The sequence below is a fragment of the Cyprinus carpio genome, chromosome A12 (assembly GCF_018340385.1).
Source record: "Cyprinus carpio isolate SPL01 chromosome A12, ASM1834038v1, whole genome shotgun sequence".
In the NCBI taxonomy this organism is placed as follows: domain Eukaryota; kingdom Metazoa; phylum Chordata; class Actinopteri; order Cypriniformes; family Cyprinidae; genus Cyprinus; species Cyprinus carpio.
Genome location: NC_056583.1, coordinates 10,642,130 through 10,766,903, shown reverse-complemented (window position 1 = coordinate 10,766,903; position 124,774 = coordinate 10,642,130). Strand labels below are relative to the sequence as shown.

The window sequence follows — 124,774 nt, the reverse complement described above, 5'->3', positions numbered from 1 at the left end:
TTCTCCTTCCGTGACAATCAAGAGCTTATAATGCGAACAATGCGTGTGTGATTTATAAAACAAAGAATATGAATCACTCTATTCATTTATTCCTGTCCATTTACTTGCTGAACCTCAGGTGCAAGCAGCACAGAGCTGATGAGTAAACTCTCTGTAAATTAGATTATAAAACTGCTAGCGCTCAGAGCTGAATCAGAGAGATGGTGCAGTGCAGATATACTTGCTGATACCTGAGAGAGGGGTAGAGCAAACATCAGCCTATTCCTGTAGAGCAAACACTACCACTAGGGCTTCATTAAAACTGATTGGACCCACAGGGACCACACCTGTTCCGGGCAGGTTGGGATCCACTCACTCACACACACACACACACACACACACACACACACACACACACACACACACACACACACACACACACACACACACACACACACACATACTTTGTGTCTTCAGCTTTCAGGGGAACTGGGTTAATACATTGCAAATACACAATCAGGAGAACACAAGTGCTCTGGATTCTCAGAAGCAGTGGGAATCTCTGGAAGGCACAGTGCACGGATATGTACTTCCATGCACTTCCATACTCCCCTGGCTTCTTGTAATCAAGCTGACAGCAGGTGGATATGGGGGTCACGGGTCACATGACACCCTTCCATAGTGTGTCAGTGGATACTAAGCATGCTACAGTGAAAAATATCCTGCATAAATTCTTAGCAAATTTTCCATATATGTCTTCAACACTGTTTTAAGTTTAGAAAAAAGTATTTGTATAGTTTAGTCAACTTGAAATGCTTAGTTGTACTAAGTGACAACTTGAAAACTGGACATAAAAGTTGAGTCTGGGAATTTATTCTAATGCTAAATTTTAAGTGTGGTCTCAAATTGCAACAATCAAATTTTACAGTGGAAAAGAAGATATTTTGAAAAAGGTCTCAATGATGAAAAATCATTGGTGTCCAAAGTTGTTCTGTTCCCCACCGACATTCAAAATATCTTCATGTGTTCCATTCAGATCTGGAATGAAATGAATCGAATGAATTTAAATGGAGAATTTCCCTTTACAATACAAGCTCTAAGGACACATACATATACACATGAATTCATATACAAATGTACATACAGTCATAAACACAGTCAAACGTACAGTGAGTACAATAGTATAGTAAGGTAAAATTGAACACCTCTGATGACACAGAGCCTTGTAATTGGGCCCAGGAGGACTGAGGTGGATAATAATTCTCCTGCGGGACGGAGATGAGAAGTAGAGGGGGAGAAAGACAGGGAAGTTGAAGCAGGGAAATATATGGAGAGTGTGATTTGTGTGTACCCGTGTGTTAAGTACTGAACTGTTTATAATTAAATACATGTTGTTTGACAACACACCACAGTGACGAGAAAGAAAAATATCACTGTAGTCATTTGAGTGGAACACAAACACAGGGTCAAAGTGTTCCTGTAACTGGCTTACCACAAGTTGTGAGTTGTGATATATGTGCTGCATTTTAGCTTGACATGCATTTAAAATGTATGCCTTGTAGGTTGTTTTGCTTAACAGTGTCTGCCAAATAAAAAAGGAAGTATATTGCAATATGGCACACATGAGAGCACATATGTACAATAAATCATTGGTTCAGGATCAAAACTGGTATGGGTCTTGTTGTGGTCCCATTCCCTGTAAACTTTCATGTCCCTTCTACAATACATTAAAGGCCAAATAAATTATACTTTTACTTTATTATAATTACAAATTATAGTTTCATACAATTCTTTCCAGTAAATGTATCTATTTCCATATGTGAGTGCAAAAAATAATAATAAATAATAATAATAAAATAAAAGACTAGAAAAATCAGCCACAAAATATACTTACATTCAACCCTGATTGAAAACTTAACTTAATACACTAAGATATTTTGTTTTCCAGACGTTTGTTTACAGGAGACAAAGAAACTAAAGAATCAGTTCATTTATTTATTTATTTATATTGTGCTGCAATATGTTCTCTGCTATGTGAATGTTTTAGCAAGAATATCTAAACAGATTCAAAACAAGATAAATTCACTTGAGAATAATTTTGGGGTGAAATATATCTTTAAGGATAAACCCTGAAATAAATTTGTTTAATTTAATGTTAGATTTTATTTTACAATATACAGTAACTTTTCACAATATATACTCTGTCACTGACTGAAGGGGCCTGTGATGCTGAGATGTCTCTGTGGGCTACAGGTTTGTTGCACAGATGCATAATTAGAGGACAGGGGACAGAAGGATGGGTAAGGAGGGGAGAAAATTACATGCATTGGGCCAGTCTAATGATAGTAGAGGTATCATTAGAAGAGGTGAACAGGAGTGACAGTCCTGTGGGCTCTCTACTTTCCAATCACAGCTTTCACACAGGACAGGACAGCTACGCATCACTCACCCTGGCCAGGTAAGACTGTCCATTGAAACAGAAGGCCATGTGGTCTGAACCAATGCCAGTTATCTGCTGTATGAGCCAAAGCAAAAGAACAGTGAATATAGAGGAAGAGAGAACCACCACAGCTTTAGCGAAAGAGTTTAGAGCCCATCCAAGTTCTGTCATTTGACTAATAACACCACAGCAGTTGTCCTTACTCTGGGAATCAAAAGATTCAGCAAAACAACTGCGATATATTTGAGCCAACAAGCTGAAATTGACAAAGCAGCCATTGACTAAAATGAAGTTTTGTTGTTCTGACATGCAAGTTTTGCTCGTCTAGTTCTGTAAAAGCAGCAGTTGTTAAAAAGCTGATCATTCCAGGACATTTGGAAGTGTAGATTCACACTCTCCAATTCAGAGAGGACTATGGGACGCATTGACTCTATTCCAGACAAACTCTGCCTGCTGCCCTGTGCCAGTTATACACAGTCTCAAAACAGTTGGGAGCATGCAAAGAAACTCAGTGTCAAGTGTACAAACTGATGCCAAAGATTCAATTCCATTGTGAGCTTGGGTCCTCACATAGAAAATACACAGATGTTTATTAAATGGTGATCACAATATACATGCCTTCATGAAGTTCAGCCTGTTTCTAAAGAGCTCCTGTGTGCCATTTATATCTAATCAGCTAATTGTTCTGGCCTTTTGGCCAATTGAGGTCATAGAAACAAAGTCTATGCAGACATTTAACTTGTTGTTTGGGAATGACTCCCTTGTGAAGTCTCAAACAGATAGTGCCAGACTGCTCTCTATGGAGAAGTAGTGTTCGAATAGGAGACCTGAGCAAAAGAAGCCACACAGTCCTACAGTACAGTATAATATGTGCTGCTCATGCGGACGACAATTATTTCTCAGTGTATTTAATGTGCTTTACTGTTAATTTTTTTGTATTTAGTGTCAGTACAGAGTCAAATTTCAATTGAAATTATTATTATTATTGTTATTATTAAAGGAATAGTTCACCCAAAAATTTACTCACTCTCAGGCCATTCAAGATGTAGATGAGTTTGCTTCTTCATTGATTTGGAGAAATTGTAAACAGTGCTTGAACTGTGCATATTTCACTTCTGATTCAGATGAGATGACTTTTTCACTGGATGTAATGCAAAATTTCTCTAAATCTGTTGAAGAAACAACCGTATCAATATCTTGGATGGCCAGAAGGTGACTAGTTACCCAAAATTTTCATTTTGGGTAACTAGTCATTCAATGGAAATGCATGCCTTACAAAACCTTTTTTATGAAATCTGGAAAGTTTATAAATTAGTGTTTAATTAAGTTTGCTATGCACAGATATATTTAAATAAAAGGTTAGTTCATAAATTAAATGACTGTTCTGTTAATTTTTTCATCCCTATTTTGTTTAAAACCTTTTTTTTTTTTTTTTTTTTTTGCGAAATACACAGACACAAAAAACAAATATTCTAAAGAACTGTCCATACAAGGAATGTCAGTTGGGTCGAAAACAACACTGGACCCCATTCATAATTTTCTGTAACCACAATTCATAATAGGATTCATAATAGTTAATGCTGTATGATGCCATATTTGCCAGTTTATGCTAAAGAATACAACTGCAAACCTTTTATTTTTGTATCACAGATTTTTCTTTTTTTTTTTGGTTACGGACTTCTTGGGCAATCACTACGCAGCTTATTAAATGCTTCAGTAAAAAGCTGCTGTCATAAAAGCTCCTTGAACATGTTGTCCCTCTCAGGGTGACGTCTGATGGAAGGGGAGCTGCTGCCTGTCTTTGCTGTGATTCCGGCCCTCTCAGTCTCTCCCCATGTCTTATCCTTTAAATGTGTATCCTGGCTCCCTGATTCCATTTTAGCATTACAATGGAGGCCTGCTGAGCTACCTCCCAAGGCTGAGCCACATCCACCGGTGTGTTCATTCACTAGAGCGACTCACACCATATTGTAAAGCTCTTGTTAAGAGTCTGGACCGAACGGATGAGCCTCATCTTTAAACGGGGACAATGCATGCCTGATTTACCATACAGTTGTGCAGCGGATGGCACGCCTGTTAGTTTTATGAGACGGCTCAAGTTTGTGGGGTGCTTTCAAAGGTGGGGGCCAGTATTTTGGATGTGTTACACTTGAAAGAAATGGACAAGAATGAACTGCTGGGTGTCCGTGACAGGATATCCTTTAAAGTGTAGGGGAGACTGGGGCTAGTTGTCACACAGAAAGGGCTGAATCTCAGAACTAAAAGTTCAAAAGTACAACTTTCCTTAGAAATACTTTTTCTAGTCTCCATAATTTTAAACAATGAGTAGCCTACATATTTGAATAGGGTTCTTTATGAGCAGCTGAGAGGATTGTGACTTTGCTGAAGTAATCTTCCCTCTGAACTTTGAGTTTCGTTGAGAGTTGTGAGCTTTGAAGACAACACTTGATTATCCTGTTTAGAGAGCCACTCCAGTGCAAATCAGCAAAGCTGTAATTTAGTTGGCAGGCCATTCACTGAGACTGCAGGCTGTGATTGGGTGAGAGCTGTTCCTGGTACAACGGTCCACGTGCCTGGTCCTTGGGAGGGCTTCTCGAACATGTCTCAACTCGCCCTGGCAATGTCATGCCCGCATCAGCCCTCTAACCTTAGAATTCTTTGCAATGGATGGTCAACAAAATCATAGTACAGAACAAGTAGCTCACATAGCACACAAGATCACATGGTTTATGAATGGTTCCCAGAAATGTGTTTCATTTAAAGCAGGAAATGCTGTTCAGCTCTGTTATCTCCATCTGGAGATTTATTCAGCTTGAGTTACTTTTGAGAAGAGTTGAGGTGGTCAACTGTACAAATCAGGGTAAGAAGTCAGCAAGTATGTGAAAATTATCTGAAAGTTTATCTTATTGATTCCAACTTAAAGCATTGATAGAACATTGAAAGAAGTGATAGAATAGAAAGATATAGATATATACATAGAAAAGGTAGACAAATAGTTAAACATTTGCATTTATTATATTTATATATAAATATTATCTTGACAGACAGATAGATGTCCAATTAAATGTACTTCTTTCTGTGTGTGTGTGTGTGAGAGAGAGAGAGAGAGAGAGAGAGAGAGAGAGAAAGCAATGGCCCCAGAGGATCTGATTAAGAATCTATAATCACTATGATTGAACTAATTACATTGTCACGAGGTCTGATGAAAGAAGAGCTGAAATATCTTGCAGGAGAAACTGTAAGAGGTGGATACACACTAGATTTAATAAAACAGTCATTTTAAATTAAAAGAGAAAAGCAGTTGGCTTAAAATCTGTGTGGTGAGTCACGTCAAAATGCTCCAGTCTCAGATATCTCATTATTGCAGATGATGAGCTTTAATGAAGTAACTGAAGGGGTTATGAGATGAATGTTCTTAATCTAAATATTAATCAGGTGGCTCACGACAAACTGGCTTGGCATCCATGACTTTATAGAGCTCATGGATGACAAACAGCATTAGCACCATCTACTACAGTGTTATGCTCAGTTGCGACATTCTTTATAATTAAAGAACTATCGTCTGTATGCAGTAATTCAGAATGACCCCCTCAGAGTGAGACGCTCCAATATCTTTGACAACCTCATGCTTCAACCAGTCCTTTTTTTTATAACGCTGATCCAGCACAGAACAACCTGAGACACAAGCCGCACCTCGGGTCGGGGCAAGCCCACACATGCTCTGTTTACTGATTACACACGCTGGTCGTGAGGGAGAACAATGCACCATTCCTCAGCACAATGGGTCAAACAGCGTTAGGGAGGTCCAACTTGTAATACTTTCTGTTTTTCCGGTTATGAAATGGACACTTGTGCTGTAAATTTGGATTCATCAGTGGTAACCACTGATATGTGGCAGAACCAGTATTACATTTAGTACTTTTTTGAGTTCCTAAAACCACGAGGATGGTCTAATCAGTGTTTCTCAATCTGTTTTGTCTAATGTACCCCAACAACCTCAGCAATAAGATTCAGTTGCCTGCACATCAACACAAATCCACTTTTTCTTTTGATATTATATTAGATATCATTCAGAATTATCATACCACAAATGTATATTTAGTGGGTCAAAAAATGTGGGTTAAAAACAAGCACAGATATTCTAACACAAAGGTATAAAATATTATAATTTAATATATAATAAATCAGTAACATTTTGATCACAAAACAACTACACACACACACACACACACACACACACACACACACACACACACACACACACACACAATCCATATCCATCCATACTTCCATCCATCCATCTATCTATCTATAAACTAATTAATAATGAGTTCTGCATATTATCAGACCCTTACAACCATTCTGTATTCCTTTTTAGTCATAAAAAAGTAATATTGGTTGAGCTCTTAAGCATATTCTCTTCCTCCTTAAAAAAGAAATTGAGTAACAAAAAAATTGGATGCAGCTGTGTTTGGTAAACACTGGTCTAATATTTGCTTATCAAATATTTAATGCATGTTTTCTAGAGGTAATTGTCAGAATATGTGTATGGATAATTGGAGGTATATCAACAAACATCAGTTTGGTTGGATTAGTACTGATGATCAACTGTGCATCTGCTACATTGAGGTCGCTCATTTTTCTTCAAGAGGGCATTGTGTGGGCCTAGAGGAGCTTGTTTAACTCGTCCCTAACTAGCAGAAATGTAATTTACAAACAGAGGGTTGTGGAGCCAAGAATGAAAGGTTGAGGATCAGTGCTGCTGGGGGAGACAGAGCCGTCACAGCCTGAGGCCTGGATTTGACAGCTGAGTAGGCAAATGAAAGAACCAAAGGAGATGGAAAGCATGACGGTTAACTCTTAAAACAATGAACCTACAGGGCTGCCACACAGAATTGAGCAATGCTACTGTTTTACTGTATTTTTGATCTAGTAAAGGCAGCCATGGTGAGAATAAGATATATAAAACCTCTATATAAAATCTCTATAATTTTTTTTTTTTTTAAATCTTAGCAACCCCAGACCTTTGAATGGCAATGTATATGGTGCACAATTTACTTTATCAATAAAAAAGAACAATACTATAATATTATAACCTTATACAATAATATAAAGTCACATAAAAATTCTCATGTTTAAAATGTTTACATTGCAACATTAACTTACATTGTCCTCCTTTCATGACTTTACTGTTCATTTTTGTGAATTTGTAAACCATAACATTTATATCATTTCTTAACTGTAAATTATTTTCTAATCCAACATTTTTTGAGGAGGCAGTGCTTCCTTTGTCAACTCAGACTAACACCCGTGAAGGACAGCCATAAACTATCATAAACCTAAATAGCATTTATGATGATTGCTTGCTATTAAAAAACAATTCTAATTAACTGAGGTTTCAATCACTTTCATTGGACTTAATTACCGTCACTAGATAATAAAAAGTTTAAAAGTGAGGTCAATGGACTATATTTAGCATGTTTTAATAGATAACCCTTTTTTATTCATCTACCTGATGCCTCTTGCCCCCTCTAAAATGACGGGGGCACGGCACAGGTGGCAGATAGGCCACATCTTACAACCAGGGGCTCCTCTCTCTTCACTGAGCCATGACTGTGGTGTCTGAAGCAGGTGCGTGGTATCCATCCAGCACCCCTCCCCCCGGCTCGATCACCTGTAAGCCCCTGACCTGCAGCAGTGGCTCTGGGGGTCTGCTGTGGCCTACGTGCTCATCTGAGGGACAATGAGGATAGACAGCCTGCCACTGACCACCTGCTGTGCAGCTGCCAGGTTCCTGTTTCAGAATCGGCTTTCAGCACCCACCCCCCATCCTTCTACCTCTCTGCCTGCAGTATGACTCCTCCGCCTGATCAAATGGAGGTACAGCACACACTGCTGTTTATCATCCACATCACAGCACTGCTAGAACATGACTTACAGCTAAAGATGCGTTGTATAATGGCACCATACTGGTTATCAGCTGATGAATGTATTTTTTATATCGGTTTTGGTAGATGTCGAAATTACATATGCTCATTTCCTCTATTTTTACATTTAATTACCTTTGCCATCATTTAAGACTCAAATTTAATCTTTAAATCACTAATAATTGATTAACACTGTTGCTGAATGAAATCTTTAGGAATTCTCAAAATTAATATCCATTTTTTCACACTATACGATTTAATGTTTTGATGCTTTAAATTAACTTGATGATTAAATTCAGATTTGAGTGTTTTATTTGTCATTCATTAAGACAAAAATGCATATAATTGTAATATCTGCCCTATTGTGAGAATAATGAGACCCAAATAGATGAGTCTGATGGCGAACTTTGTCTAAAATGACTAATTGTTTTGTTAAATCCATTTTGGTTATTTTATTGGATAAAATGTTGACAGGAAAGAGAGGCAGGGAAAAGGGACAAGCTGCACCATGGCATAACTGCAAGTAGCATGTGATAACCACTACGCCACAGATGCAAGAAGAGGTCAAGCCAAGAATTGGTCTCGGTTTCTGTACTTCAGTAAATACACATCCTGCCTCGGTCTACAGGACTGTAACGATGTCTCAATTCACTGATCAGAAATGTGGTTAATCTGTCAACAGCTGGAAGAAAAAAAAATGTCCCCTTTCTGACCACAGGGGTTAACTGTTAAATCTCGTCAATGTTTGTAATCAGCCAAGTCAAAAAGTCTCTTAATGCAGTTTAATTCAGTGGCTTTCAAGAAAGGGAATGGGAACCACTAGGAGGCCTAAGGATGACTTAAAATGATTTTTTTTTTCAAGATTCAAATCATGCTGGAGAACATGATCATCAGGTTTTACATGAACTTGTGGAGCTCAAATAGTCAACAGACCAGTTCAAATAGTTATGGTGTGTGTGTCATTTGTAATGACTTTACAAAGGTATAGAAAAAAGTAAGAAAAAGAGAGTCTTGAACCCCACTGTATTGTTCCATAGTAAACATATACTTAGACAGAAAGACCTCTATATTCATATTTAGTTCCTGGAGTCAACTGAAGAAGTACTATTAAAAAGCAAATGAGGATGTAATAGAAAATAAATTAAGGAAACAGAGAAATTGATGGAGAGAGACATCATAGCACTGTATCTCAAATATTTCCTCCGGTGGAGAGCGGCCCGCTAATCAGCAAATAGCAGTTATGCACAATTGAAGTAGCCGGATTAGAGCGTCTCCCTGCATGCTGATTTGATTCCGATCAATGATTTGCGATATGGCCCTCTTACCCTAAAATTACCATCTCTATAGGCCAGTGGATGGAGAAGCTGGGGCCTGGGGGAGAGAAGGCTAATTTCCTCTCAAGTGCCTGTGTGGGGTTTGATGTATAGAGCTGCTAAAAAGATCTGATTGCAGTGCTTCCCTCAGCTGCTCCTTTGTCCTTATCAGAGTCGGGGAAGGAGCAGACGGGTTAGCGAAGAAGTTAAAAACGCGTATGAAATACAATATGATGGCATGGAATGATGGCAATCATTCTTTGTGGCAGATCTGAGACTTTAAGCCATAGTGGCTCTGTTTGTGAACAGCAGCAGAAGAGCACTTGAGCGACCACTGCAGTCCGGAGCCCAATGCACACATTAATTAGTTAGATTTTAATTACCATTTCAGCTAAACTAACACTGGGTTTGCTTGTTGTTTTTGCTACATTAGGGAAACGGGGGATGGGAGACTTGTAATTAGCATAGCTCACAATAGAGAAGCCTTTTACGTTTTTTTTTTTTACAGGAGGTGGAGGAGAGACGTTGGACCGTGAAGATGGAGCTCCATTAATGCAGTGATGCGCTCTCCAGACTCCCGCAGATCCTTCAGGATGATGGCAGGCAGCGCAACGCGTGTAAACCGTGAACCTCCCCCACACACTTACGGCACAAAGAGCTGCTCTGAGATCAGGACCAATCATCCTCTGTCACAGATGAGTATGCAAAAACATGCAGCTGTCTGAAGAACAGACGTGTGAGCGCACCGGGCAGGGCTCTGGATCCGTAAAACCACGCTTCTAGTGGAATGGAAATGAATTTATACTTCTAATATAGTATTTGGATATTCGAGACAGTTCAGACATGACATGAACTTTCATTTATAGCAACATTATGACATTCATTATGACTCTGCTAAAAAACAGTGAGCTGAACTGCTGTCTAGTGTGTACTCAGATAGCTTCCTTCTAAGGGAGTGTCTGCTTACAAATGACATTGCTTCCACAAAGTGAACAGAGGCATGACTCACAATTGATTTCAATAGACTTGAAACTGCAACACTATAATTAAGTGATTTTCAAACTTTTTGATGCCTACGACCCTCAAATATGAGGATCTTTTCATATAAAGGCATCACCTTATTTTCATAAAAAACAGTTTACAATTCTGTATATGGTTATTATATTATTATACTATTATATCAATTTTGGGGTTGTTAATATTTTTCTCGTTTCTTTGGTAAAAAAAGCTCAATGCTGCATTTATTTGATCAACATGACAGTTTATTTATTTGTTTTAATTAATGTAATGTCATTTATTTCTGTGATGGCAAAGCTGAATTTTCAGCAGGCAAATATTATTATTATCAATGTTGGAAATGGTTGTGTTATATAATATTTTAGTGAAACTGAAATGATAAATGATAAATATCAGAAAGGTTTTTTTTTTCAATTCATCATTTATCATTTATTTATCATTTAAATGTAAGTATTTATTTATGTGCTCTCCTATATGATTTAACTATTAAATAATAGTAAAATTAGATAATAGTAAATTAAGTTAACTATTTTTGTTTTACTTTTTGTACTTGGTTTTTAGCATTTTAGTATCAAATTAATTTTAGCATAGAAATTAGCTTATTGCAAATCATTATGGGATTGCTTTTTCCACAAAGGACACATGTGATCCTCCCATATAGACAGCATAATTATGCTGCTTCCTATTTGAGTTGGGTGCAGTGCTTCAAAGTACTTTTTGAGATGCAAATGAGCATCATTTTTAAGTCTTTCAACTTAAATATTTTTTTTTTTTTTTTTTTTTGTCCCTATGGTAAATAAACTCAAAATATCCCATTTTAAGGAACAAAAAGATGGGGGGAAAAATGAAGGCAGACTTAGTGATTTTGTCACATTGTATTTTGTGATATATGTGATCAGGTAGCTAAAACACTACCAAACATTACCCTGTAGTTGCACTACACACAGGTTTGCCTCAAAAGTGCTCTGATCTTACAGGACATGGCAGTAGCTGGTACTGAGTGAAAAGGCACGATTGGCAGTATTATTATTATTTTTCCCTCCTGGGGCGTGCTCTTCTCTGAGCTGGAGAAATTAAAAACAATAAAACCTTCTTTAGAAAGTACATTATATAAAAAGACTGTACATTTTAAGAGTCTGTAATCAAATCATTCCAGGCCTCCAGAAAGATGAAGTTGGCATCCAACTGCCCTCGATTCTAGCCCTTCTTCTGCAAGGCCTCAGTGGAGGTGAGCATTGAGGTCATATTTCTCACAGAACTTGTCTGTCAGCGGGATGCAGGTGAGAAGCTCACACCACTCACACTTGATGGGGTAAATGTAAAAGAGTACAACAAAGCTGGAGAAGATGCACAGGAACAGAGCAAGTGCCACTAGGATCTGCAAACGTTTGCGGTACATGTCCATTGGGCCGAAGCTGATGTAGGGCAGGAAGGCAAAGGAAAGGAAGAAGCCTGAGACAAAGCCACAGATGTGGGCAAAATTATCTATCCAGGGCAGCAGGCCGAAGGCGAAGAGGAACAGCACTATGCATGATAGCTTGATGAAGGCCCTCCATGGCCGTGCCAAGATCTGCCAGCTCTGGAACAGCTCCACGAACAGACAGGCCAAGATGCCAAATTGAGAACCAGCCGGACCCACCTGGTATTAGGAGAATAGAGGGGCAGTTATTAGCATGTTATATCCACACAAACCAGCAGTCTGAAACTCAAATAACCTGGGAGATGCAAACTAGATGATAAGCCATACGAATAGGACTACTTTTCTACTATATAGTATGTGAAAAACAGTATATTAAATGAGCATTATGTCTGTAAACGCTGCATGCAGTAGCTGAAAAATGCCAGGGTGACCTTCTACGTCTGCCAAATGTGTATCCGATGGAGACTTTACCATCCCGTGAGCTCCAGTGATTCAACAGCCATCATAGACCACATGAGAAATCCAACATAGTGGATTATATACATACTACATACTTGAATACTTTAAGAACATTATGAACAGCCATTGCTTCAGTCCTCAATGTCTATGCTTCTAATATGCTGATTTGATGCGCAAGAATTTTTTTTATTAATATCAAAGCGGGAAAAAAATGTGTTGCTTAACGTTTATGTGGAAATTGTAATACATTTTATTTTTGAATGAATAGAAAATTAGAAAGAACAGTATTTATTTCAAATAGAAACATTTTATAACTACAGATATCACTTTTGATCAGTTTCCTGTATAAAAGTATTAATTTCTTTCTTTCTTGTTTTTTTTTTTTTTAAGCACAGCCCCCAACTTCTGATGCAAGTGCACCTGCTATATAAAACCTTTAAGATAACTATGTGATAACATTGAAGGCTAATGCAAAAAGAAAGAAATGATTTGAAGGTTGGATTCAACTGCTAACACTTGCGGGTCTGTATTAAATGATCTCGTTACTGAATGTGAGGAGTTTAAGACTCAAGGGGCTGTAGTCTTCCTGTACCTCTGCTCTGTACGGTAAGAAGATGGCACTGGCCAGGTTGCCTGTAATCCCACTGAGGATATAGATAATGGAGATTCTCAGCCAGCCTGCTAGCTTCTCCAGATCCCTCAGAATGGTCATCTGGAAGCACACAGACACCAGGCAGTGCAGTATCCTGCAGAGACGGGAACAGACTTACTCAACCAGTCAAACGCGCCTTTACCTTTGTCAAGAAAGTGCAGTCAGGATAAGTAATCTGACACTGCATTTCATTTATTGCGAAATTCACAATAGGCCCCCTGCAACGGATCACACTTCCTACTCACCCAGCATGCAGGAAGAGAGAGAGCCAGAGCCGATAGAACTGGTCTGGGATCTCGGGGTTCAAGAAAGGCAAGAGGCCACACACATCATCCATGCAATGAACCTGAGAGCAGATAATCAGTTTTATCCACAATCTCAATTACACAAATTACAATTTATTGCTAAAGAGCTGTACACTTTAATTACAGACACTGGCACAGCTGAAGGTCTTTACACCCCCTGCTGGTAATCCATAAAATTGCACTACTTCTCTACATGACAAATGAATAGAATGTAGATCAATACTTACATGTCAACGGGTAATGCTTACTGACCTGAGAACACAGTGTAGCCTCCTCATGGAAGTATCCCTTCATAAAGTTACAGTACTCTCTTGATGTAATCTCGCACCTGTGAAAATCACAATTCACAAACATGATGGAGAAATAATAGATATCAAATAATAAATAATGAATAATATCAAATAATAGCCAAACAAACCCATAAAAAAAAACACAACAATAAAGCCTAATTAAATAATAAATTTTCCAAAATGTACTCACAGCAGAAGTTAAGACATTCATTTTGGAGAAACTAGACTAATATGAACATATTACAATATAAGGTTGCTCTTTAATAATACATATAACAGGACATGAGACCTTACAGTATTGTTCTTGCAAAAATGAACTCAGTTATTGTTGGCTTAAAACCTATGTTTAAAAGCAATACTATTAAGTAATATATAACATATATTATTTTTTTTACTTCTGCAGGCAGCGGCATATAAGGTTCCAAAACATACTGCGTCTTGTTACACAATTTTCTGTGGCACATGTCATGATCTACTGACACATGATAAGTTTTTGTGACATTTGCCACGAGATGTTAATACCGCTCCTGCATGAGCCCTGTCAGCTCCTGGCAGTAGATGCTGTAATCATCTGGTGTCAAACAACATCTTTCTTATTCAAAATTAGTCATGTTTTCAGATGCAAGAAACACACACTACCATTCAAAAGTTTAGGATCAGTACAATTTTTTATTTTAAAGAAATTAATACTTTAAGGATTTATTAATTTGATTTAATTCTGAACACAAGAAGGTAATTTATAATGCTGCAAAAGATTTGTATTAATAAGAATACAGTTTTTTTGTGAACTTTCTATTCATCACAGAATCCTGAAAAAAAATAGTTTCCACAAAAAATGTACAGCAGCACAACTGTTTTTAACACTGATAATAAGTAATACTTCTTAAGCATCAAACAGTATATTACAATGATTTCTGAAGGACCATGTGACACTGAAGACTGAAGTAATGATGCTGAAAATTCAGCTTTTCCACCACAGGAATAAATTAAATTCTAAAATTAAATAAAAAAAATATATATTTCACAATATCACTATTTTTAATGTGTCTTTGATTAAATGAATGCAGCCTTGGTGAGCATAAAATACTTCTCTTCTCTAATCCTACAAAGCCCAAAGTAGTTTATATGCTTTTATTTATTTCTCCCTGTTATCAGTCTTTGTTGTGAATCACTTGGCAATATCTCATGATGTCATGGGTGTCCGCAGGTTCTCCTCACCTTCCTTTGGTTCCGATGCAGCAGGGTCTGGCAGTGATGACGCAATCAATGTGTGGCAGGTTAGTGTGGTTCCCTGTGCTGTACCTGGTGCATATCTGACAGAGGAAAAAACAGGGTATAGCAGTATTAAAATAAAGCAAGAACATTAAATGTCATGGTCATGTTGGTCAATGGTGGAGAGACCGTCACTGTAGCAAACTCACCGGCCACTTAGAGATGTCATCAGGCCACTCATGAGGAGTAACGGAGGCAGGCTCCAGGCAAATTCTAACAGTAAAAATGAGTTAAATAAGATCGTTAAATCCACAGGCAATGTGAAGGGGTAAAAAAAAAATTGAAGAGGGCTATAAATGTACCTTGGGTCTTGATGGCACACAGAGCCATACTGACGCACTTTCCCCTCTAGAAATGGAGCGCTTGGGTGCTGAGGCCACTTTACCCATAATGCCAGTGTACTCTGAGAACATTACAGGGCCATTTGTGTAAAAATAGGTTGAGTGCACACATTAATGTCGATATGTGAGGTCAAACAGGAACTGACCGAGCACTCCTCCTGAGAGGTCTGCACGCAGCCTGACTGGTCATTACGGACGCAGCACGCCGAGTGCCGCTCACTGTTCTTCTTCTCCTGAATGAGCTGGTGCACGTCCTGATCTTGACGCATGCAGGGTGAGAACTTCGCCCCGAGGTGAATCAGCGCCTCCTGCACACCAGGAACAAGAACTGCATATGGAGCAAGCGCATAGTGGTAACAGGCTAAACTCAATCTATTTTATTTTAGAATTATTTTTTACTATTGTAGCATTTATGAATATTTTGAATTAGCGTTTTTTTTTTTTTTTTTTTTAGTTAACTAGTTTTGTGAATTTGTAATTTTTATTAGTTGTTGTTTTATTTCAGTTTTCATTTTATTAATTTTAGAAGCTTAAACTTTTTACTATTATTTATTTAGACTATTTTACTATTTTTGTACATGGTTTATTTTATTTGAATATGTAGTAAAAAAATAAATTGTTTGAAAATAAACCATAAGCCATATGCAAATACTTTTGATAAAAGCATTATCATTTTAAAGTAATATTTAGGTTACTACTTTTATATATTATATATATTATATTTTATATACTTTTAAATATATTTTTGGCATTTCATAACAGTATTTTTTAAAAACTCCTTTTTGCTTTTAGTGACTATGAATACAATAAAAGTAATGCATATATTTACCGAGCTTGGACCAACCCAGAAATTTTCTTGCTGCATGAATTTGACATTTTCATAAACACCTTTGTTTCGTAAGACCTACAACAGATGACATAAACTCTTACACATCATATTAAACAGAAGCACAGTGTGACAAAACCAAATACACGTTGTTTTACTTACAGAATCAACTGTCTCATGTTGTGAAAAGCCCACAGGTGCAATCCCATAGATGAAAACTGCCAAGATGGTAATCAGCAAATGTACAAAGGTCATCCAGTAAGTGAAGAAAGGCCTGTGGGAAGTACAGACACCTATAATTCAGTATCTCAAGCTTGCAATTACTGTAAAAGCACAATGTGCATCTAACCAGAGACTAACTATATTATGCATATCTCAATGGTTAACATCAAAAAGACTCTGTTGTTAATACCTGTGGTCATTCATGTCTTCTATTTGTTTCTTCACGTAGCTGTCAATGCGTTTGCGGTATGTGCGGTTGGTCAGTCGGCCCACCATGCCAAGCCCGTAAGGACGCTTCTCCTTGGCAAATAGTTTCTTAACAGGCACAGTAATGCGCTGTCCACGCCGCTGACCACCCACACTCACCACTTCCTGCCGTAATCGCACTTTAGGCTGAATCAGAGCACCATCCGTTCCCTTACGCCACCCCCTCTCAAGAGGACTGAGAGAGATGGCGAGAAATAGAAATAAGTAAAAAAAAAAAAAAAACAGAGTGAGAAGTCCACTTAAAAGCATTCAGAATATTAAAAACTCAAACATGTTTGTCATGTGTGCATGCGACTCACAGCAAAAGATGGCTCCGCTCTAGTTCTGTTCTCTCTAGGGCACTGCCCGTCAAGTCGCGCTCATCTTCAGCTCTACTGGCATCAGTTTCTTTAATGGCAGCTTCAGAAGGCGACTCAAACACCTCATCTGCGTATGTGGACAGCTCTTCGTGCGCAAGCCCATCCTAAAAGGACAAAATGGCTACATCAGATACATTTAAGTGTACAACATAAATAATTGGTGTCTAATTTCTTAACTTAAGTGTGCCATTTTTTCAAATGTTAAAATAGTTTCCCAGCTATTTTCTTTATCTAAGCCAGTGTCGTTATTGTAAACTGAAATTATTAAAAATAGATTTCGGAAATAAGTAAAGATAACATATAATAAAATATTAGCTGAAAAACTAAATAATTAAAAATGATAAATAACAAAAATTAAATCTAAGTAATCTAAAACTCTAATCTAAGTTGAAGTATTAAAATTACCTAAACTAAAATATATGGAATAAAATTAAATTAAATTACATTTAAAGTAAACAGAAACATATAAAAACAAACTAATAAAAATTACAAAAGCATATAGAATTACTAAAACTTAAATGAAAACTGAAAGTATTAAAAAGCTTATTCAAAAAACGCTTATTATAGTATTATTATATACAAATAAATAATAATAATAATAATAATAATAATAATAATAAAACAACACTGATCCCACTTAAGAAAAAGCTTTTAGATGGAGTTAAATGGAATAAAAATGCTGTGAGTGAAACTGGGACGTCCTGCAATGTGAAATTAAATGGAAATTTATTAGTATTATTATTTTTTTTTTCAATAAGAGACCACCATTTGAACTGAAAAAAATATGAGATTAACTGTTTTGACACTGTGGCTTCCATTTATAGGTAGAAAAAAATATAAGGATAAAGTATTTCCATATCACTTTAAATTATGATTAATTAGATCATTTGCAATAACTTTTATATATGCCAACACCTAGGTGGCAGCACTGATATGTTCTGGGCTGTAAACTGCAGGTTTTCACCTTGGCAAAGAAGGAGGTGTCCAGTTCATCAGGGAAATCCACAGTGTCCTCATCCAGGAAACTGGCTGTGGCGAAACTCCGCCTATGCACTTGCCGAACGGTCCCATCCCGCAGAGAACGTCCCTAAAACCACCGTCATTATAATCTTCACTATCATCCTCATTAACAGCATCATGTCAATAATAGCATCATGCTTACTATTATGCTCAATGTTCATGTAATAAATAGAAATGAACATAACTATGAAATTATAGATCATGTTATACATCACAAACAATGGGTAAGATCAAATGTACTTTCCAATGCAGCTGTGCTGTTTCTGTAGCCAAGCAGTGGATTACCTCAACCTGTTCTAGAGTATTCTATTGGACTAACAGCTGAACATTCCAGTGGAATTATCATAGCCATCTGTTAGCGCTGTTCCCGGCCTATAGCCTGGTCATCTGGGCTCAAGCACTAAATGGAACTGGGCCAAATCCAAGGCCAACAAGTCAAGCCAGAGATCAACTTTTACATAATCGATTACTGGGGAAAGGGGGGGGGTGTAATATTTGTTTATTGCAATCTTTACAAGGACGTCAAAGTGAGCCTCTGAAGTAATCTATGATAATCAGCACAGCAGGGTTTATTGGATGCCCGATGCCTTGTTCCAACAGCATTCACGTCACTTTGACATTAGGAGCAGGCAAGCTCAAAGGAGATTTCCGAATTTTAAGGAATGATTATTGACTCAAATCAAAAGGTGATTTTTTTTTTTTTTGCAAATGTCAGAAATTAAGTCTGTTGCTTTATCTTGTGGTTTGTTCCTGTCGGGGAACTTCTTGTGTTCAAGTCTGGGGGATGATAATAAAACCAAAGCAGGATTTCCCTGGAAATCCCAGAAATGAAATCTGTTTTTGGAGCAATTCAGTTCTATGCATCTAAAGTACACCATCTACAATGATAGAAGTCTGTTGTTTTCTAAGTCTATGTTTTTGACTTGAAGGCCACCCAATTTGGGCATTTCCTCAGGTATTTTTGCTTGAATTATAACCATTATCAAAAAAAAATATATATATATAAAAAAAACTGGGGATGTTGATATTTAAAAACAATTCACCATAATTCAAATGAATTTTGATTCCAGAAAATTCTAGATTCTGATTCAGTATGTAGTTCAATAAAAACCTTAGTAACTGAGGAGAAAAAAGAAATATGATCTATATGATCTATGACATTTTAGTGTTTTTAGTATTTCAGTTATGTTTTATTATATGTAATGAAATAATTTTAATTCCCCCTTGGAAGTTTGCTGAGGCCCCCTTGTTGAAAACCACTGTTATAAATCAAACATAATGCTGATGCAACATGCTTTACATTGCATTCTATCTACCAGCTCTTACCTTTACTAGAGCAGCGGCCGCTCTGAAGCCCATTTTGGCGACAGACTCGCGCTTATGTCTGCGGGGAGGTCTGTTGAAGCCGGAGCGGGAGCTGGTGAAGGAGCACAGGGAAACGCCGCAGGGGCTGATGGGGGTCTGAGGTATACTCAGACCATCCACTTCCTCTACGTTACGGAACGCTCGACCCCGAGCCAGCGGGTCTACTATCTGCAGAAACCAAACACATAAAGCCTAAACAGTGAGTCATGATCACACTGTCTGTATCATAAACCATCAGCTCTTCATAGTGTGCATCATAAACCATCAGCTCATCATAGTGTGCAACAGCTTAGTGAATGCTAAGGAGAAATGTTAATGGAAGGCCAATGTTTTATAGAAACAATGTTGTTTCCCTGGTTTTAAATAGAACAGTTAAAGCCATTTCGGATCGTACAATTATAAAGGGATCTGTGTGTGTCCAGCTTACCCTCTGCATGCCATGCTGTGTGGGGGGGAGGTATAGAGGAGGAGGGGTCTCTGTACTGGTCATGGAGAGATTGTCTTGACTAGGCAGGTCCATTTCGCGTATCACCTGAGGCTTCAGTTTGCCGTAGCGCTGGGTACAGTGCCGCAGGCTCTTCCGCTGCCATTTCTGGGTGGCATCCACATCATTGCTGACCCCAAACCAGTCTGCTGTGCCCCTGCAGTCACATTTCATGTTTATTACAGTAATACAACAGTTTTACCATACCATGTGATTGTGTACAAAGTGATAGAATGGAAAAAAATGGTAAAATCCAAGAGTCAGAACAATCCTAATGAAATCTCCAAAACATCGGTGGTCAACTGCTGAATTCACTAATTTTGAGTGAATGATCTGTAAGCATTGATGGATAAAGCTACTTTTTAATATGATAAAATCATACTACACATTTTTTTCTGTATCACGGATTTTTGTTTTGAAGTACAATAAAAATATCACTAAGAGACAATAAGTTCACTTTTGAAGCAAAACATTTTTTTTTCAGAAAGTATATTTTGAATTAAGCAAATTTTTCTCTTACAAAATTTATTTATGCTTAAGACAAACTATTTACCAATGGGTTAAGGGCTTCCCAAATGGGCAATAATAAAATTGATGAAAAGTTAATAATTACATTGAATGTAAAATTAAAATAAGTAAATGTTGCAGGACAATTAATCAAAATAAAACTGAAATCATGATAAAGCGTAGCGCATTTAACAATTCAGAGGCAGTAATTTAATTAAATTAGGGTCCATAATTATCAAGTATTTATTTTTATTTTGCAAGACAAGTGTAATTTAGAACAATAATACAGTCACAGTGATAATAATCATACTGTCAAGGAAGAAAAGCGAAGACAGGATGTGCAGTTCAAACTCACTTAATTTAATGAACAAGCTTAGAACACAGGCAGAATGATGAGGGAAAACACTGCATAACATAACGGTGATCGGACAACCAAAGACTGAACAGACTGGGGCTTAAATACATAGACAAATTAGGTTAATTAATGGGACACACCTGAACCTAATGATTAATCAAAATGAGAGGGAGAAACTGGGTCATGGGGAGCACATGGGGAAAGAAAACCCAACAAAACAGGAACACAAGTATGACATTACCTCCCCCTCCCGGAAGGCGCGTCCTGGCGCCACTTAACTTCCAGAGGGTGGGGGGGGGGTGCTCTGGAGGCCTCGAGGGACAGGCAGTCCAGGAGGCCAGGGCAGAACAGGTAGTTCAGGAGGCCATGGCAGAGCAGGCGGTTCAGGAAACCATGGAGGAACAGGTAGTTCAAGGGGCCATGGCTGGACGGCCTCCGTGGCTTTGACCTCGGCACCCGGCCTGGCCACTACAGCTGGAGACATATAGGCCACCCCCTCCAAAAAAGGATTTATTGGGGGAGACTCCGGGTCCCCTGGCTGGGACCGGCTCTGGGCTGGGCTCAGAAGTCCATTCCGGGCTGTTCTCAAAAACAGAAGCCCTCTCCTGGTTGGACTTGGGAACATAAGCCCTCTCGGGACTGGACATGGAAACCACAGCCTTCTCAGGGTTTGACATGAGGGCAGGAGCCCTCTCTGGGCTGGACGTGGAAACAGGATCCCTCCTTGGGCTAGACTTGGGATCTGTGGCCCTCTCTGGGGTAGACTCGGGATCTGAGGCCTTCCCTGGGCTGGACGTGGGAACAGGAGCCCTCTCTGGACTAGACGTGGGAACAGGAGATGAAGGAGACTCAGGAGACAAAGGAAGGCTGGACGGGACCAGCGGAGATGAAGGAGACTCAGGAGACAAAGGAGGGCTGGACGGGACCAGCGGAGATGAAGGTGGGTTGGACGCCTTGTTTAGCTCTGTGAATTGAGTGGGGTCCCGGTAGAGCTCTGTGACGTGAGTGGGCTCCCTGTTGAGCTCTGGAGTGGACTCTGGAGAGCATTTTGGAACAGACTCTCTCGACTCGGGTCAGGGGCTAGAGCCATCTCTCGACTCTGGTCAGGGGCTAGGGCCAACAGTCATTTCCTCCTCATTCTCCTTTTTTGGGCTGAGGTTAAGGAGATAGCTGCTGTTATCATAGGGCTTGGGAGTGAATCAGATGACGGGCTTGACAGTAGAGTGGCCGGCAAATTGACAGGGGAGCGGCCAGCAGGCTTGACATTGGAGCGGCCGGTAAACTTGACCGTGGATCGGCTAGGGAACTGAACTTTCTGTACTGAGGACTAGAACGGCTCTTGGAACTGGAGACAGCAGAAGGGATGTAGATTTTAGCGCTGTTTTAGCACTGTTAGAAGTAAATTTTTCAAAGGCCGACCACCCTGCTGCAGGCACCACAGCTGGTCTTCAGCCCAGTTTGCGTTATTCGATCCAGTCATCTGTCATGGTGATTCAGGAAGGAAGGCGAAGACAGGAGGTGTAGTACGAAATCACTTTGTTTAATGAACAAGCTTAGAACATAGGCAAAAATGGTGAGGGAAAACACAGCATAACATAACAGTGACCGGACAACCAAAGACTGAACAGACTGAGGCTTAAATACATAGACAAACGAGGGTAATTAACAGGATACACCTGAACCAAATGATTAATCAAAACGAGAGGGAGAAACTGGGTCACACGGAGCACATGGGGAAGGAAAACATAACAAAACAGGAACACAAGTATGACAAATACATTTGCATCTTCATTTTGTATATCTTTTTACTTGCAGGTCATGTAAGCATTAACCAACACAAAAAAACTCACAAGAATATAATTAAATTATTGAAATATTAACTAAAATGTAAAATTACCCACTGAGAATTTAAGGGGTTCAGCTGACAAAAATGTTTGGAATCCCCGGGTTAAGATAATACAGTTAATTCAAGATATAATGATTTCTTAATATCTTATGCAATATCGCTTCTCAAATAAACACATCTTATTTTAAGGATGTTTAAATACTTTGCTGGAAAATAAGACAAAAATACAATTATGTGTACCTCCTTCTAAAACACAATCCTGGACAGAGTCTGTAAGTCTTTTTTCTGTAAGTGTTTGAAGTGTGAGTAAACACTGGTAGTGCAGTGAGTGTTTAGAGTAAAGGACACATAGTAATAACAAAGTCGGCTGTGGATCATTACAAGGGAGGCCAGCTGAGGGGAGGCCTTTTAAGGCAGCACAGGGGGAGTCACAACCTAATGTCACCCTCTTTTTAGAGGAATGATTTGGGAAAGAACATTTTCAGTCAAATCAACCAAGAAAATAACTCAAACTGTTCTGCTATCCAATGAACAACTGAACAAACTCCTTAATTGTCAACACTGAATATGGTGATGAAAAAAATTGGTCTCATCCACTACTAAACATAGCACTACCGTTGAATAAATAATTAAGAAAATTCTTAAACAAGATTAATTTACTTTAGATGTCAAATTAAATAAATAATGGCATATGATAATGATCTGTTTTTGGAAAAAGATAACAAAATTAGTGAGAATAATAATAATAATAATAAATTAATAAAGGTAAAACTATCAAAACAAATCCTAACAATGATCAAAAATACTACATCAACTGACCAATCAAAATCAAGTTTTCTACAGCAGTGTGTAACCCCAAAAACCCAAATAATTTACCAATTAATAAACCAGACACATTGAGATAATCTGTAAACCAAACAATACCATAAACCACACCAATTTACAAACCTACTAAAAATAGTATGAACATTTTCCGAAATCAAGTATATGCATTCACAAAACAAAACAAAATAAATAAATTATTGATAAAAAAAAATCCACAATAAGAAGCTACTCGCCCATAAAGATACCATGAATCATTAAACACTCCATTGACCTACCTGTCTAACTCATCCCAGGAGGCAAGGAAGGTCATGTCTGAGGTAGAGGGGGAACCGAAACCTTCACACTGAGTGAAATATAGGCTTGCCCTTCCTTCCAACCCCCTACATCACATAATGTCAGACAGGCAAACAAGACATTTCCCTGATGCCAGAGTTCAGGCCGAAAACCTGCAATAATCCAAGTAATGCTTAATGTGTCTCAGACCATACAGCAGTGATTCATATCCCGACAACAACTCCACTTTACTCTTACTGCCCACTCAAATAGTGTTTGAGGAGTGTGTGTAAACACCCAGTAAAATACCAGCTCATCTGACTAAAAGAGAGGAACAGAGAACAGACAGACTGGGAGAGAGAGGGTAGGGAACGTGCCGAAACATGAGGTAAGTGTGAGAACTGGGACCTAAAGACTTAGTTTGCACAATTCAATTACGAGCACACACACACTCACACATACAATCACACACCTCAAACAATAACACAATATCCCCTATAACAGTCCATTGCAAATTACTCTGTCTTTCAAATACCCTGGTGGAGGAAATTAAACAGCATTCAGCACCCTTCACAATTTGACATGCAATTTCCAACAAGCTTGGTGCACATCAGTGGTCTTTAACAGTTATTAGTCTGGACAGGGAATCAATTAACTGTTTCTTCTACACGAAGAAAACAAAAATAATGACTTATTCAACAATTCCTCTCCTCTGTGTCTCTCCAAATCAGCGTAGCACCATTTTGGCAATTCTGAGCAGTACGCAGATGGCGTACACGCTTCTGTATCAGCCCCGCCACAAGGATACTTTTTTTACGTGTATTTACACTTTGGTTTGAAATCAAACAGTGCATCGGCTTAGTGTGGCTGACACAGAAGAGTGTTTATTTGGCAGTCTATGGGACAGTCACAAGCCTACCGGTTTTCATCCAAAATATTTTATATTGTGTTCCGAAGACGAACAAAGCTTTTACGTGTTTGGAACAACATGGGGGTAAGTGATTAATGACAAAATTTTCATTTTGCGGTGGAGTAACCCTTTAATAAAATATAGGAAGCTATATATCTTCATGTATAAGGACAACTGTGTTAGATAAAATGAATAATTTTTATAAAGATAAGATATTTTCTAAATTACATAACTGTTTTCATGCAATGTTTTCAAAGAATTTTTCAAATTAATAATATATTGTCTTTTTATTATATATATACTGTGCATTTCTAGAGTTTGGGGTCAGTATGATTTTTCTTCTTTTTTTTTTTTTTAAGAAATAAATACTTTAACAGTATGTCTGACAGTAAATACACTTATAATGCTACAAAAGACTTATATTCCAAATTAACATTGTTCTTTTGAACTTTTCATTCATCAAAGAATTCAGAAAAAACATTATGATTTTGTGCTGCACAATGTTGAGAATAATAAGAATTGTTAAACAAAGTTTGCATTAATAAAGCATTAGTCACAACCAGCAACAGAGTTGAAAATAGCCAAAAGAGGCCAACATAGCAGTTTTTTCAGCATTGTGAATAGCACTTTCTGCCGTGACATGATCTTCTCCCACAGCTCAGATATTCCTTTGATGGTCTGACAAATGGTGGACTCAAGAGCCAATATATGCTATCAGTCGATTATCTTAAAACACAGCCATACCCATAGACGCAGATGTGAAGGCTTTGATGCACTCCTGTTTTTGTGCAGAGGAAGAAAGGAGCTCTTTTGTGAAGTTTGTGTAGGAGTCTGTGTTTGTTCTGACATTCTTTCTAAGCCAAATGAAGTATTATGGATGATCAGGGAGCAGCAAATAGCAAATAGTCAGTGGGACTATGTTATTTTGAATAATTCATCTTAAACTAAGCGTGGGCAGCCAGATTAAAAAGTCTTTGAATGTTTCCATATATTGATTTTTTTTATAAAATAGTTTGTTAAAAGATAACAACAAATGCCTTCAAAGTACATCCAAAATGATAATTAATTTAAACTATGTGCAACAGGTTGCCTAATTATATCAGGATGTTTACACCCATGTTGTTACCTAAAACTAAATAATAAATTAATTAAATTAATAAATTAAGATGATGTAGTACTGAAAGTGAAATAAATTAAATTAGAAATATATTTAAAAACAAAACAATAAAACTAATTTAAAATATTAATAAATACTGTAATATTATATAACTAATTTTAAAACATCACAAATAACACAGATTTACATACAGACATTAGCAAAAACATCCTGTTTAATTCTCAGAGAAGGGTCAGAGAAAAAATGGAAAATGGTTGTGTGTAAACTTAAGTGTTGTTTTTAAAAAAAGAAAAAAATTAATTCAAAATATTAAGTACTATAAGTGTAAATAACACTAAAACCCAAATAAAACATATTTATGCATCCTGTTTAAGGGTCAAAGAAAGGATGGAAAATGGTCATGGAAATGTAATTATGAGTATTTGGTGCCATTATATCCTTAAGACCACATAGAATAACATTTAAATTGATGTGGCTGTTTATATAAAATATGGGTGAACCAGTTTTATAAATGCTTCTTGTGTGAAATTATAATGGCAAACATTCTCTCTACAGAATAAAGTGTTTAATCTGACTGCATACTGTATGAATTTTGACTTCAGTGGGTGTATACTGATTCCACTGTACCTGAGGACAATTTGGGGCAGTGACTGACGTCTGGAGGGTTCCAGACGTGAGAAACACTGGCCTTTAACCAGGACTGTGCTCATCTGCTCAAAGCGTACCCTCTTCCCTGTGGGACTGGTGGGGAATGAGGTGAGGAGAATGAGGAAAGGCAGATGAGAAAATAGGGGAAAAAAAGAGAAAGGATAGAAAAGCAACCAGTTCAGTTATAGAAGAAAACAGAGATGGAAAGTTGTATTTAAGAAGTTGACAGGATCATATTAATTGCAGAAGAAAAGCAGTAGAAAGGAGGTTAACAAAGTGGACAGGCTCTATATCATACTGGTTTTGTAAACTATGAGCCCAAGAACAGATGCTGAAAAAGAGATGCGCACATGCAGTCAAAACAAACATAAATACATTAGCGTGATTCACTGCTGTGTCTCCTCACAGTGGAGGCCTTCAGCCATATCAGGAAGATAAAACATCCAAAGCCATTAAGATAAACAGTGCTTGGCCAGAAGTTTAGAGAGCAGTCAGAGATTTAAAAAGAATAAGCACAGAAGAAAGATACAATATAAATTCTTGATTTCATTTTTTATTAAGTACATGTACTGTCGTCAATAATGCATTAGCCTTTTAGCTCAGTCACAGTATAAAAGTATGTCATTATATCAGAGACTGCTGGAAAATCCAGCCCCAGTGTTTCAGAACATGGTAGCTAGTTTTTCACTGGTCTAATATGTGACCCTGGACCACAAAAACAGTCTTAAGTCGCTGGGGTATATTTTTAGCAATAGCCAAAAAAAAAACATTGTATGGGTCAAAATTATCGATTTTTCTTTTGTGCCAAAAATCATTAGGATATTAATTAAAGATCATGTTCCATGAAGATTTTTAGTAAATTTCCTAATGTAAATATATCAAAACTTACTTTTTGATTAGTAATATGCATTGCTAAGAATTCATCCGAACAACCTCAAAAGGCAATTTTCTCAGTATTTTGATTTTTTTGCACCCTCAGATTCCACATTTTCAAATAGTTGTATCTAGGCCAAATATTGTCTGATCCTAATAAACCATACATCAATGGAAAGCTTATTTATTCAGCTTTCAGATTATGTATACATCTAAATTGACACTTAAGACTGGTGTTGTGGTCCATGGTCACATATAGTAATTAATCATAATATACCATCCTGCATCAGTCATAACAGATTCAGGTGGTCAGACTGGTTTTTGCAACACAGTGGCTGGCTGACCAGACATAAACACAGCTACAAGCTCAAGAAGGATTTTCCAGGAGGCCAAAAAACCAAAAAGATGAATTATTAAAGACAGCATTTGAACTAAATAAAGAATAAACTTCAGAATAAGTTGTGTATCTATTTCACAAACATCTTTCCCCCATGGAACTCAAATGGGTCAACCGTGGCCAAAAATCTTTTACTCCTGATCTCCTCTTCAAACGACAAAAGCACAGAAATATATAGTGAGTCTATCACCCTGGCATCAAAACAAGGCTTGATTTTGAACCAAATTAAATAAACAAGGCTGTGAACACTATGCAATCAGTTTTGCTACTGCGTCACCTAGCATTATGCTAATGTAAATCTTTGGGATTATATTTGCACTTGCATGGGTGTATCTATTTGTTTGCTAATGAGACAAGATAAATGGCTTTTCAGATAACTATTTATATCCCTGAAAGCAAATTAGCCTGTGAACATAGCAGACCCTGAAATGACCCAACACAATACAGCATTACACAAAACACAACGATGCAAAACAGTACATATACAAAACAAAAGAACATAAGTACACTTAATAAGCTATTTTCAATGTTAAAATACCTTTCTACTGCCAAGACACTGAACTTTGAGTAAGCCAGTAGAACATAAATGCGATGCCTTTGCAGTGCTATCAAAACATTGTCTCAAATAATGTGAGTTTAGGGTTTCAAAGTGCACGTGTTTGAAAACTACAAAAATGCAAATTTGTGAAAACTATGACATCATGCACATGTGTATTACGTGTTCAGCCTATAGGTATGTGCACAGGCACATAGTGTTTTTTTTGTTTGTTTGTTTGTTTTTGGGGTTTTTTTACAAATTGACATTGCCATCTACTGGCCTGGCATACATAATACAGCATTTTTTGTGGATCCATGTGAACGGAGACTGTTTTGACAACTTTGTTGTCTGTACACAAAATGTTTCAAAATGCAAAGGAAAGACTTTTCCATTTTTAGTGCATCTTTGTCATAAAAACATAGCCATAGTTCAGTGTCATGAGTAAAATTACACACTTCACCTTAGATACTGTGCACACTACTGTTCAAAAGTTTGGGGTTGTAATATTATTTAATGTTTTTGAAATGTCTCTCATGCTCACCATGGCTGCAATTATTTGATCAAAAATACACTAAAATCAGTAATATTGTGCAATATTATTACAATGTAAAATAACAGTTTTCTATTTTAATATATCATATGCTGATTTGCTGTCCAAGAAGCTGTTGAAAACATCTGTGCTGCTTATTAATATTTTTGTGTAAACTGATACATTTTCACAATTCTTTGTAACATTTACTGTACATGTCTTTGCTGTCACTTTTGACTAATTCTATGCATCCTTGCTGAATAAAATAATTAATTTCTTTAAAACAATACAAAATGTTCTGACCCCAAGCACGGTAGTCCAAAATGTGTGTTTGTGGATGTGTAATCTTACCTCTTGATGGTCTGGGAGATGGAGGGTTTGCGCAGGACTGAGGGTCTGCGGCAGGCATTGGGATCGGCAGGTGGGCATCTGAGCTGGATGTTTTCAGTGGGTACGCTGGCACTCCGGAGGTACAAGCTGTTACGTACGACGGGCTGTAGGACAGGTGAATAGTGAAATATTTAAATTATTATTTTTTTTATTTCATGGAAACACAAGTGTTTCAAAGTGATGCAAGATATCTTGAGCAAAAATGTATCAACAAATATCCACCTGGAGAAAGTTATTATGTTCCTCCACAGGGTTTGGGGCAATGGGGATGTCCAGTCTGAGCCAGGGTGGTTTCTTTCTCTGCAGGCTGCTGTTCCTGCTCTCATCCTCAGCTTCGGCCATGTCTGCCGTCCCTCGCCTTGCCAGCCAGCTGTAAGATCAGACAGGGTCAAATAAACAGCTCAAACACACATAAACACGCAGATCTGGGTGAACAGTGCACACACACACAACAGCGCTGCCTTACATAAGACACACGCCATGATAATCCGCATTTCCATCTGGTTGTTGGGACATGATGGTGCACTGCAGAAACTGCAACGTGCTGTCCTCCATCCACACTGCACACAAGTCACATCAGTGTAAAACTACAGCTGCTTTTGTGCTCTTGGCACTCACAACGTTAATGCTCAGCTGGGATATATTTTCTTTGCACATTCTGATATTAAAATCACCTTTAGAAATAGTCAGATGTGAAAATATCCACACATATGATTCATTCAGTAATTCATGGTGGCTCCACACAGAATGCTTTAGTTCAGTTAAAAATATGAATTGGGACAAAAGTGCACTGCCCCTACTCCTCCAGCAGAGGATGCAAATTCTCCTATTATATCACTGTTTAATCTTTTAAATTGGTTTGTAGTAGGCTATCGGAACTCCCCTTTCTCATTTATTATGAAAAGGTTTTTTTACCCTTCAAAGCAGGGCAATATTTGTATTTGTACTTGTGTCTCCTCAAAGATGTGGGATGGGGGTGGTCAGGTCTGCTAACACAAACGTTCAATTTCAGATTGGGGTCAGAGTAACTAACATTTTAGGACTACTCTATCAAAACACTTAACTCTGGTGGGTCAAATTTATTTTAAAATAAAAATAATAAAACTGCAAATTGAAAAAAATGATTCTCTACAAATGACTGAAGTAGAGAATTTGTTCTCCGTAGGCTCACCAGAGCTACAGACTTTTCATAAAAGCATTTGAAAACTGTTACTGCTCAGTTGTAGGTGAAAATATAACTTTTCAATGCGACAGATGGTCACGGGACAAAACAAAGCCTCTTTCGATTCAGTTTTTAATGTTTTTTTGCAAATGTCTGTGGCTGAATAAAATACCATTACTGAACCCATTGACTTTATTTAAAATGACTTCCTCCAAAGATCCTGAAACATCTGCCAAAAGTGCTATCTGACACCTCTTGACAAGCCACTCTCAGTGACTACAGACCATTTGGATCATGAAGCATGGCAGAAACACAGCGAATGAATAACACTTTTTGCTTAAGAAAACAAGGGTATTTACTTTTACAGAAAGTTAAACATAATCCTTCAAATAACACCCTGTGGTGAAAAAAATAAAATAAAAATCCCACCAAATCCTACTGCAGACCACATTTTTATCCAAACAAACACATTAAAATGTGGTTGTAGAAATTTCAGGTTTGGCCAAAAGGTTAGCACTGACCCTTATAAACGACATATAAGCTTTCCTTTATATTTATAAATGCACTGTATTTCTCTAGACTTTATTGTGTATTTGAAGCACAGATTAGAGCAAAGCATGTGACAATTGGCAAATTATTATCTTAGGTAATAGATACAAGCCCTATAGTGTATTTTCTCTTATGACAAGAAATGGTAGCCGTTTTCTCTCAAATCATGCTACACATCTGATAAAACCACAGCGACTGACTGAAAACCACCACAAAAACAGGACATCCGAGGAACCAAGATTTCCCAGAAATCCACTTGAATGCACTAACCTAATTGCTAGTACCATATAAAGACTTTCAGCTCAAAGCTGTTTGCAACTACAATAAAAACACTCTGGCTACTAGCATGAATCTGACCCGATACACGTCTCCCAGCAAACACACAATATTAATCATACAAAATATTAATAACCATCAGAAAAAAAATTATATAAAATATGAATTACTATGGTTATACTTACAGTAAAGGGGATATTTTCCTTCCCTTAATGACTCCTACGCACAGATGTGACTGTTGATACTCTGGCTATGTTCATTTCTTATTCATTACATGGAAAAAAGAGAGGTGTTTATCCTGGTTGTCCAAGAATATAAAACAACTGCTGTTTTTAAAGCAAAATTGCATTCTCCTGTCTGTAATTCACTCATTAGTCACAGCTTGGTCAAATTATTCAATGCAGGGTTCCCACACACTGATTAACTTTAAATTCAAGGACCTTTCAATGACTTTCAAGGACTTAATGTGGGGACACATTTCAAGGTTACATTGTGTTATCTTGTAAGGTACATTGTTACAGTTTTCATGTGTCAAACACAACTATGCAAAAAACTTTCTTTTTTGCATTTATTTTTGGCCATATGACAGAGATCTGATATTCTATTTGATGTATTTCTGATTTGCATAAAACTGAAGAATATTCGGTACATCCTATACTGTATTCTAAAATGATCTGATGTTAACTTTTGAATGGATTTTACTGAAAAGAGCTTAGGCTCATGTAACCAGAAGTTTTAAGATATATGAATATGCTTTTAAGTTTTTCTTGCCTCATGGGTTTACATTATCTTAACAAGGAAAGCAATTCAACATTAATTTCCGGGTGTGTCTGTGAAATATAAAAGTACCATTCTAGTAGTTTTGTGCGCACATGAACGCTATGAGTGCCCATATTTTAGTTTTCCAAAAAGAGGACAGTGGGTGCAGGCAGGGCGGGGGGCTGGGGTGTGGTTGGTTAATGGTTAAAGTAGTGCCCAAAGTAGTGCAATGATCATATCCCAAATATCAAAACTGAAAATATGTCCTTTCCATACCTAAAATACATATTTTACAGTCACTGTTCTTTATATTGATCATAAACACAGCTAAAAAGCTTCCTACCAGTGGCCCTCCTTCACAAAACTTAACATCTAGCACAGTTTTATCATAGGCAGAATGCAAAATGTTTCAATACAAGCATTTTAGTCAAATGTAATTAAGCAAAATTTCAAACCTTTAACCCATGGGTGAAAATCAACCCATTAACAGTTTAAAAGTAGCCATAGGAAGAAAAAAAACACAAGCTCAACACGAGCTGCAGGAGTCAGATTTGACTGATCGCGGGTTGAGGAGAGAGACATTTCAAAAGAGATTTAAATATTCTGCATATTGATAGCGGCTCCCTGATGTGCGAAAATTATGCAATATTAGAATGTTTGCAGGGAGCGGGAGGGATTGGACACAAAAATCACAAGAGCGGGCAATAATGGTCAGAAAGAGGACAAAAAGAGGACATGTCCGGGAAAAAGAGGAAATATGGTCACTCTAACATCATGGCAACGTACAACACAAAGTATCTCACGCGCGAAACACTTAACATAACGCGTAAATGCACGTAACTAACGCAAATCAGGCAGGCTTGTTTGCAAAGGCCACAAATTGTTGGCGAAATAACACATTAGAGGACCAGAGGGAATAATATGAATTTTATTCCAGAAAACTTCTTGCACACAATAAATTCAAGCACTTTCAAGAAATTCAATTGAATTTCAATTTAAATTTGTTTGCAGATTCACAAACTTTCAAGGATTTCAAGGACCCGTGGGAACCCTGGTAGTGACTTAGGAACCGCTTTAGGTAAACCTTATCACATCAAAAGCATTACTTTTTTCTCATGTACAGAGGAAGTGATGTAAGGAGACCACATGAGTTGGCTGTTGTGTTTGTAAAGTTTGTTATTACAACAAAATACTGCATGTACCAATTCTTCCAGAGAACTGTGGTGTATAGAAACATTTATAAGATCAAAAGCACACAACAGCACCCTCAAAATTCTTTAATTATCTGAGACTCAAATTCACTAAACAGTTCAGCATGCGGTGGTTCAGCATGAAACCTTGCATCTTACTCACATGCCACGCGCAATCCACCTTAACCAGCCACAAATGATAGGTTTTGTATTGAATTTACAATTTTCAGACACCATTAACAAAAATAAAACAAACCATGAAATCATTTGAAAAAAAAAACTGTGAGTAGAAATAAGAAACATTGTGCACCAGAACCCAAATGAGAAAGCCTTTGCTGTGTAAAGTTATATCCAGTTTTCCAGTAGTTGCCATGATTACATAATGCGGTAAACCTTAAAATAACCATAAAAAATTTGAACTTTAAAGCTCAAGTTTTAACAGAAGAATTCAAGTGCTTTTTATAAATTAAAAGCTTCACATTTCTGCTTTTAAATCTCCCAAACAATTGTCCTGAATTACTTCCATTGTAAGTGACTCATTTTTTTTTTTTTTTGCTCGTTATGAATCCAGAATATTTTCTGATGTATTTAAAAGCTGCAATTAAAATTTTCCCCCTTCGCAATCTGTAGTCCTCCTACACACCTCAGTGCTGTAGAGGACATGGGTGATGTTTTGACTTTGGCCAGATGTTGCAGCGGGACACTGAGTTGGTTTTTGTGGACAGGACTGGAAGGCAGATGTCCATGTGTTGTCGGCCAGTGATGAATGACCTCATTTGGAGAGCACTTCCTTCCTGAGCAGGGATGCTTCTTCTCTGTTTTCACATACACACTTCTATCAAAGATGTGCTCTAGAGTCAACAAACCTTTCCTTGTGTCCAAATTTGTGGATGCTATCTCTAATTTTCACATATGCTTTGATTCAACCAAATCTTTGAATAATTACCGTAAGTCTATGAATTTAGATGGTCAAAATGGTTACAGTAACTCAATAGCTGACTGACTCATGGGACACACACACGTTTCTCTGCAAAAGATCCCTAAAAAACGTTGGTCTTGTTCGAAACACTGGCTCAACTGAGTCAAATTCATTCCATGAGCAACAATAGACACAATAGTTCCTCTCAGAAAAGAGGGACGACAAAGACATACAGAAGCCACAGGAATCTGATCTGGGTTTTTCATCCTTTTGACGTCAATAGGAACCTTCACAAAATAGACACATTCATTCAACTCTAATAACTGAAAGCCTGCTGTGATGTTTACTCTAGTTGGTGCTCCAGATTAATACTTTAAACAGAGAAAGACTAAAAAAATGAAGTCGTGTCTAATGATAAAAATTAGAGGTAAAGAAACATCCATGTACTTGTTCTCACTGAATGATGGCTCTTTAGCTTTAATGGCCCATTTGTCATCAGTAAACTGCTGATGCTGAAGAACTTGCCTGTACCTTTAGGAACCAAGTGAACGGGCATGAATCCGACTTATCCGGGCATGCTGCCTGGCAGAGTGCTCCCTGCACATTCTGGGAAATACCGCACATACCACTAGACTGCTAGAGCCGTTCTGCACTATTTCATTGCATTTAATTTGCTTGGCCAATGAGGTTAAGACTGGATAGAGTCCACTATAATGACTCAGCTGACCTCTGCAAGATGGGTCAGACTGCTTTCAGAGTTAACCTGTTCAGCTAGTCACCAGAGTATGTTGTTGACATCATATGTTGAGCCTAAGGTCTCCAGCATGGTCAATATGCTTTAATAAAAGACCACGGCTGTAAGGCTACGTTTGCCGGTTAACATCATCTTTAAAGGTCAATGAAAAATAGGAGTGCCCTTGATAAAGAAAAGGACTAAAATCTTTATATATAAAACTCTGCCAAATTCTTATAATTGTTATAGTTGTATTCATGTTGGTTTCATATGAAGAATATAATGCAAATATTAATAACCAATTAAGCCTACAATAAAGCATTTTAACTACAATATTCTTAAAATATTATAGCCCCCCCCCCCTGAAAAACATCAGAGAATTATTTCAGGACAAAATATATTGAAATTAATATAGAATTTAATTTAATATAAGAATGAATAAAAAGATGCTCATCATATAGATAATATGTATTTAAGTTAGTGTATGTATGAATTGCATTTTAATATACACTGTTAAAAAATTGGGGTCAATAAGTTTTTTTTCTGATAAAACACTTTTATTCAGCAATAATCCCTTAAACTGATCAAAAGTGACACTACATATATTTATAATGTTACAAAAGATTTCTATTTCAAATAAATGATGTTCTTTTGAACTTTCTAATCATCAAAGAATCATTAAAGGGGTGATGAACAGAGAAATCAAATTTCCCTTGATATTTTGACATATAACAGGTCAATGTACTGTTTCTGGTGAAAACACAGGGTAAAATTAGAAAAGAGCTCCATATTTTTTTTTTTTTTTTGCTTTACTTTGCTATGGATTCATTTTTAAACAAGACAGTATGATCCAGGCTTTTCAGAGACTGAAAGTAAACGATGATGCAGTGCTGACTGACTAGAGTGGATCCAACAGTAATATCGCAACACAGAAGTGTGAGTAAATGTGCTTTTACCACTATTGCATTGTCTGTTCCAGACCGTTTGATATATGCTGAATATTTATTGGTTTTCAACCCAAATGACCAATGTTTGTTTGTAGAGTACATCAAAGCAGCATCCATCTGTTACTTTTTTAAGTGAAACTGTTAGCCAGTCATAGCAGTGGGCATTTACTTGCGAACCGTTCTGCAGAGAGGCTCAAAAACAGGACAGAAAATAGCCTATTACTTCTAAATTATGAGTTTTTTTTTAAAGGGGTCATTTGATGCGATTTCAATTTTTCCTTTCTCTTTGGAGTGTTACAAGCTCTTGGTGCATAAAGAAGATATGTTAAGTTGCAAAGACTAAAGTCTCAAATTCAAAGAGATATTTTTTATCAAAGTTATGACTCTGCCACACCCCCCTAAAATGGCTCATTCAAACAAGCCCCCACATGTCCACGTCACTGTGTGGAAATATTTGCGTAATGCCGCCCAAATGTTTACGCAAAGAAAGAAGGCCTGGTTTCAGTAACCGCAGTTAGTGTTGAAGCAGCCATGTCAGGCAGATGCTGTGTGTATCTAAGCGAAAGCAAAAGCACTTTATTTGGCCTTCCGAAAGCAGATGCATTTAGGAATCGTTTTGTGAACCTAGGAGAAGAAGTAAATCTGGCACTTCTGAATCAGCTACTGTAAGGATGTTTTCTTATTAGTTTAAGTATTTGCTATTGCTATTGAAGCTCACGATTATGGAAAGGGGCGGTACATTTCTCACGAGTGCTTGCGGTGTTCGGCCAATCACAATACATTGGGTCAGTTGGCCAATCAGAGCAGACTGCACTTGTCAGAAGGAGGGACTTTGTAGAAAACGTTGCGTTTGAGAGAGGAGGGGCATAGAGGACCTACAATAATGTACAGTATATTAAAAATAATGTGTTTTTTGAACGTTAAAGCATGTCAACATATTCTGTTACTCCAAATACACAAAATAATGATCTTTAAAATAGCATTATATGACCCCTTTAATGTAAAATCAAACAAACAATAAGTGAAATTCAGAGAACAATATATATAAAAAAAGCACTTCATGACCCCTTTAAAACATTATCACAATTTCCACAGACATCATGGATGTTTTCAATATTGCTAATAATAAATGTTTTTATTACAATAAAAAAATCAGCATATTTAAATGATTTCTGAAGGATTCAGATCAATTTTAAAAATATGAAACTAAAAAATGGCTATTTTAAGTAACGTTCCTCAATATTACTGTTGTACTGTATTTTTGATCAAATAAAATCAGAGTTCTTTTAAAAGCATCTCAAAAAAAATCTTACTGAGCCTTTTAATGTATTCATAAATGAACACACCCAAACAAAAAAACTGCGTCATTTCATCGACCCTTATGTTGGTGGACCAGTTAAGGCCCCGATATACTTCAAACGAAATCGAAGAATGAACTGATATGACATCATTTCGAAAAAATCAGGCCTAAACAAAGTTCGTTTTGAGTTTGTTTCAGAAGTTCGAAACAGCTGACGAAAATGAACTTTCTGGTGGAGTTCGTTTTGGCTCCTAAACACCTTTGAGTTTCCATTGGTCTGTGGCGGTTACTCAATCAGTGGGTGTGTTCTAAACTCCACCTTCTTTTAACGTGCGATATTTTTCCCCCAGTTCGTATCTCATTCAACGGAGGTCAGGCAAGAGAACAACATCTCCTATCACTAGCAACATAAATACAATGTGTCGAATAGCTAAACTGGCACAGTTACATCTGCATCTGTACGATCACTCACGGACATACTTTAAAGATTCAGAGAAAGCATTTAATTCCTAGAAAGAAATTGCAACGAAGCTTGGTGTCGACCACCCAGAGTTATGCAAAAAGTGACGAAGAGAAACATCAAATGCAAGTTTTCCAAAGCGATGAAAAGAATGAAAGAAAAGAGTAAAGATATAAGGTAGCAAGTACCAAATACATGTGTTTCAAATAAATGTTACACCATACTGCTGCTGCTGCTGTTGTTGTTGTTGTTCTTTCAATAAGCAAATTCAAAAGGTATACAATAAATGAAATGCCAAAAGAACATACAATAATAAACCTTTGTTTAATCAAATCATGACACCACATAAAATTTAAAAAGGTGTAATAATTTATCCAATTTAATAAAACAAATGAACACTGATAAAAAAAAAAAATAAAGTAACAAACAGGTTTCAGTTACTGAGATGACTCCAATATTTTTTCCACATCATGCTAAAGTTTTCAGACTATGAGACATTCACACTTCCCATAAAGGACTGATTATGGAAATAGATGGGTTCTTTTGTATTGCAAACATGATACTTGACTGAACTGCTGCTAATAATTATTCTTTTGTCTATAATATTCTGATCATTGGTGCTCGTCTCATACCTAGATTGCCTACAGTTCATAATTTCATCGTTGTTATATTTAGGGGATACGCGCGAGTTATGTTTACATTAATCTACAACCCGCCTCCAGCAGCGCGGGGGTGTTCAAAAACAGTATACCGTCGCTCAGCCTTTTCGAACTTCTTTTTGCCCCCAAACGAAGAATGAAAACGAATTTCATTTGAAGTATACCGTGGCCTTTAGATTACTTCTAAAGTTTAATCTAGCCAAAACCAGTGAGAAATTCATTGAAACTAATCTAATCAGAGCCAATTGGGCTCCTATGTTTTTCTATGCTAATGACTGAACACACATACAGCTCTTTAAAGACTCTGTAAATTAACAAAATGGTCCATTAAAACTCAATGGCTGTGCTTCAGCTTGATGCGGTTTTGAAACATCAGAATAAGTGTCCCTGGATTTCAATGTGCTGACAGAGTGGCACTAGTGCTGACCCCAGAGTGCATGCTGGGAGAAGCAGAGGTGTTGAATGGTCCTGCTAGGAGACATCAGATCCATCTTCCAACCTGACAACAAACATCTTTTTGTCTCAGTTGCATCAGTCGCCAGCCAAGAGGACTTTTAGCAGCGCATGCCTAAACAACATGTGATCTCCATTTAAATACTTTCCAGGGTGATGGCCGCCTGGAGCATTTCCCACTAGAGGGGACTCGCTGTGTGGGCTGTCTGTATTGATTTGAGCTGTTAAAAATCCTCGCTGGCTTTTAATGGAAATGTCAAATCTGTGCTAATAAAGAGGCTCTGTGTCATTAATTTAGAGGGAAAAAATGGCTCCACACTTCCATAACTTCTGGAAAATCCCTATAATTATGCTTTAGCTCCCAAGTGAATCAGTCTTTGCAACTGCCAACGAAGTTGTCTGAGAATAATATAGGTCTCGACTCTAAAAACAGACAAACCTTTACCAGAGTGGCTGGTCTGGAATATTGTTTTATACTTAATATGCTGTGACAGCACAATAATGGTTGAAAAAGGAGGGGACTTTCGAGCCATATTTATAGAACCAACAGAACTCTTTGTTAATCTGAGGGTTAAGTTTTTCTCCAAGGGCACAGTAGACACAACTGTAACAGACTATGAATTAAAACAGGCCAAAACTCACTGCCATAAATGAGTAAACTTGGCTCTCACATGAATGGCACACAACAAAAACCTGATGCTGATGTAGTTTGCGTGGAACTGCCAGGAAACAGCAGTCAAAAACCTGTAAGAGAGAATGTGCAGGCATAAACCAGTCCCTGATTTACATATACTGTAAGCAATGTGGATCTAAGTGTCTTCCAGTAAGAAGAACACAAACTAACTAGAATTGTAGGACTGTCATACTTGTAGCGTGTGGACTAATCAGACACACAATTATTTGTTATAGTCAACAAATAATCCCTAACACCCCTCACCCAACCAACAAGCCAATTATGAGGGTCTATAGAACCTTCCCCTGAAATGCAACTAACACCTCAAAAAGGCAGAACAGGCCTCTGGTTCCATGGCAACCAAAGACAAATCATCTGATAACACTGGTTTTATTGCTCAAAGGAATGCAGGCAAAGCAACTCTCACTAATTTTACTCAAAGGAAAGACACATAATGCCCATAGAAATGGTATTTTCTCTAAGTAATTCATAGACAAACCTTTCTTTGAAAGAAAACATATATCCTCAGGTCATTGTGTATATTATTACTGTTCTTGTCTATTGTATTTTATATTGTATACTGTTTTATGCATGCGTTATGATAGATCACTAGTTAATATAACCTCACCTATACCATGTTTGGTATCTATGAGTTCGTATTTTCATGATCTAAATGAGAGTGTATATTATATGTTGATACCTATGCAACACCTTAGTATTATAAGAATCTTAAACATTCTTCTCTTGAACACCCAATCGAGTTTCATATGCAAAACACCATGCTAGAGACAAAAGATTGTTAAATTTCCCTCCAAAGGTACCATTCCTCATTGGCTCACTCAAATCCTGAGAGGTGTGACCTGCTTTAACATCTTTTTGGAGTTCATCACTCTTAAAACATGGAGAAAAGTGATCGCGACTCCTACACCACCGCACCTCCAAACCATCAAGACTTTCATCCGAGACTGCATCCAGATGCTCGTTCAAGGCCAAGGCAATGTAAGTATCATACATTTAACTAAATGAAACAGAGGTTTAGGATAAGCTGTAGGCCCCGTTATAAAATGGCACTGATGGTTTCACTCAGGTGGTTAACTGACCCATTTTCCATAACTCTGGTTTCTCTAACGGTTCCAGTCATCCACTTCCAACCTCCCCATGAATGAGTGATTTGCATGTTTGTTTGTTTGTCTAGATTAGTTATGTGTTAGTGTTTAGTTAATAAAACTTTTGTGTACAAATTACATGAGTTTCTGGTTCTGTCACAGCTTGTGAATAGTGTCCCTTTTACGGTCTGATCTATACAGTTAGAACTTGCAGTTGAGGTTAATAAATGTAATTAATTATAATTAATTGTAATTCTTTATATACATTTCCCTTTTGAGCTAATTTGCTACATACTTATGGGTCAAAGGACAAGAGTGTCCATAAAAAGAAAGAAGAAAATCTACTTTGAAAACGTGTGCCAAGCCTTATTTGTATTCATGCTGGTTTCAAGTGGTTTTGAAAATGTTCTATTTTAATAGAAGTTTTTCATGCAATGACTCTTAAAATGTCATGTGATGTAACCATCACGTCAGAAAATAACATGTTTTCCTTACAAATAGCTTGAATATAAAATTGAAAGTATCATGAATTATTACTTTATAAATATCATAAAGGTTTGGGGTGGTGCAACACATGACATTTTACAAACTGAATTTACCATGATTTTGATTTGCGTACAAAAGTTTTTAAAATATTAATAACCAGTGAATACTGCCAAACTGCTTAAGGTTTTATTTTCAAGTATAAACATTTTAAATCTGAAATTAAAAACATGCTCATCATAGAAGAGGTCGGGATACCCCACCCAAAAATGAATATTCTGTCATCACTCACCATGTTGATCCAAACCTGTAGGACTTAATTTCTTCTGTGGAACATAAATTGAGATATTTTGAGGGATGTTGGTCATTTTGGTGCCCATAAACCACTATTATATGGGCAGTCATGCCCTAATGGTTAGAGAGTCAGACCTGTAACCCACAGGTTCAAGTCTTGATACTGGCAGGGATTGTAGGTGGGGGGAGTGAATGTACTCACACCTTCAAGACTGAGGTGAGGTCTGTTATTGAGGCTTTAAATCTCATCTGAAAATGTAAATTCTGTCATCGTTTATTCACCCTCATGTTATAAACTTGTATGATTTTTTACTCCTGTGAAACACATGAGGAAATATTTAGCATCTATTGAAAATGGATGGAAACCAGGGGCTGTCAAACTCCAAAAAGAGCAAAAAAGCATCATAATAGCCCTTAGTCATACTCTTAAGTCTATTATAGCTTTGTTCGATTCAGTTCATTCAAGTTGTTATTCATTGTAAACCTCAGTCTAATGTTAACTCCTCCTGCAAGACTGAGGTGAGTCCCTTCAGCAAGGCACCGAACCCCCAACTGCTCCCCAGGTGCCACAGCAAAAATGGCTGCCCACTGCTCCGGGTGTGTGTTCATGGTATGTGTGTGTGTGTTCACTACTCACTGCTACACGTCATGTCACTTGTCACACAAAAATACAATGTCAAAGGGAACCGAAACTGTTGGAATATCAACATTCTTCAAAATATCTTCTTTTGTATTCAGCAGAAAAAAGAAAGTCATATGGGTAAGTAAATGATGTCAGATTTTGTATTTTTGGGTGAACCATCCCTTCATTGAGAAGGCGAACTGGTCCCCAACTGAGCCTGGTTTCTCCCAAGGTTTTTTCTCTTTTTCTGTCACAGATGGTGACAGTTTTGGTTCCTTGCAACTGTCGCATTTGGCTTGCTTAGTTATGGGCGCTTCATTTCTGGCAATATTGTTGAATTGACTGAACAGACACGACTGGAAAAGAGCTGAGCTGAATGATGACATCACTGAATCATCAATGAACTGACTTTAACTGAAAAACTGACTTGTTTGTTATTGTTAACTCTTGCATTATTGACTAACTATTTTCCTGTTTGACACTGTACAGCTGATTTGACACAATCTGCATTGTATAAAGTGCTATATAAAGAAAGGTCACATGACATGGTATGTTTGAAATGCATTTTTAATATACATTTTTAGACGTCTTTGACCTATAGAAATGCCATGTGCAATAGTCTTCTCTTTGTACATTTCTTAAAAATAACCTGTCTGGGCTCCATTAACTGACTCCTGTCTGCCAAGAGCTTGACTTTGGGATATAATTCAAAGAATGCCATCTGTGTGCACATTTCAGTTCCAGTGAGTCCAACACACTGAATTAATAGACAACTAAGCGGTTGCTTTCCTTTATACTGCACAATCCCTGCTTCCATTAACAAGTAACAACATGTAACACAAACAGGCTAAGCCTTGCTTCAGCATTACACTGCAGAACATGAACTGTGCTCATATAAAAACATCTAACCATACAGTGAAAACCGTTTCTTTTTAAAGTAAAGCACAAGAATGATAATGAGAATCTGTAGCACTTCAGATGGGCAAATGGTGTTGTATTAGGGGCTATTTGAGAACTGCGGGTGGTTTGTCGCCTTTGTCTAACAAGGGGCTGCTTTCACAATAGTGCTCATTATGAGGCATCTTCATGCTGTGAATTTGACATGAACACTTCCTCTGTAGGATCACACTGTATGAAAATAAAAAGTTAACTGTACGCAGATTGTGTGTGGGTTTGAAAAGAAAATAGACAATAAAATGAAAATTTTAAGATCAAATAAAGACGTACAAGGTCTCAAATCACATGAAAACCAAACCTTTCACCCCAAAAGAAAGACGTGATTATTTCTGTAAGAATAAGAACAAATTCTTCCCTATATGAACAGGAAAGTCAAGACGCAGCAGGCTGTCAAAAGCTTTAAATGACACTGGACTCCATTTATTAGACCACAACTTATTAAAGTTTGGTGTATTCATGCATAAGTGAGCTAAAAAAACCTGTTTGATGATTATGTGTGTTATTGCAGTTGCATGTTCTTGGATATTTACTGCTAGTTAACTGTAGATTAATAGGATTTTTCTATGAATATATCTGTTAAGCTTCTTACTACAAAGAATTCTTATTATTGGCAGTAACACCAAAAGGATGCTTTCAAAAAAGGTCTTATATTAATTCCACAATATTTATGGAGGGAAAAACTAGATCAATTCCAAAAGACATATTTCCAGTTCAACCACTCAGGTAAAACGCAAAAGCTCATGGAAAAAGACACTGTGAATGTGAATCCATCCTTCAAGATTTTCCTTTTTGATGCATCAACTTGATTAAAGAGTCTGCAGGAGGAGTTCAAATTAGACTGAGATTTACAATGAATAACAACTTAAATGAACTTAATTGCATAAAGCTATAATGGGACTATTATGACGCTTTTTTGCCCTTTTTGGAGTTTGACAGCCTCTGGTTCCCATCCACTTTCAATGTACTGTATGGAAAAAGCAGCTCAGACAACCTGCTAAATATTTCCTCATGTGTTTCGCAAGAGAAAAAAATAATACACGTTGGAACAACATGAAGGTGAATAAACAATGACAGTATTTAAATTTTTTGGGTGAGATTTAAAGCCTCAATAACAAATAAACAGCCATCCTTTTGAAAGAACTTCTGATTATCTTTACCATTCACACTTGCGACAAAGTCTTGATGCCCAAAAAGTGTATGGGAGGGAGGGGGGTGTAAAGAAAAAACTTTGGCGTGAGTTTATTATTATTATTATTTTTTTAAGTAGCATTTTCATCCTCAATTATGGGCATTAAGTTGAATGATCAGACATAATCAGGTCATTGGCAAGAACCTAAAAGCCTGAGCAGATGAACTTGTCCTACCATGTGATGTCCAAACGCCCAGACACAACCCATGTCTTTGCTGCTCACGACAATTACACAAAGGCTACTGGGATCATAACCCCCACCCCCCCACCCCCCGGACTCCCCAATATAGGATGAGGCCTAGAGATGCACTAATGTGGCATCCTTTCAAAAGTGACTATAACATGACAACAGACAGAGATTGGACGGGTTCTGTGGTTTTCTGCTAGAACCAGCAGGATTGAAAGAGACACAGAGGAGCAGAGAAAAAGCTGGTTATGCACACATGGGGTTTACTCGCCACAGTCTGCTCTTTCTTCCAAAATCAGCAGCCAGGAAACAGAGAAAGAAAGAGAGAATGAAAGAATAAAGGTAAAAATTTCACGAATCAAGGTAATTTGATATTCCACAAGAGCTGTATCATCAGTTTTCATTTAATTTGCCTTTATTTTAGTTACGTTTTGTCAGAATGGCATTCTCTCTTGGCAATGCTATTTTGATGAACATCCAACAAATCCCCGATCTCTTTTTTCATCTCTTAATTTCTAGACACAATACCCTGGTGCTCTATTAACCTCACAGAAAAGAACGGACCATATCCGAACATGGCTGACTGACTTTTACAAAATCAAACCAGTGATACTCTAAGCCAAGGTCTCATCTCTCATCTCTTATTCTGAGAAAGTAATAATCTAAATTTAGTAATAAATAGAATTTCGAAATAATCTAATTTACTGAATGGATTGCTCAAAAGGAATTTGGAAGTGAATGCACTCCCTGTGATCTGACAGCTCTTTTGTCTCATTTTTTGTATAACAGTTTAGGATAGGTCTGAACTAGTCTATACTTCCTGAAAGCAATGCTGCAAGAAAACTTGCAGTATACTTGCATGTATACAGTATGTTGCACACATGAAAAAGTATTTGAACACTTCATGCACACTTAAAAATGTATAAATGCAAATGCATTAAATAAAATATCAAATTATTTTAATTGGGGCATTAATTTAATTTTAATCTGTCTTAAAAAATAAATTAATTGCTAATTATGAATCTACCTTTAATCTTAATATCTTTAATTGAAACTATACTTTTGTTGGTTTTCGATTCTTTGATGAACAAAAAAGTTCAAAAGAACACCATTTATTTGAAATAGAAATATCTTATAACATTATATTACTGTCACTATTACTGTCACTTTCAATCATAATAATGCATCCTTGCTGAATAAAAGTATTAATTTCTTTCAAAAACAATCTTACTGACCCCAAATCTCTGAAAGATAGTGTATATGACGCCATTCTGTCAATGCTGTCAAGAAGTGGACAGGTAATTCAGTTCAATCAGATGCAAAACTGGTGTGTACCTTGATTACCAAATACCTTGGGATGAATTTGGAATCTTAAAATATTAAAAAGCATAAGCTATAATATGATCTTGTGTAAGGAAGAGGTTTAACATGAGCTCGAGGGAAATGTGTGACAGTCTACTGAAACAAAGATATATATCAAGTCTGCTGTGATTTCATCATACAACACCTGTTCCAAGAAACACTCAATTGCTGTGTTTACTGATGTTGAAATGCTGTTACCAAATTGAGAGATGCTAGGATAAGATAAAGTGTGTGGATCCAAATCACCCAAGCTTATGATAAATACACAAATGGGATCATACTACTTGCATACTACTACAGCCTCAACTCGGGTCAGAACAGTGGAGTTTACATCACACAGTAACATCCCCAGATGCTTTAGCAGCCAAAAGTGACATGTATAAACTGTTAACATGCATGGGAAAGCAACCTGGCTTTTTTTTTTTTTTTTTTTGCAGAACAAGAACTCTAAAATGGCCAAGCTCAATATAGTAAATGGCCATATTTATTCAAATCTATGATGTATTAAATGAGATTCAGTGAGCATTGTAGTCACCAGATGGCTGAATGTTGGCTCCTCACTTTCACAAAAATCTGCACGCAGCATGCTGTCTCTGTGTTTCCACTATTGAATAATTATTGTTTTTTAGGCATTTTAATTGTCAGATACAGTGAATGTAAATGCAAGCAACTTCACTGAGGTCCACTGGAAAGGACACTGTACCTCTTCTTTTCACCAGGAAACTTAGCACCTGTCCTAATGGCACGGCGCAGTAAGCCCACTGAGGAAAGTGTTCCTGTATTCCCTGGGCTACACTTTCACCTTCACAACCACTTTAATAGCATCCATTTTTTTCAATGTTATTTCTAGAAGTATGCTTTTGATTTGCAGACTCCAAAATAAATGAAAGAATGATCAGTTTCAGGGAAGTCAGACGTTTCAATTGACTTTTGCATGTGCACCTTGCACATTCCTGCAGCTGTAACCACTAAAATTTGTTTAACAGACAGTTTCTGTTCCATGTTAACTCATAGTTTATGGTGAGGAATTCAATGGCTAAAAATAACTGAAAAAAAAAAAAAACAGGATTGCTGTCATACCATAAAAATAAATATGAAACATAAAACAATTCATGAAACAGCAAAAATGTAAAAATATCAAACCATTGATTTGTCATCTTACTTAATTATCATTATAAGTTTTTAAAACGTGTGATAGTTTGCCCCAGCCAGACCTTTATGGGCAATATTCTTGTTTTGGGATCATGACAGATGGCAAATCCAGTTTAAAACATAAAACATGTAAAAATATAAAACATATATTGTTCATATTGGTTGACATTAAGTTCTCCTGTAGTCTGTTCTTCTAGAACGTGGAGAAAAGCCCCTAACTGAGGAGAATCCATGTCCATTAAAGTGACTAAAGCAGTGATGCTCGTTTTACACTTAATCCACCAACTGCAGATTATCATGCAGCCAGATTACAAATGCATGCAATCGCTTTGCAAAACCATTTTACACAAGCACATATTTCATGGGCTGTGTCCAAAAACCTCGTGAGCTGCCTACCTACTTTTTGGCCATCACAGGCACATTTTTGGGTCAGCAGCACACGTTCGTGATGTTATGTCTAGGTAGGTCGGCAGCTCACTGGTTTTTAAGACACAGACAGAATTTCAGAAAATGTATGTGGCATTTCCAAAAGCTGCATAACGCCACATGCTCAATATGATGTTCCCTATGAAAACAAATAATTTAGGTTGCATTCAGCTGCACGTGAGCTGACACACATACTCTCAAACAACAAAGATGCTACATCTGTTGCCATGGGTACAACTTTAAAACTTTAAACGTAAAGAGAATCACTGAAATAAAGCCATACCTTCTGATGGACTTTCAGATCTTAGCAGCTGGGTTTGTTCATTAAACGGCGTTTAGTGTGATGCACCTTCTTCGCAGAGGAAATATAATGTCAATGCATAACTAAACAGTACGGAAGCAATGTGTTTTTACATAGTCAAATCCTAAATCCAAAGTTTGTGACAACGCTGCAGATAAAAATCATGCTTCTCGCCCCGTTAATTCCCACACTGATGCCCAGCACAGGGTGGCGAGTTGCAGAGTCTGTAGTTCAGTTTCAAGCCGTAAATACGCCCACACGCGCTGAAAGAGACAGAGTGGGCGGAGACTTCAAAGACGTGCAGATGTCACTAACCAATCAGAGCCAGTCATGGGCGTAAAACAAAAGACTAGTGATGTCTTCAAGTTTAACCGCAAAAGGATGCAGCAGCCGCTTTTGTGCGTCATTTATGGCAAGAAACACCAAGTGCTAGGCTCCATTAGAACAAACATACATTGTCTTGAGGTAAAATTACGATACATCCCTATATTTTAGAACATATTTTCCTCATTATGTGCTCGTAATAAAATCTGGGTCTTCATTCGAACCTCTAATATAATTTAGCCACAATATAATCTTATCTATAACAAAGTGTACTGTTTATGGATTTTTAATGGAGCTATTCAGTCATGATGTCAATTTGTGGGTCATAATAATTTCCTTGATCATTTCCAATGGGTTTTTAGAATAGCGGTTTGGTTTAAGAGTAAAATAAGGTCTTTGGTTAACATTACTTAATGAAGCTTTGTTCTACACCATAAATTATAAATAATTATATATTTATTAGAAGCCACTATTTAAAAAAAAAAAAAAAAAAAAAAAAAAAAACTTAAGATCCTAGCAAGTTGCAAGCTGATTTCATCAAGCACTGAAACTTACTTCTTAAACTGACTTTTTTAAACTGTCAGGTACTTAGCAATTGATTTTGTTTTGATCTGGAACTGAAACTTACTTCTTTATATAAGTTTACATTTGAGGTGTGACTAAAATTTATGCACATAAATGTGAAATATCATCAAGTAACTTGTAAACCGCCAGCTAATTCTCTTTTTGATTTAAGGACCACAAGCTGAACAGCTGATGCGCTTACTCCATATATTCATGAACATAATATATATTTTTGACAGTGTTCAGCTTGCACTGAAGAGATGTGGTACCACAGATACCACGGAAATAATCTATTAGAAATTACATTGATGCTTGATACATTAGCCAACATTTTGGATACATAGAAGCATTAAGCTGTGGAAGGCATCAGCCATAAAGAAAGAATTATCTTATTATATATATGACTTTCACACTCTTCTGATATCTGTGGGTCACATTTTCCTGATTGCCTTAACGTGTGGAAATATTAAGGTAGAAATCACAGCACTTGCAGTCACGCATGAGGGAAAGTCAAGTCAGTGTTATTTTGCAGCCATGGACTAAATGATACTGTAATGAGATATAAAATGTGATCTCTCATCTGTGGATCCAGCTAAGCTGTTTAATCAAAATTTCAATGATTGCTTTTCAGAACAGAGACCAAGCTCAGTGTATTCTCTATTGAATTTGGATACTGTAGCAACCATAATAGGATTGTGCCATAGTGGATAATGAGGATAATAGTGGAAATCTAGAAAACAAAATACCAGCTATCCAGCAGGAATTCACACACATTCAGAAGATTCAGAGTAATGTCTGATAGTGTTATAGGAAAGACGAGTAGTTTGAGAATATCAGACCGAGCCACTCTTTGTTTGGCTAGAAAACGTTAACATATGTTTCTTGGACGTAACATCTGGATGGATATGATTTTTTTTTTTTTTCAGGCAGTGGTGCATGTCTTTAATTCAGACAGGTATACCGTTCCTCCTGGTACAGAAAACCTCAATGAGACATTTGATGAGAGGAAACAAAAGTAAACAGAGGACCATAGGATTGTCCCTAAAGAACCAGACAACTCTGATCCCTGTGTTGATTGGATCTGCATGTGGATGCATCCTCTTCCCCTTCCTGAAAATGAACAGCTTTCCTTCTGCAGGACGGACAAACTTCCGACTGGGATTTTCCAGTGCTTATTTGCTTGGGCCCAAACTGCACATGTATTTTTCATTTCTGTTTATTCGTTATCTTACACACTCTTTCCTTACTGAATTCTCAAAAATAATAGGAACTCTGGAACAATTAAAAAAATGCTTGTTTAGTTTATCTTATTTGCATATGTGCATACATATAGCAAATACACACTTCTACAGTCCTCTGTTCTGTTTTTGAGTGCTGCAGTTGCTCCTTGCCACTCAAGCTCACACTTTTGTCATGAGGTGTGAAGAGCTTTGATTCCACACATTGATTTGACTGCTTAAGCAACAAAATCAGCCCACAACTGAAAGCAGAACAAATCAGATATGCTGCACCACATAAGGGCACATTTGCTACACAGAGGAAGCAGAGAAAAGGCACAGATATCTGAGGATCCCCCTTGCAATGAATCAACCCCTGCATGGGGGAGCTATCAGAGATTTAGTGCTCTGTGTTGATGGAGGAATGCAGGTAGAAAGACGAGAGTGCATACATGTCATTAACTCTATCAGCATATGGAAGGCATTATGTCCTGACCTGAGATTTAACCCTGTCTGAACCCTGTGTGCATTCTTGCTTTATGGTTCACACTGATACGTGGTGTTATGTGCTAATATCTAAAAAAAAATACAAAAAATAAAATAAAATTCAGTACCCCACTGTTGAATCTTTTGAGCCACAGCCAATGAAATCATATTTTGTCTGAACATAATAAAAACACTGTCAAAATAATAGCAGTAAACATATATTCTATTAAGTTATCCTTGAGGTCTGTCTGTAAAAAAAAACAAAAAAAAAAAAAAAAACAATGTGACAAATAAAGTGCAGTCTCTGTTTCACACACAAATGACTCCTACGACACAGTTCTTTTTGTTGAATCAAAAACATACAGCACAACCAACATAGCCCTAAATGAAGTGCACGACCTGTGTAGACCAGTTTCTGAAATGGGCCAGTTCTTTTAATGAATAATAATAATATTATGATTATTGTTTTTTATGGAAGCTTGTTTCTGACACAAAATTAAAAAAAAACTAAATAAAAAAAAATTACAGAACGTTTTATTTACTCACAATTGTGAGTTTATATCATAATTTTGAAAATTTTTCTCAGAATTGCAAGTCTTTATCTCTGTAAGCTGAAAAAGTCTGAATTTTGAGGTATAAACTTATTGTGAGATAAAAAGTCATAATTACCCTTTTACATTTTTTCCCCCATGGCTGAAACAAGTTTCTATAGAATCAGTCTGAAACACTGTTCTGTAAAATATGTAACAGTATTAGCAGCAAAAAAAAGTTCTATCTTTATATTTCTAATGAAAGACGATATAAACAAACCGGACATTACAAATGAAACATTCCCGAGTCATTTATAGCCTTCTTTAGTAATGGTACACAGATCCCCCCACCCCTCCCTGACAAATGATAGAAGACATCTGCAAGTTTTGTTTAATGGAATGTATGTAAATATCCAACTCAAGTGCTCTTTTTGTGCTTATAAAATATCCTGTTGTATTTTGGAGTGAGAAACTGCTGCAAACAATTCAGTGCTTGAGTGTTGAAAATGTTCGAATGAATTGAACTGAACAAATAGATCAAAAGAGAGATTTGCAAACCGTCTTCGCTAGTCCCGATCCCGAATAGAGAAAACATGACATTATCAGGGAACATTTCAGTTGCATTCAAATCGAAATCAAAGTTAAAGTGAGATTATGTGAATCTGACTTAAACAGAATTTAGTCAGAGGCACATTAAAAAAGCTTTAATTTGACTCATGTCATATTAGATATAACATGCAAAGTATGTGGTATAAAAAACTGTTGTGAAAATTTAGTGCTATGCTAAGCATCATGGACTCAAATGGAAATTAAAACAACATTGGAAAACACAGAAACATTGGAGATATGGACGTATGAAGATATCTAACGTCTTCCGAAAGTGTCTATCCTCAGAGTAAATTTGAAGCTTGTGTTCAAAACTGACTCATCAGTTACACATGCTTCAGTTCTTTATGTGACACTTTAAAATCTTATACAAAAGCCATTGAGTCTGTTCATCAGTCATCTGTCACAAAATATTAGGGATTTGAGGTTAAATGTTGTTTTTGTGGTTTCTGTGTCTGCACTAACCAATACTGGCAAGCTCTATTGCACCAGTTCTCCAGGCTAAACCAGAAAGAGAATGGAAACGATTACAGGTCAGATGGGTAGATGCCTCCATAGCTCCCCACAAACTCTGTTTATTAGCAGCAAATGAAGACAGCCGGGGACCTAAACACTATTGTCAAACTCGTAGTAGTTCAGGAGTGCCAAGATGATGTTTCATAAACCTTCTACTCTCTAGTTCATTAACTTGGGACCATAAACTGTTCAGAGATGCTTTTGGAAAGTGATGTTGTACAGAAGACTACAGAGGGATAAAAACAGATGAGAATCTTATGTTGATGCTATAAAAAGCCAATAATTATTTTGGAAGCTAAAGTTAGTATTTCACCAAGTAAAGTTAGTTATTCACCAAAATTTACCTGATTATTGATTAAATTAAATGCAACTAACTAATTCTAACCCTTGATTGGGGAAAAACTCTTAAATCACTGGGAGTTTCCAGAATGGTTTGGTGTTGTTTTACCTGGTGGTCCATCATAGTCATGCTGTTCACCAGCAAAAACAAAACAAAACAAAAAAAACTACAAACTATGGGATCACCAGCACACTACAAATGCTTCAAGTTTTCAAAATCCGCCCTCTGGCAATTTAAAGGTGCTCAGAGATAAAGTTGGTGTAAGCTGAGTAGAGGAAGTGTTTATCAGGATTTAATGCTTGGATATTGACCCTGTGAACTAGGATGTCCAGGTGAGGGGAATCCCAGGAGTTAATCACAGCTGATGGCAGATTCCTTTCAAACACTGTATTGTATATTATAAAGATGCATGGACAGGGCTTTTGCATTGCAAATTCACATAGACTGTGCATTGTGAATTGTGTGCAATGTATAAAACTGAACAGTCACTACAAAAGCCTTAGGTACACAAGGCATGTGACCCATGTCTCTGATTGACTGGATCTCAAATCTCATATTCCCTTTCATAAAATGTTCTTTATAATGTAATACTTTGTAATATTAGTTAAGTGTAAGGTGGTATTGTTAAATCATCATTAGATATATTATTAAAGCAGGAAAATGTATAAATGTATTATGTATATTTCGGCATGCAAAAAAAATGCTAATAAACACCGTGATTTTGTTTGGACCATACAAAAATAAAATAGATCTTTATGGCTTCATCCTTTTGATATTCAAAGCTCGTACCTGCCAGGGAATTCTTTTGAGCAATATCTGCTTTATGCTCTTGCTCCTTTCATCTTCATCATCAGATCAATCATGACAGCATGAGCCTGTGAGCAAGATCCCAGCTCGTCTATTTCCTCAGGAATTATGGATCCTTTGGATGGACTGAGTAATCCTGCATACACCATGTGGTTGTTATAATTATCCCTTCAATGACTGCCATTTAAGAAAAAATAGATAACAGAAATACATAGGCCTATCCATCCTTAAAAGTTGTTTTTTTTTTTCTATATATATATATATATATATATATATATATATATATATATATATATATATATATATAAAACACTCTAATAAGTATGCTATATATAGTATTATTGTGATATACAGACATGCTGCTGTGAGCATGTAAGATGGTGCTGTAGCATGAATAGGCATGCATAAATCTCTTAGCAGATCTAGACAGGTGGAGCTGGGGGAGGTGGCGGGTTTCAGAGGAACTCTGATAGCATGCTGCAGGACCTGATTACATTGAACACTGAGCCAGACTATTTAAATATTGAGCAAGCAATCTCATTGGCTGCTAGTCAGCTTGTGCCATGAAGTAAATTATGTGATTGCGCAGGTTGTTTGTGAAGAACCTATCAGCCTGTGCCATGTAGAGTTACATGATTGAACTAGATATTCATATGGCAGAAATAGTAAGATGCTAGTATGTGTCTCTAAAATCAGCATATTCTTTTACGTTGTTTGGAATTATTTTCACTGACAAAGCAAAAACAGACAAATTAATAGCCAATATTGTGAAATGTAAGTTGCTAAATATTAACTTAACTGTTGTATAAAATAAATATTTCACTCACAATGTCTAAATATCAATTTTGCGACTTCATGCCTACAGCTGATTCACTGATACTTTCAAACTGTTTTCTCAATTATGTGACATCTTAAATTGTATTATAATTAGTTTAGAGAGCAGACCACTCTATGAACCCTGTTTTCACACACTCCAGTATTTCCTGTCTACAGCTTCATAACACTGTTGCTCACCTACTGTACTGTACATGCTATGACCACTTCAAAGGTTTGCCTGCAGAGGCCCAGAGAAGGAAGTGCAGCTGGCAGCTGTTCACAGGAGCACTGGAAGGTTTGCTTCTGCTATCTTGTGTTCCCCTTTGGCCTTCTAGTTTATGGGGGCCAGAAGGGAGTACCAGTTCTTCACCTGATGACATGTCCAAACTCCCTCCGAGAACCTGACTGTGAGATCTACTTGTTTCCAACAACGTAGCTATATGACTTTGTATAATAGTATAATATAAAAAGAAACCCCAAATTGGTTCCTGTTAGTAACATGTGATTCACTCAATTATTCCATTACTCATTTGCAACTGAAAGCAAAAGTAGGAGGATCTCCTGTAAATCACTGACCATTAACAGACATGAACAGCCAGAAACAAGAGCTCTTTCTCTTTACTCCGAATTGAGAGAGACAGGGTGCAGCTGATGTTATTATCTAAACAGTAGTGCAGACAGTAAATCCACTGCTTGTCTTTAACTATACATTGACATATAGTTCAGGGGAGATGTTCCAGATCCCTGGTGACTTACACAATTTATTGCTGAGGTCGTTCGTCATCATTTTAGACAGTCTGGAGCATGAGGATAAGAGTATGTGTATGTGGTCACAAAATACAGTCTAACCTGAATTGAAGCGATGCATCACACTTTAGCTAACAAATCATCATCTGCATATATGTCTATTATGCTATTACTATCAGACTCTAAAAAGGATAAGTATAATAGAATAAATTTTTAAGAATTACAGTAACAGCAATTCAGTGCATGTATGGACTCTCTTTGTTCTTGCCAGCCCGGAGGGCTTAATTTAACCACTGTTTTCACTTGTGCCTCAAAAGTTGTCAGTTAAACTTTTTCTCATTGAAAAGGTGCTGTTTTTTTCCTTCCTTCCAGCTTCTAACTTGCCATGTTGACTCTCCAGTACGTGCAGGAAATCCAAAAGCCTCCTCCCTTTTGTGTAGCTAAGAGCAAATGGCTTTTCATTGAACATTGAACTTTTTAAATGCAAAGATCAAGTGTAACTGTGAAAAAGAAAACTCCACAGTCAGTTTTTTTTATTTGATACTGTATTTGATTCATGATTTAATATAAAAATAAATTAGTAATATATATATATATACAGTACAGGTCAAAAGTTTGGAAACATTACTATTTTTAATGTTTTTGAAAGAAGTTTTTTCTGCTCATCAAGCCTGCATTTATTTGATCAAAAATACAGAAAAAAATTTAATATTGTGATATATTATTACAATTTAAAATAATTGTTTTTTAAATTTATTATACTTTAAATTATCATTTATTTCTGTGATGCAAAGCTGAATTTTTAGGATCATTATCACATGATCCTTCAGAAATCATTCTAATATGATGATTCATTATCAAAGTTGGAAACATTTCTGCTGCTTAATATTTTTTCAGAACATGTGATTTTTTTTAGGATACTTTGATGAATAAAAAGAAAAAAAAAAAGAAGAAGAAGCTATGTTTTTAAAATATAAATATTTTGTAATAACAATATACACTACTGGTCAGTAATTTGGGGTCAGTAATTTTTTTTTTTCATTCTTTTTTTTTTTTAAATAAAATCAATACTTTTATTCAGCAAGGATGTGTTAAATTGATAAAAAGTGATAGTAAAGAAAATATATTATTAGAATATATATTATTAGAATTTTTTTTTTTAATTTTGAATAAATGCAGTTCTTTTTAACCTTTTATTCATCGAATATATTAGACAGCAGAACTGTTTCCAACACTCATATTAAATCAGAATATTAGAATGATTTCTAAATGATCATGTGATAGACTGGATGTTACATGTGACACTGAAGGCTGGAGTAATGATGCTGAAAATATATATATATTTTTTTAAGTATATTCAAATAGAAAACTATTATTTTAAGTTGTAATAATATTTCTCAATATTACTGTTTTTTCTGTATTTTTGATCAAATAAATGCAGGCTTGATGAGCAGAAGAGACTTCTTTCAAAAACATTAAAAATAGTAATGTTTCCAAACTTTTGACCTGTACTGTATATATGCTGACTTAGTGCTCAAGAACATTACTCATTACACAGTTTAAAAGAGTTGCTTAATGTTTTTATGGAAACGGTGATACTTTTTCCCGATACTTTTGTGAATGTAAACTTCAACATTTATTGTTATTGTTATTTATCCAAATATTTTGTAAGATCATAAATATTTTTATTGTTACGTTTTATCAGTTTGATGCTTCCTTGCTGACTAAAAGTATTAATCTGTTTAAAAAAAAACTGAAAGGTAGTGTGTATGTAGTATACATGTTTATAAATTTGTATAGGATCATTTTTTGCATATGATCAGTTTTCTGCACACTTCTGCTCATGTTCTTCACATATCAGCAAGACGCATGCTTCTCATAGATAAGCTTACATATATCCTCCACCAAGCTCCAAACCACAATGGCTGTCTGTGGCACTGTTTAAACACTTGAGACTTTTTTGTCCTGGGAAGGAGGATTAACTGTCATGGAATGATAAATGTTTAAAGGCCCTCATGGGGGCATTCACAGGATGGGGAGACATGACATGGCCTAAGAGGTGAGCGCATAGATAGTCATGTTGAAAGATGTGCACATGATTTATGGCTTCTGCTTGGCAAGATTTCAAAGTACCACTCAAATATTTTGTTTCATGTGCAGAACAATCAAGATTAAATGAGTTATTGATGTTTCGCAGTACTTTCCTCTCACCTTTCACCATTATTACAGCCCTCATAAGAACTCAAAGGCTTCCTAAATACGCTAATCTAATGTAAACTGCAGTTATAATCTAATAGTGTGCCATCCAGTCACAATATAACACGTCTGAGTATTTGGCAGGCTGAGACTAGACAGTGTGGGTGGCATGTGTGATCCATCAGTGAGTGCTCAAGCAAACAATACATCAATAGGATTAAAGAAGAGGAAAATAATTAATATGTAATCCTGTTTGCTGTATTTTGTGTCTTTTAAAAAGATGACAGGAATTTCCGTCTTTGGCAAACCACTGGCTTCTTTATTTAGCTAAATTGACACTTATTCAAAATTAATTTTCTTCACCTGGCATGCAAAATGCTTCAATATATGCTTTTGATATGCATATTGTATTCATTGCAATTATTTGGAAAGCAGAGCTTTTAATAAATGGATGGGTACATATATATACGTCATACAAATGCAATTTTTCCTAAGGCCTACCCTTAAAAGTATGTTTGTCGTTTTATTACGATAGATTTGCTTTTGGTGCGCTGTTGCCACCTAGTGGACAGCAAGCTCAACAACTGTTTTAAACAATTGGTAGGGAGGGATTTTAATTGAAGAACCTAAATTTGTTACAAATCAAACAATTGCACAACCATTCAAAATTTTAGGGCTGGTAAGATTGCTCAAGAAACATTTTTTTCTTGCTGATAATTCTTGATGGTCAATAGAAAGTAAAAAATAAAGCTTTTATTTGAAAAATAAATTATTTTATAATGTAGTAAATGTCTTTATTGACACTTCTGATCAATTTAATGCATCCTTGATAAATAAAAGTATTAATGTCTTTTTTTTTAATCTACTGACTGTATGTGACACGACATAAAAACAGTTGCTACATTGTATATAAAATAAAAATAAGAAGAAATTATACACTCTTAAAATATTAGTTTTAATCCATATTTTTCAAGATGATTACACTTTTATTTGAGAAAGTCTTTTAAGGAGACAAGGTTATCCAGGAGACAGTGTTTTCAGATCCTGCAGAGCTGTTTTTTAAATTTGAGTTTTCTGTTTTTCTGTCAACCTCATCATTTCCCACTAATGATTTTTTCATAAACATCCCTTGTTGTTCTGCTACTCTTCTTGGGGATGTATTACAGGTGATATTTTCTCTTCTTTTTACAGGTGAATATTTAAATCAAAAAGAAACCTTGTCATATTAAAATATTAATAAATCCATTTTCTTGTCATGACTTATTCAAACTTTCATAATAAAGCAAATAAAGTACAAACAAAGTACAAAAAAAGTGATACAAACTTTTATATTTGTTTTAAAGTGATCAGACCCTTTTGTCAATTTGTGTTTATTTGACAAAATGCTTTACATAATTATATATAACAGTAATAATGATATGTCACTTGAGGTTGTGAGGATGGAGCTGTTTCCAGATTGAAACAAACACAAAATTGAACAAAACATAAAAATTTGAACACATGAAGGGTTGGGAGCAACGATCAACACATAATAAATGATTATAAAAAACAACAAAACATACACATATAATCATTAGAAGAAAACAGAATATTGCATGAAGCTTTAACTCTACATCAGCTTAACAAAAATACCCACATACAGAGAACAAAGAACAGACCTGAGCACAGTCATGCACTACCTGCCATACTGCACATTTCACTAAACGCAAAAGGATGTGGATTCTGTTAAAGAGGTAGTCCTTCAGTTTAGCTGAGTCATGGGTAGTTCATGCTGCCAGGGTTTGTTCCCAGCAGGAGGGCAGGGCAGGAGTGAGGCGGGTGATTAAGCTGCTCTTCAGCTTCCACCCACTTTCAGCCCCCAGCTTGAGCCACTGATATGAACAGCCATGAGGGTTTATCACACCCAATGCCTTGACCCCTCCCTATCACAGAAGTGCATGCTCATAGCCATTAAAGATGAGAGTCAATGTCATTTAATATCATAAATGTGTATGCACTCCAGTTTTACATTGCCATTTTTTTCTTTTTGCATTTGAACCACATTTGGCATTATGTGTGGTAAAATCACTACAGAGAAAGCAAATGTTGCTACATGTTTATATTCTTTTGAAAACCGTTTACTGTATATTTAATATGAACAGTCTGTTTGTGATAAAAAAAAAAACAGTAAATTGCGGTCAATACAACTCTAACACTAATTATCCAATAGAGAGACATTTTCATAATCGTCTGTGTTGATATCAACACACATCTTATAGAGGGAAAGATGCCAACCTTAAGAACAATGGGGATTTTCCTTTAAACTGAAACATGTTTAGATATAAGCTGATGATGCATCACCTAATGTGTAATTATAGGAAATAAATATAAAAATAAATAGTTGTTATAGCACATATTGAGGCCCCCTTGAATAAACTTTTACAGAATGTATGAATGCCTTTTGACACAATTCTTTTATTTATTTATATTTGTTTTAGTGTGTGTTTGGGTGCGTTTGTGTGTGTGTGTGTGTGTGTGTGTTGTTAATGTAAAATACTAAATCAACTATTATATTAAACATTGTATTTTACAACTTAGTTGAATAATAAATTAACTTCTACTAATGACAGACAAAGCAGAATCCCAGTAAAATAGATTCTTCTGAAAGGTAAAATTATGATTTATATACAGGCATATAAATATTTGCATATGTAACTGCACATATTTTAATTTAAACAAAGATATTTCATAATAACAACACTCAATTAACCTATAGGTTTTAATTAAAAGCGAAGATGTCAAAATGTAGGCTACATTTAATTTATGGAAATATAAACGAATAAGCCCAACACTGATGTAACATAGGCTAGTGCAATGTCATAGATCATTATTTTCCAGAGACATAAAATTAGATCAGTTATTCTCAAAGTGCTTCGACTGACTAAATCTCAGACATGTTGATATTTAGATGCAATGGTAAAATTAAAAATAGCGTAACCATTCACCACAAGCACTGCGATGAGATTTTATGACTAGGCTACTTATTGCGCTATCGCTACCTGTTGCGAAATACATCACTGAACTCACTCAAGACTCGGAATCCCGTCATGATAACATAGGCTCTTCTAACATGACGCAGAGAACACTTAACAGTGCGCAGTTTGAACTCACACGTGATTACCTCCAGCTTGCCGATGAGTTGAAGACAGCGACCGTCGGGAACAACATTTCTGTGAACTGCTCCCTTCTATTTTTGCAATTTTTTAAAGTCGAGATGTGATCGACATTGCACTGGGAAAACTCAATTTATATTTATTCACTTGTGTTTAGATAGTATTAATAGGCTATATTTTACTTGTGCCACGCCGTCTTATAATGCTCTCGAACACCGAAAAAGAGTTGATTGTACAGATATGGGACAAAATGATTCCAGTGGCAGAAGATATCGGATCTGAGGCTCTTTTAAGGTATGCTGTCCTAGACTGAACAAATATTGGCTAACAGACCTAACCGACGTTTCTATAACATGTTGCATTTCTATGAAATTTTACTAAACTTGGTCTGACTTACTTTTTGGTGGATCCTTGATAGTTCGCCGCTCAGTTTTCTGAATATCAAAAGTCTTTAGAATGATTGATGGTCTTGTCGTATTTGGCAGTTTCCCATGAGTGATGACGCAAGCAACACAGAGGGAGGAAATACCTAGGGTCTCGTGCCGTCTGTGTTTCGCTGACCTTGTTTTTCTCCCTTGTTACAGGATGTTCACAACGTTCCCCAAAACAAAGACATACTTCTCTCATCTAGATATCAGCCCCCGTTCAGACCATTTGCGCTGCCACGGGAAGAAAATCGTCCAGGCTTTAGCCGAAGGTGCGAGGAACATAAGCACACTTACTACAACGTTGGCACCGCTGAGCAGGTTCCATGCCTATCAGCTGCGAATACATCCTACAAACTTCAAGGTGTTCATGTAAAGTCTGTCTGTCCACTTAACTGATGAAGTACAAATATGATGTGATATTTTTGCTTTTGCTCACTAACGTCAACTTCTCACACTTTTTCCAGCTTCTCAATCATTGCATCCTTGTGACGTTAGCCTGCTATATGGGTGAAAACTTCACACCAGTTGCACACGCGGCGATAGAAAGTATCTTTCGGCATTCTCAGCGGTTTTAGCCGAGAAGTTCCGATGAAGACCCTTCCGAAAGAGCATGGGATGGTTCTGATCATTCTGTCTTTAATAAATAAATAATACATGTTTTACCAAAGTATGTGTTTCTTTGTTATTTCTGCAATGCCATGGAATAATCAATAAAATAAAATAAAAAATCCCTCATTGTACTCTTCTCTGTTAGCGCCCTCTGTGGGATTGTTACACTTCCAATACTTTTCTTGTTTTCATATAGGCCTACAGTACATTAGCTTAGTCGTTTTTACGGTGATGCTGACATTGTCAGTGTTTTGCCTTCCTGATACAAAGTCATCCTCATTAGGTACTTGATGCAAAAGGAAAGAAATCAACCAATGACGACAGTGTTGCACTTGATCAAACATGTTTGATGTGGGTGTGTTGCTATCCAGACTTAAGTGCTGAAATCTTGGCTGAAGTCCAAAGGAAATGTGACGCTCTCCGTTGTGCTGAACGGATTTAAACAGCAGACCTGTCATTACCTGTGGATCACATTGATACCCTTATAGTATATTAAATGAAATAGGTAGGATTTCTGTAATAATAAACTGAATGTTTTAAATGCACAATAACCAGATTTATATATTTATCATAAATAAATCTAATTTGTTTCAATCTTATACATTAAAACTAAATTTTGCTCGTTCCAGTCGCGTAATTAACCACATTTCAAGCAACGCTGCTAAGCAATTTAAACGCATTTTTAAAATAAGATTCTAAAAATATGATTATATAAATAGAATCTAATAAACGCAAATTTTTGAGTGCAGAAATCTTTCTTACCGGTTTCATTCGACTGACTAATAGGCTATGCATCACTTTACTAGTTTGTGTTAAAACTGTGTAATACAAACAGATGGAAATATGGAATTCAAAAACATAAATCTTAAATTTAAACCTAAATACTTTCAAATGTATTTTTGAGTGTTTACAATAAAGTATTTTGGATCTTGGGAATTTTGGACGTTAAGTTTGCATCAGTTATATTTCTTTTAAAGTTTTGTAAGGCGTGAGAAGAGGGAGGGGCAGGAAGTGGAAATCATATCAGAATGATATGGCCTCTGGCCTTTGTGACCCAAAACTACATGCAACATTCTTGTAAGTTAGTAAAATTGTGAATATTAGGACTTCTACTTATATAATATTTAATTCTAAATGTAGAGATGACTCAGTAGACGAAATTGTATCAATCATTTATTCTTTCACTAATGCATTATACAGTCAAGTACAAGATAATTTTCTCATTCAGTCAATGGTACTGCCTTCTTAGGGCTGACACAACAACAGACAGGAACTTCTGCCACGCAGCTTGGATGTCTGGGGTGAACTCAGTCCTCAAGCGTGTAGCGATCAACACGGTCAGACAGTCACCTAAGAGCTGGAAGAGAAGCTGAGAAAAGTAAAGCACAGCTCCAACATTATAAGCAGCATGATAGCCACTGCTCAGAGACACCCACCTGGAAATTGCCTGGGTTGACTTGCAGTTTCTCTGAGTGATGCTCACTAAGGGAAGTGTAGGTGTTTTTGATATCATCCATGTTTTTGAGAGCTTTCTTCAGTCCTTGGAGCACTACAGTCCCGTGTGCTGCGACCTTTTGGTTAGCCATGATTGTCTCAGTGTTATATGGTTTCCAAATCCACCAAAGTGTTGCCGAATCCAGGGGAAGACAACCAAGCATCTTGAGACCAGACAATCAATACAGGAATATTAAAGGCCTTAATTCTAACAGGCTAATGGTTAATTACAAACACATCCTTTGAAGAAATACATACAATGAAAAATATCGAACAAAGCAGGCCAGAAATAAAATTACCTCACCAAGCTCTCACAGCCCACCGACTCGAGTCGAGTTTTGCAGATACAAACTATTGCAGCTCGCTCAACAGTTGTCTACTAAACCATTGTGACTTGTGGCTTTACAGCTGGACATTGGTTTAAATAGGTCTTCTTGGTTCTTTACTGAAGTTTCTTTCTTATTTATTTAAGCCATAGATAGTGAGTTCATTGCTAGGTTGCAAATTAAGGGTCAAGTCAAGTCAAATCATCTTTATTTATATAGCGCTTTTAACAAAAAAGATTGCGTCAAAGCAACTGAACAACATTAATTAGGAAAACAGTGTGTCAATAATGCAAAATGACAGTTAAAGGCAGTTCATCATTGAATTCAGTGATGTCTTCATGCAGCTCAGTTCAGTTTAAATGGTATCTGTGCAATAATTTGCAATCAAGTCAACAATATCGCTGTAAATGAAGTGTCCCCAACTAAGCAAGCCAGAGGCGACAGCGGCAAGGAACCAAAACCATCAGTGAGAGAATGGAGAAAAAAAACCTTGGGAGAAACCAGTCTCAGTTGGGGGGCCAGTTCTCCTCTGACCAGACGAAACCAGCAGTTCAATTCCAGGCTGCAGCAAAGTCAGGTTGTGCAGAAGAATCATCTGTTTCCTGTGGTCTTGTCCCGGTGGTTGTCTGAGACAAGGTCTTGTATAAGTAAACATCATATTTGCATATGGATCTCATATATTCATAGCCTACATGTGATCTCATGTGTAAACAATTGCCTTCTCAAGTATTAATTTTATTTCTCAGCTTTTAACTTTAACTGAAATCACAAAACAATTTAAATGTTCAAATCGAAACGAGTGTACTGTATCTCCATCTTCGTGTGAGTTGCATTTCCCATTGGTTTCCAAAAAGCATTATCTTTAGCTTCAGCAAAAATAGCTTCCATTCTGTGAAAATGGGTGTCAACATTTCACCCTAGAAATAATCTCATGTTTTTCCTGAAGTTTTTCAGGTTTCCTATGATCTGCCTTTGGGCATTCCTTATTTGTTGTATAATTGAACTTGACAAAGGCTGATAAAGATCTTCTATTCATCACATAAATTATATTGCTTTGTGTGTGTCCTTTTAATAAATGTTTCATTCATTGTCCACATAACAAAAATGTGGAAACTGGCCTTATCATATCATAAATATCACAACTTTTTTGGACCCCTTGCACAGTATATTTCATTGCATCTCGTCAGTTGAAATCAACGTCTGTTTGGGGGTGGGGTGTCTGTGTCACTGTGGGACTCCCAATAGCTCAGGGTCCCCCAATATATATATATATATATATATATATATATATATATATATATATATATATATATATATATATATATATATATATATATATATATATATATATAAATATATATATATTTGTTGTTGTTGCTTTTTACTATATTTTATCTACACTATTGAAAGTTGCAATGACTATCTTTTTTTTAATTACATGTATTTTTTATATAATTGATGGATTACTTTTCACCAGTTATCATTTTATTTTGTTTATTTGTTTGTTTTGCATTTTACACATGCAAAACAAGAAGCTACTTTGAAGAATGTGGGTAACCAAACAGTTGCTGGTCCCAAATGACTTGAATATGCAAATAAATACATACATACATACATATACATACCATGATGATATCTCAGATCATTATTTAGTTTTGTGCAAACTTCATATAGCTAAAACTGTAAATTCCACTTCTTGTTACAAGTATGGTAGAACCATCACTTCTACCACAAAACAGACTGCTTTGTAAGTAATCTTCCTGATGTATCCCAATTCCTTAGCATATCCAAAACCTCAGAACAACTTGATGATGTAACAGAAACTATGGACTCTCTCTTTTCTAGCATTTTAAATACAGTTGCTCCTTTACGCTTAAGGAAGGTTAAGGAAAACAGTCTGACACCATGGTGTAATGAGCACGCTCGCACCCTAAAGAGAGCAGCCCGGAAAATGGAGCGTAGCTGGAGGAAAACAAAACTAGAAGTATTTCGTATTGCTTGGAGGGAAAGTAACCTATCTTACAGAAAAGCATTAAAAACTGCTAAATCTGGTTACTTTTCGTCTCTTTTAGAAGAAAACAAACATAACCCCAGGTATTTATTCAATACAGTGGCTAAATTAACGAAAAATAAAGCATCAACAAGTGTTGACATTTCTCGACATCACAGCAGTAATGACTTTATGAACTACTTTACTTCTAAAGTCGATACTATTAGAGATAAAATTGTAAACCATGCAGCCATCAGCTACAGTATCACATCAGACAGTGCACTATAGATCCCCTGAGGAACAGTTCCACTCATTCTCTACTATAGGAGAGGAAGAATTGTATAAACTTGTTAAATCATCTAAACCAACAACATGTATGTTAGACCCTATTCCATCTAAGCTCCTAAAAGAGGTGCTTCCAGAAGTCATAGATCCTCTTCTGACTATTATTAATTCCTCATTGTTATTAGGGTATGTCCCAAAATCCTTCAAACTGGCTGTTATTAAGCCTCTCATCAAAAAAACCACAACTTTGCCCCAAAGAACTAGTTAATTATAGACCGATCTCGAATCTCCCTTTTCTTTCAAAGATACTAGAAAAGGTAGTATCCTCACAATTATATTCCTTCTTAGAGAAAAATGGCATCTGTGAGGATTTCCAGTCAGGATTTAGACCGTATCATAGTACTGAGACTGCTCTCCTTAGAGTTACAAATGACCTGCTCTTATCATCTGATCGTGGTTGTATCTCTCTATTAGTGCTTTTGGATCTCAGTGCTGCGTTCGACACTATTGACCACACTATTATTTTGCATAGACTAGAACACTTTGTTGGCATTAATGGAAGTGCATTAGCATGGTTTAAATTGTACTTATATGACCGCCATCAATTCGTAGCAGTGAATGAAGAGGTATCATATCGTTCACAAGTGCAGTATGGAGTACCGCAAGGCTCAGTACTAGGGCCGTTACTCTTCACGCTTTACATGTTACCCTTGGGAGATATCATCAGGAAAACACGGTGTTAGCTTTCACTGTTATGCTGATGATACTCAGCTCTATATTTCATCGCGGCCTGGCGAAACATACCAATTTGAAAAACTAACGGAATGCATAGTCGATATAAAAAACTGGATGACGAGTAATTTCTTACTGCTAAATTCTGGAAAAACAGAGGTGTTAATTATAGGTCCTAAAAGCTCTGCATGTAATGACCTAGAACGCTGTCTAAGACTTGATGGCTGCTCTGTCAATTCTTCGTCATCAGTTAGGAACCTAGGTGTGCTATTTGATAGCAACCTTTCATTAGAAAGCCACGTTTCTAGCATTTGTAAAACTGCATTTTTTCATCTCAAAAATATATTTAAATTACGGCCTATGCTCTCAATGTCAAATGCAGAAATGTTAATACATGCATTTATGACCTCAAGGTTAGACTATTGTAATGCTCTATTGGGTGGTTGTTCTGCACGCTTAGTAAACAAACTCCAGTTAGTCCAAAATGCAGCAGCTAGAGTTCTTACTAGAACCAGGAAGTATGATCATATTAGCCCGGTCCTGTCAACACTGCACTGGCTCCCTATCAAACATCGTATAGATTTTAAAATCTTGCTTATTACTTATAAAGCCCTGAATGGTTTAGCACCTCAGTATTTGAACGAGCTCTTGTTACATTATAGTCCTTCACGTCCGCTCCGTTCTCAAAACTCTGGCAATTTGATAATACCTAGAATATCAAAGTCAACTGCGGGCGGCAGATCCTTCTCCTATTTAGCGCCCAAACTCTGGAATAACCTACCTAACATTGTTCGGGAGGCAGACACACTCTTGCAGTTTAAATCTAGATTAAAGACCCATCTCTTTAACCTGGCTTACACATAACATACTAACATACTTTCTAATATCCAAATCCGTTAAAGGATTTTTAGGCTGCATTAATTAGGTAAACCGGAACCGAGAACACTTCTCATAACACCCGATGTACTTGCTACATCGTTAGAAGAATGGCATCTACGCTCATATTAGTCTGTTTCTCTCTTATTCCGAGGTCACCGTAGCCACCAGATCCAGTCTGTATCCAAGTCAGAGGGTCACTGCAGTCACCCGGATCCAGTACGTATCCAGCCCAGATGGTGGATTAGCACCTAGAAAGGACATCTAAAGCCCTGAAAAGGCAGCGGAGACCAGGACTAGAGCCCCAGAGACAGATCCCCTGTAAAGACCTTGTCTCAGACGACCACCGGGACAAGACCACAGGAAACAGATGATTCTTCTGCACAACCTGACTTTGCTGCAGCCTGGAATTGAACTGCTGGTTTCGTCTGGTCAGAGGAGAACTGGCCCCCCAACTGAGTCTGGTTTCTTCCAAAGGTTTTTTTCTCTATTCTTTCACTGATGGAGTTTTGGTTCCTTGCCGCTGTCGCCTCTGGCTTGCTTAGTTGGGGACACTTCATTTACAGCGATATCATTGACTTGATTGCAAATCATTGCACACTTATCATTTAAACTGAACTGAGCTGCATGATGACATCACTGAATTTAATGATGAACTGCCTTTAACTGTCATTTTGTATTATTGACACACTGTTTTCCTAATTAATGTTGTTCAGTTGCTTTGACGCAATCTTTTTTGTTTAAAGCGCTATATAAATAAAGATGACTTGACTTGACATACATACATACATACATACATGAATACTGTACTATGGAAGTCAATGGGGGCCAGAAACTGTTTGGTTACCCACATTCTTCAAACTATTTTATTTTAATAGAAGAAAGAAACATAAACATGTTTGGAAAAACTTGAGGGTGCGTTTATGATTTTTCTGTGAATTATCCCTTTAAGTCTGTAATAATTACACAAACAGCTCAGAAGGGAAAGAGCAAAAGTTGGTAGTGTATCAGAATTAGAATGTATTTTGATTGGCCAAGATTACATCCTTGCGACAGACAGGTGCGGCAGTCATCTGATTTTAACAATAGAGTGCTGCAGGCCAAATAGAGTGTAGAGACCAAAACCAGGAAAAGAGTTTGCATTGAAGCACTTCCAGTTTCATGGCCCTGAAGTCAATGTTTTTTTTTTTGGTTGAAAGTGAGGTCTGTGGTTAACACAAGCTCAAGATATTTTCACATTTTATTCTATGACATAAAGTACATCAGCAACACCCCTTGTAATTTTTTAAGCTTTTACTTGTCTTGCAAAAGGTGGTTGCTAACAACTGACTAGAGGTTGTCAGGGGCATTAAATAACACCACACTAAACATTTTCATTTAACATATCACAACTGCTGGACGTTATAAATAGGGTGATATACTAACTTTCAAGCTATCTTTTTGGCAATTAACATCTGTAACCTGTACAGACTTGAATGGTTCATGAATTTAAAAATGCAGATTGCAGAGCCAGTAGAGATACAAAAAGAGAGGAGAAAAATATTTGCTATTGTTATTTCCAGTCACTTTACCTGAGCAGACACCCCCTTTTCAATACACCCATGTTTTCTATGGAATTTGTCCCCAATCCATTGCTCCTCCACAGCCTCTCTGTGTCTCTTAGTAGGACCTAACATTTACAAACAATCTGGGTGCTAGTTAAGTCACCATCATATCTACAGCATGATGATGACATTAGAAGCTTGATTTGCAATAGGAAAACCCAGTCTATGTGTTTTATATTATCAGTCGTGTCCTTAAAATAAATCTTGTGTTTTGATTAGCCCATGTCTGATCAAATATGGCATTTAAAATCATAGACCTGACCTACTCAGTCATATAAATATGTTAATTTATATTTATATTATAATGGTATTTGTATCACTGGCTACTGTTTAAATAAAAATTATCAATGCTATTTATTTGTCTGCTTGTTTTGCAGAAGGTGTGAGCCCTCTAAATATTTTAGAAGCAATTTAGTGTAGTTTTAATAACATCCTATACTGACCACCAGATAAATCTTAATTTATTCATGTACGTCTATTTAATTCAGTAGACAAGATAATTATTTACTAAGGAATTTCCTAATTATCCACAAATTGGCAGGCCTGCTGAGTTCACACAAGACAGTAAGAAAACATTTGAAGAGGACAGCAGCCTCTTTAAATATCATAAATGTTGCAGCATTTAACCAGCTGTCAAATCTTCTTTAAACTTTTTTAAAAAATGTCTTGTGTTATGTATGTATGTATGTATGACTTTTTGATAAATGTTCTGGAATGTTTGACAGAATGATGACAGTTTTCAGTTTTGGGTGAACTATCCATTTAATGATACATTTAATGATCAGTTTAAACACATGGCTCAGATGCGTATCAATTCCTCTTTATTGTGTTAGAGACCAAAACATACAATGTTTTCCCCCATATGTTAGAGGTCTTAATGATACTGTCTGCACAGGGCAGAGACAACAACAGCGAGGAACTTCTGCCAGGCAGCCTGCACGTCAGCTGTGAAAGAGGTACCCATAGTCGCCGCAATCACAATGGTCAGGCAGTCAGCCAAAAGCTGTATGGAAAAAGCAGAAGACGTTGGCGCAACAGGTGAGTCACTAGTAGCTTATAAATAGTGTCTGATTGCATCTGTATGATTTTTATATGTTGCAGAGTTTGCATACCCTAAAGTTGTCAGGATCCACGTGCAGTTTCTCAGAGTGCAGCACGCTCAGTTCGGCATAGGTTTTCTTGATATCATCCATGTTCTTCATGGCTCTGTCAAGCCCATGGAGCACAACAACTCCGTGGGCTGCCACCTTTGAATTGGACATGATGGCCTCTGCATTGTACAGGTTTCCAAAACTTGTGAAGTACCGCTGGGTCCAGGGATACACAATCAAGGTCCTACAATACAGCATAATATACAGCATACAAAAAGTGAATAAAATAAAAAGAAATATGTCTGTTTTGTGTTTTTCATAAACTTACATGAATTAGCCTTTGATAATGATGAGCATAATAACATGGGCACCATACCTCTGCAAAGCTTTGGGGCCAGCTTCCTCATAATTCAGCTTGCTGAAAATGTCCTGGATGTAGGCACGCTCCTGGTCAGTCCACACAACCATGCTGTCGGTTTATGATTTTTTTTTTCTCCGTTAGGAATAAGAATCATACCTTTCCACTCTTGTCGACACTATTTATGTCATCGGGTTGCATCGCCAATACAAGAGTGCTCATTTGATTGGCTGGAACTTCTTGTGGGCAGGACGCTGTAGGGATTTTGCACGTTTGCATCGCTCTTGAAGTAAGAGAATGTTTTAATGCAGGTGGCAAAACACTTGTAGCATAACATACACCCCCTTTTTATGTTATAATAAAAAAAAAAACTTTTTATGATTGTGTTAAACCATAAACGTCTAGGATTGTAGAGTACATCTTTATTTATTTGTTTAAATCCTTGGGAAATGTAACTTTTAAAGAGTATCAATTATTGTTGTGATCTCAGCTCCTGGTTATCTCATGCACATACGTACATTCAAAACGACTCTGCCTTATCTCTACTCACAGACTCTCCTCTTACGTAATCTCAAAATGAACTGCCTGTATGTATAAAAAAAAAAAAATCCAGTCTCATCAAATACCAAATTAAAAGGGTGTGGCCACTTTATCAATTCACCAGGCACGCACTATTTCAGAGCCAATAAATGAAATAAATGATTTATAAATCAATTCAGAATAATAATATTAAAAAAATCTGAATAATCAAGAACTGTGCCCTCAGTTCCTCTTTTGGTCATTTTTTTTCTTCTCCACAATATATGCCCTGTAACAAAACAAATGTACATGTTTATTAATGATAATAATATTAATAATAATATATTGTGAAAGAATAATATATTAAAAAGTAACAATAGTAGTAAAGAGTACAAATATACATAATATATAATAATAAAAATAATTATTATAATTTTTATTTAGTAATCATCATCATTATTACTATTATTAGTATTATTATCATTATTTACCCTTTTATTTTGTTATGACTTTTTTTAACATTTATTGGCCTAGATCAGCAGTAGGCTAGTACTTACGCAGCTCTGCAAGAATGAAAGGTGATAAACATTGTATGAAGATTAAAACCAGCGCGTAGAGACGTGGATGAGCATAATGGACCGTTGGTATTACATACTAGCAACTAAATTAAACTAAATTAGCACTTAAAATAAACTGCATTTGGCCGTTAATTTATTTATGCATTTGTTTTGTAATAAATTAATTAAAAGAGCGTAAAATAATTTTGGTTGCAGAAAGCACATATGAGCATAATAGGTCATAGCTACTAAGATCTAAACTAACAAACATACTAACTTAATGAATAAATTATTAGTGAAATCATGTTGTGGGGTTACTTGAACTGAAGATGCGGTCTTGGATTGATTAGGATCTGCCCATATCTGTTTATGTCTTGTGACTCAAGTGTGCACGCATGTATCATCACGTTCTCCCTAAAACTAAAAAAATGGGCATCACGTCAATTTTCAGTGTTAACTGGCAGGAGTTCAATCTGACACGCAATTAGGCTATATCTTGGGTGTGCCCACTCAACTACAAACGCTTAAAAAGAGGACCAACGTTTAGGTGGGTAAGTCATTTGATCCAGACATCGAGTCAAAATGAGCCTCTCTGCTAATGACAAAGCAACTGTGAAGGCCCTCTGGGCTAAGATCTCCCCAAAGGCTGAGGATATCGGCAACGAGGCATTGTCCAGGTAAGTCAAATCAGTTTTTTTTTTCTATAGAATGTCTAATGCATATTTTGCCGATCTAATGCTCTGAATAAATTGGTTTTTCCCCACCATTTTGCAGAATGCTCTATGTCTACCCTCAGACCAAGACCTACTTCTCTCACTGGAGCAGCCTGAGCCCCGGCTCTGCTCCTGTGAGGAAGCATGGAAAGAAAGTCGTCGCTGGAATCGGTTTGGCTGTTGAGAAAATCGATGACCTTTTCGCCGGCCTGCTCACTCTTAGCGAGCTGCATGCCTTTCAGCTAAGAGTCGATCCTGCTAACTTCAGGGTAAATATACTGCTGTGTGTCTGATGCTATTTATTAATAATTTAGCCATACTTTGATAGATCTCATTATGAAGTTGTCTTCAAAATGGTGTCTATTAATCTTCATTTAACAGATCCTGTCCCACTGCATTCTTGTGGTGTTGGCCATGCTCTTCCCTGATGACTTTACACCTGAAGCCCACCTGGCCATGGACAAGTTCCTTGCAAGACTGGCCCTGGCTTTGTCTGACAAATATCGTTAAGCAGTTTGATATTTGTTAAGCAGTTTGAATGTTGTTTTGTCGATTTGGTCAGCAACATGTCAATAAAAAACAAACAAACAAACCTGGAGACAATTATCCTGTGCATTGGTTTTCCCTGAAGCATAGCAAAATCTAAATTCATTCGCAATACATGCAAATCTAAAACACAAATCTATATAAATACGTGATCATATGAATTCCGTTAGAATTGTGAAACTGTTTTAAATCACTAAATTAAACAGCAGACAGGGCTGTGAATTAAAGTTAAGCCTGTTGCTTGTGTAAACCATTTTGGCACATCAGGATAGGCTCAAGCTATGATACCCTTATCCATTCTGTTTCTTTAAGCTTATAAAAAATATTTGCATACATTTTTGTACAAAGTAGATGGTCAAGGTTTAGTTCAAGACTATAAGGAGGATATTGCAATTAGATTTAATATATAAAATTACATACTTTTACTTTTACTTATACTTTTACCTTATAAAATGTATAAAAAAATCAAAATATATATATATAATAATATATATATATATATATATATATATATATATATATATATATATATTTATAATATATATTTTATTTATAATATATATAAGATGCATAAAAGCATTAAAATATAGTCCGCAATTCAGAAAAAAATAATACAAATAAATCAACTTGTATGAATGAGGTCAACTGCATGAGACACACCAGCAGCTTTGACTCACACGAGTCTCGGATAGGGCATTTACGGTCATTCAAAGCTGATATCTTGATTGTCTGAAGAAAGAGGAAAAAAAGCCAACGCTTTATCAAGGAGCCGCATGCACAAACACCAGAAGCGCAGACGGGCATTATAGGCTACAAACTATTTCACATAAAGTTAGATATTACAATATTTTGTCTCGAAAAATCACATAAAAATAGTGTAACATCTTACTGAAATAATTAAACATATCCACTGAGCCCTTGTGACAACTTAACTCTTTATTTTAAGGAGCAATTCTCACAAATAACTAGCATGCATATGACTACTGTAGCATATTGGCTATTTATTACTACACACAAAACACATATCAATGCCTTATTCTGCATGACCATTTTAGATCACGTAATCCTTCCCTATACCTAAACGTAACAACTACCTTACTAAGTATTGATAAGTAGCAAATTAGGAGTTTACTGAAGCAAAAATGATAGTTTATAGTGAGAACCTTAAAATAAAGTGTGACTACATTGCAGGGGTGCCCAGTCCTGTTCCTGGAGATCTACCTTCCTGCAAAGTTCAAACACAACTGAACCAACTCGTTAAGAACTTCAGTGTGTTAGATCTCTGGGAACCCGATATAGTGGACAGTGGACTTCATTTGTTTGGTGTCTGCCAAAAAATCTTGCATTTAGATATTTGTTTGATTTGGTTTACACTTTTACACCAGGGGACTTTTGCTCTTTTCATTGACAGCTCCCAGCAGCACTACCATAGTTACTAGACATGTCATGGCCATTTCAGCGAACACAGCTTTCCCCAGCTGCTCATCAGATTTAAGAACACTAAAGGTCGCTCCGGTAGCATTCATGTAGTTCTCGCGTGTCATAATCTTCAAAATATATTTGTCTGTTGTTGAGTAGTGTTTGGGGTTGTGGGAAGTAACAAGGTTATATTCTGTATGTGTAATAAGTGCATACTTGTTCACACCTTTGACATTGCAGCTCCCAGCACACCTCCCACAAGCTGAATGATAAAATAGGGAATAACCATTATCAGCTGAATTCCACCACATAACCAGATAGCAATGGTGAATGGAGGGTTAAAATGTGATCCGCTAGAGAGAGTAGAGAGAAAAAACATTCAGGTGAAACATAAAATCATTTGCTTTCAGAAACTGATGCATAAAATCACTTTTGGTACTCAAAAATCAGTTGGTGTCCGGACAATTCTTGACAATCTTAGAATAGTTTTGAATATGATACGACTGAATATAAATGTACTGTAAAGCATAAAGCACCTTAAATAACTATCAATTAAAATTAATACATCTTTTGATTATAATACAGTAAATAAATGTAAAATAAAGAAATAAAATAAATGAATATAAAAATGTAAATACAAAAATATTTTGGCACATAATTAAAACATTTAAAAAAAGCTAAGCGATAAAAAAAAAAAAAAGAATTCTTACCTGATTTCTGCCATACATGCCACCAGCACAGCCACTGCCAATCCATGCACAAGTGCAGGTTGTAGTCATCCGGGTGCTTCCACATTTTCAATGACAGACACACAGCCGATGAAGACAAAAAATGTTGTGCCTACCAGCTCGGCAACATATGGCTGGATTATTCTCTCATACTTGCCCAGAGGTTTGGGTTCATTCTTCTTTAGCAAAGTTTTGTCCAGCTCTTCAAGTTCTAGCTTCTCTGCCTGTGCTGACATTGTGGTAAATCTGTTGCTGTGGGTGAGTGTGTGATTATGATAATAGAGGCAAACTAACTTGTTCCACCATAAATCATTCTTTTATCCCTGAAAAGTCTGATACATTATCATAGAATTATGTCAATGATGCAGCAACAAAATACAACCAAGTTTTAGAAGAACAGAAAGTTATCCAAACATAATTACAGACCTTTTCAGGTTGGAGTTAGATTAGTGCATAGTAATTCCCTTATCAGATGTAAGGTGCTTCACATTTGGACAGCATTGTTTCCATTATTATCTCTGTGTTATTGATTTGCTTGTCAAGTGTGTGATAACTGACTGACCTTGGGTGGAAATGTAATCAACACACATGGCATAATAAAGCAACATATTGACGCTCCAAGGTGAACTTTGAGCTGCAACGTAATATGTAAAATGTTGATGGTGGTATTATAAATACTATTAATATGCTCAGGGGGTCATAGATATAAAAAAGAGTGGTATATATATATATATATACACATATACACATTTAGTGCTGTCAAACGATTAATCGCGATTATTCGCATCCAAAATAAAAGTGTACTGTGTAATATGTATATACACATGTATATAACTGTAAATATTTTCAAAATATATATTTATATATATATATATATACATAATAAATATACACAGTACACACACACTATGAAAAAAAAAACTTTTATTTTGGATACGATTTTGGATTTGTAGTTTGGATATTAGTGCTGTAAAACTAAAAATCCCAAATCGCATCCAAAATAAAAGTTTTTGTTTACATAATATGGGTGTGTACTGTGTATATTTAGTTATGTATATTAAAAATATCCTTATATAAATAAATATACTATATATATATATATATATATATATATATATACACACACATACATTCATAGTATGTTTATTTATATGATGAGTTTTAGGTTCACTTTGTGCATATGTTGCCATGCTTAAAAAAAATTAATTGATTAATTAAACATTTATATTATAATTTTTATTTGGGTCCTGCATATTTACATAGTATAAAGTGAAGAAATAGATGCAGGCAATTTCTAACAAAAGACTTTGTTTATTAACAGAAAACATCAGAATGCACAATGGCAGGCTATACTAACAAATAAAATAAAAAATACACTTGGCAAAGAGACAATGAAGCATCAGAATATAGAAAACTATAGAATACTGCACTAATATAAATGTTTGACAATATCATACAATGCTTTACAAGTTATCTTGAATTCAAAAAGCTTGCACCATGACATCCTCTGAGGTCCCCTCTCCATCATTTGAAAATAACACGAATCTTCTTGTCTCCCACTACCAACCTAGAATGAATAATTCAATTGATCAGATATTTATGGATACTCAAATACTCATACTCACACATTAAATATAAGGATTGAAGGTTTCATACACAAAAATTGTAATGTACATAAAACATGAATGAACTAATTCTTATTTCAATCTGATCAGCCTTAAAGTCAGTTATTGTATATACTTTAAGTTGATACAATAAATGATTTTACACTTTCCCTAAATGAAGGAAATTTTTTTTTTTGTGTGTGTGTGTATAAAGTGAGCAGCAGGAATACCTCACAAGGCTGACAGTGACCAGAGCGCCAGTCAAAGGTCCCACCCAATATATCCAGTGGTACGTCCAGTGACCAGACACTATTGCTGGCCCGAAGGCCCGTGCTGGATTCATACATGCTCCTGATATTCCACCTCTGTTGAACATGGAAGACAAAATCAGTGAAAACACTGAAAACTGAGAGGTTGGAAGACTGGCTTTAAAAAGTGACAGTAAATACAGCACATTAGCACATTAAAAAGTGACGTGACATACAGCAGAATTCGTGCTCTGCATTTAACCCATCCAAAGTGCACACACACACAGCAGAGAACACACACCCGGAGCAGTGGGCAGCCATTTATGCTGCAGTCTGCTTGGGGAGCAGTTGGGGGTTCGGTGCCTTGCTCAAGGGCACCTCAGTCGTGATATTGCCGGCCCGAGACTCGAACCCACAACCTTAGGATTAGAAGTGAAACTCTCTAACCAGTAGTCCACGACTTCCCCTATTTTATTGTTAGGAATAATTATTTCCTATTGCCATTATTGTTCTAAGGCTGTTTAATGTCTTTGTTTCCTGTAACATATCCTGTGATGTTCAGTTTATTTGGTTGCCATGTTCAATAAAAACACCTCTGTCTCCACAATAAAACAAGTGTAGCAACTTGTGAGAAAATGAGACTTGATTGTGACAGGCCATCAACATCTGCTTATGCGACAGCACGTTCACAGTTCGGACATTGCGTGAATCAGAGGTAAAAAACAATATAAATACTGTTCAGTTTCTTGCACATGCTGATCGTTTTGTGTCTTTACACATCAATGTATTGTCATGAGCTGCAGGGTTTAATTTAGATTTGTCTGTGCATGTTTTTTATCTCTCATAGATTCTGTTACCATTTGCCAAGCATTGTACAGCTGAGAGACTGCAACAACTGGAGCTAAAAATCATAATTTGTGTTCTACTGAGTCATTTACATCTTGGATGCCCTTGGGGTAAACAGATAAACATCAAATTTTAATTTTTGGATGACCTATCGCTTTAAGGCCCTGATATACTTCAAACGAAGTTCGTTTTCGTTCTTCGTCAGGGGGGAAAAAGAAGTTTGAAAAGGCTGAGCGACAGTAGGCTATACTGTTTCCGAACTTTCCAATACCCCCGTGCTGCTGGAGGCCGGGTGTAGATTATGTAAACATGTGTCGCGATGCTCGCGCGTATCCCCTTAACGAAACAACGATGAAATGATGACGTGTAGGCAATCTAGGTGTGAGACAGGCCCCAATGATCAGAATATTATAGACAAAAGAATAATGATTAGCAGCAGTTCAGAGTCAAGTATCATGTTTGCAATACAAAAGAACCATTCTTTTTCTATAATCAGTCCTTTATGGGAAGTGTGAATGTCTCATAGTCTGAAAACTTTAGCATGACATGGAAAAAAATATTGGAGTCAGTTTATTTTATTACTGTTAACTTATTTTATTAAACTGGATACATTGTTACACCTTTTTTACGTTTTATGTGGTGTCATGATTTACTTTTGATAAAAACAAAGGTTTATTATTGTAGCCTATATTCGTTTGGCATTTCATTTATTGTATACCCTTTAAATTCGCTTAATGAAAGAACAACAGCAGCAGCAGCAGTATGGTGTAACATTTATTTGAAACACATGTACTTGGTACTTGCTTCCTTACAGTATATCTTTACTCTTTCCTTTCATTCTTTTAATGGCTTTGGAAAACTTGTCTCGGATGTTTCTCTGCGTCACTTTTTGCATAACTCTGGGTCCTAGAGACACAGCTTCGTTGTAATTTCTTTCTAGGAATTAAATGCTTTTTCTGAATCTTTAAAGTCTGTCAGCGAGCGATTGTAGAGTTTCGGATATATTTGTGCCAGCTCAGTTATTCGACACTCCAGTGTATTCAGGAGATGTTGTTCTCCTGTCGGACCTCAGTGGAGTGAGAAACGAACCAGGAAAAAAAATTGCACGTCAAAGAAGTTTCAGAACACACCCACCGATTGCGTAACCGCAACGGACCAATGGAAACTCAAAGGTGTTTAGGAACCGAAACGAACTCCCCCAGAAAGTTTGCTTTGGTCAGCTGTTTCGAACTGCAGAAACAAACCCTAAATGAACTTTGTTTCAGCCTGATTTTGTTCGAAATGATGTAATATCAGTTCGTTCTTCAGTTTTGTTTGAAGTATATCGGGGCCTTTACCGAGAAAAGAATGAGTTAAAACACCAATGATTAGAAATGAGCTACAGGGTAAAATCACCACCACCATACATGACCACCACCCTAAATCTGTAAGTTTCTGCATACAATTAACAATATAAAAGGATTTAAAAGACAAAATAATAATAATAATAATAATAATAATAAAATTATACATTTTTGTTTTTATATTTTTATTGTTTTGTAAGTTTTAGAGTGTGTATAATTATAGTATAATTATATCAATTGGACTGTTTTTTTTAACAACTTTTATTAGCTGGTTTGAATGAAAATGTTTCCTGTATGATAATTAAATTAGCATTTTGAATTAAAATGCACAAAATTTAAAACATCAATGTTTGTTACAGTAATGAACATGTAGTTAACTCTAACCCTGAGCTACATAGTTCAGGTAGTAGATTTCTAAACTTTTTTAATTTGTAACAGATATTCTATAATATTATATCAAAGTTGGAGACTCAAAAAACTGAAATGAAACAGATGTTAAACAGATGTTTCCAGTCATTCCTATATTTAATCTTTTTAACTATTTAACACAAATGCTTTTTTTATGGCTGCAAAACAGAAGACTAAATTTTTCTTATTTAAACATACTACAGCATAGTATTCTGTACAACAGGCTGTATCATTTATTTGTGTAGTTTGTGTGAAATATTAGTTTCCTACCCAGCCAAAATATTTGCAGTCACAGTGAGTCCAATGCAGAAAGGAGCCAGATGACTTCGGGTCCTTATGTTCACGGCACCCATGCTGACAACCATAGTCAAGAAGAGCGTCATAATCATCTCTGCCATAGTCGCAGAGCCAATGCCATTAGAGGACTGAACTGCACCAAATGCTGCCCCTGTTGCATTTCCAAATGCCTCATCTGTAGTGACAGCCTAAACAACAACAACAACAAAAAAACTCTTGAATCATGGAAAGTGAAAGTTTTATGTGCTTTGTCATCAGTGTTAACTTGCACACATACTTTTGCGAGGCTGGCAGCAATCACTCCACCTAACATTTGTGAGAGCACATATGGCACCAGAAGCATCAGTTCCATTCCTCCGATAAGGTAAACGCACAAGGACACAGCTGGATTAAAGTGACCTCCACTGTAAAACAAGATCAGATAGTCAAATCAAATGTAAGCCATCATGCATAAATTATGTTTTGGTTCGGAATGAATGGGTAAATTTCCCTTTCCCCAATAAAACAGGTTAAGAACAACAAGAAAATACAATTAAGAAAAAAAGAGAGAACGAAATCACAGTAAAATAAAACTTTTTGGTAACACTTTATAATAACACTCATTTATAAATCATTAACAAACATTATATAATACTTAAAAGATCATTAGTTAATATAAATTCACATAGCTAGAAATATGAGATAATGAACTTGCTAAACAATATCTAATGATTAACAGTTAGTTAACTTTCAGTTCATATGATCTCCATTTGTTGGTCTTTGTTTGTTGTGTAGACCTCTATTTATTCATTTTAACAAATAATCTATGAATTATTTGTTCATGTTTTTGCAGTACCCAGTCTAAAGTGGAAACTATTCATCATTTGTAAATGTTTACTAATCATTAATACCTTTATGAACAGTCATCTCGATGGCAAAAAGTGTCCCGAAAGACCTGAATTGACCCCTATTCACACATCTTTACTAATTATTTATTAATCATGTGTTCATGTTTTTGCAGTACTCTATCTAAAGTTTAAACTATTCATCATTTGTAAATGTTTATAAACAATTACTAATCATTTAGTATCTTTATGGGGATTAGACTTTTGGCTAATTTAACAAGGTTTGTGTAAAGGGATGCTGGTTAAGTTTAGCTAAATACTGGCTAAAGAAATAACAGATTGTAATTTTGGTGCAAAAAATTTTTTTTTTTATTGCCTCAACACTCACATTAGTATACTACTCTTCAGTATATCACAAAATAGGTTTTTCCTTGAATCAAAAATAGGAGAAAACAAATATTTTTTTTTTAAATGTTAATTTGTTAATTTAATTTAATTAATTTATCAAAACAATATAATATAAACATATTGAACTGTTGACCCTTTTACCAACCCTTAAACCTACCCATCCCACCAAACCTGTCCCTAACCCTTACCCATATCACACCTCAATAGCAGCTAATGTGTTGTGCATTAACACAAGCTTTTAATCATTTTATAACATCTGTTAAATTCATTTGTAGATTTTCAATAAGTGTTTGATCATATGGAATTGAAAGTTTAATGACTTTTGTAAGCATTTTAACTTACATGAAATAATGATTTTTGTAAACATTATATTATGTTTAATGTTTATTAGCAAACATTAACAAGCACATTATATCACATTTCTAACTCTTTGAATATGTATTAACTAATGTTCCATTAAATATTATATGTTTGTTAATGATTTATTAATAAAAGTTACTATAAAGTGCTACCAACTTTTTACATTTGAATAAAACTATACATTTTAAAATGAAAAATAAAACATGAAATTATTATTTATTAATAGATTTTTATTATTTATACAATCATGAAATTAAACATATATAATATTTTGAGTAATCAGATATTTAAAGTAAATATAAAATAAATGTCTTTCAAATCACAGTTTTGGCTACATTATTCATTGTTCAGTTTAGACATTTAATATTATAAATGTAAAAACCTAATATAAATATATTATAAACAGTTTATATTTATTTATTTTTTATTCTCTATTTCAAAGTCTAGTCATTTGCTAAATCATGCACACAGAACATAAGGCAGTTACCTGATTTCTCCAAAAATGGCAATTGCTATAGCCAGTGCTAGTCCATGTGCCAGGGCAGGCTGGATGCTCCCATTGATGCCCACGTTGCCCATGACTGACACACAGCCCACAAACATGAAGAGAGTGGAGCCGAGGACCTCTGCCAGGCATGGCTGAATGTAGTGCTCATAGAAGGACAACTTAGGCTGATTCTGATGGGCATCCCCTCCATCGCCAGTGGCTACTGTAAAGAGCTCTGACTTGGACTCAGCTGAGGTCATTTTGCCTGTCTGAAACTTCAGGTGATCTGTGCTAACACTGCGGCTTTGTACTGATAAAGGTGGACAGAGGATTGGGTGGAGTGGTGGTAAGGCGGGCCAACAGTCTCCACCGTCATCACTCTTGGTGGCTTGGGAAAAATACTTTACAATTACAGCAGTAGAGAGCATTGTTTGGGGGGTGACGGCTTCAGGATATAGCTTATCATCCACCAGTCTGTGATTACACAACTGAGGACCATAAAAACGTGCATAACGAACTCTCATGTCACTCAAGGTCTGCTCGACTGTATTATGCAACTGAATCGATCGAGTTAATGCAGTTTCCCAAACTTTACAAATCAAATGGCATATTATAGATCGCTCTGCATTTCAGCATGGACTGCAGGAGATTTTCCTGCACAGGCATCTGCATTTATGGCAATGCCATGCTCTTCTCTCACTCTCATGCATTAATTCTGGGTTCCTGTGGCTGTAAATAACAGCACAAGGTCGGTTTGGGTTAATATTTCTCTTCAGGGACTCGCTGACAAAAATGAATACAGAGAAAGACTGCAGGATGCCTGGCGTTGACGGCAAAAGAGGAAACACTTCCTTTTTTTGTGTCGTTTAATCGCCTTTTGTTTTCTAAAACTACTTCCTTGAGATTATTGTGACATTTGAAAAAAACATACTCTACAGTTCAAAAGTTTAGGATCGTAAGATTTTTAAATGTTTTTGAAAGAAGACTCTTATGCTCACCAATGCTGCATTTATCTGATTAAAAATAAAAAAAAACGATAATACAAAAAAAAAAAACAGTACTGTAAAATTGTGTGAAATATTATTACCATTTAAAAACTGTTTTGTATTTTAAAATGTAATTTATTCCTGTGATGTCAAAGTTGAATTTTTAGCAGCCCTTACTCCAGAAATCCTTTGTCAACAGTCTCCTCTGTGTCTCTCCCTATCACCGTATGCTGTGTATGCTCTTCTGTATCATCCGCGCCACAAGGATGCGCTGTTTCTACGTGTATTTAGCTTTGATTTAAAATAAAACAGCTCATCCTTGTGCCGTGGATGACACAGAGGAGACCGTTGACAAAGGAATTATTGAATAAAGTCGTTATTTTTGTTTTCTTCGCTTGCAAAAAGTGTTCCCGTCACTTCATATAACCAAGATTGCAGGTCTGATGGAAGATGGAGTATTCTGACAATGACTTTCATACCTTTTATGGACCTTGATACTGTTATTTATTTGGCAGTCTATGGGACAGTCACAGGCCTCCAGGTTTTCATCCAAAATATCTTAAATTATGTTCCGAAGACGAACAGAGCTTTTACGGGTTTGGAACGACATGGGGGTAAGTGATTAATGACAAAATTTTCATTTTGGGATGAAGTATCCCTTTAATATGTTGATTTGGTGTTCAACAAACATTTCCTATTATTATTAATGTTGAAAACAGCTTAATATTCTTGATGAAGATTCTTTGATGAAAGTTCAATTGAACAGCATGTATTTAAAACAGAATTCTTTTATAACATTATAAATGTCTTTACTGTAATTTTTGATCAATGTAATGCATCCTTGCTGAATAAAAGTTTTAATTCCCTTTGTTGAATGGTAATATATAGTCAAAAAGAAAACCCATGGTATGATACAAACTTCTGACTTACAAGCTATTAAAGTAAAAGTATGTTTTTTTTTTCTACACGTATAATAATAAACCAAATTAACAAAATTTTAAGAATACATTTAATTGAGGACTGCTTCTGACAAATTTATGTGGTTTGACAAGGGCATCTCTCTTCCTAGGATTTTGATGCTGTAATTTTACACAATGTAGATTGTGTACAGTGGTTTCAAATCAAAGGTATTTTTAAGTGCAATAAGTCATGCACTTAACCATCATTTTATACTCTTAATTGTCTTTATTCATCATCATTGTTCATGAATATTCAGTGCTTTAAAAAAAAAACAATTGCTATTCATATGGATAACAAAATAGTTTATTCGTATAAACATTTTATTTTTATTTTTGTGATCCTATGAATGTTTCATGATTATTTAACAGGTATGCTATAGATTTGTAAAACATGCCTTAATTATTAGTGAGACACATCAGTCACATGGAAGACGTAAAAAAGAAGAAAAGACGTTGATGCCAGTAGTCTCCATTTTTATTGTGCTAAAAATGGAAATAAAGACATAAATGACTTCCCCTTCCTATCCTCTGAAAAGCGTCAAGAAGAGTGTCCTGTCCACTCTTGGTGATGTTGTTTCAAATGAAACTTACAACCAAGTCCCTACTGATGTTTAAAACCCAATTTGTGAGAGGCCTGAAAAGAGAAGTCCGCTATTACTTACAGGTGATGTCAAATGATCCATGAAACTCTAGAATGCAGTTAACTGGGTAAAATGGAAGCCTCACCTAGATTGAGCTTATCTTTTACAGCCCAGCAGATGCAGTAGTGTTGTAGAAGCTGTTGGAGAAGTTCCTTTTCATCTAAAAACTCTAGACACTCAATTCTGTGATTGTAAAACAAAGAACGTCATTGTAGAGATTCTGATCTCAAACTTTCCTGGCACAGGTTGAACAGTTATAAATACTCCATTGATTACTGTACTTGAGTGTTGGCTTGTGTACCTAGCTACATCTTCCTGAGGAAGCATGTTGTAGACCGTCATCATGTCGAGTGCATTTGCACTTTCCCAGCCTGCTGACAGAAAGCGCTCCTTCTGTGGAAACACACATTAGGTTAATTATCATTAACTAAGACTAAAAATATTTAAAACATTTGATTTTCATTACTTGAAACATAACTTAACTGAAATAAAATCTAATATATAAAATTCTTTATTTAGAAAAAACAACAAAATACTAAAACTTTAAAAATAACTTTTTATATTTGCATTATTATTTTCCTATTTAATACTGTAAAGTTGCTTTGACACAATCTGTATTGTTAAAAGCGCTATATAAATAAAAGTGACTTGACATTTTCAATCCCAATACATATTTCAAGCCATGTTGACCAGATATTCTAAAGTGTCTACAGAAGTTCACCTTGGTGGTACAAAATTAATAAAACTTTAAAATTAAAATAAAAACTAAAAAATTATTAATATAAAAACTCATTCAAAATATTAATACATTTATATTAATGAAACTAATATGACACGTTGGCATCATAAATACTTGGCATTTTAAATCTGATTACAAATTTCAAGCCATGTTGACCAGATATTCTAGGATGCCTAAAGAAGGTCACTGTGGTACAAAATTACTAAAACTTTAACTAAAATGAAAATAAAAACATTAATATTACATGAAACTAATTTATATTAGCACATATGTCTACAGAAGGTCACCATGGCAGTACAAAAACTTACTAATTTACCAAAAATTGCAAAAAATTACTAAAACTACAATTAAAATGAAAACATCTTGGGTTACTCGAGTAACCCATGCTTTCTGAACAGGGAATGAGACTCTGTGTAGCTATGACGCAATGGAAACTCCCCTTGGGTGTGCTGATTGTCTGAAAACCATATGGAATCACATCAATTCACTGGCTGATGGCGCAGGCGCCACCTCGACATCACTACATCACCCACTCCAATATTAGAGACCGTACCATCCGCTCCTCAGATTTCCTACCGAAGAAGTCCTGTCATCTCGTTCTCTATTCAGAGAACATGGGTTACGCTAGTAACCTGAGACATTCTCTTTCATAGGTTCACTCAATGCATAGCTATGATGCAGTGGAAACGATATAACACACCCGCCAAGCTGAGTGTTGCCATATCTGGCCCGATGCAAAATAGTCCAGGCTAACCTCAAAATGCTGGTTCAAACAGAAAGAATCTGGGAACCAGGAGCCGCATCTAAATCTAAGCTACAAAACCTGATAAAAGTTTGAGAAGAGAACCATCTTGCTGCCACATGGATGTCCTCCAGGAGAAATCCTCTGAAAAGAGCTTGAGATACTCCTGGTAGAATGAGCTCGAATACCTAGCAGTGAAGAGGGACCTCACACCTCATACGCAAGGGAGATAGCTTCTCTTACCCAATGAGAAATCCTATGTTTTGAAGCAGCCAGCACCAAAACACACCAACAATTGGGAGGACTTACCCCATTTGCTAGAGCGGTCCACATTGAGCTTCAAAGCTTGGAACAGGGCAGAGCAGGTGAAGCCTCTCGTCTTCAACAGAAGCAAAAGGAGGAGGACAGAAGGAATGAAGCACGACCACCTGGTAGCAAAATGACATGAACAAGACCTTGAGGACATGTAGACTGTAGTAATACCTTAACAAGGCCTGGAACAAACTCTATGCAAGACTCACCAACAGAGAAAGCCTGCAAATCCCCTATGTGTGTGATTCAACAGGAGCGTCACCTTAAGTGTCAGAATCCGTTCAGGATCTAATTCCAAAGGCTTAAATGGAGACTCCAATAAACCCTCCAGGACGACAGACAAGTCCCAGGAAGGAACACTGACATGGCGTGCTGGTTTCAAATGATTAAGCCCAGGCATAAACGAAGGGACCAAACTATGTTTACCTAGGGGGACTTCGTCAGCATACCTGCAAGCAGGGAAAGCTGCAACATAAACTCTCAAGGTGGAAGCAGCCACCCCAGTCATAAACTTTTCCTGCAGAAACTCCAGCACTGAACCAATCAGGCAGCAGACTGGGTCCACTGCATGAGCCAAAAACCATGACTCAAAAACCTTCCACTTGGAAGAATAAACCCTCCTAGTAGGAGCCCCAGCATTATCAATGGTTTGCTGAACATCCAAAGGAAGACCAGAGGTTACAGCCGATTGCCCTTAATTGGCCACATCCATAGCCTCCCAATCTCGGGTGAGGGTGCCAGATTCTGCTCTGGAGTTGAGACAGCAGGTCTTTCCTGAGTGGAATCTCCCATGGGGGGTGCTCTAGAATGGAGACTAGCTCTGAGAACCACGTCTGGGATAGCCAGAACAGGGCTATCAACAGGAGACAGACTCTGCACTCCCTCACACCGCAAAAGATGGCCGAACTCAATTTGATTGTCAGAAATGCGTGCAGCCTCAGATCCGGCCACGGGGGAGCAAAAGCATCTATCCCTAGAGGTGCCGGGTGACATAGGGAGAACCAAAGGGGACACTGGGTTGATTCCAGTGACACTTAGAGATCTACCTCCGCTCTGCCAAAAAGATCCCAGACCAGGGCCACCGTCTGGTGGTTCAGCATCCAGTCCCCCGACCTGAGTTTCTGCCTTGATAAGAAGTGTGCTGCGAGGTTCAGAGCCCCAGAGACGTGAAGACTCATGGGCCCTCCTGGTCATGAACCGCTTAAGGGCAGCTGACTGAGTCTCGGCGGCACCGAACGATCCTGACTATGAGATGAGGGCGTCAAAGAGAAAATATTTTTTAGCCAGTGATGGCACTCAGCAGCCACCAACCCCACCATTGTACTTCCAACCACGCGTGCAGTGTGCTTAGTTGCACACAGCACCAGGTCCAAAGCCACTTCTGGAATCAGGCCCCCTCCCTCGTCCATCTGCTTCAGGGAGTAAGCTTGATAAACCTGAAGGACGGCCATGGTGTGAAGGGTCATGTCTGCCTGGGCCGAAGACACAGAGGGCTGAGCAGACAGAGTGTCCTCGAACGCTGGGATAGTGGCATAATCCTGCTCCACAGAACCTACTAGGTTGGTGAAATCAGCGGCCACCGCGTTAGTAAGACGAGCAGAGAAAGGCTGCTTCCAGCATCTGGAGATTTTGTGATGCAGATCACGGAAAAATGGCAACTTTCTTTGTGCAGGACGAAAATTTGGGCCCCTCAAGAAGCACTCGTCGAGCATAGAGGACTTGGACTCATGCGGTTCATCCGGCCACTCAATATAAAGCTTTTTGGTAGCACGCACTAACTTCTCCACTAGCTCAGTATAGGCTGCAGGCGGTAAAGTGTCAATTCTTGGGCACAAAATCTTCCAAGTCAGATGTTGCTGTCTACAAAATGTCATCTAACCAGAAGGAAACAGTCTTGCGTGCCTCCAGGCTTGGACATAAATAATCTTAGACAAACTCCACGGGCGAATCCGTGTAAGATTGCTCAGGCAAAATAGAGAGGGAAAGAGAGGACGAGGCATGTCTGCTCACTCTCTATAGCCTCGAGCTCCATATTTGAACCTCAGGCTGTGAATTCACGGAGGGCCTCTGCAGCCTCCAGAGCAGTGCGTTGGGTGGAAACGGATGACTCCTTCTCAACAACTGTAAGCCCCGCACAAAGAGTTTTGAGACAGAGATTCTCACTAAATTTACAGTTAGAAGTGCCGAAAAAGCATGTGAGACAAACCCATACAATTAACACACTTACTGTGAGGGTCGTCGCTCACGATAAAGCGGAAACATGGCAGCAGATGAAACTCCATAGCACTTCACCGCAAAGAGAAATTAGGTTCCACTGAATGCAGCTGTTGAAGTGCAAAATAAAAACCTCAAAGAAATAAGCCGAAACATGAGCCAGATAAATCGCTTCTGAAGGGCTAAACGACAGCTTCTGAAGGAAGGAAATCTGATGAGCAGATAGCACGGTCACTAGTAATATAGTGGGTTACGTAGTAAAGTTGAGGTGGAGCCCGTGATCCCATATGGGCTTCAGACAATCTGCACACCCAAGCGTTCCCATTGCGTCATAGGTACGCAATGTTGAGACTATGAAAGAGTACAGAAAATATTAAAATAAGAATGAATTCAAAATATTAATAAATCTGTCTTAGTATATTAATGAAACTAAAATAACATACTATCATCATAAACACTAGCACATTATCAATCTGAACACAAATTTCAAGCTATGTTGACCAGATATTCTAGGGAGTCTATAAAAGCGCACAATGGTGGTGGTAACCTTGAGAGGCCTGTGCTGATACTGCTTGTGAGACTTAAGATTTGGCGGTGGCCGCAGTAAACAATGACTTGAGCTTAACTGCTTTCTTTTCCTGAGTCTTGATCACCCATTGTATGTTGGGCAGGAAAACAACTTTGATTTCCAAGTACAATCCAGTCTAATGTTTTGATTGTACATAGAAAGACACTGTTTTACTGTAAGGAGTAGAATAATCAACAATCATACAGCATGACAGCTGTATAATATCACTGAAGTACGATATAAATAAATAGTTCGAAAGCTGCTAGTACTTAATGTAAAATGTCATACTTGAGAGTCCAGAGACTGACACAGATCTACCCCAGCCAGATTGCACTGTCGTCGCTGTAGATTCTCAATCATGATCTCCCCAAAGCGATCATTCATGTTCACCTGAAAAGATCTGGACACTTAGAGGTGTAGAGAGAAAGAGCTCCTGTTCATGCTTTTAAATGACTGTAATAATGAAGCTTTTTAAAATATGAACTCACCTGTTCATAGTTAATGAACATGGCCGTGGGGAAGGCGTCTGCAACCCAGTGCACCAGTTTAGAGGACTGCTCAGGGGTCATGTACACAAGTACACATTCAGACAGAAACAGAGTGGGCAACCTGGGTGGAAAGAAGCATGAATACACAGATAAAGGAATGTTAAGCAGCTTATATCAATGGTGGGGAAGTGGAGGATCTTAAACTTCCTCTAGATCAGGGGTGTCAAACTCAATTCCTGGAGGGCCGGAGCCCTGCAGAGTTTTGTTCCAACCATGCTCCAACACACATATCATGTAGTTTCAAATAAGCCTGAAGGACTTGATTAGTTGATTAGTGTTTAATTAAGGTTGAATCTACACTCTGCAGGGCTCTGGCCCTCCAGGAATTGCATTTGACACCACTGCTCTAGATAGAGGCTAAATTTAACTATGAATTATGGATAACATTTTATAACTTGATAACATTAGCGCAGCGGTTCTCAATTCCAGTCCTCGTGCCCCCCAGCTCTGCATATTTTGCATGTCTCTCTTTGTTAACACACCTGATTCAGATAATCAGCTCGTTAGAAGTGAGCTCCGTGCATGAACTGTGTTCCCACTGACATGGTCCCTAGACCGTGTTCATTGCTCCATACTCCCTGAGCAGGGGAAATCTGTTGAAGTTTACCTCACTTCGGAACATTTATTCATTTATTTGCACTGCACAACGTCTTCACATACGGACAAGTGTGACATCATATACCTCTGTAAATAAATACAATTTAAATTCACGTCTCCCACACTTCAATGCACTTTGAATGGAACATTTACATTTGCTTCAAACTGGAATCATGGCAGAATATCTTGTGATGTCCACTTCGCAGGGCACTTACGTTCAAATAGAACAAACGTCTGAAGCAGTAAGAGAAACATACAAAATTTGCAGAGCAGGGGGGCGTGAGGACTGGAATCGAGAACCGCTGCGCTAAAGTATTAGGCACCAAGAAATAACAGTGAACAACAGTACTTTTTACACCATTTATTAATCTATATTAATGTTTATTTCTGCATATACTAAGAAAAAAAAAGTTTGTTCTTTTGAACTTCCTATTCATCAAAAAGGTCAAAAATGTATCACAGTTTTCATAAAAATATTGAACAGCACAGTTGTTTTCAACATTGATAATTACAAGAAATGTATCTTAAGCACAAAATCAGCATATTAGAAAGATTTTTTAAAGGATCTTGTGACTTTAACGGCTGCTGGAAATTCAGCTTGCCATCACAGGAATAAATTACATTTTAAAATACATTAAAATGGTCATTTCAAATTGCTATAAAATCTTACAATACTATTGTTTTTACTGCATTTTTATCAAATAAATGCAGCCTTGTTAAGAATAAAAGATGTATTTAATCTATTTCATGTATATTAATAAATACTGCAAAAATATTTTGTTCATTCATTGTTAGTTTCTTATACCTAATGCATTAACTATGTCAAATCTTGTTACAAAATTTTATTTTCCGCATTAATTTTTCCCCATTGAGAAACATCACAATTTGATAATTTAATGCATTTAAGCTTAACAAAAAGTTTGTTCCTTGAAACAAATTATCATGGTAATATGTGAAAGTACACAACAGGAAATCTAATTTTTTGGAAGAGTGGTTTGCGTGCTATGACAACAGACTTTTTTCAGCAGACTTTTTTTTCTCAGCATCTGAGACTGATGAGATTTGCAGCTGTCAAATGTCAAGACGCCATGTTAGGGTGGATTGAAGAGGAAGTTGCAAAAAAACAAGGTGAAAGACCTTGGAAATGATGCCATTGATGTCATACACCTTCTAGAACGGTAGCTTCCTTCGGGTCTCATCAGTTCACATCAAAGTAAACATGCACTTATTGACGCATCTGAGGAAACTTTAAATGCTCCCGAGTGTACTATTGTCGTCAGGGCATCAGCAGAGATGCACAAAAACAAAACAACAGATGCGTGCAACTCCTATTGGTATGCCAAACAGGATGGATCAACCCTATCTAGGAGGCACAGAATCGTTAAGTTAACTTTCTAGTAAATTGAGTTATATCTCAAAATCCTATAGTTCTGATATGTAACGTTCCACCAGCCGTTAATTTTAGTTGCAACAGAGGCAACAAATCAAACATGAACCTTTCAGAAAGACAAATCTGTACATCACAATAAAGATAAGAGAGGCTCATCCTGATGTTGTAACTGCACTTACTTTATAATCTACTTTGATAACCATGTTGATAAAACATCAAAAAAAAAAAAAAAAGTAGTGTATTAGAAAGACTGAAAAAATATTGAATTCATATTTAACTCAGCCAAGGCTGGGACATTACAGTACATACTCTGGATTTATCTGGAACTTTTTTAGTTTCTCCTCTAAAGTTGGCAAGTCTCTTAGATCAGCACCGATAATACAATATCTGTCCGAGTCAAGGCTGTGACCATCTGTCAAAGAGACATAAAGTTGAACAAGTGAAAGGTTACTGTGAAAAACATCACTACACAACAGCAAAGCAAAGCGCTTTGTAACTTCATAATTTGATTTCAATACCCAGAAGGAGTGCATCAGTGGAGTGGGTCTCAATCAAAGGTTTTGATAGTGGAGGTTTCGTCCTGTGATAGATGGAAAACATTTTTATCTCAAGATCATTATCAGTTATCAGATTTCGATCTTCAAAGGCATTCATGTTTTATCATCACACAACTTGTAGAAAGTCCACATGAAAAATACAAGTTTGACTCCTAAATTCTATAACTCTGTACCATATTGTATAGCAATCTCAAACATATACACATCATAAATATATTGCTATAAATGTGGACACTTTTTGTGTGAACCTGACTTTATCCAACACAGAGTCAACTGCAAAAAAAAAAAAAGGTTGTGAGAAAAGGTCTAGTATCATTTGTTTGCAAATGACACTTTGGTATTCTGTTATCTAATGCACTGAGGGCCGGATTGGATTGGATTACGTAATTCCCTCTGTAGTCTGTACACAGCTTGTGTATTTCTATTCTGTCACTTACATAGACAGCCTTAAACCAAGGCACTTACACACATACAAAATCTTCCCTTTCTTTGCATTTCACCTTTGCCCTAGCTTGTTTCCTAGTTTAGCTTTCTAATAAACCTGGCATTGTAGACTATGAATATTGTTGGCTCTGTGACAAATTGCTTATGTTTCTCTATTGTAAGTCACTTTAAAATAAAATGCACTGTGAAATGTAAATGCAGTCTTGTGTATGTTGCACAGCCACACATAATACAGCAACTTCCACTGACTGTGGTTATGTAGCAATTAAAAATATATATATATATATTCTAATCGCCCATGACAAAACATCCTCCACACAAGTATAAATCAAATGCATAACAGGTACTGAATAGTATTATTTCAGGTGGGGTACTTTAAAATGATAAAGAGCACCAAAGGACAGATTAAATTTAATACACTCCAAAATAGACGGCAGATATAGCCTACAATCCAACCTTTACTTTGGAGGGTGGATATACTTAGACGGAGCGTCCTAGAAAACTTCTCATTTGAGATACTGTCTCCCTCTACAGGAATATGACTAAAAGAACATGCTAAGCATCCAAAATCATTCAGGTTAATGTCCAAAAGCAGTTTACTAAAAATAATAACAACAATAATATTATAACAGTAAAAATGCCTTACTTGATGTTGTGGATTTTTCTGGCAACAATCATTGGGAAGTCGACTTCAAAGAACTTTTTTGGCATAATGTTTTCATCCTAAAAATTTAGATAGTATATGTGCTTAGTAAAAATAAGATAATTGTTTTAATTGCTTATAAAAAAATAGATTATTTTATGGGAGGCTGTATAAGAATATAAGAAGAAACTTTTTCCTTATTAAAGAGATATATAACTAATATAATTATTATTACTTTTTTCTTTGTAATAATAATTCTTCTTCTTCTTTTTGAATCTCTAAATAGCTAAAAGTGAAATTAATAATAATAATAATAAAAAAAAAAACCTTTAATCTCCAAAAAGTAGTATCCAGTCCTGCCCCAAGATTCACCACCTGGCAGTCACACTGTGTCTTCTTGAGAAAAGCATCAATAAGAAGATTCATTCCTTTGACGCGTCCATAATAACCTACAGCACATTTAAAACAATAGAGCATTTGATTAAACGCAGCTGCAAACATTAACCAGCAGGGGGAGATATTTAAACAATCACTCTTACCTCTGTTGATCTCAGGTGCTTTACGTTCACCTACTTGCCTCACAAAATACTGGACGTAGAGGTCAGTCCAGTAACCTTTACTGGTAGCAAACCTATAAAACAAAATAAAAAACATAGTTGTATAAAATATTAAATTATTATTATACGTCAATAACAAATAGTATAACGACAGCGTTGTTCTAGAACATAAAAATATTTTATAATCTGTAAAAGATGACATAATGTAAGTATTATATACAGCTATTCATTTCAGTAACATTGTGCAGAACCATGACTTTAATATATTTTCCCCCATTTTAGAAATGCACAGGATGCTCAATAGCATTAACGTTACAGTAGAATGTTTAAGAAACACGCCAATCATGTTTAATAATTTTATTATTGATTACTGTACGCCGTGCTACCTTTTGCATATCGATGCATCGTCGCAAGTAGCTCTGACTGCTTCATCAGCAATGTCAGAATCTGCAAATGGCTGTTTGGATGCCATGGATACTCAGAGATTTAAAGCTGATAAACTCTGCGTTACATACACATTCTGTATTCGTATGAACACAAATGCTAAATGTTAGCTAAACTGATCGGGTTTCGAAAAACGCAGTAGTCTAAAGATTCAATACTTCATAGGCAAGGTTATCAACAGATTCTTTAAATAATTTTTTTAGGCACATTTATTTGAATAAAGCATACTGATTTTCACAGCCGCATAACAGAAACAAAACTGGACCATACGCATTCCGTTTGACAATCACATGTTTTCATCTATTTCCGCTGACGGAGCGTTCCTTCTTCTTCTTCTTCGTCTTGTAGAGTTAAATGGCGGTTGGCATACAACTTCAAGGTGCATTACCGCCACCTGCTGGTTAGAAGTATGCAAAACCGTTGCCCTAATACCCTCTACACCTATATTCTTTTATCTAGATTAGTCATTTTCAAATAAAGCATTAAAAAATGAATACATTCGACGGAGCTTTCCCATAATACATCTCGAGGTGTCGAGGAGACCTTACTGCGCATGGCAGTTTTTAGTTAATTCACATTTATGTGTACGTTTACATCGGTTGATGTGCAGATGTTTACGCTTATGATTCTGCAAACTGTAAAAGAGTGCTTTTAAAAATACCCCGGCGGTTTATATTATTCTTCACAACAGTTTTAAATCCCTGCATCACTCACGTAAATGGTAGCAGAAAAATGTCCCGCTAGCTTCGGATTTATTATAGAGAGCCTATTAGAGATTAAGGATCTCAGGGCTATAAAAACTTAAATCTGCCATTTAAACACATGCCACTGATAAAATCAGAGAAAGCTGACCGCGTTTTTAATAAATGAAAGTTGTGTATTTGGATTGGAGCCTGTCAAGCCCCGATGAGTTAAAGTTATAAATGTAGAGGAGTTGGATATTTTTATTTTATTTTATTTTATTAGCACTGTTCTCAGATTTTATATATTTCTAAAGCACGTCCAGTACTTGAAGTATTAAAATAGACAATATATAAAATAAACAGTGTGACGCAAACAAGTAACATGAGGCTAATGGAAAATAAAATAAAAGGACATGGTAATATCTTATAAAAAAGATCATAGCTTATTTTATAAACTAAAACGGAATAAATAATTATTTATGAGGTAAACACAAAAGGAAGGACATGTCAAGTTCCTACAGTCCATACAGGGATTGTATGGTCGTCCCAGTAGGTAATACTGGACCTGGACTACTAGTCTTCGTTGTCTGTGTCTCAAAACCCTTCAGGCTGCCTTCACAGACCGCATTTTTGGAGATCACAGACGCTCCAAGAATGCTGTCTGTAAAGTCAGCGCACTAGGTTTCGAGCCAGCCCCTGTGTCCACATTAATGTCATACTGATCAGCCCGGAGCTGGAGCTGCTGAACACACACAGTACCCGACACGACTGGAGTAACGTTAGATGTCACGGGCTGGCATACGTGGAAACACCGCTCACTCCCGCTCATGAGAGCAGTGCAACACGGAATGACATGAAACGAGTACCGCTATTCACCGGAGCTAACTTTTTCCACACTGTTTTTTTCTTCTTCTCCAGATCGGCTAGTTTTCTAGCTGCTTGAGCTAACCGTACACCGGGCTGTTTTAATGTAATCATCCACACGACTTCACCATCGTGCTCAAGGATCTTTCGGCTCATGAGGCATCGACGAACACACTCTCCACGTCTTAAAAACTGGGTTTTGAGGCCGACGCCACTAAAATGAAGAAACAGTTCAATCGGATGAGACAGCTCGCCAATCAAACAGTTGGCAGGCGAGTATAGATTTAAAGTTTTTATTCGGTTTTGCCCTCTGATGGATGCGCACGGGCAGCTCTGTCATGGTTTGATATGTTGTTGTTGTTATGTTGTCAAGGCAGTAGCTGGCTTTAACAATTATTTTGCGATTTATCGCTTAGTATAACAGCAAGTAGTTTAGGAGTACACTTTCTTCGTTGTCTTACATTATATTTTTAGATTACGTAATTGTATGATTAACGTTACAGACTGAACTTTTTTGACATGCTACTTTTGATTTGAATATTGTTACAATGTTAGATTTGTTGCGGCCTCTTAATGGGAAATGGTTTAAGTTAAGCTATCTGATGAACTACGATCCGATTGTGAACGAATCATTCTGTTGAGTCGGATTTTTGCAATGAATCGGTACTAAAAAAGCAAGGTATGAACGATTCGTTAATGAATCGACTGTACTATTTGCTCATGAATGTGATCAATTTACCAGTTGGTATAACAGCAACTACCTAAATGGTAAAAAAAATTACTTATTATATTTTTCTTTGTTTGACGTTATACACCAAGATTATGCAGTTCTTTGACCGCAGACTCTTTTAGATACATTATTTTTTGGACATAACCTTAATAACTTAAGAGTACCACTAATGAATCGCTGCGGCCTTATTTATGCTGTGTCTGTAAAATAAAGCTTTTAATAAACTACTTGGGGCCAGTTGCATGAACATAGCTACTTATATTAAGACTAAGAACTAGTTTGACCAACTAGCAGTTAACCAAGTGGTAATCGGTCGTGCTTTTTGGATTCAGATTAGACCAGTATACCTTTTACGTAATTGAATTTACACAGTTATGATCAGTTCTGGAGGAAAAAATATAGATGACTAACTTTTAAGACTAGCTGTGCAGTTAAATCTGGCTGCACACTAGACGATTTTCAAATCTTAACCGATTTTAAAACCACAGACAAGAAGACAGTTCATCCGATTTTTAGCCTTATAATCTTCTGAACACACACACTAGACGATTTGACCAGATCACGAGACCACACGCTTGATGATTGTAGGAACGATTTCACAGTGATCTCACAGAGACTCACAAGATCAAACGTGACTAGAGAGGAAAAACAAATAGAGGACAATTAACATTGTCAGCGGGCTCTCCTGGCGGCATTCTGTTTCACAGTGAAAAACAATGGATAAAAGAGAATATGGGTGATGTTCTGTGCTTTCATGGCATGTTTGTGGCTGTCAAGTTTCAGCTATAGAAGCATGCAACATCCGGTAGGTGACGCTTGATCGCTCTCATTGGCTATCACGGGGATCACATCAGAGGCAGACCGATAAAGAGTCGTAAATATAAAACATGTTTGATATTTATGATTTGAGTTCGGTGACGCTCCGTCTCGATCGGTAGCACACAAATAATCGTAATGACACCACACAATAGAGTATTTTTTGGACAAAAAATCGTTTGCTACAAGCCACGAAACGGACAACACCCCCCGATCATTTGTGGATGCAAATCGGGCTTAAAATCGGCCTTAAAATCGTCTAGTGTGCGGCCAGCCTAATGTAGTTGGCACCTGAAGACTAGGCATGTCCAAATCATTCTTTGGAGTCGGATCTTTGAAATGAGTTGGTCAGATCTGTCCAAACAGTAAATTGTTTGAACTAGTCGTTCACGAATCGACTGAATGATTCACTCATGAATCAGTCTGAGTGGTTCTCAGTTCTCTAACTCATTCATTGAAAATTAACTTTAGGTTCTGATAGACTCATGACCGAAACAAACCAAATATAAAAAGACAAAAAAACATGTGTTAGTAGAACTAAAAAAAATGTAAATAATGTAAAAAGGTAATAAACAGCAATATGTGATGTGACTTCATACTGGAATGCATCATGTTGGGGATGTCAGGAATCAGAATGTGATATAATTGTTGAATCGTTTTTTGAACCGGTTCTATGAACCGAATCATGATGAATAAATCTGCCTTCCATCACTAGCGACAATTTTCCCTCTTCATACGTGTATTGAGAACAACCTGGCTCTTTTTGAAAATACAGTTCTTGGATATTATGTGTGCTTATTGTATTTTCTAATGTTTGTTTGTCAGCCAACGAGTCCTTTGAGCTCATACTTTGTATCCTACATTGAAATGGTATGTGCATGGTCATCACTTCTGACTCCTCTGACTGTTGATAAAGCCTCAAACTGCATTCTTCATTCTGCACAAGCTGCTTGAGGGTAAACGGACCTCTAAATTCTCAGCATACAGGGCACAAGTCTCTCAGGGAGGAGTTAAAGCTATAAAAGCTGCCCCCCCCCCAAGTCGAACAATAGTTTGTTCACTACAATCCTTTTGAGTAGGCCTAATACAGATTTTAAATTAAGTTTCTATCAATTAGACTAACTTTATTGAACAGGCTGCATGACTAAATTAACTGTAGGTAGACATAATGTAACATTTCTATCTGATAATTCCTTTCCGTAATCTCACTCAAATAGGCTAGATGGTATCAGAGATGACTAGCCTTTAACTGTTTTTCTTTTTAACCAATCATAGCACGTTTACAAGGATGGATGCACTTGCCTATCAGCTATGCTCATCTAACTGGTGGTTAACCTGACCTTTAGCATCCATGTCTGCAGCGTCATTCCCTTTAAATGTGTGCAATTCTATCAGCCACCAGAGACATTTGGATAGCCTGATGATACTAGAATGGTATAAGTTGAGAAATGCCAGTAGTTAACTGTTTACTGAGCCCAACCTGGCAAGGCCATTCCTGTTCAGTTTAAAAGAAGATTTATAATTTTGTTGCAAAGTTTGGAATACCAGGAAATTTACAGCCCCCTTAATCTTTCTGGGCCTCAGAAAATTACTGTCTGCTTTAAAGAGGGCGGTACATCCACCACCACTAGACAGCCCAGTGTATTTTCGCAAAATTTGAGGTGTCAAATTATACCTCTAAATGAAGATCTATATAGTTATGAACTTAAAAAGCATAATTTGGTTTTAAAGCAATTAAATTTCAAATATCAAGCATCAGACACACTGAATCACACTAGTATTGTTCATAACCCTGGATGCCTGTGCCTCTAAGGCTACGTTTATGCGACGAAGATGTAGTCAAAAATGGAAAAGTTTTCCGATTGCGTTTTTAAAAAGTTTCACGTATACACGACAACGTTTTCAAAATGATTTGCGTTAGCACATATCCGTGAAAATGTCCAAAAACGCTGTACTACATATGCCAGGCCAGAAGTTGGCGCTGTCACCTTGTTAGTAAACAGTACCTGTAGGGACGTGATGATTATATGTTATATATGATGCATCTCTGCTGTTGGATGTAATATTGGTGAAGTAAAGCTATATTTTGCTGAAGAAGCATTCGCAAACTCTTGAGCAGCAACAACTGTACCATGTACTCCGCCATTGTTGTGTATGTTTGTTCGCGCTTGCCTTTAAAATCGACACGTACTGCGCATGTCTACACACCTAACACGTACTACGCACGCGCATGACATCACCGTTTTCAAAGATTCCCATTTTGGGTGTTTACACGGACGTGATAACGGTGCCGTTTTCAAAAATTTGCACTTTGAAACCCATTTTCAAAAATATGCGTTTTTGGTGTTGTAGTGTAAATTGTCGTTTAAAAAGAATGGAAAGTTTCATGTTTTTTTTCTGGTTTTTTTGTCGTGTAAACGGCCCCTAATATTTATTTACATATGCCCATTGGCAAACTGTGCTATTAGGTAAGGCATTTGACCTTACATAGTGAAGTATAAAGCTCTGTAGTGATCAGTTATTAAATCATACTGCTGAACTGTCTATGATCTGACAAAGTCCATCTGACGTGACCTGTAGTCTTCCATTCATTTATGTTATTTGAAAAAGAAACTGCAAGCATAGACATACATTACCATTCAAAAGTTTGGGGTCAGTAAAATTAAGAATTTTTTTTTTGTTTTTATTAAATAATTTCTAGAATAATTTTTTACATTTATAATGTTACAAAAGATGTTTATTTTCTAATACATGCTTTTCTTTGTGAACTTTCAAAGAATATATAACTGTTTCCACAAATATATTAAGCAGTTTTTAACATTAATAATAACAAGAAATATTTATTGAGCACCTAATCATCCTATTAGAATGAGTTTATGAAAGATCATGTGACACTGAAGACTGGAGTGATGGCTGTTGAAAATTCAGCCATCACAGGGACAAAGAACATTTTGAAATGAATTAAAATAGAAAACAGGCATTTTAAATTATATAAACATTTGAATGGTAGTGAAACAATTGTTTTTTGACTGCATGTTGAAATGTTTTATTTTACTTTTGTTTCTCATTAACATATTTGTATACACAGAGCCGTTTGATAAATAATATGAAAACATTAAAAGCCAGTCATTGACCTTTGCCTTGTAAACACAAATGTTCTACATGTGGATAAAAGCGATTTAGCTGGAATTCTCATCTCTTCCTGAATTTATTTTACAAACAATAAATCACTTCAGTGTGATGCAAAAAGCAGACTTGAAGCGGTTGAGGACATGAGACATGGTGGGGGGGGTTGAGGTGGCTGGGCGCAGGTTTCAGCAGGTCCCATGGTTCCTGTGATTGTGAGAAGGCAGTACACGGTGTTCGGCATGCAACCCCTCAAAGGAAATCTCTCCTTATTCTTTTTTAAACAGGAAGACATACTGAGGAAGTTACATTTCTATGAATGAAATCAAAGAATCAACACCGAGGCAGATCCAGTGGCAATCTGGAGTTTAAACCATGTGACATAAGATTCTACCCGACAATCTATGGCACGCTATAACACCTTCCCAAAGCACATTAGTGCCACTTTACCTCACAGTTTATCAGAAGACTAGAACCACCTGCCAGTCTGCTGATGATGCAGATCTATTGTCAGCTCAGGTTTTTCACTGGCCTCGGGTGCTGTGTTTGTTTCAGCAAAGAGGAAAAGCAAGATTGTTGTAATTAAAGTAAAAGCATGGCTGTTTTAATAGACAGTTACAGAAATCAAGCTGTCAGTGCAAAGGTTTTTACAGTGGCTACCATATCTGCTCTTAATCAGCTTCTTTATCAAATACTGTTGATATCAGTGTGTAATGCTCGGCTCAAACCATGATAATATGATTAAGGGCATAAACTTGCCACTTATCTGAATATAACATACAGATAAGGATAATATGAGATAAAATATAATATTGTTGTGGCTGTACGGTGATTCACGAATTAGAAACAGTGCCCAAATGGGGGTAGGCAATTTGTTAAGGATAATAATGCATTTTATATCTGGCAAACAAAGAGGAAGATGTGCAATTTGTTTTCAAAGTTAGAAAATTGAAATGATAAACCAATGCTGCTGTTTTTCAGTAAAAGTGTGCATATGAACTTATAGCAGTCATGGCGAACATTAAAACGGTTTATGAAAAAAAAAAATGAAATTATATATATAAAATTGTAAATATTATAAAAATAAGTTAAAATTCTTAAGCAAAGTGTTGCTTAAAATAGCTTTTTCCCCCTATTTTTTTTAGCTTTTTGTTTTGGCCAGTGAAGATGTTGGGTGGGCAACACTACTGCTCAAAAGTTTTTGGTCACTAGGATTTTATATCAGGATCGGGATCAGTACGACTTTTAATGTTTTTTTTTTAAAAAGTCTCTTATGCTCATCAAGGCTGCATTTATTTGATAAAAATACAGAAAAAAAAAACAATCTTGCAAAATGTTACGACAATATAAAATAATGGTTTCTATTGTAATATCCTTTAAAATATAATTTATTTCTGTGATGCAAAGCTGAATTTCCACCAGCCATTACTCCGGTATAAAGTGTCACATGATCCTTTAGAAATCATTCTAATATTCTGATTTATTATTAGAATTATCAATCCTGGCATCAGATGTGCTGCAAAATATTTTTTGGAAAGTGCGATACTTTTTTCAGGATTCTTTGATGAATAAAAAGTAAAAAAGAACAGCATTTATCCAAAATATAAATCTTTTCTAACAGTGTAAATCTTTGCTATCACTTCTTAACAATTTAACACATCCTTGCTGAATAAAAGTTTTAATTTCTTTCAAAAAAAGAAAGAATAAAAATTTACTGACCCCAAACTTTTGAACTGTAGTGTATATTGTTAGAAAAGATTTCTATTTTAAATAAATGCTCTTCTTTTTAAAGGTGTCATATGATGTTGCTAAAAATAAAATTATTTTGTGTATTTGGTGTAATTAAATGTGTTTATGTGGTTAAAGGTTAAAAAAACACAATATTTTCCACATACTGTACATTATTGTTTCTCCTCTATGCCCCGTCTTTCTGAAATGCATCGTTTTTTATAAAGCTCATCCGTCTGAATAGCGAAGTTTGCTCTGATTGGCCAGCTATCCAGTGCTTTATGATTGGCCAAATGCCTCAAGCTTGTGACGGAAATGTTACGCCCCTTGTCATACTGTGATGCGTGTCCCGGTCAGAACACTGGCGAGGCAAAACAATAAAACCCATTACAAATGAGCCATTTGTTGCATCTAGTGGGGACATAATTTATGGATTATAATGACATATACTGTCTTTTTACAAGTTGCGTTGCAATGCGCTGTGTAAACATAAAAACATGTCTGAATTTGTGATCGGAGAAACGACAAAGCGCTACTCTACACCAGCCGTTCTCCATTCCAATCCTCACACCCCCCAGCTCTGCATATTTTGCACATGTCTTTGTTAACACACCTGATTCAGATAATCAGCTCGTTAGAAGTGAGCTCTGTGCATGAACTGTGTTCCCACTGACATGGTCCCTAGACCGTGTTCATTGCTCCCTACTCCCTGAGCAGGGGAAATCTGTTGAAGTTCACTTCACTTCGGAACATTCATTCACAGATTTGCGCTGCGCAACGTCTTCACACATGGACAAGTGTGACATTATATACCTCTGTAAATAAATACAATTTAAATTCACGTCTCACACACTTCAATGCACTTTGAATGGAACATATACCTTCGATTCGAACTGGAATTATGGCGGAATATCATGTGATGTCCACTTCGCAGGGCACTTACATTTGAATAGAACAAACGTCAGAAGCGATAAGAGCAACATACAAAATATGCAGAACAGGTTACCCGAGGACTGGAATTGAGAACCGCTGCACACTGCTCAAAACTGGCGTTTGAATCATCAGTGCCAAATCCTTTACAAATGTAAAACTGCCAACATTGCAGTCTTCTCTCCCAGGATCAGGAAACAGTCCTCCATAAAATGTGCTGCACACACCTGAATATTTGGGTTGAACTGTTCTGGAACAGTGTTGTAAATACAACTTAACCACTGATTTCTAGTTGTGTCCTCTTTTGGAAGGCCAAACAAAGTATTTTAGCTTTCACATCTTCACAACATGGTGCCTGCGGCAACAGCGACAATCAAAGTTATGCCTTCTTTCTTTACGTGCACAATTGGGCGGTGTTATGCAAATCTTCCCACATCGTGACGTAGACATGGGGGCGTGTTTAAACAAGGCGTTTTAGGAGGGCGTGGACAAGTCTTAACTTCTATAAAAAACATCTCTTTGGGTTTGAGACTTTAGTCTTTGCAACTTTAGGGATCTTATCTATGCACGAACAGCTTGTAACACTCCAAAGAAAAAGGAAAACTTGAAATCACATCATATGACCCCTTTAACTTTTTATTAATCAAAGAATCTTGAAAAAAGTATCACAGGTTCCAAAAAATATTAAGCAGCACAACAGTTTCCAGCACTGATAGAAAATCAGCATATTAGAATGATTTCTGAAGGATCATGTGACACTGCAGACTGGAGTAATGATGCTAAAAATTTAGCTTTGCATCACAGGAATAAATTAGGTTTTAATGTATATTAAAATAGAAAAACGTTATTTTACATAATATTATTTATCACAAAAATAGTAAGCAGGTCAACTGTTTTCAACTTTGATAATAAATGTTTCTTGAGCACCAAATCAGCATACAGTAGAGTGATTTCTGAAGGATTTTGTGAAGAAGACTGAATGGCTGCTGACAATTCAGCTTTGCTTTCACAGAAATAAATTACATTTATTTTAACTAAACATTTTTGATCAGTTGCTAGCCTGACAGTGGCTGGAGAACGCTCTGGAAACCATTTATTCTCAGTTCTGTTTTACATGTGACATCAAGAGCTTGATTCAGACACTCTCTCAAGATGTTTGGAGCTCAACCTGGATTGGTTACAGTGTTGTAGGTCTTTTTTCTTGTCCTCCTGTGTTAATTGAAAGCAGCTGTCCTCCACTGTCACGAGGATACAACTGCCATGCAGTTTTGCCAGAAGGAGGAACTGGGGCTGAGATGAGATGTGAGACTTAGTAGACAGATTTCTGAAGGATCTTTTGACAATGAAGACTGGAGTAATGGCTGCTGAAATTTCAGATTTTCAGGGATAAATTACAGTTTACAATATATTAAAACAAAAATGTTCATTTTAAGTTCTAATAATATTTCACAATATTACATTTTACTGTATTTTTGAGTAAATAAATACAGCTTTGATGAGCATAAGAGACTTCTTTCAAAAACAAACAAAAAAATCTTACCAACACCAAAATGGTAGTGTATGGTACAATGTGGTAACTTAGTTAACCAATTAAAAGTTTTTACTGCAACTTTTTTTTAATTTTTATTCACGTTTAATGTAAGTTACTGACTTCCAAGGCACTGGCAAAATAAGGTGTGTAAAACAATACCATGTAATTGCTGTCGTCCTCTTGGAGAACAAACAAGACGTTGTGAGTGTACAATGAAACTAATACTCCAGGTTATGATGGGCAAGCTTACGCTATTGTATAATTTATGACATCCTTCATGCTTTTGAATGTTATGGTTGCCAAAACAAAAAGTGCAGACACAGAGACAGGCCAACCTGAAACATTTCTGCAACGTTATTTTCCCACAGACAGTTGTATGATTTTTAAGTTGACGTGAACTCGCAGGATCATAAATCTATTCTGTTCTCACTGTTTTCCCTGCACAATCCTCTCTGTATTTACAGTAGCAAACACTTAGGTAACTAGCACTGACGAAGTAAAAAGATCATTAAGGAACACAGTTTTCAGGTGAGGTCACACAACCTGTCTGAGTCATTGTTCTGAAACAGTAGTGTGAAAGATTTTTGTGTGTGTGTGTGTGTGTGTGTGTGTGTGTGTGTGTGTGTGTGTGTGTGTGTGTGTGTGTGTGTGTGTGTGTGTGTGTGTGTGAACTGAGCCGGTGTTGTCCTCTCACATTCTCTGTCTCTGATAGACAGGACATAATCTGTGCCATGGTCAAAGCCCTCTATTAGTTTACTATTAATAGGGCCTTAACTATTTGTTCACAAGGCTGACAGTGGAAGGCTAAAAATCCCTGGGAAAGTAAATGCCTGTCACTCCCATTTCGGACAGCTGCTTTCATTAGACAGACTGTCAGCTGTTAGCTACTCCTAGACTTGACCATTACTAGAATATACTGTTTAATTTACAGTTTCAATTATTTCCATACTTTGAAGGGCTGCACTGAAAAACTGTTTTTATTTGCACACAAGCAGCTCATGATCCAGTGCTTTTAGTGTCTTAGCGTGGCTTGATTCATATGAAATGCTGCTCCACATGAACTCATCTCAGCATCTGCTCTGAGTTTGGTTCACATATAACGTGCATTTGAGAACATAACATGTTTCAATCATCTTTACAAAGATGTAATCACAAGCACTTATAAACCGGCTGTTGTTGTGGTTTAACGCCAAAATAAAAGCTTGATGGTTTAATATTTAAAAAGTAATAAATTAAGACAACCTCAACCACCACCAACAACAGCAAAAATAAAAATCAATTATTATTATTGTAGTCATATTGAAATTATATTCACAAAATTTTGGCCCAAATTCTGCAGCCCTACCAACAAGCACAGCAAACCTCCAGCTTTTTTATTGTTTTAAAAATGCTACTTAATTCACAATCAATTTTTTTTTAATTAGAAAAATATCAATAGGGTGTTTCCCCTTTAAATTTGTTGCTTTGAGCAGTTTAAATAGATATGGGTTTTGTTTCTAATGATCTATTGTCTTCTTTTACAGAGCGGAGAAAACAGAGGTCCTCAGTGATGACCTGTTACAGGTGACTGCTTTTTATTTCCATCTCTGTCTGCAGTGAAGCCATTCTGTTCTTTGGCTGTAATCCATTTTACATTAAATGAAATGGTGGGAAACTAGTGAGTCACCGGGTAGAGAAAGGTGAAGTCACTGATGTCAAACAAACACATTCCATTCAGTTTATTTTTGTCACAGAAGGAATGTTCTCTTCTGAATAAATGAGCGAAATGGATTGCGTCACGGCACTTTTGCTCTCCTTATATGAAACTGTCACTAGTGAAATTGTCAAAAAGTTTGGTTGCTATGGAAATTGTGCCAAATCGACCTCCTAGAAATGCAGGGACTTGACTCATACAGACTCATTATCTGAACTTCCATTAATATTGTGTCTGTGAGCGCTATTTGACAGCTTGTTTATTCCACTTGATTGGCTGCATCTAAAATGATCTCTGTGAGATGTTTGGACACATCAAGAGAGAATTATGCTGACATCCCCCCCCCCCCCCCCCCGGCACTCAGAGGGGCTTGGTTTTTATTCTGAGTTCTGTATGGTGCTCAGGGAGGATCCAGCGGTGTCCCATCACCCCATTCTGTCTGGACACCCGTTCCATGCACAGATGCATTCAGGGGGACACTTTTGACAATCTTGAGCGTCTGGATAGTGGCATTCTCCCAATTTGAATTGCATCCAGTTTCCCCTAATCGCATGTCCGGACAGGATGTTCCTGCTGCTTTCATTTTGCCAATGACTATTCAGTATTATAGTGGTGTTTCCACATTTTCTGAACATAGTATAATATGTTCCGTTACATAAAAACCATAGCTCATTGTTTCTGCATGTTTAGTCTGTCGTTGGCTCGCCCGGTTTTTAGTCTGTGATGGCAAAAGGCAAACACTTAAAGACCTCTCACACCAGATAATCAAAACAACTCCCCTCGAACAGGATCTCCCTCAGCAGAAAAAGCACCGACAATAACAGTTAGTGTTCCCCCTTGTTCCCATGCCAGGTTTTGAGCCTCTGTGCGTTCTCATGCCGGAGACACCTGAGCGGAATGTACGCTTGACCCAGCAGCACTGGGACGGCTGTGAGAGAATGTTATGATGTAAAAATGCGAGGAGGTGGTTATCCCGTCGCCCAGCCTGTGGAATTCCTGATCTAGGCTGTTTTTGAAACATGAGTCAGATTTTTTTGTTTCCCTCTCTCTCTAGCTCTCTCTCTCTCAGTTGGATTTCTTTTCTCCTCCTCAGTGTTTGTTCAGTCATACCGCTCTCACAGTTCTGAAGTGACATTTCTCTTCATGGTTGTTTTTAGGGCTGACATGTGTTCAAGCAGGCCTGCCCTGCTCACATCAAAAAGCTGACATGTCTGTCATGACACCAGTCTTAGACAGTGGCCTTCTGTTCTGACAAAACATACATGATGACACCCTCAATTTTTTTCTAAACAAATAGATGGTAAAATAAGAAGCCTATATAATAAATGAGCAACTAAAATTCAGTCAAATCAAAAATGAATACAACAGAACATTACACATAATTTCACATTTTGCCAGTTCCTCTGGATTTATATATTATTAATAAGATTTATCAGATTATAAATGTTGAAACCGTTCATATTCATCTGTACAGTCTGACTCAATATTTATTTTATTGTACCTTAGGGTTATATAATCTAATGTTTTAAAATGTCATTTTCATTTTTAATAAATTATAAACAACTGTGTTTGTCAAGTACAAATTCTAGATAAAGAACTACATTACCAATGAATCCAGAAAAAAATCCATCAATCAGAAAAGTATGATAAGCAAATCAGAACAAAATAACTTTGCAGTAACACCTCATCGAACTCCCATGAAGCATTGTAAATGTCATAATTGAGTTGTATGCATATATGTTTGTGTGAATTCATTTTTTGCAATATATTTAAAAGGATTATTTATTGTTTATACTTTCTATTGGTTTTTCTATGTATAACCAATGGCTATAACCCAGTTGTTTTATATTGTTATTTGTATTTATTACATCATTGGCAGTTGCAATATATATATATATATATATATATATATATATATATATATATATATATATATATATATATATATATATATATATATATATATATATATATAGAGATTTATATATAGATTTATATAGATTTCTATATAGATTTCTATATAGATTTAATGTTGTTAAAAACAACACATTTATTTCATATTTATTTCATTTCATTTTCCCCATAGAAATAAATAGGTTACTATTGTGAACTAAGTAGAAAAAGAGAGTCTGGTCTGCATCTGTATTTTCTATTTATGACATCCCAGTGCTGAGCTAATGCATCTAAATCTTAGCCATCCCAACAGGGCAGACGGGTCATACTTGACTTCTTTATGTAAAGTAACATATCTTTTTCATGCCTCCACTGGGAGTGGTGTGATAAATCATGTTTGACCTTACCCCACCCTCAAGACTGTGGAAAGTGTTCAGCAACACCTGTTAATTGACACAAATGCTCAGGCTGTGATGACCTATGTCTAGTTTAATCTGAAGGCTGAGACGGCATGCTGAATTTATGAAATCTGTTTCATGTCACAGAAGCTTCCCATGCATTAATGCATAACATGCTTTAGGCTCTCTTTTACAGGCTGTTTTCTTTCAACACAATGCATACGGGCTTTGCATTGAGTGGTAGCCACGGCTCAATAAGGATTGTGGGTTTTTATTGACGTTTTGTTTTATTCTGAACAGATTGAGCGCCGTATGGAGTTGGTGCGAGTCGTTTCGCATAACACGCACAAAAAAATGGTTGCGTGTTTGCAGGGGCAGATAGGCACTGATGCTGAGAAGAGACATGTAAGGGCATAACAGTGCTTATGACTGTGCAAAATGTCAGTCAACACCACATATTTTATCTGCTTGAATTTGCATGTAATGTTTCACAAAAACTCCCTGGTTTTGCATCACAGAAAAAGCTTCCACTAACAGCGCTGTCACAGGCCATGCAGGATGGCGGAAACCAGTTGGGGGAGGAGTCTCTGATTGGGTAATTGGATGACAGCAACATTTAAATAGATTTGAATCTATTTCCACTTAAATCTTGTTATTTATTGTTTAGATAAGTAATGGAATAGTTTATTGTATCATTTAAATGAGATGTTGGCGCAAAAATGCATTATGTATAAAAGTGCTTCAGTTGCGTATTTAAAAAATAGTGCTGTATATTTAGGTTTTTGTTGGTATGTTATTGTCAGTGCATTTCTCAAATTTATTTAAAAATTTTATTTTAAAGAAATTAATACTTTTATTCGGCTAGGATGCATTAAATTGATCAAAAGTGACAATAAATTACATTATGTAAACACATTTAAAATAAATGCTGTTCTTTTGAACTTTTGAATCAGTAAATTATGAAAAAAAAAATTATCACGGTTTCTACATACAAATATTAAGTAGCACAACTGTTTGCAACATTAATAATAATAATAACTAATGTTACTTGAGCACCAAATCAGCATATTAGAAAGGTGACATTACAATTATTAATTGTAACACTGATGACTGCTAAAAATTCAACTTTGTCATTACATAAATAAATTATATTTCAAAATGTATTAAAATAGAAAAGTTATTTTCAATTGTAATAATCTTTCAGTATTACTGTTTTACTGTATATTTGATTAAATGAATGCAGCCTTGATGAACATGAGAGACTACTTTCAAAAACATTAAAAAACTTACCTACCCAAAACTTTTAAATGGTAGTTTATATTTAATATCTTCTATGCAGGAAAATGATGGAGATGTGTGGAGATGCCGGGAACAGACTGGCCTCTGAACTAATGCAGCATGAGATGAACATTGAAAAGGAGATCTTAGACCCCCTCAATCAGCTAGCTGAGGTACAAACAAAACTCGCCTTCAGAGACTATGCATGCTCATTTCCCCAATTTAACATTTAGGTCACCTTTGCTGAATTTTAATATCAGCCAACTATTGGTCATCTGACTGTAATATGACAAACTATTGGTATTAATAATTAATAGTGATGCATATCTACTCTTATTCTTTTGTCAGGTGGACATTCCTAACATACTGAAACAGAGACGGCAGTTAGCCAAACTGGTGCTGGACTATGACTCTGCCCGAGCGAGGTGAGGTTTCTGCCATACATCTTGGCTTCTTTATATCATAACTCTAGTTTCACCTAGTTTATAACTGAAACGGTCTCTTCACAGGTGGTTGCAGGCGACCAAGTCCATAATCTCAGGAACAAATACACAAGCACTGACAGCCAAAGCAGACTCACTTAAAGAAGAAGTCGACGAAGCTATGAACAAAATGGAGCTGTGTAAGGTACTGATGAGCAACGTGCCTAAACATGCCTTACCCTTGTGAGTTGCTTAGTTATGGATTTTAAACCAATGTATGGTCACGGGGCGTAAGAACAATCACATCATACAGCTCATTGGCTTGGTTGATGAATAACAATTAGATGACATAAAATTTGCTTAGTTTTCTTAACTGATTTGAAAGAAAGGTAAGTTTGTGCTAGTCATAAGAGGATTACAGTTTAGCCAAGCATATTGAAACTCTCAACATATATTGTTTATGAAGGGTGTGAAGAGTTTGAGATTTCTAAAAAATAATGTAATGTACGTATGGAGTTAGTAAGATGTTTTTTTTTTTAAAGAAATTACTTTTCAGCCAGGCTGTGCTAAATTAATCATCAGTGACAGTAAACAAATTTGTAATGTTACAAAATATTTGTATTTCTAATAAATGGTATTATTATTGTTTTTTTTTTCTGTTCATCATCTTAAAAAAGTTTCCAGAAAAAGTCAAGTCACCTTTATTTGTATAGCGCTTTATATAATACTGGTTGTGTCAGCAACTTTACAGTGTTAAACAGGAAAATAGTTTGTCAATAATGCAAGAAGATAATAACAGTCATTTTTCCAGCTAAAGTCAGTTCATTGATGATTCAGTGATGTCATGATCCAGTTCTACTCTCTTCCAATAGTATCTATACAATCAGTCAAGCGTCCCCAACTAAGCAAGCCAAAGGTGACAGTGGCAAGGAACGCATCTAGTTTAGATGGTCTCCGCTGACATTCTGGGCTGTAGAGGTCACCTCTAGGTGCTGTTCTACCATCTGATCTGGATACAGACTGAATCCGTATGGCTATGGTGACCTTGGAACAAGAATAAAAGAGACTAATATTAGCGTAGATGGCATTCTTCTTACGATGTAGCGAGTTCATCGGATGTTATGGGAAGAGTTCCCGTTTCCGGTTGACCTAATTAATGAAGCCTAACAATCATTTAATGGATTTAAATTATAGAAATGTGATAGTGTATTATGTGTATGCCAAGTTAAAGAGATGGGTCTTTAATCTAGATTAAACTGACAGAGTGTGTCTGCCTCCTGAACACCGCTAGGTAGATAATTCCATAGTTTGGGCACTAAACAGGAAAAGAATCTGCCTCCCGCAGTTGATTTTGATATTCTAGGTATTATCAAATGGCCAGAGTTTTGAGATTGCAGTGGATGTGAAGGACAATAATCCGATAAGAGCTCGCTCAAGTATTGAGGAGCTAAACTATTCAGGGCTTTGTAAGTAATTAGCAAGATTTTTAAAATGTATTCGTTGTTCAATAGGGAGCTAGTGCAGTGTTGACACAACCGGGCTAATATGGTCATACTTCCTGGTTCTAGTAAGAACTCTAGCTGCTGCATTTTGGACCAGCTAGAGTTTGTTTATTAAGTGCGCAGAGCAACCACCCAATAAAACATTACAATAATCATGACCTTGAGGTCATGAATGCATGAATTAATGTTTCTGCATTTGACACTGAGTGCATAGGTCTAATTTAGATATATTTTTAAGATGGAAAAATGCAGTTTTACAAATGCTAGAAACATGGTTTTCAAAGGAAAGATTGCTGTCAAATAGCACACCTAGGTTCCTAATTGATGACAAGGAATTAACAGAGCAGCCATCACTTGTTATTGTTATTACATGCAGAGGTTTTTGGTCTAATAATTAAAACCTCAGTTTTTTCAGAATTTAGTAGTAGGAAATTACTAGACATCCAGTTTTTTTATATCAATTATGCATTCCGTTAGTTTTGCAAATTTGTAGGTTTCATTGGGCTTTTATGTAGTATGTGGATTATTTTATTCAGCATAACAGTGAAAGCTAACACCAACGGTCCTAATACTGAGCCTTGTGGCACTCCATACTGTACTTGTGAACAACATGATATCTCGTAATTTACTTCTATGAATTGATGACAATTCATGACAAAGCAATTCTACTAATGCCAATGTAACTTTGTAGTCTACTCAAAAGTATGTTGTGGTTGAATGTGTCAAACGCAGCACTAAGATCCAGTAGCACTGATATTGAAATGCAACCACGATCGGATGATAAGAGCAGGTCATTTGTAACTCTAATGAGAGCAGTCTCTGTACTATGATACGTTCTAAATCCTGACTGGAAATCCTCATAGATACCATTTCTCTCTAAGAAGGAACATAGCTGAGAGGAATACTGCCTTTTCTAGTATTTTTGACAGAAAAGGGAGATTTGAGATCGGTCTGTAATTAACTAATTATCTAGGATCAAGTTGTTTTTTTTTTTTTTTTTTTTAATGTGAGGCTTAATAACAGCCAATTTGGAGGTTTTAGGGACATATCCTAAAGACATTGATGACTTAATTATATTCAGAAGAGGATCTATGACTTCTGGAAGCACCTCTTTTAGTAACTTAGATGGAATAGGGTCTAATATACAGTACATGTTGTAGGTTTTGATGATTTGACAAGTTTATACAATTCTTCCTGTCCTATAGCAGAGAATGAGTGAAATTCCTTGGGGATCTAAAGTGCACTATCTGATGCGATACTGTGCTGACGGCTGCATGGTTATAATTTTATCTTTAATACTATCGACCTTGAAAGTAAAGACGTTCATAAATTATTTTTCTTTTTTTTTTTAAGTGTATTGAATAGTTGTCTGGTCTAGTTTTTAGAGCTTTTCTATAAGTAGAAGTACTTTCCCGCCATGCAATTCAAAATACTTCTAGTTTTGTTTTCTTCCAACTGCATTCAATTTTCTGGGCTGCTCTCTTTAGTGCGCGAGTGTGCCCATTATACCACGGTGTCGGACTGTTTTCCTTAATCTTCTTTAAGCGTAAAGGAGCAACAGCTAGAAAAGAGAAGGTCAAAAGTTTCTTTTACACCATCAAGTTTTCTTGAACTATTGGATATGCTGATAAATCGGGAAGATTGTTTACAAAGCAGTCTTTAAAAAATATTAAGCTGTGATGATAATAAGAAATGTTTTTGAGTATTAAATCAGCAAATTAGAAAGGATGTGAAACTAAAGACTTCGCTGTCAAAGGGAATAAACCATATTATAAAATATTAAAAAAGAAAATAATTATTTTTAAGTTATTTTAATCTCAAAAATGTATGTTTTTATCTCAAATAAGACTAGACATCAGTCTGCTTAATTCAAAGTTCATCTCTGGTTCATCTCTGTGGCAGAACCATTGAGCTGTGGTTATAACTGCAAAAATCTGATGTGTAATCTGTGTCGTAATAATAGATAATTTTTTCTTTCTGACTGAATAGTAATTTTTGGTAAATGGAGACATGAAATAAGGTTTCGAACCTGCGTTACCCCACATGAGCAATTAAGGCTCAGTTTGTGTGTTCCTGTTCGGCATGGGTTTAATTGTCGGTGAACACATTACTGATAAAAATGTGTAGCAAAGAGTATAAGTCAATTTGGATAAAAGCATCTGCCAAATGCATAATGTAATGTATCAAGAGCATGTGGCTAACCGCTGTGCTTGTTTCCTGTAATATCCAGTTTCTCTATCTGCACATTCAGAGTCAAACCAATAGTTTCAGTCGTGTTTTTTTATTTTTATTTTTTTTTTTTCAGGATCAACTTTCAGCAGACATGTACAATTTCTTCTCAAAGGAGGCAGACTATGCCCGCTACTATGTAACGGTAAGAAGTATTTTGTTTGTTATCCATTTATTCAATAACTTAATTCTGCTGTGCGTCCCTCCTTCCTCAATGTCTGCTCTGTTCTCAGTTATTAGAGGCACAAGCAGATTATCACCGAAAATCTCTCACCTTGCTTGAGAGCGTCCTGCCAACCATTCAAGCTCAACAAGGTGACGGCACAATTTCTTATTGCTGTGTATCTGAAATAACTACCAGTGAAACCTAATTTTCCTCTAGTGACTAATAGACATCTCTAAAATGACATATTTTCATGTATGACTAGTTGACTAATTGGTCTTAAAGGGATAGTTCACTTAAAACAGAAAGTTGTGTCATCAGGTATTCACCATCATGTCGCTCCTGACCTGTATAACTTTATTTCCTCTGTGGAACATAAAATAAATTATTTTGAAGAACGGTTCATCTGTGTTTGTCCAACATCGGCCCCAGTGATTTTTATTGTGTGAAAAGAAAAAAAAAAGAACACAGAAAAATGTATTATTGTTCTGCAGACAAAAAGTCATAGAGGTTTAGAAGAACATGAGGGGGAGTAAATGATGACACAACTTTCATTTTTGGGTCAACTATGCCTTTAAGGAAGCCTAATATAATTATGGTGATGGTTTCAGATAAAGATGTTCATCTGAATTTTTTTTTTTTTTTTTTTTACACAATTTGAAGTTTTTTCTGAGACTAGTTAAATCACTGCTGTTAAAAATATGCAAACCAAGTAGCAACAGTAGCTGGTTGTTGGATGAGCCATTGTGGACCATTATGACCCTCCTTGGTGTCTACAAACGAAACGAACATGAAATTAATTTACCCTGATAGTGTGTTCCAGTGATTTTCTGCGTAGTCCTCAGAGGCTGTTAATTGTTTTCATTCTCATTTGTGCCTGGAAATCTGGCGCTTGAGTGCTATAAATTGTTGTTGTGATGTTTTCCTGTGAGACAGACTTGGTGTCCCAGCATGTGGCCCATGACTAATATTTCTCACATCTCACCCACCTGGTTCTTCTGCCTTTTTCAGAAACAGTAAGAAAGAAAAAAATATGGAAAAGACAGCTTGAAGGGGACTAGACAGCAGGATGTAGTGTTTATAGTAGTTTGTCTTGATGAATCACAGATGAATGCTCCTTTTGTTAGAGTGTGATGCTTTCAATTAATGCTGCAAGTGAACATTTTTTAAAACAAAGGTATTTCTACTTTCCCGATAGATTCATGGACTGAGAAGCCAGCGTTTGGAACGGTTCTGGACGAGCACCTGAAGCGCAGTGGAAGAGAGATCGCACTGCCTATAGAGGCCTGCGTTATGATGCTGCTGGAGACTGGAATGAAAGAGGAGGTACGGTGGGACCACTTACGTGTTTAAACAATACATCAATCACACACATCAAATATTATATTGTTGATCTGCCACAGTAATCTATTCCAATCCGTTCAAGGCAGATCACAAATGGTTTCAGTTATTGAACCACAATACAAGTATTGTTCAAACTTTAACACTGTCCACATTGTTCCGACACATCTCTAAAAATGCTACTGCAGCTATCCAACAAAACAAAACCTTTAAAATGTTAGATGATGAATTTGGGTCTTGGCTTTTAACCTAAATATGCTTGTATCCGTCTTTAAATTTATCGTTCTCCAGGGTCTTTTCAGAATAGCTGCAGGAGCCTCTAAACTGAAGAAGCTGAAGGCAGCTCTGGATTGCTCAACCTCACAGCTGGAGGAGTTTTACTCCGACCCACATGCCGTTGCTGGTACGTTCTGTTTTGTTGTGTGTATCAGTAATATGTCATTCACACTTAATGAATGTTAATTTAAAACCGCACTCTCCTGATTTTAGGGGCATTAAAGTCTTATCTCAGAGAGCTGCCTGAACCTTTGATGACTTACCAGTTGTATGATGAGTGGATCCAGGCATCCAAGTAAGCCCTCTTAGTACTTTACATGAAGTTTTAAAAGAATCTTGTATTGTTTCTGTTGTTAATTACTGGGTTTTTACTTTGTCATGTCCCTGACCCAGACAAACGGTTACAAGCTTTGTGGGTTACCTGCAATCAGTTACCAAAAAACAACAAGGCAAACTTCAGGTAGGTTTTAACTACATCTTAATGTGATGTGCAATCAGTTTGTGCAAAGTTCTGGTACTCCATGTATGAAATGGCACAAATTGTATCCTAAAATGTGTATGCAGAGGTTTCAGACTTATTGTTTTATTGTAAATCATCTGCAGATTATTCATGTCCAGACACATGATCCTATCCCAGTTTAATCGTATTAGAAACTCGAGAAATAGAATATTTAAATGTAATTTGTGCTGATAAAATAAAGTAAAAAATAATAGTAAATAAAATTATAAAAAAGTTTAATCTTTGTTTTTTTTTCCAAAAAAACTTAACAAGTATGTTATTCATCCTCTAAATGTATTATTTTTACCACTTAGTTTTTTTTTTAATCTAATTTTAAGCATAAACCTCACCTAAATGCAATTTTTCTTATCAATTTAGTATAAAACTTTACAATAAGGTGTCATTTGTTAACATTAGTTAATGTATTAACTAACATTAACGCACATTTGTTACAGTATGTTAGTTAAAGTGGTCATATGATGTTGCTTGTAATAACACTATTTTGTGTATTTGTTGTAAAGCATTGTGTTTACGCAGTTTAAGGTTAAAAACACATTATTTTCCACATACTGTACATTATTGTTTTTCCTCTATGCCCTGCCTTTCTGAAATATTTCGATTTTTATGAAGCTCATTGTTCTGAAATGCACAGTGTGCTCTGATTGGCTAGCTATCCAGTGTGCTGTGATTGGCCGAATACCTCAAACATGTGGCGGAAATGTTATGGCCCTTACCAGGTTCAGGAAACTTTCCTCTGTAAAATGCACTGCACACACTTAAATATTTGGGTTGGACTGTTCTGGTACAGTGTTGTAAATAAAACTTAACCACTGATTTGTAGTTTTGTCCTCTTTTAGCAACGCAACACATCGTCTCCACGACATGGCGGCAGTGGCAGCAACAAAACTACAGCAAGAATAAAAATTCCATCTTCTTTCTTTGCGTATACATTTGGGCGGTGTTATGCAAATCTTCCCACACAGTGACATAGACATGTGGGGGCGTGTTTGAATGAGGCATTTTAGGAAGGCGTGGACGAGCGTTCATTTTTATAAAGAATAACTCTTTGGGTTTGAGACTTTAATCTTTGCGACTTTACAGATCTTCTGCATGGACGAACAGCTTTTAACACTCCAAAGACAAAGGAAAACATGAAATCGCATCATATGACCCTTTTAATGGAAATACAGTTATTCATTGTTTGTTCATGTTTAGTTCGTTAACTAATACAGGTAACTACTGTTAACTAATGAACCTTGTTGTAAAGTGTTACCATTTATTTTAAGGATGTTCAGAAAAAAAGATTAATTAATTTATTTCTGCAGTTTAAAAAAATAATTTTCTGACATCAGTAGATCACTGAAAGAACTTATTTATACATCAGGTTTGTACATCAGGACTGGGACTACATTAAAAAGCAGTTTCAGATGGTGATTAAAGATATTGTTACTAAATAGCTGTCTTCTGATTTAGACTTTTTCCCCCTCTGTTTTACAGATACCTAATTAAGTTCCTTGCTAAGCTTGCACAGGAAAGTGATGTTAACAAGATGACCCCCAGCAACATTGCCATTGTCCTTGGACCCAATCTAATGTGGGCCAAAACTGAGGGGTCAGAATATTTTGCAGTATCCAGCAAACAAGTTAAAATATTTAATTGTGCATTGTTTAAAGTTTCTCTTTACCTACAGGAGCCTAGCAGAAATGGCTGCTGCAACCTCTGTGCATGTGGTTACTATAATTGAACCCATCATTCAGCATGCAGATTGGTTTTTCCCTGAGGGTAGGGGCCATAAAGCTTTAAATATATAGTATTTACCAATGAAAAAAGTGTTGCTGTCAGTTTTAAGATTAACCTGTTTCTTGTTATTCCTTCAGATGTGGATTTTAATGTATCCGGCATGTTTTCAATGCCTGCACCCCTGCCAAACAACGTCAACCACCTGACCCCACCAGATTATGACTCAGGCACCATAGAAAGGAAGAGACCTGGCAGCATGGTGGGCCCAGATGGTGAATTGCCCCGGAGAGACAGGTAAAACTTTACACAAAATCGCAGTTGACAGTTTGATTTCTTTAATCAATCACACTAGTTATTTTCATCTTGCTTCACAAAGATCTGCAATCAAGTTGATTTAGAATGCACTCAATGCAGTTTAATTGATTATTTCACTTTAATTGAGCAATTAAAATAGCGGATCATATTACACTCACCATTAACCTCTCCTGTGTTGTCTGTTCTACTGATAAATCTCTTGCTTTTCCCTCTTGACCCTGCAATGTCTTTGGTCTAAATGGGATTTCTACCAATGCAGATTACCCTCTTGGTTTCTGTGGTGTCGCTCTCCTGGGAACTTATTAGCACTAGTGGTATCTCTGCTGTCTTCTCTTTCTGTAGCTCTGCTAATAAATTAATGGACCACAATCCTCGTAGAGGCAATACTGTACCTAGAAAGCAGCACGCTTCGCCTGCCTTCCAGCCCCCGCTGCCCCCTGTGGAGGCTGCAGGTAGTGCAGGGGGTCAGCCTATGGCTGAACTCCTGCTGCAGCAGCCTGCGCAGGTGGGCCTGGGCTTAGAGAGCTGTCAGCCCGGGCTGGTGCTGGGGATGGCCGCCCTGGCAGCAGCACAGCAGCTTCTAGCTCAGCATACTGAGGAGATCAGGTAAGACTCCTGCAACGTTCCGGGCCATTCCGGACCAGTGCAGTGCATGACTGAATCAGCCCTGCATGCACATGGAATAGCTGTGGACGGCCAAAACGGATCTCCCTTTTTTCCAGTGGTTTACATTGTTGTGATCTATAACAACCCAGAATTAAATAAGTTAGCAACAGATGGCAAATAGCAATGATTGATCAAATTATTCTGTGAGTAAAGGGGAGTTTAACAATATAGAGAGAGTAGTATTTGACTGTTCATGCTGCTGCTCCTGCTCCATCACAACAAAACAGCTTTTATTGGCTTAAATTGAAAGAGAAAATGTGTAAAATCAGCTTGTCAATGGGATAGTACCCTCAAAGGTGGACCTTTGTGTCTTTTCTTTTTCTAATATATTAGAAACTTAAAATTCATTTTTATCACACGTACATTTAAAGAATCTTTTATAGAATTATATGTACAGAATCCTGTTGAAAGTTGAATTTTATAAAAAAACAAAAAAACATATTGTATTTACTATATTGGCTCTTTAATCTTTATCTGCCATGTAATAGCAAGTGAAGCTAATATTGCAATGAATTTAAATGCAACCAAGTACCTTAAAGGTTCACATTAGTAATTAGACAACAATTTGACACCTTATGTAACCTTAAGGACCGTGGTTCTCGCTTCACAATACACATTGTTTCAAATCAGCTTTAGCAAAGGCAAGGTTTATTTATATAGCACATTTCATACACTGTGGTAATACAAAGTGCAGAAAAAATTATTTAACAAAAAAATAAAAAATATGCAGTGGAAGCAAGGAGTAAATTAGTTCCAATGCTTTACCAATTTAATCTTTACAGAAAATAATCATGTTAATGTTTGTAATATTTTAATATCTTCAGGGTTTATAGTTGCATTTAGCCGATAAGAGCTGGGCAATAATATAGGTTAACATTTTACAACGATACAAGCAATCAAATAGTTCAGATATAGTATATATTGCCCTACGCAAGTAAACTTTGTGTTTGCGGATATACTTATTTATTCAAATTTATATGAAGAGCTGGTCGATAATATAGTTATATTGTGCAACAAAAAAAACAGGCAGTTGAGATTTGCTATATAGTACATATCGCGCTTTACATGGGTATACTTACATGTATGCAGATAAAGTTGAATGTTTTATATATATATATATATATATGTATGTATATGTGGGGGAAGGATTTTTTTTTTTTTTAATATCCTTGTTTGGATAATGGAGATATTTGAAGTCAAAAAGGTTGAGAACCACTGTTTTAGGTGTAGATATGGTACATATGTCTACCTACTGCCCTGTTGACAAGCTTAATCTTAATTTTTTCTGAAACCATTTCAAACTTAATATTAAAATTTTCCATCACAAAAAGGCTTACGTTTGTATTTGTGGAATTTGCATGTTGTGGAATGTCAAATAAATATAATTTAATAAATATGACTGATTTATATTTTTTTTCTCCATTTGCTTAACAGTTCAAAGATCCGAGACCCTGCGTCCACTCCTCCAGCTCAGAGAAATGGCACTGGAGGATCAGGACAGCTGAGTTTGGGGACCCCTGTGGCTGGATCTACAGGACCCAGTCCTCACATGGCACAGAGAGGTCAGTAGACTAACCTCAGAAGTTTACACCAGGGATGCCCAGTCCTGTTCTTGGAGGTCCTGCAAAGTTCAACGCCAACCTTGATCAAACAAAACTGAACCAGCTAATTACGATCTTCAGGAGCACTTGATAATTTCAGACAGGTGTGTTGGATCAAGGTTGGACCTGGACTCAGCACCCATCTTACTCCGACGCGAGTTGACATGTTCTAATTCTGACGTATTCCAAGTGCTCGCGATACTTCTGACACAACGGACAAATGGATTTTCAGCATCCAGTGTAAACGGCCTGAAGCCTTAGCACGATAACAGTCACGTCTGGTGTAGACAGGGTGTTATATGATGAGAACAGCTCAGAACATCAGAAAGAGCTCGTTTAAAATTCTCTTTTTATTTATAGGTTCAAAGAAGCCGGCCCCAGCTCCTCCTAAACCAGCCAACCCTCCACCAGGCCAAGCAGCCAATCAGTCAGTACAGCAAGCCTCTTCAGGCACCCCTCAGTCCCTCAGCCCCTCCCCTAGACCGCTTTCTAGTTACTCTCCGACCAATCTGAGCCCCACACAACCACAGGCTCAAACCAACACGACCCCTCGTCGCCACCCAAGCAACCAGCCCCCAATTCAGGCACCCAACCATCCGCCCCCACAGCCTCCCACACAGGCCACGCCCCCTCCCCAACCCAGTGCTCCAGCTGACCCTGGAGAAGACCCCTCCCCTCCCAGCACTCCCACTCCACCGAGCACCCCTCCGCCCACAGCAGTGTTTCACGACAGCCCCAGCCCCACCACTCCCCCAGTGTTCCAGTCAGGATCGCTTCCTCGCCCGAGGCCTGTGCCTAAACCACGTAACAGACCTACTGTTCCCCCTCCGCCCCAGCCTCCAGCCACAGGAAGCGACAGCAATGGAATTTGCAGTGCTGCCTTCAAAACAATGGGTGAAGCTCTTTTATTTCTGTCACTCTAAGCATCTGTTTTTTTCTGTGAGTTACATAAGGTTTCAGGGCACATGAAGACTGTGTCTGAAAGCTGAATAGAATATCGATTTAGGAAGGCAACAAGCTACATATGAAATAAAAAAAGTGGATTCAATTGTAAAACCAATATTTTTTTAATAGTTTAATACATGGCTTTAGTTTATAAAGACATGATTTCACTACTAAATACTACACCGAGATGAACTGTCACTGAGGTCAGGACGTATTTATTTATAAAAAGTTTAATAACAATATAAGTTAATGCTTAACTCGCTAACATTTTAGAATTGTATTTAACAGCTAACAACCTTGCTCTGAAAACTGTGGCTGTCCCAGTGTCATGAGAGCATTTTGGTACATGTCAGTAGAGATTGACTGATAAATTAATCGATTTTTACAATATTTACCCTTTTTTACTTAATTTTTTTTCTATTTTTTTTTTTTATTGTGTAGTTATTGGTCTACAATGTCAACCAATAAGTGCTACATGACTGGTTTTACCCAAAACGAATACACTGCTATAACTTATTTAACATCGGTTATGTTAATAATATTACATAATTCCACCATTTATGTTTGAGTGAGATATGTTGCAGATATACTTGATGTGCAGCATAGCAGTGGAAGCAGGGATGCAAACTTGTCATTGTTTGACAAAAAATTCCAGTTTGAATGTTATAAAGACTGTATGAATATTAGTATTGTAATTTTATTGTTATTCTGTAAAATAAAATTTGCATTGTTGTTATTATTATTAAATACAATTTTATTTTACAGCACAGTAGTATTATTACTATAGTAATAGTTATTTATTGGTTTAATTGTTATAATTTTATAATAAAATATTATATTTATTTTTTTATTATTAATTATTGTATAGTCATTGAATAGGTTCTACTTTTAAAAAATTATCTGTTAAAAGAAAACTATATAGTATGTTTTCCCTTATATCCTCATTTTATCCTCATAAAGCTGATCCATGAATTTTCAAATTTACTGTTTTACAAGAAAGGCAGAAAAACAGTAAAGCACTTTATTTTGTTTATTTTTTTATACAGATGCCCAGTTACAGTCAATAAATACTGTATGTGCTTAACAAATTGATTAGACCACCTGTCATAATAAAAACAAATATTTTAGGAATCTAGGAATTATGGTCTGACTTCCTAATCTTGTGTTTTCAGATGCGGGGATGACATTTAAACCACTGGGTCGAGCTCTTGTTCCTGATATCACCGTTGAGAAGCCTGTTACCCAACTCAAGGACACAGACCTCGACACAGAGAGCACCGTCCTGTAAAAATGGCCTTGACCCCAAACACCTTTTCCCTTGACCAAAGGTTTGCTAAAGGGCTGCTCTTCTCACCATTACCAAAGTGTTTATCATCTTTGCTGTACTTCTCGAATACCCCATGCTTAAGACGATCAACAATCCCAGTGTGACCAGGGAAATGATGTTGGACGTTTATTTAAACATGCCTTTTCGTGATGGCAGCAAAAAAAAGAAGGCCTGTATTGCATGAGGAACTGAGTTGAGAAACAAGAAACTAATTTGTTTGTTATGAGGTACTTGGAGGTGAGTCTTAAGTGGCCTTAGCTAAACAAAGCAATTACTCAATTTAAAAGATGAAAGACACTTAAAAAAAAGAAAAGAAAGAAAAACTGTGGCTTTATGTAAAGCTTGTGACTGCAGGTCTCCAGTCATCTAATACAGTACAAATACAGTACATTCCTTTTTTTTTTCATTTGCAAGCCTTACGTTTCCAGTTTGGAAACTAGTTACATGCAATTCTTTGGTCAAATGATTAGTTTTCTGCCTTTCACAGCTAATAATTTCAGAATTTTTGGGCATTAATATGACTGGACCTCAGCTTATGTGTAAAAGTAATCCTGATTTGTTCATATGTGAAAGAGGTCATTTATTATTGGACATTTGATTGCGAAAATTAGAAGTAAAGTGTTCAGTTTTTGTTATGGAAAAGGTCAAAATATGTGCTTTAGTGATATTCTGGTATGGGAAATTTATGTTATGGCTTTGTTTGTATGTTTACCAGGCCTTGACAGTGATAGCTTTGTATTTCCCTCCTTTTACCCCTGATATGGTACCATAGTGGGGAAAAATGAGCCACTTGGATGTTAGCCTTACTGTATGATAGCTAAGAGGAGACATAATTGCTTACATTTTCCCCTCTTTGTCTTGTATTCTATAAACTCTTGATCATAGCCTTAAAATACACACGCGATTTATTAAAGGTTTAGTTCTCCCCAAAATGAAAATTATGTCATTAATTACTCACCCTCATGTCATTCGTTCATCTTAGGAACACAAATTAAGATATTTTTTATGAAATCTGAGAGCTATCTGACCCTCCATAGACAGCAACACAACTGAAATGTTCCCAGGTCCAGAATTGTAGTAAATACATGGGTAAAACCGTAAAATAGGCATCAGTGGCTCAACTTCAGTTTTGCGATTCTATGTGGATACTTTTTTTTTTTTTGTGCAAAGAAAACAAAAATCACATAATTTACTCAACCATTCTTCTCCCCCAAATTACGTCTTCCAACATTTTGGAGAAACCATTTTTCCACCATTTTTACCCAAGAACGTATTGGACATAGTCAGCATTGTTTACGTTCAGGGGAAAGGCGCGCATGAACGTAATTTGCGTAATAAGCGTTGTTTACGCTAGGGCTGGGCGATATATCGCATGCGATTGTCACGCGCATTTCGTCAGTAAAGCCCTGATTACCGCTAAATCGGCATCACCTGCTTTCAAATGGAGCGGCATTTAATATACAGAGCCGTAGATCACTGACAAGCTACACAATATCGCATTCATTATCGCAGATGAATCGCCTTCGATAATGAACACGATATTGCGTAGCTTGTCAGTGAACTACAGCTCTGTCTATTAAATGCCGCTCCATTTGAAAGCAGGTGATGGTGATTTAGCGGTAATCAGGGAACCGGCTTTACTGACAAAATGTGCGTGACAATCACATGTGATATATCGCCCAGCCCTAGTTTACTCTTAGGGGAAAGCTTGCGTATACATTGTAATACTTTCTAAAATGGCGGACGACGTAACTCGGAGGAGAAGAATGGTTGAGTAAATTGCTATTTTTGTTTTCTTTGCGCAAAAAAAGTATTCTTGTAGCATCACAAAACTGAAGTTGAGCCAGTAATGTCACATGGACTGTTTTACTCATGTATTTACTACATTTCTGGACCTGGGAACATTTCAGTTGTGTTACTGTCCATGGAGGGTCAGATAGCTCTCCGATTTCATCAAATATATCTTCATTTGTGTTCCGAAGGTAAATGAAGGTCTTACGGGTTTGGAACAACATGAGGGTGAGTAATTAATGACATAATTTTCATTTTGGGGTGAACTAACCCTTTAATGATCAACACTATCAGACATTATCTAGTGTGAACCGCTTGCTGAACAGTTACATGGTGACACTGCTTCATGCTCTTTTTCAAAAACATTTGGAACCTGATTCTGATTGATGTGGGAGAGAAAAATGTAAGGGATCGTGCTCACTGTTAGCTTTTCTTTATACATTTTCCTTGCCTTTACCATGCTGCCTTACCTAAGTACACTTACAAGAGCTATTTTACCAAGGTCTGGAGAGTAAACTGACTTCACGCTTATGAAACGAAAAGTTGATGGTGCTTTTGAAGTTCAGAGGATTCATGTCAGAAGACTACATCTTTATTGAATTTGGAAAAAGACAAAAAATGCTTTGTATTACTGCTTCAAAGTGAAATAAAACAAAAGTGAAACAAGAACAGTTCCAACAGTTCATTGTGTAGTTGTTGACTTCTCAGATTTAGTTTAGATATGTATATTTATTTATTCATTAATTTATTTATAAATGCAAATTTATTCACCAGTAGTTTTCGGATTTATAGGGAGCACAAAAAACTGTGACCACCTACACTATAAATGCCTCTAATTAGAGTCCATTAATGGTTTTATAAAGACTTGAATGGATATGTAGGGAGAAGATGACAATGAGCTGAAAATAACTATTTTTATTTTATATGTAAAGAAAGGAACCATCTGATAAATAAGTGGCACAGCTTTGGGGAATCAACTGGGACACTAGTCAATTATTATAAGCTTTAAAAACATATGACTACAGAATAATCACAATCGACCAACCAGAATCGAGTTTTACAGATACTGTATTACTATTTATTCATGCATTAATTTTGGTCAGTTTGGATTTTCTCCTCTTTCTGATCTTTCATCACCTCGGTATAAAGGACTGATATAAAACAGATCTCATTCTAAAATGTAATTTTTTATGAAGAGAGGATTTAGCCTTATACTGTGC

At 36.6% G+C, this 124,774-nt stretch overlaps 6 protein-coding genes and 3 pseudogenes across 11 annotated transcripts; 3 read left to right on the top strand and 6 right to left on the bottom strand.

Annotated features, from left to right (window-relative positions):
- Positions 1 to 11,536: 11,536 nt before the first annotated feature.
- LOC109099555 (inactive rhomboid protein 1-like) lies at positions 11,537 to 47,572 on the bottom strand. Of its 3 annotated transcripts, XM_042767479.1 has the most exons (19): positions 47,308 to 47,572; positions 29,389 to 29,536; positions 29,128 to 29,270; positions 26,419 to 26,532; positions 19,902 to 20,115; positions 19,436 to 19,642; positions 18,054 to 18,176; positions 17,030 to 17,193; positions 16,654 to 16,905; positions 16,404 to 16,515; positions 16,245 to 16,319; positions 15,562 to 15,723; positions 15,377 to 15,477; positions 15,224 to 15,287; positions 15,021 to 15,115; positions 13,765 to 13,840; positions 13,453 to 13,553; positions 13,148 to 13,301; positions 11,537 to 12,315 (listed from the first exon to the last, which is right to left on the bottom strand). In XM_042767479.1, exons 2-19 carry the CDS (start codon positions 29,506 to 29,508, stop codon positions 11,896 to 11,898), a joined length of 2,697 nt encoding a protein of 898 aa, XP_042623413.1. In that variant the 5' UTR covers positions 29,509 to 29,536; positions 47,308 to 47,572; the 3' UTR covers positions 11,537 to 11,895. The 3 variants fall into 3 exon arrangements, with proteins under 3 accessions (XP_042623413.1, XP_042623414.1, XP_042623415.1); XM_042767480.1 differs by lacking the exon at positions 26,419 to 26,532 and having other exon boundaries at positions 47,308 to 47,571; XM_042767481.1 differs by lacking the exons at positions 26,419 to 26,532; positions 29,128 to 29,270; positions 29,389 to 29,536; positions 47,308 to 47,572 and adding an exon at positions 20,821 to 22,675.
- An 11,842-nt stretch (positions 47,573 to 59,414) lies between these two features.
- On the top strand, positions 59,415 to 60,784 carry LOC109099556 (annotated as a pseudogene).
- A 1,107-nt stretch (positions 60,785 to 61,891) lies between these two features.
- LOC109099220 lies at positions 61,892 to 62,573 on the bottom strand (annotated as a pseudogene).
- A 6,144-nt stretch (positions 62,574 to 68,717) lies between these two features.
- LOC109083015 (hemoglobin subunit beta-2-like) lies at positions 68,718 to 70,184 on the bottom strand. The gene is made up of 3 exons (XM_019097838.2): positions 69,438 to 70,184; positions 69,083 to 69,305; positions 68,718 to 68,973 (listed from the first exon to the last, which is right to left on the bottom strand). The coding sequence occupies exons 1-3, from the start codon at positions 69,527 to 69,529 to the stop codon at positions 68,845 to 68,847; spliced, it is 444 nt and encodes a 147-aa protein (XP_018953383.1). The 5' UTR covers positions 69,530 to 70,184; the 3' UTR covers positions 68,718 to 68,844.
- An 841-nt stretch (positions 70,185 to 71,025) lies between these two features.
- hbae5 (hemoglobin, alpha embryonic 5) lies at positions 71,026 to 71,814 on the top strand. The gene is made up of 3 exons (XM_019113286.2): positions 71,026 to 71,172; positions 71,270 to 71,477; positions 71,590 to 71,814. The coding sequence occupies exons 1-3, from the start codon at positions 71,078 to 71,080 to the stop codon at positions 71,716 to 71,718; spliced, it is 432 nt and encodes a 143-aa protein (XP_018968831.1). The 5' UTR covers positions 71,026 to 71,077; the 3' UTR covers positions 71,719 to 71,814.
- A 535-nt stretch (positions 71,815 to 72,349) lies between these two features.
- LOC109099221 lies at positions 72,350 to 74,137 on the bottom strand (annotated as a pseudogene).
- Positions 74,138 to 75,192: 1,055 nt separating this feature from the next.
- Positions 75,193 to 81,056, bottom strand: LOC109062501 (aquaporin-8). Its single transcript, XM_042767478.1, has 5 exons — positions 80,727 to 81,056; positions 78,925 to 79,051; positions 78,621 to 78,835; positions 75,736 to 75,870; positions 75,193 to 75,468 (listed from the first exon to the last, which is right to left on the bottom strand). The coding sequence occupies exons 1-5, from the start codon at positions 80,984 to 80,986 to the stop codon at positions 75,426 to 75,428; spliced, it is 780 nt and encodes a 259-aa protein (XP_042623412.1). The 5' UTR covers positions 80,987 to 81,056; the 3' UTR covers positions 75,193 to 75,425.
- Positions 81,057 to 83,128: 2,072 nt separating this feature from the next.
- LOC109062376 (leucine carboxyl methyltransferase 1-like) lies at positions 83,129 to 93,399 on the bottom strand. 3 transcript variants are annotated; one of them, XM_019079480.2, is made up of 11 exons: positions 93,010 to 93,397; positions 92,606 to 92,697; positions 92,394 to 92,515; positions 92,070 to 92,146; positions 90,941 to 91,002; positions 90,732 to 90,834; positions 88,376 to 88,496; positions 88,176 to 88,277; positions 83,614 to 83,702; positions 83,398 to 83,495; positions 83,129 to 83,305 (listed from the first exon to the last, which is right to left on the bottom strand). In XM_019079480.2, exons 1-11 carry the CDS (start codon positions 93,093 to 93,095, stop codon positions 83,283 to 83,285), a joined length of 975 nt encoding a protein of 324 aa, XP_018935025.1. In that variant the 5' UTR covers positions 93,096 to 93,397; the 3' UTR covers positions 83,129 to 83,282. The 3 variants fall into 3 exon arrangements, 2 of the variants coding, with proteins under 2 accessions (XP_018935025.1, XP_018935023.1); XM_019079478.2 differs by having other exon boundaries at positions 83,614 to 83,705; positions 93,010 to 93,395; XR_006161336.1 differs by lacking the exon at positions 83,129 to 83,305 and adding an exon at positions 85,103 to 85,221 and having other exon boundaries at positions 83,478 to 83,495; positions 83,614 to 83,705; positions 93,010 to 93,399.
- Positions 93,400 to 94,328: 929 nt separating this feature from the next.
- Positions 94,329 to 122,645, top strand: LOC109062018 (rho GTPase-activating protein 17-like). Of its 2 annotated transcripts, XM_042767476.1 has the most exons (20): positions 94,329 to 94,886; positions 104,999 to 105,038; positions 107,760 to 107,864; positions 107,978 to 108,054; positions 108,799 to 108,910; positions 109,086 to 109,162; positions 109,247 to 109,364; positions 112,967 to 113,035; positions 113,124 to 113,205; positions 114,252 to 114,379; positions 114,686 to 114,797; positions 114,884 to 114,964; positions 115,049 to 115,130; positions 116,667 to 116,780; positions 116,860 to 116,951; positions 117,047 to 117,203; positions 117,567 to 117,830; positions 119,325 to 119,452; positions 119,852 to 120,385; positions 121,609 to 122,645. In XM_042767476.1, the coding sequence occupies exons 1-20, from the start codon at positions 94,834 to 94,836 to the stop codon at positions 121,722 to 121,724; spliced, it is 2,541 nt and encodes an 846-aa protein (XP_042623410.1). In that variant the 5' UTR covers positions 94,329 to 94,833; the 3' UTR covers positions 121,725 to 122,645. The 2 variants fall into 2 exon arrangements, with proteins under 2 accessions (XP_042623410.1, XP_042623411.1); XM_042767477.1 differs by lacking the exon at positions 117,567 to 117,830 and having other exon boundaries at positions 94,332 to 94,886.
- Positions 122,646 to 124,774: the final 2,129 nt, after the last annotated feature.

What these genes read in the sequence shown, in the direction of transcription:
- LOC109062376 (XM_019079478.2), bottom strand. Translation starts at nt 93,095, where the DNA reads ATGGCATCCAAACAGCCATTTGCAGATTCTGACATTGCTGATGAAGCA. An exon ending in TGTTCATTAACTATGAACAG is followed by an intron (nt 88,278 to 88,375) that starts GTGAGTTCATAT and finishes AGATCTTTTCAG; the next exon opens with GTGAACATGAATGATCGCTT. An exon ending in GTCAGTCTCTGGACTCTCAA is followed by an intron (nt 83,706 to 88,175) that starts GTATGACATTTT and finishes GTGTTTCCACAG; the next exon opens with AAGGAGCGCTTTCTGTCAGC.
- LOC109083015 (XM_019097838.2), bottom strand. Translation starts at nt 69,529, where the DNA reads ATGGTTGTGTGGACTGACCAGGAGCGTGCCTACATCCAGGACATTTTC. An exon ending in GGCCCCAAAGCTTTGCAGAG is followed by an intron (nt 69,306 to 69,437) that starts GTATGGTGCCCA and finishes GCTGTATTGTAG; the next exon opens with GACCTTGATTGTGTATCCCT. An exon ending in TGGATCCTGACAACTTTAGG is followed by an intron (nt 68,974 to 69,082) that starts GTATGCAAACTC and finishes TTTTCCATACAG; the next exon opens with CTTTTGGCTGACTGCCTGAC.
- LOC109062501 (XM_042767478.1), bottom strand. Translation starts at nt 80,986, where the DNA reads ATGACCTCAGCTGAGTCCAAGTCAGAGCTCTTTACAGTAGCCACTGGC. An exon ending in GCCATTTTTGGAGAAATCAG is followed by an intron (nt 79,052 to 80,726) that starts GTAACTGCCTTA and finishes CTTGTTTTACAG; the next exon opens with TGGAGGTCACTTTAATCCAG. An exon ending in ACTGCAAATATTTTGGCTGG is followed by an intron (nt 75,871 to 78,620) that starts GTAGGAAACTAA and finishes CATGTTCAACAG; the next exon opens with AGGTGGAATATCAGGAGCAT.
- LOC109062018 (XM_042767476.1), top strand. Translation starts at nt 94,834, where the DNA reads ATGAAGAAACAGTTCAATCGGATGAGACAGCTCGCCAATCAAACAGTT. An exon ending in TATGACTCTGCCCGAGCGAG is followed by an intron (nt 109,163 to 109,246) that starts GTGAGGTTTCTG and finishes GTCTCTTCACAG; the next exon opens with GTGGTTGCAGGCGACCAAGT. An exon ending in ACAAAATGGAGCTGTGTAAG is followed by an intron (nt 109,365 to 112,966) that starts GTACTGATGAGC and finishes TTTTTTTTTCAG; the next exon opens with GATCAACTTTCAGCAGACAT.
- LOC109099555 (XM_042767479.1), bottom strand. Translation starts at nt 29,508, where the DNA reads ATGGCCGAAGCTGAGGATGAGAGCAGGAACAGCAGCCTGCAGAGAAAG. An exon ending in TCTGGGTTGGTCCAAGCTCG is followed by an intron (nt 15,724 to 16,244) that starts GTAAATATATGC and finishes CCTGGTGTGCAG; the next exon opens with GAGGCGCTGATTCACCTCGG. An exon ending in AGGCTACACTGTGTTCTCAG is followed by an intron (nt 13,554 to 13,764) that starts GTCAGTAAGCAT and finishes ATCTGCTCTCAG; the next exon opens with GTTCATTGCATGGATGATGT.
- hbae5 (XM_019113286.2), top strand. Translation starts at nt 71,078, where the DNA reads ATGAGCCTCTCTGCTAATGACAAAGCAACTGTGAAGGCCCTCTGGGCT. An exon ending in GGCAACGAGGCATTGTCCAG is followed by an intron (nt 71,173 to 71,269) that starts GTAAGTCAAATC and finishes ACCATTTTGCAG; the next exon opens with AATGCTCTATGTCTACCCTC. An exon ending in TCGATCCTGCTAACTTCAGG is followed by an intron (nt 71,478 to 71,589) that starts GTAAATATACTG and finishes TTCATTTAACAG; the next exon opens with ATCCTGTCCCACTGCATTCT.